The 121,896-nt window shown below is 21.5% G+C and overlaps 18 protein-coding genes across 18 annotated transcripts; 6 read left to right on the top strand and 12 right to left on the bottom strand.

Annotated features, from left to right (window-relative positions):
- Positions 1-490: 490 nt before the first annotated feature.
- MKS88_000856 (alpha/beta hydrolase) lies at positions 491-2,536 on the top strand (the record flags this gene model as incomplete). Its single annotated transcript, XM_067219496.1, has 1 exon — positions 491-2,536. The coding sequence occupies one exon, from the start codon at positions 491-493 to the stop codon at positions 2,534-2,536; it is 2,046 nt and encodes a 681-aa protein (XP_067075224.1).
- A 2,442-nt stretch (positions 2,537-4,978) lies between these two features.
- On the top strand, positions 4,979-8,857 carry MKS88_000855 (pre-mRNA-splicing factor CLF1; the record flags this gene model as incomplete). Its single annotated transcript, XM_067219495.1, has 8 exons — positions 4,979-5,019; positions 5,411-5,465; positions 5,546-5,605; positions 5,995-7,398; positions 7,582-7,689; positions 7,930-8,028; positions 8,140-8,436; positions 8,555-8,857. 8 exons carry the CDS (start codon positions 4,979-4,981, stop codon positions 8,855-8,857), a joined length of 2,367 nt encoding a protein of 788 aa, XP_067075223.1.
- Positions 8,858-14,366: 5,509 nt separating this feature from the next.
- On the top strand, positions 14,367-16,949 carry MKS88_000854 (uncharacterized protein; the record flags this gene model as incomplete). The annotated part of the gene is made up of 2 exons (XM_067219494.1): positions 14,367-14,799; positions 15,145-16,949. The coding sequence occupies 2 exons, from the start codon at positions 14,367-14,369 to the stop codon at positions 16,947-16,949; spliced, it is 2,238 nt and encodes a 745-aa protein (XP_067075222.1).
- A 1,328-nt stretch (positions 16,950-18,277) lies between these two features.
- MKS88_000853 (uncharacterized protein) lies at positions 18,278-21,484 on the bottom strand (the record flags this gene model as incomplete). Its single annotated transcript, XM_067219493.1, has 1 exon — positions 18,278-21,484. One exon carries the CDS (start codon positions 21,482-21,484, stop codon positions 18,278-18,280), a length of 3,207 nt encoding a protein of 1,068 aa, XP_067075221.1.
- A 2,137-nt stretch (positions 21,485-23,621) lies between these two features.
- On the bottom strand, positions 23,622-24,767 carry MKS88_000852 (ubiquitin specific protease; the record flags this gene model as incomplete). Its single annotated transcript, XM_067219492.1, has 1 exon — positions 23,622-24,767. One exon carries the CDS (start codon positions 24,765-24,767, stop codon positions 23,622-23,624), a length of 1,146 nt encoding a protein of 381 aa, XP_067075220.1.
- A 1,466-nt stretch (positions 24,768-26,233) lies between these two features.
- Positions 26,234-37,728, bottom strand: MKS88_000851 (uncharacterized protein; the record flags this gene model as incomplete). Its single annotated transcript, XM_067219491.1, has 4 exons — positions 26,234-26,740; positions 27,107-32,413; positions 32,763-33,418; positions 33,552-37,728. The coding sequence occupies 4 exons, from the start codon at positions 37,726-37,728 to the stop codon at positions 26,234-26,236; spliced, it is 10,647 nt and encodes a 3,548-aa protein (XP_067075219.1).
- A 1,680-nt stretch (positions 37,729-39,408) lies between these two features.
- MKS88_000850 (uncharacterized protein) lies at positions 39,409-40,469 on the top strand (the record flags this gene model as incomplete). The annotated part of the gene is made up of 5 exons (XM_067219490.1): positions 39,409-39,574; positions 39,783-39,799; positions 39,902-39,967; positions 40,196-40,270; positions 40,401-40,469. The coding sequence occupies 5 exons, from the start codon at positions 39,409-39,411 to the stop codon at positions 40,467-40,469; spliced, it is 393 nt and encodes a 130-aa protein (XP_067075218.1).
- Positions 40,470-41,130: 661 nt separating this feature from the next.
- Positions 41,131-42,212, bottom strand: MKS88_000849 (pre-mRNA splicing factor; the record flags this gene model as incomplete). Its single annotated transcript, XM_067219489.1, has 2 exons — positions 41,131-41,429; positions 41,522-42,212. 2 exons carry the CDS (start codon positions 42,210-42,212, stop codon positions 41,131-41,133), a joined length of 990 nt encoding a protein of 329 aa, XP_067075217.1.
- Positions 42,213-43,269: 1,057 nt separating this feature from the next.
- Positions 43,270-44,892, top strand: MKS88_000848 (regulator of chromosome condensation; the record flags this gene model as incomplete). Its single annotated transcript, XM_067219488.1, has 1 exon — positions 43,270-44,892. The coding sequence occupies one exon, from the start codon at positions 43,270-43,272 to the stop codon at positions 44,890-44,892; it is 1,623 nt and encodes a 540-aa protein (XP_067075216.1).
- A 1,758-nt stretch (positions 44,893-46,650) lies between these two features.
- Positions 46,651-47,516, bottom strand: MKS88_000847 (uncharacterized protein; the record flags this gene model as incomplete). Its single annotated transcript, XM_067219486.1, has 3 exons — positions 46,651-46,772; positions 46,885-47,085; positions 47,393-47,516. 3 exons carry the CDS (start codon positions 47,514-47,516, stop codon positions 46,651-46,653), a joined length of 447 nt encoding a protein of 148 aa, XP_067075215.1.
- Positions 47,517-53,233: 5,717 nt separating this feature from the next.
- On the bottom strand, positions 53,234-56,479 carry MKS88_000846 (lysophospholipase; the record flags this gene model as incomplete). The annotated part of the gene is made up of 2 exons (XM_067219485.1): positions 53,234-54,226; positions 56,036-56,479. 2 exons carry the CDS (start codon positions 56,477-56,479, stop codon positions 53,234-53,236), a joined length of 1,437 nt encoding a protein of 478 aa, XP_067075214.1.
- Positions 56,480-62,546: 6,067 nt separating this feature from the next.
- On the bottom strand, positions 62,547-63,513 carry MKS88_000845 (uncharacterized protein; the record flags this gene model as incomplete). Its single annotated transcript, XM_067219484.1, has 2 exons — positions 62,547-63,257; positions 63,445-63,513. 2 exons carry the CDS (start codon positions 63,511-63,513, stop codon positions 62,547-62,549), a joined length of 780 nt encoding a protein of 259 aa, XP_067075213.1.
- Positions 63,514-67,950: 4,437 nt separating this feature from the next.
- MKS88_000844 (uncharacterized protein) lies at positions 67,951-69,096 on the bottom strand (the record flags this gene model as incomplete). Its single annotated transcript, XM_067219483.1, has 2 exons — positions 67,951-68,877; positions 69,007-69,096. 2 exons carry the CDS (start codon positions 69,094-69,096, stop codon positions 67,951-67,953), a joined length of 1,017 nt encoding a protein of 338 aa, XP_067075212.1.
- A 13,625-nt stretch (positions 69,097-82,721) lies between these two features.
- Positions 82,722-83,636, bottom strand: MKS88_000843 (uncharacterized protein; the record flags this gene model as incomplete). The annotated part of the gene is made up of 2 exons (XM_067219482.1): positions 82,722-83,417; positions 83,553-83,636. 2 exons carry the CDS (start codon positions 83,634-83,636, stop codon positions 82,722-82,724), a joined length of 780 nt encoding a protein of 259 aa, XP_067075211.1.
- A 4,994-nt stretch (positions 83,637-88,630) lies between these two features.
- Positions 88,631-89,534, bottom strand: MKS88_000842 (STP1 protein; the record flags this gene model as incomplete). Its single annotated transcript, XM_067219481.1, has 4 exons — positions 88,631-88,749; positions 88,920-88,931; positions 89,221-89,402; positions 89,530-89,534. 4 exons carry the CDS (start codon positions 89,532-89,534, stop codon positions 88,631-88,633), a joined length of 318 nt encoding a protein of 105 aa, XP_067075210.1.
- Positions 89,535-92,856: 3,322 nt separating this feature from the next.
- MKS88_000841 (STP1 protein) lies at positions 92,857-94,713 on the bottom strand (the record flags this gene model as incomplete). Its single annotated transcript, XM_067219480.1, has 3 exons — positions 92,857-93,237; positions 94,273-94,327; positions 94,466-94,713. 3 exons carry the CDS (start codon positions 94,711-94,713, stop codon positions 92,857-92,859), a joined length of 684 nt encoding a protein of 227 aa, XP_067075209.1.
- Positions 94,714-101,712: 6,999 nt separating this feature from the next.
- MKS88_000840 (fam-m protein) lies at positions 101,713-102,611 on the top strand (the record flags this gene model as incomplete). The annotated part of the gene is made up of 2 exons (XM_067219479.1): positions 101,713-101,799; positions 101,925-102,611. 2 exons carry the CDS (start codon positions 101,713-101,715, stop codon positions 102,609-102,611), a joined length of 774 nt encoding a protein of 257 aa, XP_067075208.1.
- Positions 102,612-116,438: 13,827 nt separating this feature from the next.
- Positions 116,439-117,951, bottom strand: MKS88_000839 (STP1 protein; the record flags this gene model as incomplete). Its single annotated transcript, XM_067219478.1, has 3 exons — positions 116,439-116,623; positions 117,459-117,501; positions 117,859-117,951. The coding sequence occupies 3 exons, from the start codon at positions 117,949-117,951 to the stop codon at positions 116,439-116,441; spliced, it is 321 nt and encodes a 106-aa protein (XP_067075207.1).
- Between the last annotated feature and the right edge of the window lie 3,945 nt (positions 117,952-121,896).

Raw genomic sequence — 121,896 nt, 5'->3', positions numbered from 1 at the left:
TCCTTTTATGTATATTTAGTGTTTTGTAATGAATATATTTTTAAAATTTAATTAAAATACTATAAATGTAATTCCATATTTAAAGTAACAAGTGTATTTATAAATGGTTGCAAAATTTTGATAATTTTTTAAAAGGCAAATTTTAAGCTGCGCGCTTTAGTTGATACATGTTGCATATATATGTTTTTACATATATATACATGTGTTTTTGTGTGTATACATAATTTGTATAGTCTTTTACATGTTTACCTTGTACTTTGTTTTATTTTTTTTCCCTTTTTTTTTTTTTTTTTTCCCTTTCATTATTTTACATTTTGATTTAAACATTTGATAAGATATTAATACATATGTATAATATGCATACATGCAATACACATATGTATAAATGTATATATACCCATGCAAAAGAAATACATATATGTATCGTTTCAGAACCTTTTTATTATATTATTTGTTTTTTTTTTTTTTTTATCCTTTAATATAAAAAGTTATGGGGAATGTATTAAATCAGATAATATTTAGACCACATCCTCCAAGCTATTCGAAAAATAATAAGAATTTACATTTTATAAAAACGAAACATGGTAGTACAATATGCGGTTTTTTTATTAACAACCATGCAGATATCACAGTCTTGTTTAGTCATGGAAATGCAGAGGATATAGGTGATTTTGTATCTTATTTTCAATATAAATCTAAACGATTAGGATTAAATTTGTTTGCATATGACTATAGTGGGTATGGTCAAAGTACAGGATATCCAACTGAAACTCATCTTTATAATGATGTTGAAGCAGCATATGATTATTTAACTAAAAATCTGAATGTTCCTAAAGACAGTGTAGTGGCATATGGTAGAAGTTTAGGTTCTGCTGCTTCAGTACATATAGCAACAAAAAGAGATTTATTAGGTTTAATCTTACAAGCTCCAATATCATCGATTCATAGAGTTAAATTAAAACTTAAATTTACGTTACCTTATGATTTATTTTGTAATATAGATAAGGTTCATCTAATAAAATGTCCGATTCTATTTATTCATGGAAAAAAGGATAAACTGTTAACATATCATGGAACCGAGGAAATGATTCGAAAAACGAATGTAAATACATATTATATGTTTATTGATGAAGGTGGACATAATAATTTAGAAAGCTGTTTTGGTGATAAAGTAAATGCTGCTTTAGGAACTTTTCTTTATATATTGAGAAACAATATACGTGAAAATGTCAACAGCGTATATAACATTGCTAACATCAGTACCCAGAAATTAAGAAATACCTTTATATTAAATAATACTAAGAAAATAAAAGAACAGTTGAAAGAGAGAGTAGGAGGAAATGATACTCCAGAAAATAAACAAGGAGTAGAAGAAAAGGTTAGAAGTTTACCAAAGACAGATGAGTTGAATTCTATCGCTAGCAGTGTAGATAAATGGAATTGTAAGAAAAATGTACATCCAGTTAAAAATAATGAATATGGTTACAATTCTTCTTCTAGTATGAGCACTATATTTGGATCTATGGAATCAATTATGAAAACAATACCAGACAAAACTTTTTGTGAGAATGACAGTTCTCCTAGTATTGAGAATTTAGCAACGTATACATGTGCAAATAGTAATTATGACAATTTATATAATCAGAATTACAATGTTAACAACTTAAAACGGGATAATAATGGCAATAAGAATGCAGGTATTGATAGTAGTGAAAGAGTCTATAAGAACTACAATTATAACATTAATAATAACAGTTACAGTAGTAAAATAAACAGCACTAGTAATAATAATAAGGTAACTGGTAAAAAAAATTGCTCTAGTTATGTCTACTCAGTGAAAAGGGAAACTTCCAACGTGGATGAAGCTTCTAGTAGCAATGCTAATTACGATAAAATAATTAGAATGCAAAATGAAAAAATGACGCAAGTAGAAAGTAATTCACAAAATCCTAATATTAAAATATCACAAATGAAACGAAATAGCTATAAAGTAGACAGAGTACCAAGGATACGACAAGATATTAACAATATTATTGAGGGGCATAATATGAATAATGCACATAAAAATACAAATGGAATTAATAGTAGCAATGATATAATGAATGAAAGTGTTAAAAGTAATAATCGTAGCTATGAAAATATGAATAATAAGGATTTAACAAAATCAAATTATACTAGAATTAATAAACCTTGTGAAAAAATATCAAAATATGGATCAGGATGTCCATTATCTCCTGCTGTGTCCTTAGCCTCTGTACAAAAAATGCAACATGAAAGTAAAGAAATATGTGCGAAACCTTATTTTATAAATAGAAATAATGTACGTAAAGGAATGAAGAATAATATGCCAGATATTCATAAATCAAGTTTTAATAGTTTTAATGATTTTATTTATGATGAACAAAAGGATGAAATAAAAGCCAATAATAATATTGTGGAACCTGTAAAGAGAGATGTTTCCTCTGCTAGTAGTACATTGAATAATATTAGTTCATTATATGCTTATCATTCGGTGTCGAATGAAAAATTAACCTAATGATTAATGGTGAGAAGTAATTCGGGAGAAATTGTAGGAATTGGTAGGAAAAGGAGAATATTTATCATTAAATTATGTCTGATATTGTGCATAATATTGTGCAAAGTATTGTGCCTTATAGTATACCTTACATTATAGTTTACATCATATTACACCTTTTATTACACTTTATATTATACGTTACATTATACCTCATACATTACGTCACATTATACCTCATACATTACGTCATATTATACCTCATACATTACGTCATATTACAACCTCATATTTTACGTCATTTTTTTTTTTTTTTTTTTTGTGTTCCCATTTAACCTCAAGTAATGCGCATTTAAATATTTATAATTTAAAATAAATCACTCAAGGTTATTCAATATGCACTGGGAGGTGAGCTTGATGCCATTTAGAAGATTGGTAAAAATATATTGTAGCTTATATTAAAATTGTTAAATGATATAGAAATGATTAATGGTGCATATATTAACAATAGTGGCGAGAAAAATGATTTAAGTGGAGGGGAGAAATGTACAGTTTTTGTGTATTTATTACGTATATACTTATAATATGAATGGAAAAATAAGCTAGTACATCTTGCTTGTAAAATTGTATGTTAACGGTTTTGAATAAAGAATAAGAAGATAGTTAATATATTTTTTATGAAGTATCTTCTAAGGAGTGTTATTAGCGCAAAACGGGGATATCTTTTAACAGAGCTTAATGGAAATGATGCATATAAAGTATGAGCAATGTGGATAACATGAGTAATATGAAGGTAACATAATACAGTGAATACAAAGAAAGGTGCAGGGAAGTTATGGCAGAGCTAATATTTACATGGGAGCACACATGGAAAAGGCTACGGTACGACGAAAGATTGAAGTTTGTAATTTGTTTTTATAGGGAAGTTATATATGTAAATTAACAAAAAAAAAAAAAAAAGCTGGATAAGATGTATTTTAAAAATTGCCTATACGAGGGATATATAGAGAGAAATTGTAAGAAGTGGGCATACATTACGTGTTATATAAGCGTTATATGCGTACAAGTATATGTATATATATATATATATATATATGTGGAGATAATATTAGGGGAGTACCAATTTATAAGTCATAAATCATGCGGTGTACATAAGGTAAAAAGGATAAGGAAAATTTACCTTTTTAATACGACGTAATATATAAATGTAGGATCCCTCAATATGGTAATTTTTTTTTTTTTTTTTTTTCTTGCTTAATTTATATATATATAATTAACACATTTTGTTACCATTTATCAACATTTTGTATACGTACTTGTGAAATAATAATATATCCATTTGAACATAAATATATTTGTGTATGCCTCATGTATTTGTTTGCTATTATTTATATATATTCACCCCTTTATCTCTATATTAACACCTCTCACCTTATTTATTTTTATATATAAGTTATTTATTTTATAATATATAATTTTTTTTTTTTTGTTAAATAACCTTTTCAAGTTAAACACATTATTTATTTAAAATTTTTCACTTTTTGTTTATGTAATTAAATGATGTGTTTTGTATATATTTTATAGGAAGACAACTAAACATTGTTGATATTTTTAATATTTAATATTAATATATATTATTTTAATATTTAATTTTTTTTAAATGTTAAGCTATTTATTTATTTTTTTTTTTTTTTTCTACCTTTCAATAAATTTAACTTCTTTTTGCAAAATATAATCGTTTACTTTTAAAAAGTTAAAAGGTCCTTATAATGGCTTTATTATTTTTCCCTAATTAGAACATTTTATTTAATTAAATAATAAAAAGAGTATCTTGTAAGTTCACTATTCTTTTTAAGCGTGCAAAAAGATGAAAAAAAAAAAAAGAGGAGGAAATATTAACTTGAATTTTTTATTTTGGAATGGAGATGGCAATTTTGGCAATTTTCGTCTTTTCTTCTCCATTTAAATAAAAATGTTTCTTTTATTTTCATTTACACTGGCAGTGTCCTAAACGGAATAAAAGATAACTGATAAAAATAATAGAACTGCTAAACCTATTACTGTTATATATGATAACAGGAAAAATATGCACCTTCTATATATATAAGAAAAACAGCACAGACTGCATAATAGTTTTGCATAGTTGACATTAAATGATGCAATTGTAAAAAATATTTATCAAACAAACAAATAAGCGCGTTCTATTATAACATGTGGAACAACCCGTATTTTATATTCCAGTACATTTTAAAGAAATCTTTTTACTTGAAAGGGCTTGTACTTTTTTTTTTTTTTTTTTCTTAATTATGAAAAATTGGACTTGGTTTTTTTCCAAAAAGGCAAAACGTTTTTTAATTTTGTTTTCGTATTTTAAGAAATATTATTAACCAATTTATAATGTATATTGTAATAATTAGACTTCTTTAATTAATCTAAATAAAAAAAAAAAAAAAAAAAGTAAAAATGAAAGAGAATGGTTTAGGCTCTTTCAAGTTGTTTCTATGGTAAATAAACAAAGGTGCAGAGAGAACGTTACTTTTTTTTTTTTTTTTTTTTTTTCTGAAGTTTCAACATAAATAATATTTTTTTTTTTGTATGGCAAATGTAAATATACGCTTACAAGCATCATAAAAAAATGATTATATTTTTTTATACCTTTTTTTGCTAACTTTAAGGTGCGATAAATTCTTTTTGTTGTTTTCTTTTTGCATTCAAAGAAATGGTTTCACTAAATTTTTATTTATCTTATTTTAACTATGTATTAATAAAAACGTGATGGAAGAAGATCATAAGGAAAAATTTACTAAATGTATGTCATAATAAAGGAAGATTTTTTTTTTTTTTACGGTTTTTTATTTTGAGAAATCAAATTTTAAAATACTTTTCTTTTTTTAGGAAATACTGGTTTGATGTTCTATTAATATTTAAAAAAGTAGAAGAGTACATTAAAGTAAAAATATACATGTAAATCGTTCTTTTATGAATTTTAACATTTTTCCATATCATCTTAAAAAATATGTGATATACTAGGAGATACAAGTTTTAGTAAATAAAGAGGATACTATGAGTGTAAATAGTAAGAAGGTGCAGGTAACGAATTAAGAGAGTAAATTTATGCCTAATAAGATGAGTTTGTGTATAATTCGCGCTTATGCCATATAAATGTATGCGCATATATGTACATATGTATACATATATGTATGTATGCATGTATGTATCTGTACTCGTATAGAGCTTTTATTACCGTCAAATGGAGTAATATATCTCCCCTAGATTACTACACGCATGAGCAACTGTTGGTAATATTTATGCTTTATTTCTTTTTTCACCCTTTTGTCGATCGGATGAAGAAGAGTGAACAATGTATGTATTAAAATAGAGCAATATGCGTGTTTCCATAAAAAATTTGTTCAATAATTTATTAATATAATTTTCTTCATTTTTCTTAACTTTATTTTTCTTTCCTTTTAACTTCGCAGGTGAAGAACAAGAGCGCGGCCGACATTCAGATAACGGCAGAACAGCTAATAAACGAAGCGCTAGATTTAGAAGAAGTTGAGAGGAAGGTAAACTACAATTTAATTGATGAGGACGAATTAAATGAATATAAGATAACTAAAAGGAAAGAATTTGAAGATAAGATAAGAAAAAGGAGGTATTTAATAAGTACCTATATAAAATATGCTCTTTGGGAAATAAAACAAAAAGATATAAAAAGAGCTAGATCTATTTTTGAAAGAGCTTTAAATATAGATTATACAAACAAGAATTTATGGTTAAAATATGTAGAAGTTGAGTTAACAAATAAAAATATTAACAGTGCAAGGAATTTACTAGAGAGAGTAGTTTTATTATTACCATTAGAGAATACCTTTTGGAAGAAATATGCACATTTAGAAGAGATTTTAAATAATTTTGTAAATACTCGAAATATATACGAAAGATGGATTAAATGGAAAATAGATGAAACATCGTTTTTATGTTATATTAATTTTGAAGAAAGATGTAAAGAAATAAGTAAATGTCGAGAAATATTCGAAAGACTTATTGTTAGTATACCCAAACTAGAGTGTTTTTATAAATTTATTAGATTTGAAAAGAAATATAAAAATATTGATAGAGCTAGAGCATGTTTTGAAAAATGTATACAATTATTTCCTTCCTCATTTTTAGATGAAAATTTCTATATATACTTTTGTAATTTTGAAGAAGAAAATAATGAGTATGAAAGATGTCGAAAAATATATATAGAAGCCTTGAAGAGGTTACCAAAAGATAAGAGTGAGCTTTTATATAAAAACTTTTTACAATTTCAAAAAAAATATGCTAATAAAGAAGAGTTAGATCAAACTCTAATATTAAAAGAAAGGATATACTATGAGGAAGAATTAAAAAAGAGTCCAGCTGATTATGATATATGGTTTAATTATATTAAACTAGAAGAATCTAATATTAATTTAATAAATAAAGACAAGTCTATTGTTCGAATAAGAGAATTATATGAAAGGGCAATATGTGTTGTGCCTTTAGTATCAAATAAAAAATTTTGGAAAAGATACATTTATATATGGATTAACTATTCTATATTTGAAGAATTATATGCTGAGAATATAGAAAGAGCTAGACAAGTGTATAAAAATATTTTTAAAATTTTAAGTAAGCAAAATTTTACATTTAAAAAGATTTATATTCTTTATGCTAATTTTGAATTAAGGCAATTAGAAATTCAAAATGTAAGATCTATATACAATCATGCAATTGAAAACGTGAAGAAGGAAAAAATATTTGAAGAATATTGCGATATAGAATTGCGTCTAGGTAACATCAAGGAATGTAGAGAAATTTACGCTAAGTATGTGGAATCCTTCCCCTTCAACTCGAAGGTAAAAGTAGAAAGAAGTAGAACGGTGGCAAACGAAAATCCGTAAAATTATTCTTACTTTGTTTGATAGCCAAGTGCAACTTACATTGTGCGCCGAATAAATTTTACACAGTCGTCATTTGACGTTCGACTTTTGTTGTTCATTAATTTTCATTCTTTACTTTTAACTTCTCATTTTTGACAGGCATGGTTATCAATGATTAACTTTGAGCTCTCATTGGATGAAGTTGAGAGGGCTCGGCAGATCGCGGAAATAGCTATACACTTGGATGATATGAAGCTGCCTGAACTGGTAATATTTTTTCAAATGTTGTTTGAGTTTGTTATCATTGGTGGGACTGTACCGATGGGAGTACATTTCCAATATGTCGTCCAGTCGTGTGCATCGCGTTGCGGGCATATTATAATTTGTTAATTTGTTAACTTACTGGCCTAAATGCTAATTTTCTAACCAATTTACTACTTTACTCATATGTGTATTCATATATTTGTTAATTTTTTCCTTTTTTTTTCTTTCTTTTTTTTCTGTCAGATATGGAAGAATTACATAGACTTAGAAATAAACCTACAGGAGTATGAAAGGGCGAAGAACCTTTATGAGAGGTTATTAAATATAACTCAACATTATAAGGTAAGAATATTATACTAATTATTTAAAGTATGAATTAGGAACTTTATGTCGTTATCTAGTCATATTATATCTTATTTTTGCTTCCCTTTTTTTTTTTTTTATTTTCTACAGGTTTACAAAAGTTATGCGGAGTTTCAATACATCTACTTCGATGATATAATTCGGTGTAGAGAAATTCTGGAGGACGGAATTGAATTTTGCAAAAAGAATGAATTAGCGAATGAAAGATGTATATTGATAAACTTTTTATATGAAATTGAAAAGGATTATGGAGATAAAGAAGTTATTGAAAAAACTTCAAAAAGATTACCCAAAAAAGTTAAGAGGAAAGTCATCAAAAATAATGAGGATGAAATGGTCGAGGAATATATCACCTACGTTTTCCCTGACGACGGAAACCAATCACAAGTAAAAAAAAATATTAATGAACAGTTCGTTTTTATTGAGTTTTCCTTGTTTCGAGGCATGCTATGTATTACGTTTTTTGTTTCACATGTTTCATGTTATGCTTCTTTTTTTTTTGTAGAACATGAAGATACTACAAAAAGCCCTGGAATGGAAGAAGCAAATGGAAGAGAGGAAGAAGAAGGAAGACGAAGAGAAGCGAAGAGAGAAAGATAAGGAAGAAAAACAGGAAGAAGAGGATGAGGAAGAAGAGGACGAGGAAGAAGAGGACGAGGAAGAAGAGGACGAGGAAGAAGAGGACGAGGAAGAAGAAGATGAGGAAGAAGAGGACGGGGAAGAAGAAGATGAGGAAGAAGAGGACGGGGAAGAAGATGAGGATAATGAAAAAGAGAATAAGGAAGAACAGAAAGAGGAAGAAAGATGAAGCAGCTGCTGAACATGAGGTGAAGCAAAAAAAAAGTACGTGAAAAAAGAAAAGTGCCTTTTTCACAAAATCAAATTGAAAAAGATAAAAAGTATAAATAATGTTGCAAAAATAAGTAAATGTCCAGAAATATAAGAAAATGTGTTCATCTTTTACTAAACATTTTTAACACACTTTATTATGCTTTCTTTAATTTATTGGCAGCTTTGAAAGATTTTATGCCAATATTTGTAGTATAACTTTTACTGTTTTTTCGTTAAAATTCTTTTGTTTCAAACCTTTTTGTGTAGCTCCATTTTGTATTACCCTTTATCATTTTACCCCCTTTTGTGCTACCACATTTTATTTCTATCTATTTTTGTATCATTACATTTTGTTTGACCCATTTTTATTTCATATCTTTTTTTTTTTTTTTTTTCGTAAAGTTTACAATCAATAAACATGCTAGGAAAAAAAATATATAAATAATAAATAGGACCATAAAAATTACACTGTATTAACTAAAAGAGCAATTTTTGAAGAAAAAAAAAAATAAAGAATAAAATAATACTATAAATATCCAAGTATGTTGTGACTTATAACACGTTTGTTATTATGGAGTTTCTTACAATTCTCCTTTTTTTTTATTTTCAAAAAATTATTATTTTAGAGCGTTTATTTTCATAAGTATACATGAGATTTTTTTTGTATGTATATTTATATGCATGTTCATGTCTAGCTTATGTTAAATGTTATTTATTCTTTTTTTTAAAAAAAAAAAAGAAAACGAAATGAAAGGACGAACAAAGAAGTTATAAAACACTCGTGTCAGAAATAGGAAAAAAGCTGTTATGTTTATATTAAAATGAATGAATTAATAATAAAAGAAGGAAAATATAAGGATATTTTTATACCTTAGTAATAACTTTAATTTTTCTTTAAGCTTTCGGGTTAAATGTTATTTAATTTTTCCCGATTTGACGGCTCTTTCACGAAAACGTTTTATTTTAATATTATACATATATATATATATAAATGTATATTAGTATCATTTTTTTAGCATGTGTTATAAAGGGACAAAAAAAGAAGTTTAATTTCCGTCCCTGCCATCCCCTCGTTAGCATCACATCGATCTTTCTTTTTCTTCGTTTTTTTTTATTTTTTTTATTTTTACACGTCCAATTTGTAAATAAATATGATTAAATCAAATTTATATTTTTATCACGGGGCATCTTTGCAAGAAGTAAAATAGAAGACGTGTATTTTTTTAAAAAATGTTTTATGTGAATGCGAGCACTGTACAATAGCTCTATTTCGATAAAAGAATTTTCAATTATTTTTAAAATGTTTAATTATGTATCCTTAAAATTCTATATGATTATGAAAACGAGGATAAAAGAAGCAAGAACATAGTAGTGCGAATGTAAAATGGAAGATACATATAAAATTTTTCACATAAGTTGTAGTGAACATGTATGTATGTATACGCATGAAAAATACTATATCTGAACTATCTCTAATAATAATACCTACTGCATGTAAAATATGAGTGAACACACAAAAACGATAGAAAAATAAATTGGGCAATTTGAACATTTACACTATTTTGTAACTATGATTTTTGTAATTTAATTGCTTATGCTATTTAGTAAATTTATTTCCTTAAAAAAGAAAACATTTTTCAGGCATTTATATTAAAAGTACGTATATATATATATATATATATATATATATATATGTATATAAAATATACATAATTTATATATATATTTGACTAAAAAAGCAAGATAGCAAGGTGTGAAAAAATAAAAAAGGCAAACCTTGCTGAATTGAGTTCATGTTCAAAGCTGAGCAGCACTAAATATGTAGAGATATGATGATTCGATTTAGAAAAAAAAAAAAAAATAAACAGTGAATATGATGTATACATATGTACACATATACATATTATTTATACTTATATACATAAAAATATGTATGTTTATATGAACTATATATATTTTAGATCGACACTTCAGTTAAAATTTAAAAGCTGCATTTTCTTAAAAAGAAAAGGAACGTTAAATATTATAAGAAAATTAAGATAACAAAAAAAATAAAAAATAAAATAATGTTATTTTTTTCCATGTTCATTTATATTTTTTATGTTTTGCTTTTTCTTTTTTTTCATTTTTACAAAATGATCTTCACATATAACTAATATTGATATATGTATTTATACATATACAATTCGTAAAATTGCAATCGTATGTAAACACATTAGAACATAATATTTATTTTGTTATTTCCATCCATTTGTACATCGCTTTATACATTTTTCCTATTCCTTGTATATTTTTACTTTTTAGTAGTGTCATTTTATAATTTTTAACACAATATTTAAATCTTTAGATTTGTGGAAAAAGAGAAAAAAAAAAAAAAACAAGAAGAAGAAATACCTAGATGTATATAAATACTTTACTTTTTTTGTAGTTTTATACTTGTAAAATGGTATTATCTATAAAACTTTACATACTTATATTAAATTGATGAATACAAGAATATAAAATAGGATGATCGTATATTATATTCTTTTTTTTAGAAAAAACAAATTATATGTTAAAATGAAAAACAGAATATATAATGCATACTAAAAAATTTTTTTTCCTTATTTTATTCTTTTTTTTTACATACTTTCAAGATTATTTTAAAAAAAAGTACTACAAGAAACGTAAATAAGTATTCATATAAATATATATGTGAACAGTTATACATTTATCTATATGTATATTTTTTTTTACCGAATGAACATTAAATTACTGTAATTGTTGTGTCTAATCCTTTTTGTGGGTTTTTATAGATAAAATTTTTTTTAATTTTTTACATTTTATTTCCGTAAAAGAGGTTTAACATAGCTTATGGGCTATACATGTATATTTGAATGCGTACATATATATATACACATTGTTACGTGTATTTATTGTTCATATATATATATGGATATGCGTGCATTTGCCACCATTACTGCCTTATAAATTTTGAAAAAAATAATTATAAGCTATACATATCCAATGACAAGGTTATTTATGAATATAGTTATACTTTAGAATAGATATAATTGTGTATTTTTTCCATTCCCCCTTTTGTGTAAGTGAATTACACTTATTTTAAACTTTTTTGAAATGGCAAAATAAACATTAAGAGGGTGTTACGTTTGATTAAATTTATAAAATTACCATAAGAAGTGCTTTATAATGAAACATTTTTTGTATAAATTCTGCTTATTATGAATGCTCATATATATAAGCATATATATACATATATATATGTATATACATAAATACAGCACATATATTTGTGTTTGCATGTAAATATATATATATATATATATGTATTAAATATTCACCTTTTTATTAACATGTAAATATCGAAGGAGTAATGCCTTCATTTCTTCTTTTTTTTTTTTTTTTTTTTTTGATCAACCAGCTAAGGAAGTCGGGCTTCTATATATGATATTTAAATATATATGTAACAATTATGTAGAAGTGAATTTATCTGCTTTTTTTTTTTTTTTTTTTTTTATATATATACATATATATGGCTACATAGATATTAGAATTTGTAAAAATTTAAAACCCTATTTTTGTTTAAAATAAGGTAAAAAATATATTTCATAGAACAATTATGACCTTACGTTATTTTTATGTATTTTTTAGTACAATTTTTAACATACATATTTCTTGATAAGCCAACATACATGTGTATATGGGCATAAGGGCATATGTGTATATGTATAAAATAGTTTTAAGCATTTTTTTTTATTATTCTTAAATTGCCTATGTTTAAAGTAAACCTATAATTGCATTGAAGATATATATATAAACGGATTTTTATGATCAAGTGAACGTATTATCATCCTTACGTTATGATAAAAAAAAAAAAAAAAAAATTAAAAATAACAGAAAATGTAAAATTGTAAGTAATACATAAAAATGAATGTAACATTATTATTACATGCGTGCGTATATGTATATATGTGAATAAATAATGTTACAATGCAATCATTATAATCGTTGTATTTTTTCTTTTCTTTTCTGTTTTTTTTTTTTTTTTTTTTTTCTTTATCATAACCCCACATTCAAATGTTATACGGAAATGCATAAAATTTTTAGTAGTAAGTACATATAACATATTTTATTTTCAGTTTTTCTCTTTTTCCATTTTTTCCTTTTTTTTGTTTACGTAACATAAATTTATAAAGAAAAAGCACAATTAAGCTATTTAACAACAATTCATTAGACAGTAATTTATTGCCAAATATTTTAGCAAAATTATGCTTGATCATTTGCCTGATTTTTTTTTTTTTTTTCCATTTGATTTATTTGGATTATTCCCCATTTTTTAAATACATTCAGCATTCATCAAATAGTATATAATAATTGTATCATTATGTAATTTATTTTTGCTTCATTTCTACTTAATGCTAATTTTTTTTTTTTGTCGTTGTGTGCTGCTAAATTTTTACGGACGTATATATATATATGTGTATATGAGTATCTACATGAATATATTTCGTGTATTTATTTTTCAAATATAGTATTAAATTATATAGATGAGAAAGCTGGGTTTTTTATTATACAATAATGCAATAATTTATTTTTTACTAGTATAGATACGTGCTAGGCGAAATATGCCGCATGTAAATAGTTATTGTATCGTTCCAATATTTCTATTGCATATATATATGTATATATGTGCATATTTAAATGGTAATATGGATGACTGTATATATGCAAATTTCTGTGGTTATTTGCTTACACGATTGCACTTTCATAAGATTACACCTTTAAACGATTACACAATATCCCTTGTTCATTCCTTTAATTATCATTAAGAGGAAGATGAGCAAGTTGTAATTCTGAAGTTAAATAATAATCATAGATCATGTCTTTTTTGTAAAAGACATATGTTTATTGTCAAGGCACGTACATATTGTCAATAATTAATTTATCTTAATTTTAAAAAAGATTGAGTAAATATGCATACCTATGTTCTTTTCTGTTTTTCTTTTTCTTTCCTTCTTTCCTTTTTTTTTTTTATATAACTTGAAGAGATTTTTTGTGATGTTGTGAAAATAAAAAAAGTACATTTTTATTATCGCTAGCTTCATTTTCTTTTTACATTTATATTTGATTATGTTTAGAACAATATAATTTTGTTATTTTCTTAAAGTTTTTTTTTTTTTTTTTTTTTTTTTTTTATTATTTTTTGCATATCTTTTTTACTCTCCCCCCCTATTTTGTTTTTTGCAATATTTTCCAGAATTTTTGTATTTTTTTTTTTTTTCTCCCCCATTATTTCTTTCAAATCCTGTTGATGTTATTTCTTCCTATTTTGTTTTTTCCTTTTTTTATTTTTATTTAATCTGTTTTGTGATAAAAAAGACATTTTCCTTATCGCATTATACATTGTTTTATGTTTTTACGTTTATCTTTACATTTCTACCATATTTTGTTTCCTTTTTTTTTAAAAAAAAAAAAAAAAAAGTATAATGTATGCGCATAAGGAAGAGCTAAAGAATTACTTTAATGAAATAAAATTAAAGGGTTCGTTTTGTTATGATTTTAACACAGGGGACTCACGTAATGTTGATTATATAACAAAGTTAAAATGTGATTTACTAAATAGTTACAATAATAGCGAATTAAATGATATTGACAATTTTAAGGCACATGCAAGTAATGATGTAGAAAATAAAAATAGTAGTAAGAGAAATAACAGTGGTAGCAGCAGCAGTAGCAGTAGTAATAATTATAACAATGAGGGAAGTAATGGCATTGAAGACAGCAACAATGATAGCAGCAGCGGTAGTAAGCATAGGAAGGAGTTGCTTAACCTTTTAGACAACATCAGCTATTTAAATGAAAACTCGTGCTATAATAAAAATAATTCATACAATAAAAATAATAACGCCCCTCCAAAAGGTATTAAAAAATGTAGCTTCTCATAATATGAAACGGTGCATATGTTTCTGTCGTTGTTTCGTACTGTTATTCTTATGCTACAGTGTTATACGTAACAATCGTGCTGTACTATTATTCTTTACTACCACGCTGCAATGTTATTATATAAGACCGTACTGCGCTGTTATTATTTAAGACTCGTTCTACACAGCTATATTTGTCTGCGACGCTACACTGATATTGTTTACAACCGTGCTGCATTATTGTTCATATATTTTGAATATTAACATTTTATCTTTTTTTTTTTTTTTTTTTTTTTTTTTTTTTTTATTCTTGCCATCCTTCCTTATTCCCCCCATCGTGCAGGAAAACGAGAACTCAGTCAAAATGATTATTTGAACATTAAGAAGAGCAGATTAATTAATAATTTGAATTACTTCATGCGGGTGTGTTGCAATAAGAGTTCGTACATAAAATTTATAAATCATTACTTCAACATAATATATAGTAATAGTATTAACGTATTATTTAAGTATGAGTGTATCTTACAAAAGTTTGCAGAGCAGAATGAAAAAAATTTAACAGAAAACGATTATTATAACGGATACATAAACTTAAATAAGATTCCAATTCTAATGAATGAATATAACTTACTTAATGGTATGAAATTAGACATAAATAACAATCAAGAATATTTAAAAAATAACTCGAACCTAGAAAGTAATGTATTAAATTTTATCAATGTATATGATAATTTAACTGTTAACTTTTTTAATCATATATTTACAAAAATTAATAATAATGAAATGAATATACAAAATTCTAATGTTGACTATATAATTCATAATTTTCTTCAAAAGAAAAAGTTATTAAAAGAAAATGTATTTAATTTATTATTAAATATTAGTGAGTCTTATGAAATAAAGTACTGTAATGTTATTACTGATTTAAAAAATGATGAACATGTAAAGGAAAGAAATGAAAGAATAATTTTCGAAATGTTAAAAAATAAAGTTGAAGGAAGATTTAGCAATTTTAATAAGGGAGAAGATTTTTCTAATTATGATGATATCATGAATAATGACCATGGTAATAAAAATTTCAATGCAGCTTACAATTATGACATTGAACAAGACAGTTGTTCCAAAATTAATAATAGTACTGAACCTGATAATTGGTGTAAACCAAAAAAAGGAGAAATGTATGTTAAGGGAAATAATGAAAACATGAACATGATTAAAGGAAAGGAAAGTGATACAACCAACACTTTTTGTAAAATAAAAAGTAGTAATCTTAGTAATAGTAATAGTAATAGTAATAGTAATAACATGACAAGTAATAACACTGATACCACTACTACTTCTGTAGCCACGACTGCTACAGTTGTTACAGCAGCTACTGTTTCCACTGCTTTAACCACTGCGACGGCTGCTACCGACTGTGTGGGGGGTGTTTCAGAAACAACTATCAGTAGTAGGGTGAATCATCATAATGATGAGGATGGTATTGCTATTGCGTATTCGACGGGTGTCGATATTTCAATAAACTCTTATAGTAATGGTGTTGAAAAAAAGGGGAACGTGTTCCTAAATGATATGAAGGAAATGCTAAACAAAGAAATTGGTACCTATGATTGTTGCTACAGACAAAAGGAAGAAGGGGAAGAAAAAGAGGAAGATCATGATGACAATGATAATGACAGTTCGAATGACAATACCTATGACAATGATGATGAACATGCAAACAAGAATGCTAACGCGATAGATAACATATACAAATTCCTTAAGAACAATACTTTTATTCCAAATAATAATATATATACAGATTTTGTTGAAAATGGTAATGACATATTTTTAAATAAAATAAAAAAGAGTGATAAAAATGCATATTTCAAATTAATAGAAAAATTTGATCGAATGTATAATATAATAAATGAATTTAAAAGTAACCTGAAAACTAGCCCAGTGAACGAAGATACTATAAATAATGATAATGAGAATTTTCAGAAACATAGAAAGAGAAAATTTATTAACGATGAATATGAATTGAAAAATGCCAATCATACGAAAAGATGTTTAAGAAACTGTAATTGTAAAAAGATTCAACCCGTTAAAAGAAGTAAAAGAATTATTAATAAAACTGAAATATCAAAAGGAAAAAAAATGAAATAAGCAGAAATGGGGAGATTGAGAAAATTATGCAGTGCAAATATCTTTGTTGTTTTTAGTTTTTTTCTGTTTATATTTATACGTTCTTCATTTTTACGTCGCATTATTTTTACGTCGCATTATTTTTACGTCGCATTATTTTTACGTCGCATTATTTTTACGTCGCATTATTTTTACGTCGCATTATTTTTACGTCGCATTATTTTTACGTCACATTATTTTTATTTTATGTTATTTTTATTTTATGTTATTTTTATTTTATGTTATTTTTATGTTATGTTATTTTTATGTTATGTTATATTTATATTATTTTTTTTTTTCGTAATTTTTAAGTACAAAATTAACCGATGAGCAATTATTTTGTTTGTCAATATTGAGTGACTGAATCGGCTAATAAGTGAATTTTTCTTATTGAAGATGCGTTTCGGTCATCCTATGCGTACGTATATATATATATATATATATATATATATATATATATGTACTTGTGCACATACACATATGTATCCATACAAATGTATACATACATATATATTTATACGTATATACATGTAGATGCACATATACCTTTGTGCCTTCACATCCATCATTGCAACTTTTGCTTCCTTTTTTAAAATTTTTATGATGAAGAGAGTTCAAAGAAAACATAGGGAAAGAGATTATCAATTTAGAAATCTTACCATAAATTATGTTCATTTGTTTTAAACATATATTATATATATATATAATATATATATATATATATATGGATAGATAGATATATAGATATATAGATATAGATAAATACTTGTGTATGAACTGATCTACTGCTTGAATGCACATGAACATATGTGTTAATTATGTATATATTGATTATACGAAGTAATATATGCAACAAGTGGATATTTTTTTCACAGTAATTTAAAAAATAAAATAGTATAAAGATAAAGGAATGTGTATTTTTTTTTTTTTTTAAATCCTTTTGTAAACCATTTTTCAAAATAAAAAAGGTATCTCGAATATTTTGACCACATATAGAGAGCCATTCATGTGTAGAAATGTGAAATTTGGCAGAAATTTTTTTGCTTGCACAATATACATGTATATATATAATATATTAATACACATGTATATGTGAGCAACTGTTGGGTGATATGGATATACAAGGTGAGCAAAAAATAGAAGCAGGGATTTTTAAAATGTTTTTTTTTTTTTTTTTTTTTTGTTAAACATTTTATAAATAATTTTTCTCTTTTGTGTAAATTAGTAAAAGCAAAATTGGTATTGTGAAATAAGACATAGTTGCAATAACTTTAATGATGTGTGATAACTCATACAGATATGTTTTTTTATCACAATTTGTTTTTTATTTGTTTTATAATTTGTTCCATTTCTTTTACCAAATAATACTTATCTACTTTGTGTGTCCTATCATTTTGCAGAAATCTGAATAACTCTTCACTAAGTTGTTTTTCATAATGACAAGAAAAATCCACATATGTACATGTATGCCCTCTAAATCTCATTTGTGTCAATTTTTTTGTTGAATGTAATAATATATTTTTTATAACTGTATTTTCTAAATTGAAAAAATAGTTTTTAACTATGTTTTTTGTTGGAATAACGACGTTTTTATATATTTCAAAATTTAAAGATTTAATAGTAGTATTAAATAAATACATAAATTTGTTTTTCATTATATTATTGTTCTTTATTAAATAAATATACGATTTTTCTAAAAACAGGAATTTTAAAGAGTTGTAAATCGAATACAGTAACCCATAGTATGTGACATTAAAATGAAGTTTGTAAATTAATCTTTTATAAATAAACAAGGTTATTATAGTATCCTTTTGATGATTACTATTTATGCGATAGATGTAATCATAAATCATATCCATGTTTTTATTCTTAAAATCTGTAATATAGAAATACTGAATAAATGGGTTATGAACTATATTTATTTTAAATTTTAGAATGGACCTAAATAAATTTTGTATTTGATAATAAATAATTTTCTTTTCGTGCAATTCTTTAAAGAAGTAGTAGCTTTTTTCAATGTAAAAATAATTGTGTTTAAGTAAGAGTAACCATTTATCTTTTTTTTTCATTTTTTTTAAAGATTCATATTTTAATAGTGTTGAAATAGTTAAAATGTTTATTGTACAAATTTGTTCTTCTTCCTTTGAATAGGATTTTTTTTCTAATTTTGACAAAATTGAATTTAATTTTAGAACAATTGAGCAAATGATATACTTTATAAACATATTATTTTTTATGTTTAGAATCATTTTTTCTATATAATAATCTAGGACTGTTATTTGTACATCGTTCAGTTCATCATACGCGTAGTTATTAACCCAATAGTTACTTAGCTTTTCCGTAATCATTAACATGAATTTGTTGTAGTTACGTTTAAAGAACTTCCTTTTAATTTTATTTATTTTTTTGATTATATCGAATTTGTTAATAATTTGTGTAGTCATATGGATGGGATATTTGTCCCTATGTGGCGTGTTCTGTATACAGCTGTTCGGTTGATAAAAATTCCCATCTGAGCATCTCTTATCAGGATTATTGTTTTTTACAGTGAGAATTTCATTTCTCTCTAAATATTGGGTAATCCTTTTTGATCTTCTATGAACATAAGTAATAACGTTGTATATAAGCAGTAAGAAAGGGTAAAAAGCGTCCAGATAATCTAAGACACATATGATACACTTTTTGTATGTACATATAATATCTTTTGCTTCTTCATGGGTAAATGGAGAGGTATCATCGTTTAAGTAAAAATGGTCAACAAAGTAATGATATCTGTTCAGAACGAATAAATTAAAATGTATTTCATTAGAATGGTAAAGGAAAGAAGAATTTATAAATCCTGATAAATATAATAAAAACCGAAAATAAGTTAAAAAAAAAATACAGAAAAATTCAAATTCGTAGTAATCCATTTCTAATTTTATATCATATTTATTATTATTTAATTTTTCACAAAAATATTTATTTAATAGTTCGTTATTTCTATTATTGTTGTTAAAAGGTGTACCATCGGATGTTTTAGAACTATGTATTTCCTTAATAATGTCATAACATTGTGTCTTCAAATCATCTCTACATTCTCTATTTTTTGATCCTTCCTTTTCAAAATACTCTGTAATTGCATCTATAAATATACGTTTTTTATAGAAGGGAAGAAACAATAATATTTTTCTTGATATTTCATTTTGTATGATCCTTTTTTTTACTTCATATTCTTTACTGTGTTCCTTATCCTGTTTGGATTTATTTGAATTCTCATATATATTTTGTTCATTATTTATTAAGCAATCTTCTCCAGATTTATTATCATCAATATTTGACTCCTCCAATTTGCTGTTCAGGTGCATGCAATTTAATTTATCCCCATCATTATCATTATTATCATCAAAAACTTTATGTATCTCGAACGTTTCCATTATGTTAGGATTACTCATCAAATTGTTATTTTCACTTAAACACAAAATTTCCCCATAATGAACTCGTTCTAACATTCCAATGAATGTACTATTGATGTTGTTATCTTCTTCAGTGTTTACACTTACAACTGTTAAACTACTATTACAAGTACTGCTTTGCTCGAGCAGCTCACTGTCGCTTTCATAAGTGTTTTCCAACTCGGTAGGTTCACAATTTTTACAGATTTCACTGTTGCTGTCATTTATTTCGCTGCTGTTAATGTCATTTATTTCGCTACTGTTAATGTCATTTATTTCGCTACTGTTAATGTCATTTATTTCGCTACTGTTAATGTCATTTATTTCGCTACTGTTAATGTCATTTATTTCGCTGCTGTTAATGTCATTTATTTCGCTACTGTTAATGTCATTTATTTCGCTGCTGTTAATGTCATTTATTTCGCTACTGTTAATGTCATTTATTTCGCTACTGTTAATGTCATTTATTTCGTTGCTGTTGCTATCATTTATTTCGCTGCCGTTGATGTCACTCATTTCGCTGTTACCACTGTTCTTCATGTCATCGTTGTTAGTTACATTCATTACATTTTCTTCTCTTTCATTATTAACTATAATTTTATTTTCGTTTTTGTTTTTTCTTTCATAAGTGGAGTTCTTTTTACTTCTTATAGTTCTTCCTTGTGTCTGTTCTAAGGATTTTCCAATTTTCCGGAAGGCGTTACTTATTTGATTTCCTTTTTTTTTGTTGACATTTTTTTTATCTTCATGCCTGAATTTTTGATGTAACGAAATTTTCTCTTTCTTTTTGGAAAAGTGTACAGATTCATTTCTTTTATGGTGTTTGGTAATTTTTGAAGCCTTCAATTTTCCTGCAAGTTCAGAATTTTCTATAATAGTATTTTCCCTTTCACTATATGCACTTCTTTCATTCGGTGATTTTTTCTCTCTCTCCTCTCCATTCTTAGTTGACCTATTCTTCCCCATATCTTCAGTTTTTTTTTCGCTCTCATTACATATTTGGTTTATTTCCAATCTCCTCTTTTTTCCTTTACCACATTTATTTGCTTTCGTTATACATTTGGATGATTTTATTTTTATCATTTTTTGTATTAATGTTCTCAAAATTCTTTAAAATGGTGTTTCTACATTTATATAACCTTTAAAGTTTTTTTTTTTTTGTTCAAGATATTTTCCTTTTTTAAACTTGGTGGAAGTTTCGTCTTTCCTCAAAGATTTTAGCAATTCTGGAAGTTGTTTAACTGTGTTTTCGTAAGAATCCAATATGTGAGTGAATAAATACATATACGTACATACATACATGAATATGCTTACATATGAGTAAATGTATGAATGTATATAAGAATAGACAATTTGTTTGCTACTTATATGACTGTGTTATCATGTGGGGTTCTTTACAGGGTATGCATTTTATTTTACACTTAAAAAATAGTTAGATATTGAAATAGTATGATCTCTATTCTGTGTATTATTATTTACATTCTCTTACTTATTTTCTTTCTATGTATAAAATGAACACCCAAAAAGGCGCTGCATAGATATAATATATATATGTGTATACACTTTCAAATTATGGAACTGAGAAAAAAAAAAAAATAAAATAAAATACACATATATATATTCCAAACAATTCGTACGATGTACAGTATCTTCTGATTAACGCGTAAAAATATATCATAAAAAGAAGATAGAAATTTATTAGACTTCTATTTACTCTCCGTGTCTTAAAAAAATAAAAGTAAAAAGAACAAATAGACGTTTTGTTTTGACAAATTTACTATTATTTACTGCTACTACTTTAGGTGTATATTACTATTTTACTATGTTGTAAAAAAAAAAAAAAGAATTCTAATATATAATGAAATGTTATAATATGTTCATAATTTTATCTTTTTTTTTCTTTTTTTTTTTTCTAACGTCTATGTGTATGTATAAAATCTCTATGAGTATCACATTCTTTTATTGTTAGAAGAATGCCAAAAAAAATGTACTATTATCTTCATTTTTTTTTTTTTTGCTTTTCATGCAGTTATACCTATGAGTTATAATGAAGAAAAAATAATTTTTTCTCTCCGAGTATGAGAATTTGTACTCAATAACATATTTGTTTGATAAGGTTTTTTTTTTTTTTTTTTTTTTACCTGAATGTTTTTCATTTAATCTAACTAATCTGCGAAGTCTTATTCGCGTGAATCATATAATTAGTTTTCATTATAGAAGGAAAATAAAAACATATGAAATATGAAAAAAATTCATGGCAGTTCAAAAATGGGAAAAAAAGAAAGTGAAAAATTCAAATACTTATTATGTCATATGTAACCTACTAGTTTCTTTAATTTTTTTTTTTTTTTTCATTTTGATATCTGTAATTTTGCTTTAAACAAAGTTATACAAATATATATAAATGCACGTGGACGTTTATCTATTTATAACTAGGAAAAAAACACAAAAAAAATTAAGAAAAATACGAAGATACTTATAATTTTCTAATCCTTGTAGAATTCTCAGTGTAAAATAGACATTAAAAAAGCTATTTAAATATTGCACTTCTATCTTCAAATATGAATTAAAATAGAAAAGAACACATGGGAATAATGGGATGAAAAAAGCGCTTACCAAAAGAATAGCACATATAAATACGTATTAATGCGTAATTATATGTATGTGCATGCAGGCGTACAAATAAGGGTATTATATAGTCCTTACTTATTATTACTATTACTTTTAAATTGTATTCGTGAGATTGGTGGGAACTTACTCATAACTATTTTGTACATGCATATATATATATATATATATGTATAAATACAAACATGAATATTCGGCAAACGCAAATTGAGTTGAAAAGAATTGATACGCTTTATATATAAAACGTATATTATGGCGAACAATTTTAAAACGAACACAAAGAATTATGAGCATTCTAAAAATTGTATACGTTTATCATATGGTGTTTTCCATGTGAGCTATATTTAAAAGGTCTTGAGTGTTTGTTTAATAGGGTGTTTAAATATCTTTACCAGTGTTGTTTATATATATATATGTACACACATATAGGTGTTCTTGTGCATAGGCAAGAATTTAGCAATTTAATATTTTTGTTTATAAAAAAAATTGAGGTTACTGAATATAATTTTTCTCTATTTATTTTTTAATTTTTTTTTATGTATCACAATTTTCTCCCCTTCACCCTCTGTACTCTAGTTTATCGACGTTCATTTCATAGAACCCTCTTGAGTAGCAATAAATAGATGTCGCTAATGTTTTCAGGATTGTAAGGATTGGTTAATTTTTTAATTTTATCATCATTACATTTGTAGAACCCATCATTATATTTAACAATTGCTGTGTAATGACCATTGTAACTATTCCCACTATGGCAAATAATGCTTTCAATTACATATTTAGAGTTAAATAAAGACTCATGATTGGACATATGTAAAAATGAAGTAAAATCAATTAACCCATCATATGGTAATAAAACAGTAGTGTCTATTTTTTTTATTTTATTATTATAATAATTTGTACATTCATATGTCCATTTAAATCTTTTTATATAAATAATCATATATAAATTTGGCATTCTGTAAATTCCTTTTTTTATGCGGCTGCTATTTTTTAATTTACAAATATTACAATCGAGATTGCATAAATCATCATTTTTCATTATATTATTTCTTAACAAGTCTATTAATGTTGTACTTTTCATATGTTCATCTTCAAATTCTAGACCTAAATCAATACAAAATTCAAAACTATATCTAGTATGACCACAATTAATACAAGTAATACTACAAATGTTTTGAAACCCTAACAAATCAGTTATTATACTATTATCCTTATACAAATATTTAACCCAATATTTATCACCAGCCTTTTCTTTATTGTCTTTATCATCTAATTTAATATCAAAATTTTCAGGAACATTTATATATCTATTACACTCCACATTGATGTAGTCTAATAGCATTAGTAAGAACTCGTGTGCATCATTTTGTGCATTAATTACTATATTTGTATTATATTTTCTTATTTTTTTTAATATGTTAATATGTTTATTTGTACATAGTTCATTTTTATGCATATCATATGATTCTTGTACTAAATCAAATAGTGTTCTTAGAATTTCTCCTTTATACTTAGACTTTGTATTATAATAGATTTTATTGAAATTTTTTAATAGATATATACACAACGGCTTGATAGACAGAAGTAGCTGTAATGATGCATTGCAGTAACATATATTCCCGTTGTTATTGAAGGACGTCGGTCTTCTTTCAATATTCTTAAAGTCATAATGTTTGGAGTAATATTCATAATTTTTCATACATAGTAAGTCAAAAATATTGTTTTCCGTTACATTCATTTTATCTCATTTTATTCTATCCACATGCAGAAGCTCAAAAAATTGGGGTTGATGGGATAGAGGAAAGGGTGTCTTGTAATCGATTCTTTGTTCTTGGTGCTTTATAGATATCGGGCTTTCTGCCTTTGTAAGTAATTACGGTAAATAAAATGGATATTATATATGCATCCTTTTACAGTATAATGTATTATATTTCTCTTTTCCAACTTTTCGTATGAATTTTTTTTTTTTTTTTTTTTTTTTTTTTCACAAATTGGAATAACTTTTAGAAGAAAACTGATTTATATATGATATATACAATTTTAACTAAAGTTAAAAAAACGTTTTATCGTCTTAGTATAGGAACAGCTATCGTTCACCTTATCTTTTGAATTGTTTGTTATGTATTGTTTAACTTGAATCATGAATCTCCTACTTCTTCTCACTAAAGTTTTTGTTCAGTAGTTAATTTTTAGTGTACATATGTACATTTATGCATATTAGTTTTCATTCCAATGTACGCATATAGGTATATATATATTTATATGCATGTATACATGTGTACATGACAATTCATGTTTTTTCCTCCCGCAATGGTGTTATTTTTGCTTCAGGTGTTACTTTTACTATTTAAATGCAAATATTTGAAGAAAAACTATTTTTTTTTATAAGTTTTTTAACTGTAAGCTTTTAAATTATATTGGAAGTACATTAAACAAATTTAAAAGGAAATGAGTAAAAAAATAAAAAAAATAAAGCATAAATCGTATATGGTAAAACATAAAGTATAAAGAAATAATGACAAAACAATATAAAACAGTCAAAAACAAAATATGGACAAGCAAAAGATAAAATCAAAAAAGTATATTAAGTAAAATTTAATTGGATGAAAAAAAAAAAAAAAAAAAAATTGCCTGAAAAATATATAAAGGAGAAATAAACCAAAAAAGCAGAAAACAAGGTTAGGAAAAATGAATGTAATAATATTGATAAAATATATATTTTGTGAAACAATAATGCTGATTTTTTTTTTTTTTTGATTTTAAACTAATTTGAGCCGTGTTAATCCTTATACATACATAACAAACTGTTTATGGGTTTTTGAATTTTTAAATAAAAATAAAACATCAACTAACAAAAAATTGGGTTTAAAATATAAAAGGGATACACCAACAAAAAATATTATTAAAAAAAAAAAAGAAAGAAACATAACGACTAAAAGTGTATATATATATATATATGTATATTAATTGTACATATAATATCACATGTATATATTATGGTAACTACAGCAAACAAATGATAAACTCGATAAAAAAAAAATTAAATACGAAAATATAATCATTGCACACTTTATAACATTTTTTTTTTTTACTTAAAAAACAAACAAAAAAAGCAAACAAGGAACATTTTTTAAATGTTATATATGAATATGAACATATACTTATGTACTCCTGTATATCAGAATATAAATTCATACGCATGTGTCAGTTCCACAACGTTCCCGCATATTTTTTAAAAATTAAATTTTCATCCTCAACATAATACAATTTAATTTTTTTGTACATCATTTTGTCAATAAAGGAGATGAGATTTGCCGAATTGTCTTTTCTGCTTTCTTCAAAAGGTGGTTTCTCATAATTGATGGTACGTACATATTTATGTTCATTTCTATCTCTCCATTCATTTTCGTTTTTTATAATATTTTTTAAAAGATTATCTTCAGTTGTAAATTCACCTTCTGAGCTTGTAGTACTTTCGAATAAATCACAGGTAATATTTTTATTTTTTTTTACTTTTTTTTTAATTTTTAAATGTTCATTAGCTATTAAATTGTTAAAATCATTAATAATCTTATAATTTTTCTTTAACTTATACATTTCACTTCTCTTCGATACGTACATCAATTTGAACGAAATAAAGTTGTCTTGACACATTGCTCTTAGCAGAAAACTCAAATCACAGAAGTTTAAAATTTCGACACTCTTGTACATCTGTAATAAGGGGAGGGGAATAAAATGCGAAATTAAAGGTGTTATATATGTATGGCAAATGTGAAATTAAAAATATATGTATACAAAATTGTAACGAATATTCAAATTCTTCGTTCTTATCAAGAAATCAGCAAAAAAATAAACGATTCAAAGAATATGATGTTGACTTAAATTGATAGAATATAATACACGAATATATTATGAAAATGTAGATAACACATTTAATAGGATCACATCTTAAAAAATAAGTGACTCGATATATGTATGTACATAATTTGTTTTCTTGTATGTACATATATATATGTATATATATACAAACATAAAAAAGTTTATGTGAGATACAATTTTTTTATTATTGCTTCTTACGTCAAATATGGAAGAATAGGGGTTGTTCTTCAGGTAAAAAAAAACTTTTAAAACATAAAAAAACACAAACTTTATATTTGTGTTTCCATTTGCATAAATAAAGCTATTTGCGTTTATATAATTATCATTGAAATAATATATGGTAAGTTTTTTCTTAAATGTTGGTTCATTTTTCTTTTTATACAAATAAAGAATACTCTCAAAATATTTGCACGCTCTGTTAATTATTCTTCTAATATATTTAATAACTACTGCATATCTTTTATTTTCGATAAGATGTAATAGTTTGTTCCCTATTTTTGTGTGAAATATGGTATTATTTTTCTCAAATTGACTCTGAATTTCCCCTTTTTTGAGTTTTTGAATTTTGTGAAAATTATCCAATAAATACATAAAAAAGAAATCATGAATTATAATAGAACACTGAAGATTAAACAATAGAATTAATCTAGGAACAAAATTTGGTTTTTTAAGGGTATTATTATTTATGAAATTTATAAATATGCAATCAACGTAATTTAACTTTTCCCTATTATAGATAAGTTTTTCTTCTATATTTTTTTTATAAACATACCTTTCTGATGAATATTTTTCATTAGCATTGTCACTTACACCAATTTTTTTGATATCTAAATAATTTGTTATTTCACTTTTCTCCATAAACTTTTTAAATATTTTTGTCTCACTATCTGTATATTTTTTGAATTGAAATTTGAAATTCTTTAAATGACAATTTATCATATTTAAAAATGGATGTTTATAATTATGCTCGTAAAACATGTTTTTTCTTTTATATGCGTTAATTTCATAATGATATTGTGCTAAAAATATTTTGTGTGTGTTCATGAAAGGAAAAATTTTAATAAGATTTAATTTATTTAACAGAAAAATAATAAAATCATATTCTTTTTTGACATTAGAATATTCACTGTAATTTGTATTTTTCATAAATTCTAGCAAGTACATTTTTTTTAAGCTATCAATAAAACGTCCATTTTCTTTTTTTTTTTTTATTGATAAAAAAACGAAAAGCATTTTATTTATAATTTTGTTAAACACAGTATAGTTTTTTTCTGTTTGTACTATATCATAATTGGCACTATTTAAAATGGGTGGCGTTTCTTGTTTATTATGATTATTTGTGTTCTTACTGTTAAGGAGAGTTACTACGCTGGTGGTGTCTTTCATCCATTCATTTGATTCAAAATTTTCTTCCGTGTAATAAACTTGTTTCTCCACCTCTTCCTGCTCCTCCTCTCTGTTTACGTTGTTATATTCATGTGTCATATTAAAATCTCTCTCACTTGAACGATTTGCATTGCATTCTTCCATTTTATCGTTTTTACATTTGTATAATTCCCTTATTTTCTCAGATACTGTTATTATTTTTTTTTGTTTCTTTTTAAACACATTATCTTTATAATTTCCGCATTCACCGTAGATATTCAAAATATCATTGATGTAGAAAACGTCATATAATATTCGGGTAACAAAAAAAAAAGATTCTTTATACGTGTTATTCTTCGTTCTGTTTCCTTTAATATTCACTTTTTTTACGAAATTTTTAAGATGTGCATTACTTTTGCTTCTTTCCTTTTTTTTAATTTCGCATGGTATCTTTTTAGGTGTCTCCCCTTTTTTTCCAATTTCCATATTATTATTACTGTCATCAGTATGCATGCAGTCATTTTTCTGAGAATTTTCTGTTTTTCTATCATTAAATGGAGGTTCATGCCAAACTGTTTTGCCTCTTGTCTGTTCATAATTTTTTTTTTTTTTTTTTTTTTTTTTCTTCCTTTTGGACTTGTCTTTTTCTAGCCAAAAAACACTGTTCTTCAAATTGGAAACTTGAACATCTAACAAGGAGTCCACATTTTTATGAACATTTGACATGAAGGCAATATTGTACAAATGCATATTTTGTGGATATAAATCATAATCAATAAATGTTTTTTTGTTAATATTATAGATTAATAACTTGTTTTTCTTATAAATTATAGAGTTGGAAAAATTATTTTCCTGCATATATGCATTAAAAAGGTTGGTAAAATTAACGTTATTCGTGTCACTTATATTTAGAAGAAAAGAATTTTTAAAAGGTTTATATGGCACTTGTCCCATAATAATATCATTCTCATATATATATAAACAATATCTTTTAAAATAACTGAAGAGAGAATTATTAATATAATTCGGGTCATAATATAAATGATGAAAGAAATGGTTAGAATTCGAAAATTTGACTTCTTTAGTATTTGAAAATATTTGTGAAAGTTTTTTTTCTAATTTTTTTTTTTCAAAACTATTTAAAAAATAATAATTTGGAAAATATTCACTAACGTGCTTGGTTAAACAGTTTATATGTTTACTTATTCCCCCTAAAATCTTTTTATTGCCATCATTCGAATTTTCTAACAATTTTATTATTTCATAATCATCTGAAAGATGATCAAATATATCTGATTCATCTGCAGTGGATGATGTATAACTCATGGATTTGTCATCTTCTTTGTATCTATTTTCATATTCCCCATTTTTTAAATTTTTTTCATTTTTTTTTTGTAAATTGTTATGCTTATTGTAGTTAACGAATTTTTTAGCTTCTGAAAGATGGGAGACATCTGAAAAGTTTGACATTTGTGAATCTTTCTCGCAGTTATGCATCATTAACATATCTTTTTCTCGATCACTTGGTTTCTCATCATTATTACATTCATTTTCATCGGTTAATATATAATTGTTGCAAGCATATAAAATAATATTCCCTTTTAAGAAATTATGAACACAATAATATAAATCAAATATGGTTAATCTTTTGTTGAAATAATGTTTCTTGCACTCTTCATTTGGGTTTTCACTAGAATTATCTTCATTGTTCATCACATTATTGGTTGTACAATGTTTCATAAGGGTATAGTTAAAATCATATATGTTATTATTTCTAACTTGTGATACGTCTTCATTTAGTTCTTTATTATAATCAACATTTTTATAACCATTTTGCATAAAAGGAATATCTTTCTTTAAGTAGATGCAATTTTTAGGAGCATTTCTGTAGTAAGTGTTATTACTATTATATGGAATGGCCTGATTATGCTCCTCATCATACACAGCATCAATATGACTTAACAAGCCCTTTAGATGATAATTTGTGTTGTCTTTCTTTTCATTACTTTTTTCAAAATGTTCACCTTCTAATAATTTAACTGAGTGAGACACGCCCATTAAATAAATCATGTCTAAAACATTATCAAAAAAACTCTTTTTTGAAAAGAGGGATAATTTCTTTTTATAAAACATAGATTTATAAACTAAATTAGCATATATATTGTCACATATAAGGTCACTGCTGATATAATTAGATAATATATAAGACGTATCAATAACATAGCTCTTCTTTTTCAAAAATCTTAGAGAATTTTTTATATCTTCAATTTTTTGAAAAAATAAAGGTTTTATAATTTCTTTGTATGCTGTAAATTGATCTCCATAATTTATTATAAACAACTTGAGTAGATTTACAAGAGATATAAATTTAAAGTTGTATATATTTTTTATATATTTGTCATAATAATAGTTTATATTTGTATATGTACAATTGTATATATGGGTGGCAGAATAACTCAAAATACATCTAGCAAAATTTTCATTGGATAAAATAAAAAAGTAGTGAATAATATTTTTCTTAAAATAATAAAATAATTTTTTCTGAATGTATATGCAAACATTAGGCTTAAATTTTCCTATCATTTTCCTGTTCGCTTCATTCCACATATATTTTTTATAAGGAATACCATTAGTTTTATTTTTTAAATAATAAATTAAACGGAATTTGTTCAATTTTGTAGATATAAAATCATTAACACTTTCTGACGTTTTAAAATAAGACGGTAATATTTTATCACAAAATGTTACTTTTTTGCTTTTTTCCTTGTAGCATTTTTTTTTTTTTTTTTTTTTCTCTTGACTTTCATATTTTTCTGATTGTATTATGGTACTTTCAAGTAATCCTCTTTTTTTTTGAAGTTTTGTTATTTTTTTTTTAATTAATAAATTGTTTACATCTTTTTCTTTGTATGGGTTTACTACTGAATTTCCTTCGTTCTTATTTATCCCCTTAACCGTTTTCTTTTTTTTCCTTAACAATAATTCCTTTGTCGAAGTGGAAGAATTTTCAGTACTTTTATTTGTCTTATCTAAAAATACTGTCTGGATTTCTATATTTTTTCTTTCTTTTTCTAAATTTTTCTCTGACATAACCAACTGAACGATTGTAGTTACAAAATATATATACACTATTTTTAAGGTGTGTTTTACCTTCACATTTTCCAAGAAATCATTTATATATTTCTTATAATTTTTATTTACGTAAAAATTGTTACTATAAGCACCTTCTTCATCAGCTTTTTCTAAGTTATTTGTTACATTTTTTTTTTTTTTTTTTAAATTAGTAAATTCTTCATTTAACAAGTTTTCCTCTTTAGCTGATAAATCGTAACTTTGCATTTGTATAGCTTGTTCAGGTTTCTCGAGTTTCTGGTCGCTTATACTGTTTGATGAAAAATGTTGACTACTCTCTACCCATGGTTTATTTTGATATGGTATATTATTTTGAAGTATTGCATTATTTTGATGTAGTATATCATTTTGATATGAAGCGTTTTTCACATTTTTTGAGTTCGTTTCATACGCATTTGCCCTTTTTTTACTAAAATTATAATCAGGATATATATTTGCGTTTTTTACAATTCTATTTTTAATTCTTAGGAAATCACTTAGATTTTTATGTATCATGTGCTTGGAATTTGAAAAGAATGAAATAAGATTAGAAAATTTTTTGTTTACGTTATGAAAAGTTGATATATGACTTAATAAATCGTTTTTAAAAGAAAATATATTATTACAAAATGGGCAACTAAAGAGTAAGTCTTCATCAGTGATTGCAACACTACTTTTTTCTTTACTGTATATGTCGTAAAAAACTGTAAAATATTTTTCAATATTTGTTCTTGATATATTATATATATTACGCAATATATCATATTCTTTGCTTGATGCTAACTCTTCCATTAATTTGGACTTTGATATTTCTCTTTTCTTCACTTTTTTGGTTAAACTTAAGAACATCTTTCTCAATTTTCTTGTCAGAAATAACTGGTTTGTATATGAATTATGAAACAGTAGGAACTTCAAATTTTTGTTTTTAATTTTACAGTTTTTAAGTACATCTTGAAGTGTCAATTTCCCTCTTGGGTAATTTTCAAAGTATGCATCCGGCAAAAACTTCTTGAACCTCTCAACGGATATCTGAAGGGGGAAGGATGTAAATGGGCATGCAGGTATATAAAGGGTTGTGTAGAAGGACGTATAAGCGTATGCGCGTGTATTATATGCATATTTGTATTTATATAATTCCGTATATATATATACGTATGTATGGGTACATATTGGTACATATCGAACATATCGCAATATAGCACATACTAATTAATTTTATGCCACAGACTGTATGCACTAAAAATTGTGCATGCGTAACGAGTATTATCAAAAATTGGGTTGAAACAGAAAAAGAAAAATATAAATATAAAAATAATATGTAAATAAATAAATAAATAGACGCATAACTTGTTGTCAAAATGATCGTGCAACTACTTACGTATAAATTATAGTAAAACTCTTCAAAATGATTGTATCGCATAATATTGTAGGTCTTATTTTCTCTTTTACTTTTTTTGGGCGTAAACAAATGAATGTTTACATATTTTTTGATATAAATTCGCAAATTGTTTTTCTTTATATCAACGAACGATATATTTAACTCTGCATTTTTAGAATTACAAGAAACATTTCCCTTCCATTTATGGGGAAAACTTGCATTTTTCTTCATATTATTACTAAATTTAAGATGGACTAAGTTCATATTATACAAAAATTTTAATTTTCTGTATAGAAAGTAAAATATGCTTATTCTATCACTGCTTTTTATTACGTTCATGTCATGCTTACTTAAGACATCATTTTTCTTTTTACTAGAATAAAGATAATTTTTCTTCAGCCGTTCCTCTCCATCATTGTTAGGATTAGAAACAGTATCATCATCATGTGGAACAGCAACATCATCATCATGTTTTCGCAAGCAATCATTCGAATTACAGTTTGAGAAGGTGATAAACTGTAACTGTTCATATGGATTAATTTCATTTAAGTAAATTTGCTCATTTCTACTTGAAAGGAAATTTTGAATAATGTTATTCTTGTTACAATTTAATAACGAGTAGGAGGTTAAAAATTCGAATAGAATTGGAGGTAAATCTTTCAATTTTTTTTTTTTTTTCGTTCAATAGGTAATTTTCGATATAATTTAATTTGCATCCAAGATGAATAATTTTTAAATATTCATCCAGATAAAGGTTTTTCAGTATATCTTTAACTGTCAATGTATTACTAGATTTTTTTTTTTTTTTTCTTTTTTTTTGGTTTGATTCTATGTAATCTATTTTCCTTTTTTTAGAAATATTTTCGTATGATTCAAATATGTTACTGCCACTGCTTATTCCTCTGTTGCTGCAACTATCTTTTGTTTTTTCCTCAGGACAAATTTGTTTTTTTATTTTCTTTTTCTTTTTTTTTAATATTCGAATTAAGCATTTATGAAAATATTTGTATCTAGCCATTTTTGAAAAGATATAACCATTGAAATAATTTATACCATAGGAAAATTCTTGTGGTGTTTTGAAACTTCTAAAGACACTTCTCGTTTTCACTCTTTTGCTAACAATTTTACTTTCTTTACATTTAAAAGCTGACTCATTTAGTATATCGATATATAATACATTACATTCATTGCTATTTTTGGCTAAAACATGGTTATCTCTAGAAGTACTTTCAACATTCTTTCCATGATTTTTATTTCTTAAAGGTGATAAAACAATTTGAATTTCATCCTTATCTTCTAAATTAGGTTCTTCACATGTTTTATAGGAACAACTAAAAGTATCTTGTGAAGGTAACTTATTTAACATATTAGTTTTATTTTCATTAATTTTGTGAAGCTGTTCTGATTTCCTTTTTTTATTATATGTTTTACAAACAGGATTGATAAATTTTCTTTTATTACTTAAATTAATTGTGTCCACCGATGTGCCCATTAATGATGTATGGTAAGGTAAATTTGAGAATGCCTCGGAAGATGTGCCATTATAACAACTGGAACTGCGGTTACTACTACTGACACTGCTACCACCAGGGAGATTATATATTCCCCCCGTAGTATCTTTTTTGTTCGTAATAGTATGAACTACATGAGAGTTATCATTACGATTTGAAGGATTCTGCGTACTCGATTGTTCATTTTTTTCAGCAAAAAATATTGTATGACCATGTTCTTCCTTCTTCCCTTCAACATGCAAATTATAGTTTTCAACATTATTTTTGTCAGCTATTTGATTTATTCTGTTGGAGTCATTTTGTGTGTATAATGATGCTTCTGATGAATCAGCCATAGCTTTGTACCTTTTGTCTGATATTTTTACCATATATTTAAGCTTATTGCTAGCTATATTAGTATTGGTTAAATTGTAATATTCCATTTTTCCCTTACTACTTTTATCAGTAGTATTATTGTGTCTATAAAAAAATAGTGCGTATTCCTGCTGAAATTTTGCATATAGTTCATTTGACTGTTTTTCGGATAGAACATAAGAATCGTAAAAATAGTATTTCACAGTTTTGCTGTTAAGGAGTGTATATTTTTTAAAAAACTGATTAATTTTTGTTGAATAGTTAAAGAGTCGTTGAACAGATTTTCTATCAATTGTTCTACCACTGTTTTCTAACATTATGAATAAATCTTGTAAATAACGAAATGTAGTCACTTTTGAACATAAGAGGAAATGACAGAAAATAAACAACCTTTTAATAAATAAATTACTTTTTAATTTTGTCGTATCTTCCATAAAATATTTTATAAAATCAATGTTTTTTTCCGATGAGTCTATATTTTTTATATAAAATTCTTTTTCGTATTGTTCACTTATGGCAACATCCGAAGGTTTATTAAGACTTTTACTATCATGAAGATCAGAAAATTTGTGTGAAGAATGTTTGGTCTGATCTTTTTTTAACAGAAATTTTAAATAATAAAAAAAATGAAAACTGCAAGTGTATAAATCATATTTATCTTCAAATTTTTTAAAATTTTCCACATAATTATCAAAAAAATCTTTAAAATTACTAAAATTATTAACAGAATCTTTGTACTTAGGTATGACATACATTAATACATTTATGTCTATTTTATTTACTGTATTAATGTAGTTTAGTACATTTAATGATTCACTTAGCTTATTAAATTGTATATGACTGAAGTCTTTTTTTTCTGAAATTAGGTCAAACTCTTTCTCTTTTTCGGAGAGTGTTAATTCGTTTACGTTTTTATTTTGCACATTTTTGGATCCCTTATTTTTGACAGTATAAAAATTATCAGATGTTTTATCACTTTTTGAAATAGAAGCATTTTTTCTTATGGTTCCTTCTGTCTCCTTTTCATCCTCTTCTCCATTTATTTCACTATTATTATGATCGGTATTATTTTCCTGCTTCTCCATTTTAAGGAGAGAGATATTATGCGGATTCTTTTGTAGGTAATGATAAATGTTATTATCAATAAATCTGTACATAAAACTTTTATTTTTTCTTTCTGGTATTTTTACAATATCTTTATTTCGTATAAGTTTACAAAGGAATGTATTAATTTTTTTAACTGAAAGGAGTAGAATTTGTGAGATCTCTTTTGTTGTCATTCCATTTACCCCTTTACTTAGAATCAAATATTTTATTTTGTTATATAGTGACAAATTGTTTAAACAAATATTTTTATTTTTAATAAAATAGTTATTATAACTCTTTCCATCCGAATTAGTGTTTGTCGACGAAGTGGAAGAAGAAGAAGCACAGGATGAAGTTGATGAAGCATGAGACAACAAATATTTTTTATTTACCTCTTCTATATTTTCATTCTGTTCACTTTCTGCAGAAGTTTGTTTGACTGATTCTTCTATTTCTTCATTTCCATGAAAAAAAGAGAATTCAGATAAACTAGATTCTTGGTTTTCATTTGGCGAACTGGAATAATAATCGGTATCATTAGTCTTATTATCAGTACTGAAACCCACATAATTTTCAAATTCGTTTATTAATAAATTACAATTTTTTTCATTTATATATATGTTATCTTCTTCTCTCTTTATATTATTTATTATTTGTGTCTCCTTAGATTCACCTCCATTTTTTCGCACATCCTGGTTATGATATTCTATTTTGACTATATCTTGAATGTCAGATGGTATGTTAGATGGTAAGTCTGATGGTAACTGTGATGACGAGTTCAGATGGATTATATTTTTCCCCTGCTGTATCGATTGACCAAAGGTGCTGCTTCTTTTTAGGTACATTCCTAACTCATTCCATGCGCTCGTTGTGGTAATAGCACCTTTGACAAACTCGTTTTTAAATTCTACCCTTTTCACATAATCCTCACACATTAGATAGCAAGATTTGTTTATAAATTTGATGAGGTAATCATAGTTGTAGTAAAACAAAAGTAGGAAATTTATTATATTATCATAGTTGATTTTATCTTTATTTTCATAATTTAAATAACAGTTTTCATAATTCGAATGAACTTTAATTTTACACATGATTATCTTCTTCTTATTAATTAAACTGGATAAGATAGAATTAAAAAGTCTCAAAGCTTTTCTTACTTGTATAAAATAATAAGGATTATAAACAATTAATAATTTAAAAAAAATAAAAGACAAAACTTTTTGAGGTATTATAATAAATTTGTTTAAAAGGTATACAATTATTTTATTAATTGATAATACATTCTGTGAATATAGGATATTTTTAATAAATATAGGCAATAAGTTATATATAAAATATATATTAAAATATAAAATATATGTGGGGTTTAATTTGATTGTGTTGCTATTGCTACTATTCCTGTTATTACTGTTATCAAAACTTTTTTCTAAATTACTTATATTAATACTTATTTTTTTAATTAACAAAAACTGAAATAACGCCTTTAAATGATAGTGTACTATCTTTACATCTAGGTTTAGAGACCTAGACAAAGAACTCTGAATAAACCCATTATATTTACCAGAAATTATGTATAATAAAATAAATATTTTTTCTTTGCATTCTTTTATTCTTTGATAATAAAATAGATTGTGTTTATTATATATATATATATTATTTATACAAACATTATAATGGTTAGCCGAATTGATAATTAAATTTTGATTTCCCTTATCTATTTTGATATCTACATCATTGTTATATTCATCTAATTCAGCTTTTTTCTTTTCCTGTTTTATGATACATATATCTCTACAGTGGTATATATTTTCTAAGACTTCTTTTTTCATATATATGTCCATGTACATATTTTTATTTCTCTCCAAATTTTCGAATAAATCTTGTAATGTTATAATATAGTTAATTTCATTGTTATCGTTATCATCTTTTTTTTTACTATAGGTATTTGTTGAATCTTTTTTGTTAAAACTTGTGCAGAGCTCATCAAAGATGAATTTCAGGAGCATTTTATTCATCTTCAGGATTCATCTTAAAAAAAAAAAAAAAAAGGGCATTATAAATATGTATATATGCAGTGCACGAATTTATTTTCTCTTTTTTCTTATTTTAATTTTGATGCGTATATGGCTCACAATCGACTACAAATTATTACTTATGCACAGATATAGCCATATATAAACGTATATTCCCTTTGGCAAATGTTAACAATTTGGAACTTTAAAAAAAAAAAAAAAAAGGCAAGAACAGCATTACTAGGTAAATTCCATTAGCACATGAAAATATGTGTACTCTCGCTGTATTCTATATGCCATTATTTTTAAATTAACTGTTAAAAGAATAACAAAATAAAAAAGTTAAACAAATTTTGTTCAAATAAAGACTATTTGTTGTTACATAATGGTATGGACTAACTGAGGGAATAATATAATAAAAAAAAAATATATAGAAAAAAAAATTAACGAATGAGGATTTTTGGCATCAGAAAATAAGTACACATCAAAATATTAAGTATGTTACGTAAATTAACCTAATTATAAAAAAATTTATATACAAAAAATTGCTTGAAAGTTATATAAAAGCGCAGATCATTATATACATACAATATAATTATCATTTAAGTATATACAAATATAAATTAAGCAAACAATTCAAATTGATAGAAGAAGCTGTTGTTTCGATTTTTGACTGATGATTCGAAAAAAATAAAAAATAAAAAATTTGTTAAATAAGTAAAATGAAAACATATCATTAATTGGAATTTTCAATCATTTTAATTTATCTGATATATTTTATTTTATTCTCTTTTTAATTTAGTTTTTTAAATTTTGAGAAAATACCTAAGAGCATATATATAAAATACAATTTTTTTTTGTAATGTTCTGCATATTGCATGTTTTATGCATGTATGATTATGTCGTTATTTGAATGTACACTTTTATTAGGCGGAATATTTTTTTTTTTTTTTTTAGAGAATGCAGTGACTAAATTTTTTCGCCAATTATTTTTTCCTTTTTTATTGTCAATATTTAATTAGTTCACAACCTTATATATATATATATATACGTTTTTATTTTATAACAGTAAATATATATGTTTTTTAAAAATTAATTTTGTTCCCGTATTATGAGTTTTTTTCTTTTTATAAGAGCCAAATTTAATTAAAGTATGACATAACTGTGCACAACTTTTTAATATAACAATGATGATCTTATGTCCTTTTAGCTTTCTTGTGTTTTATCGCAGCTAATTTTGTTTGAACACATTATATAGTTTTGAGTAGAGTAACTTATAATTTTTCGCTATAAAGACAAAACAAACATAGCATTTTAATGTTTTGTATGGATATTTGAAACTTTATCCCTTTTGAAGTTAGCGCAAGTTGAATGCTTCAAAAAAGGGATGAAGTAAAACAAATAAACTTTTTACATAAGCATAAAATAGAAGCCATAACATGATCTACTGTGCAACTTAGATTATAATGTCATATATGTTGAAGCAAATTAGTACTACACATAATGGTAAAGATTATATATTCAATTTAATAAAATTTTTATTTTTTTTTTGTGCTATATATTTTAAAAGAGAAAAAGGGAAACTTTTCTATTCATGAAGACACAGCTTTAACCGGAATAAAAGAATTATAAAATAACGATAAATAGTATTTTTTTTTTTTTTCTCCTTTTTTGTAGTGAAATATGGAATTAAAACTTATTAAACTTTTGTTTTGTATATCATTTGTTTATAATATAAAGGCTTATGTTTTAAAGAACCATTTCATGTTTTTATCAAGAGCTAAATGGGCACATAACAAAAAGGGGATTAAGTTAAACCTTAAAATTAACGATGTCATTAATTTTAAAAGTATATGAAAATTAAGAACAACAGTGAAAATACGACGAATGTATGCGTATATATATGTTCGAGATTTTATTTATGCGCATTTCACTTATGTATTATTGTTCTCTGTATACGTATATATAAATCGAGTTTAACGTTTTTATTATACAACACACAGATAATAAGGAGCTAAAACAGGAAATAATTAAGCATTCGAAGCGTTTGTCTTTAGATTTAAATGATGAACAAGTGAAAAATAAATTGATTATGAAAAAAACGATGACATAAGAAAAAATGAGAAAAGAAAAAAATTCTTGCTTATTACTTATTATTTATTTTTTATTTTTTCAGATAAAAAACATAGGAAACAATTTATATGAGTTTTTTTCTTATTTGAAGTTAAGAGACATAAAAATTGTAAACAACAAAAAAAAAAAAGATATGGATAATAATGACAAAACAAATATATTAATATATATATAATACGCAAATTCATTGAAATGTGCACTTCTGTGTTGATATGAACGTACACATATAGGTCTATGTACGTATATATCTATGTGCCATTGTGTATAAGCATATATGTACGCGCAAATAAAGCAAAATAACACCTTCTTAAAATTACATTCTTTTGCCGCTTCAAAGGGTTTACGAAGGAGAAGAAGTAAAAGAAATGCAAAACCTTTACCATTACGTGAAACGGACAAAACATATGAAGAAGTACACATGAACTTACTATTATTTATTTAATAAACTTATAATAAAATAAATTACAAATGTACGTATGGTTTCGCTTTTGGTTGTAGCAAACGAATATTTTTTTACACTTTCCGTTTTTTCCTTTTTTTAGTTTAACACGAGAAATGTAAGAAAGGACGGCGATTATTTTGTTGTTGATTCCAACAGTTTTTTTCAATGAACATTATTATATTTTAGAAAATATATATAGGTAAATTTTCTGATGTAAAATTGTAAACATAGAAGAATACTTTTTTATATTTATGTAATCCAAGGGGATACTGTGAAAAATTTTATGGTTCGTTATTCTGTGGTATATGCAAAATTATTAGAGGATATATCTTTTCAATACTATTTAACCCAGTTAATACGCAATAATTTTATATCTTTCACTGATTTGTTAAATGTATATTTTTTTTTTTTTTTTTTCATAAAAGTATATGACGCCATTTGATATACCATTTCATTAGCCCTTTTCGGAGCACAATTATAGAATATGCTACATATATATATATGCATACGTGTTACAATTTATAAATGAACTATTAAATTAAGATACATGAACATTTTACGTTTACTCCTATATTTGTAGTAACAATTTATTTATTTTCCTTTAATACTTCGATATCGAATATTTTTTATCCAAATTTTTCCTTCCATTTTTTTGATGACCGTATTTTTGTCCTTACTAATCCCATCTTGTACTTTAACTGTTTAGACTAAAATCTATAAAGATAAATTTACGAACACTATATGAACAACAGTTTGTCTATCTGTTTTAGTTTCTTGAGTATCTATTATTTTTTTTTATGTATCTGCGTCTATTCGCATAATTATGTGTGTCATCTTTCCTTTCTTCGTCTTTTTCTTTCCCTATCTATTTCCACACTTCTTTCTCTTTTTTCATCTCTATCACTTTCACCATAACTGTTAATTTTTTTCTCGCTTTTTCTTTTTTCTCTTGTATTACTATCACTACATATTTTGCGCTCGTGTTTATTTCCTTTTCCCTTTTTTTTACCCTTGAGTATATCACTCTTCCCTTCTTTATATCTTTTTTGATCTCTTTCCTTATCTCTATTTCGATCCCTTTCCTTATCTATTCTCTCAGTTATGCCTTTTTTCCGGCCTTTCTCGTCTTCTTTTTCAAGTTTTTTTTTTTTACTCTTTTTATATCTTCCCTCTCTTCCGTGTGAGAGTCTGTATCTGACTCTATATACGTTTCCCCTTTACGTTTTTCGTGTCTTCTTTTTTCTTTCCTCTTTTGCTTTTTTTCCTTATCTGCGTTTTTCCTATCTTTTTCTCGTTCTCTTCTTCTTTCTTTTTCTCGATCTCTTCTTCTTTCTTTTTCTCGTTCTCTTCTTCCTTCTTTTTCTCGTTCTCTTCTTCTTTCTCTTTCTTGTTCCCTTTTCTTTCTCCTTTTTTTCTCCTCCTTATGCTTTTCTTTCCTTCTTTTATCTCTTTTTCTTCTCAACGCATCCTGTTCATCTGTCGATGGACTGCTTAATGTTTCTCTTTGTTTATTTATATTGTTAATTTCACGAATACCCTTGGACCTTTGCATTTCTAATAGTCTCTTTTGATCATCTATCATTTTCTTTTTTTGAATTTCAATTCTTTTAATAATAGTTAATGGGTCTTCTCTTAGTTTGTTTAAATGGTCTATATTATTTTTGTTGTTAATAGACTCTTTTTTTACTTGTTCCTCTTCTTCAATTAGCTTTTGCATATTAATTTTTTTTCCTAGTAAGAATTCTTCTTGTTCTTTTACATCTTTTTCTTCTTTTGTTTCATACATCCATAGTATATCTTCATCAAGTATATCATCATTTTTAGCTACTTTTTTTTCTTTTTTCTGTTTTTTTTCTTCGTATAACTGACAAATTTTTCCATACTCCTCCATGTCATTGTAAAGACCCTCCATTTTGTTCTTGTGAAAAAAGTATTAATTGAAACTTTGTTACTAAGGAAAAAATAAGTAATTTATCAAATATATTTTTGTTTTATATTATTACTACTTGCGTATTTTTATGCAATACTTTTTTTATTTTTTACCCATTATGAAGTCAATTATATTCTCAGTTCACATTTGATTAAGTTGAAAATCATTTGTGCAACTGTTTTTTTTTTTTTTTCTTTTTTTACCTTTACAACATTTTCTTTTATTTTTAATAGGTCTGTGACTATTTTTTTTTAAGTACTATTATATACGAAAAAGTAAGAAAATATAAAGAAAAAAAAAAAAAAAAAGGTTGAAACTTAAAGGATAAAAAATATAAGTAATTTAAAATAAATATAAAATTTATGAAATGTGACAAGTGTAACATTATTATCTCTTCATAAAAACGCCAATTGTAGGTATTGGAAGATATGAAACTAGGTTACATTATAAATTAACCAACACTTATATTTTATTTATTGTTTTATTTTTTTTGAAGAGGCCACGCAAATAACTACTAGCTTTTTTTTTTTTTTAATGTTTTACTTTTTGATTTACACATAACTACTAAAATGTAAGAAAAATTGAAAATTGGGAATATAAAAATATGGTAGAAGTTTGTATATATTATTTCAAAAGAGTTTTAACGATATGTCGAATTTAAAAAATATTATTCCTTAAAATAATTCGTACTGTTATTATAAACATTTTTTGGAAACAAAAAAAAAAAAATAAAGCATAAAAAAACGAAAGGAGCATTCTTCTGTTTTTTGGCATTTTTATATGATGTGGATATTCATTTCGTATATACAATATTTTAGCACAATTTTAATTTTAATTACTTCAAAATATTACAGCATATTATGCGTTTTTTTTTTTTTTTTATTTCAAAAATTTGGTATTTTTATAAAAAATAAGGTGGAATAACAATAAGATTTAGGAGAATAATATAGGCACGTTTGTGAAAAATTACTTTTTGAGAAAAAAAAATAATACAAAATACTGCAGCACATGACATACTGTAGACGAACACACCGCAATAATGATTCCCCGATTTTCTAGATTTCTTGCGGTTGTGTTAAATAGCTATTATGTAATTAAAAGGAAAGATAATATATTTTTTTGTGATAATAATCATATAGAGGAAAAAGTCTTTTTATTTGGAGATAGACGTTCTTTATTTAAAGACATAAAACAAAATGGAGAGGCAACTTTTTTTGAAAAAAATAAAATAAAAGTAAAAAAAATAACATTCGGTAATTGTATAGGTGGTTGTATAACTGAGAATGACGACATTTACATATGGGGATCGTACGAAGACGAAGAAAAGGGTGATGTAATTTATATAAATCCTATAAAAATAAATATTAATGAAGAAATTAGAGATATACAGTTTTCATACAGTGATATATATCTTTTAAATAAAAAGGGAGAATTAAAAATTATAAGAGATTATAGAGAATGTTTAAGGAGGAAAGAGTTTATATTTGAAGATTTTTATAAATGTAAAAATAGTATTTTTTTTAAAAACGAAAAAATAATAAAGTTAAGTGTTAATAAGTTTCATCTAGCATTTGTTACAAATAAGGGAAATGTTTATTGTTCAGGAAATAATTTTTATGGGCAATGTGCTATGGAACCATCTTTTAAAAATAATTTTAATTTAAATTATAACTTTGATTTTGCAAACAATTTGAATAGTTCAATAAGAATGATGGATAGTTCAGTTATACAGGGGTTAAACCAAAACGGGGAAGCTACAGCTGATTATGTGGAAAGTTCCTATTCTCCAAATGGGTACTCTGTGAAAGTTAGAGATGAATCAATTTCCATTTCCCCACATTATGTTAATTCGTATAATAAAATGCATTTTAACAAAAAAATGGACGAGAAAAATAAAAGAATGAACATTTCTCCGTTTAGTAGTAGAAGTATGAAATTAACTAACAAAAATGATCAGAACGAGAATGAACATGTTCCCGCTGTGGCTGATAACCGAAATGAGATAAGGATATATGATGAAGGAGACCATCTTAACCATTTGATTTTGAAGGATACATTTTATATATTCAATAAGAATAATTATGTTCACATAAATAAAGTACCGTTTGAAGAAAGAACAAAAATTGTGGATGTGTCGTGCGGGTTAAATCATACGTTATGTTTAGATGATAAAAACAACGTTTACAGTTTTGGAGATGATAGCAAAATTCAGTTAGGATTAGGAGAAAGTAGAACAAATAAAAACTCATTATCAGGAACAAGATGGAAAGATCAATTAAAGCTTGGTTATTCTACTATAACAAAAAATTTAGCTAATTATTCTTTTTATGATAGACATATACAAAGCAGTCCACAAAAAATATTAAAAAAGATGAATGACCATGAAATGGTTAATGAAATATATAAGATTAATGCTGGATCAAATTTCTCCATGGTACATTCGAATGATCATTTTGGTAAGCAACTATTTTGTTTCGGCGATAATATGTATTTTCAATGTGGTAGGCATATAGGGAAACATCAGCAGACATTATCTACTGTGAAATTGCCTAATAACAAAATAAAAGACTTTTCTTGTGGTGATAAACATTGTTTATTAAATTTAAATGATAAACTTTATGGTTGGGGATACAATAACAAGTATCAAATATCCCCCATTTAAAAATAAAGGCATAGTTAATTACCCAGCACATATATTCTCTGAAAAGTATTATTATCCTAATAATTTTCATATAAAATATATGAATGCTAGGTATAACAATTCAGCTATCATTATTACTCATAATAAAGCGAGTTAGATGTACATCGTATGCACGCTTTAATTTAATTTTGTGTGATTTATTTTTAATACGTTTATTGTTGTTCTGGGATATCCTTTTTCTTGTTTTAAAATTTTAACACTAATTAATTTTATTTTATTTTGATACGCAACATTTTCTAAATAAATATATATATATATATATATATATATGTGTATGTATGTATATATTTTTTTTTTGCTTATAATATAAACATAAAAATTTTAACCATTTTTAAGAATGAAAAAATTTCTACTATTATATAATTTAATTTTTTTTGTACGTGAAAAAGGTAGTAGTAATAAATTTTACATTTCTAGTGGACATTATGTTTTTATATATATAAAAATATGAATATATTTAGGCCCATCGGTGTATGCAGAACATATAAGTGTATACTAAGTGCGAACATATGTATTATATATATATATAGGAAATGTATATATATTCTTTAACTTTTTGGTTTGAAATTGTTTATGCATATATCATTATAACTTTTGTTGAAGGCATGCATAAAAAATTGCAGAAAATTATAAGAAAAATTAATAAAATTTTTCTTTTTTTTTTTGTGTAAAGTTTGTTTAAATTTGTAAATACTATATTATTATTCTTAATATTTTATTGAAAATATCTATAGTTTATATTGAAAAAAAAAAAGTCGGTACCGGCTGGGATCGAACCAACGACCTTGCGGTTAACAGCCGCACGCTCTAACCAACTGAGCTACGGAACCTTAAATATTATAGTGAACTGAAAAAGTTAAATTTTTATTAAGTGAAATTAAAATTATATAAAATAAAATATATTTTATGTATATTTTTTTCATATTTTATCATTTTTTTATCTTTTTTTTTTTTCTTAAAAAATACTTAACAAATACATATAACAACTAGAGTTTAAAAGAAAAATTGCAATATTTATATAACTTTTATTTTTATAATAAAAAAAAAAATCATTTCCTCAGATCACCCTATTTTATGAGAAAAAAAATATTCATGTATTTTAGCTGTAGTAAGTACTTTTAATCATATGTGTAATTATTTAAGTAAATATTTAAAACTTCCATTGTATAATCTAACAGTTAAAAATTTATTTTTTACGCGTTAAGTGGCACTATTACAAAAAAAAGCGCTTTCCGTTTTTAAAGAACATTTTAAAATATAGTACTTAAAAACATAAGGCATTTAAAAATAATTACCATTAAATAAAAATTAATTTTTTTATATGTAACTTTTTATTTATAATTTTTATGTCCTTTTAAAAGAATATAATTTCAAGATCAATTTCATTTAAAATTGTAATATCTTGATAAAGAAAAAACAATTTTTCATTTTTTGAAGTTTTAACAGGCCATGAGTATATGTATAAATTCTGGTAATTTACATAAAGTAAAAGACAAATATTATGACGATTAAAAGGATAAACAAAAAAAAATGCACAAAGACAAACGTAAATATATATATTATGCGCAATATGTACAAATAAAAATATGCATGAATGTTTTTTTTATGATTTAGATTTTTATGATTCTTACTTAAATAATTTAGTACAATTTTTTTTTTTTAGTAATATCATTTGATATTTTCAATTTATATTATATAAATTTTGCAAAGGATAAATTCTCATCGGATTTTTATAAAGGAAAGATGGTCCTTTTGATCAAAAATTATTAAGATCTTTAAGTTCGTGAGGAAATTATCAGTTACATTTTTAGTAGTAGTTGAATTTTTTTTAATTTCATATTCTACTTTTTTCTGTTAAATCTATAAAGTGACTTCTACATAGTATATACCATGTAATTATAAATTTCTGTTTTTGTAAACTAGAAATATAGTAATATGCTGTATAAACATTACGTTGACACATGAAATTGTTATATGATTTAAGTAAACAATTTATTTGTTCTTCTGTTAAATGCTTAGAAGAAATTGATAGGATATAATAAGATGCAAAAGTTTTAAATCCTTTGGGAGAATTTAAAACGGAATGATCCAGATCATTCGAACATTTTTTTGATATAACGACCCTGTAGTTAATGTTCAAGCTGTCTTGAACAACTATCATTGTTTAGTCGAAATTTTGCAAATACATTGTTTTTTGAAGCTACAGTATTCAATAATAGTGTTAAAAAAGTTGTGTATATATGTACTAATATACATATATTTATGTATAATGATATAAAAAAATATGTAACAGTTCAAAAAATAACATAATTTAACTAAATGAATATTATTTTACTCCGTATTTTTCCATTTAAGATTTTTCTTACGAATGAAATGTTAGAATACTGGAGAAGCAACAGTAAAATGAAAAAAGCCGACATAAATTTTTTTAAATTCAATATTTTGGAATTTTTTCTTTCACCCTCGATTGGATATTGAACAAAGGGAGATAATTTAGGATTCATTTTTGTTTTTTTCGTTTTGAATGTACCGCTCTTGTTTAAATGTGTTGCGTATTTGACGTCATTAACATTTTCTAGGGGCATTTCTTTTTGTAAATAATAATTCTTCTATATAACAAACAATCTCTTACAATAATAAGATTAAATTTTTTAAATACAATTGAACATCGAGTAATAACAAATTAACTATGTAACTCATTTAATTGTTTGGATGTTAAATGAAACGCAATGTGTGCATTACATATACGAATTCATACTTACGTGAACGTATATATATACATTTATATAAATAAAAAGATGACGTGTCAAGTCCCCAATAAGCAATTACTACGTTTGACCTATTGAAAATCCGTCACTTTGGAATATAAATGTTTGCATTTTAAATAAAAAATATATGTAAGATTATACATAAAAACATAATGTAGTAATAAGATCAATTTGGTATATTAAAATATCAATAATATCTTTTTTTTTTTTTATTTGCATTATAATGAAAATGAAATAATTTTAAAAAATGTTCTGTTAAAAAGTGTGAAATTATTTATGCTTAACAATATATATTTTTCGGACAAATAAGAAATGCAAATATAAGTAATTTTCAAATTATTTTATAAATTTTATGTTTTCATTTTTATTCTTTATGTAAAATTTTTATTTTCATTAATTGACCATGAGAAATGAACTGTTCAACTTTACATATATTCATATTATTCTTGTAATTGCCTATATATTTTTTATTTTATAATTATGGGCAGAAAAAAAAAATGTTGAAAAAAAATTCATAGAATACAAATTTTTTCTTTGTAACTTACTTCACTTGTGATGTGCATGTCAAACATTCTGATCAGTTAATGTCCACATATAATACTTGTTCGATGTATCTATAGGAGAGATATATCGCCTTTTAATACTACACAAACTTTTTCTCTTATTTGACACATACTATATAACATTGATATTTTGTTTTATTTTATTTTATTTTATTTTATTATTTTTGCACAATTTATATAATTCTTTTCATTACGTAGAATGAAGTAGCCTTAAATGTGTAGCATTTATAAAAAACAAACATTTAATATTCATTATTTTTCGTGTATAACCATATTAACAAACACAATTTGCACATATTTGAACGAAATTAATATTCGTGCTTTTCTCTTTTATGGAATTAAGTTCTCAATAAATAAACTTTTGTAGGAGTATTTTTTAGTTGTTATATAACTCATGTAGTTTTTATAGAATTTTTTCTTTTTTTCATTTTTTTTTATTTTTGTAATTTATTTTTATGTAAAATTTTCAATTTTCCAATTAATTTTACAATAAAGTAAATATTTTTAAAGAAATATATGTGAAGGAATAATGTTTTATTTTTGTATCTTATTATACGAATGGGTTATAATAAATTTTGGTTTTACTGATTTGTTAGCATGTTTATTAAAAAGTGAACACAATATATAACATATACTGTTGTGGGTATTTTAATAGACTAATTTTAAGAGTTTGCGTACTTGATATTCATTTTATTGTTTTTCAGTATATGGTAATTAATTATTAACTTTTTTTTTTTCGTATTACTTATATGCATTATATAATAATATGAAAATACTTATACTGATGTATAAGGAATAATTCTTTTCCTTTTATAAGAATGTATAATATATAAACTTGCATAATGCAATTCAGTTAGAGCATGGGAATAAAGAGAAAGATAATTTATATCTTTTTTCGATTAGTATATATGAAATTATTTAATCACTCTATGTTAATAAATTCATCGTTTTATTCACTTATTTAATTAGAAAGGTTCAATTTCTTTATATCATTTTTTTTTTTTTATTCAATAAATTGGATATATGTGAACGTTAATTTTATTTTAAGTACGTATTAGAATAATTTTTCTAATGCCTAATATATATATACACATATATTTTTAGTACATGCATATAATAATAAAAAGGCATTACACAAAACGATGGAGCAAATATATTTTAAGCCTATTTTACTGGTATGATAACTAATATATAAAAAAAAAATATAACAGTTACCTATCCCTTCATGTATCTGACATTTAAATACGAACTTTTAGTCAGTATGTTTTACGATGTATTGTCTCCACTTTGATAAACTTTTCCACTGTCAGTTATATGCTTATTTAGTTAACTAGTGAGTTAGCAAAAATTCAGTATTTCCTGATATTATAGTTTATTTTATTTTATATTAATTTATTTACTTTATTTATTTTACTTTATTTAAATGAATTTCTTTTTCTCGAACTTCTAAATAAATAAATATATATTTATATATTTGTATATCATTAAAATATTAATGGGGAAATACTTAATATTAAGGGTAAAAATTAGATGAATGAATAAGAATTAATAATCATTAGTAAATAAAAAACAATTGTAATGTTAAATTTATAAAAAAATAGGAAAATACAATAAATATGTATTTCACACTACTTGAATAATACAATGTAATTTTACCTTTTTGCATGTGTTTTTAATGCAAATATTCCTAGAATAAATTTACCTCTTATGTCATAGAAAATGTAAAATTATATTTATGTAACGGTTAAAATATATTTAAGTATATTTTTATGTTGTATTAAGTGTTAATTAAATGTTCAGTAAATTAATGAATACATAATATATCCATAATACGTTGATTACGAAACAAAGTAATTCACATTTTAAGGAACAATCTCAACAATTAACGTAAATTTTAAAATACACATAAAATGTATTATGAGAGAATAAGTTGTTAATTTGTAATTGCATGTTCTTCTATTATTCATAAAATAGTTTACTTCTAATTTGTAAAATTGGATGCATTATAAATATATGGCTCTTATAAAATGACTATCCAAAGCAAGTAAGGAAGAAGCAAAAGTAGAATGAAAAAGATCCTAAGTTAAATGAAAATAAAAATCGTATATTATAATTTAAAAAATTAATTTTATTCTTGAATACGAACATTTTATACTTTACTAATCTCATATATACCAACTAAAAATATGAATTATTTTGCTACATCTGTTAATTCTTTTTATGTGTATACATCCTTATGCTTTTTATAATTTTATTTTTTTTATTATCCCTTATAAATTATAACAAGAAAGGAAATTTAGAGATAAAATTTAATAAATATAATGCATATAATGGAAGATACTATTATGTATTTTAAAATTTTTAGTATATGCATTAGAGTAAATTACATAACTTTATACGTAAAAGTTATAACAAATATTAAATAAAAGAGGTAGAGAATATTAATTAGATTAACAATTATTCGTATAAAATTATCATAATATGTACAACAATAATGAGCATAAACTAATGATGAATTTTATATCTCCAATAATTTTATAATTATATATATATAAATTAGTAAAGAACGAATGTCGTATGTTTGGTAATTTTTATAAGGTGGAAATTAGATTTTTTTTCTAACATTTAATTGGTGCTCATAAACAAATGATATATAAATATAAATATATATATATATATATATATATATATGGAAGTATATGAAATAATTAAGTCCGTTTATTACATATAAAAAAGAGAAGATGTAGAAAGAGAATAAAAATAATCTAAATATTTGTTAGTTCCTTAATTCTATTTGTAAAAACTCCATTTACAGCAAAGTGATAATAACAATATGCGCTCGTTAATACATGATATGATGAACCTAATATAATAAGTTCAAGCAATAAATTTATAGTAGACACAATTTTATGAAACTATAAAGTACATTTATATAAGTTAGCAGTAATAGTAACGACAACAATAATGTTAATATTAATGGTAGTAACATTGTTCATGATATATCTTAAAGATTATGTATTTTTTGCGAACAAAGACTAATGTGTAGAAACATTTTTATGCTATAATATATTATTTTTAATTTCTTATCAGCTACTAGGATCGGCTGAACTTGTCCAATTCATGATTTTTGAGATTCTCATAATTTGTTAATTTTTAGTATAATTTTGTTACCTAAAAAGACTTATAAGGGCTTTTAGTAACCATCTTAAATTGTCAATATATCATTAGATTTAATCTTTATACAAAAAGAGAAAAAAAAAAAAAAACATAAGAAAATAAAAAGGTTTTAGAAAAGTTTTCTCTTGTAATATTCCAACATTCATTGAAATTAAAGTAACTTTCACAAATGGACTATGATATATTTAAGAAAATTAATTAGATAAAGACAAAAAATGAAACAATGCATTTTATTTTATATGAAGTTACATTTTAATCCATATAGAGTAACGTTTGTATAAAATATTTTTACTTTTGTAAATTAATATTTTCATTACATTTCATTAATACGTGTAATATTAATAAAAATAATATAACTTTGCCATCAACAAACTATAAGTAACGTTAATATTTTGTTACATATCTTATTTTTGATTCACTAACTAAACAAAAAATAACGAAATTTTAAAATTATTATTTGTATTATACAAACGAACTATATATTTAGTTATTTTAGTTTGAAATTTTACTAATTATTGTATATTCACTAATGTGTAGATAAGCTCATGTAATGTTAGAAATATATATTATTAAATGCACATAATGGTGTAAATGAGAACGAAAATTGTTTTTTATATTTTACTTAATTTTTTTATTATAATCGAACTTTCTCTTATAAAAAAATAATTCTTTTTAAAAAATTCTTTATCGTTATTGTAAAAAAAAAAAAAAAAAATATATATATATATATATCTTATGTAAGATTGATTTATTTCTATTAATCATAGTCCAATAATACTTTTGCTCAGTATTGTAAAACATTTATTCTCATTCATTGAATTTTTTTATTACACGTATTTACGTAATTTTTGAAAAATTAGAGTTTATACAGTAGTTCAATTAAGTGTAATAATAATTAAATAATAAACAGGATTATATTATATCATTTTCATTCTAATTTTTTAGAATTCATGATTCAACAAAGCAAAAATTACTGATATAAAAGGGAAAATGTTTTATTGTATACACTTGTAATTTTACTTTGCAATGACGTTAAAAATATAAAAAGTGTGTAAAATATATCTTTATAAGAAAAAAGTTTATAATACATTTCTCATAATATTTGTTATGAGGAGTATTTATTAAATTTATTTATTTGTGAAAAAAAGGAAAATGATATGAATTTAAAAAAACATATTAGTTTTTTAAAAAAGAAAAAAAGAAAAAAGACCTATTTATATTTAATTTATACTGCTAATTTTTTTTTTAATTAAACTTAAATTTTAAACAATTGAAACTAGTTAAAAGCATAAACAAAAGGATAAGAAACTAAAAAACGAACAAAAAGAAAAAGAAAAATAGAACTTTTGATGGGCAAAAATAAAAAATAGTTCATTAAATAAATGAAACTACATCATCTTCTTCTTATATTAATTTAAGTGCATATATTAATACATTTTAAAGAAATATACATAAATAAATTATATAAACTTTTATAATGAAATTGTTTACAAAGAACAAATTCTTCATTGAAAGTATGCTGCATTTATTTATTTATAAGTTATAAAACACAATATAAATAATAAATATTTATATTAATATATTAGAAGTTAGAGCATTAAAATAACTTGAAATAAAATTACAAAAAATATATTAAACTAGTAATTTCTTATAAGAATTACATGTATATAATATTTTTATTATTGTGTTAAAAATTACTTAAGATATAAACTAACTCTCAACAAATTAACTAATAATGAGTATATCTTTTATATATGTAATATAATTTAATATAGATTATTATTTAAAACTGTGTCAAAATGAAGAAAAGTAATCTTTAAAACTAGGATTCGCGTGACCTGCTTTAATAGCTCTATATTTTAAATTTTTCAAAATAATAAATAATGCTATAGTAATGGATATAACATAACATAATGCAGTGCCACAATAATAATATGTATCTTGTCCTATGATCAAAAAAGCTCCGATTAATGAAATTAAAAAAATTGGTGTTATCAACAAAAATGTACTCATCATAAACAAGGCCTTAAACTTTCTTTGAAGACTGTTTTCATCCTTATCTATATAATCATATATGGAAGCAAAACACTTGAATAAATTTTCTTCAATCATTAAGGGAATTTTTTTGAATACAAATACTCCACCCATTTTGTTTTTAAATTTGCTTGGTTGTGTTTCGTGTTCTTGTGGGTTGTTTTCGTTCTCTAATCCACTATATTCTAATCCACTATATCCTAATCCATTATTTTCTAACCCATTGTACTGTAATCCACTATTTTCTAATCCATTGTACTGAAATCCACTATTTTCTAATCCATTGTACTGTAATCCACTATTTTCTAATCCATTGTACTGTAATCCACTATTTTCTAATCCATTGTACTGTAATCCACTATTTTCTAACCCACTGTACTGTAATCCACTATTTTCTAACCCATTGTATTGTAATCCACTATTTTCTAACCCATTGTATTGTAATCCACTATTTTCTAACCCATTGTACTGTGATCCACTATTTTCTAACCCATTGTACTGTAATCCACTATATCCTAATCCACCATTTTCTAATGTTTCACTTTGCACAGTTTCATTTTGTAAATGTTCATTTTGTAAGTATTCATTTTGTAATGTTTCATTGGTTTGAGCATTTGGTTCACCTTCTTTTAAATCTGCACTTAATGGGTCTTCATCTTTCACTTCATCTTCTAATAACAATAATCGAATAGTTCTTAAATTTAAAGAACAACCTAGGTTAGGTTTTTTTCCCAATGATTTGGGAGAGGTACTCTGAATATTAAAAAAAAAACGTAAATGTATATTTTATTTATATAAATAGATTGCCACGGTATAAAGCATTATTTTTAAAAAAAAAAGCATAAATGAAAAAAAGAAAAATTCGAAGAGAATAAGAAAAGAATAAAAAAAAAATACAATTATTCCTATTTATTATTATTTACACTTCTAATGTAGTAAATGAATATCCATATTTGAACATATGTAAAAAATTTCATGAAGCTGAAAAAAAATTTTCTTCCACTAAAATAAAATTTTAAGTTGCGTTATAGTAAAAAAAATGGTAATTACAATTTTAAATGGTTAATTATAAAAGGTATTATCCTACGATTTAATTTAGCATGCTTTCAATATTTAATTCATATTTTTTTAAAAAAAAGGTTTATTATGATTTTATTGTACATAGTTAATATATTAATTTTTAGGAAAGGAATATGAAGTTTTACAAACATTTTAACATACTATTTAATATTAAAAATTTATTTATGAAAATGTAGTTAAAATAATTTAATTTTGAATTGATTAATAAAATGTAATATATATATAATATTGCAAATAAATATGTTTTTTCATTTAGTAGTATTTAAAAATTTTCAATATAATTTTTTTTTTTTAAAAAAAAGAAAAAATCTGAATAAAACGAAAATTTTGTTATTTTTTGTTTATAATATGTAGAGTAGTACAAGATGATGATATAAATAATTTGTATTATTAAGGAAATAGCTATAAACATAAGTGATTCCTGTTAACTAACAATTCTAATTTTAGAAAAACTGTATTTTTTTCATACATTGCTCTCTTTTATTTAAATAATACTATTTGTTTTAACATTATTGAAAGAAGATAATAAGATTATAGGCATTTTTCTTATTACGGTAATTTCAAATTATAAATCTATCTAAACAAACAGAACATTCCTTAAGTGATAAATAAAACATGACAATTACTTTTTACCATTTCTTAATTTTTACTCCATGTTCTCCATGAAATACTGAAAAAAATAGTGACTTATTTTTTAGTAATATTTTATAATACAACGAACTTGCATATTTTTTAACGTATATATTTTTTGTTACTAAATGATAATAATTTATGTCCTTAAATTTGTATTTTTTTCGTTTTATTTTTTTTTTTTTTGAATATTCTTTAATATAAATATAATATCAACAAAAAAACAAAAATAAATAAGGGTTTTTTGAGACCAAAATCTACAAAACAAATTATTAAATCAATGAAAGGATGCGAACTAAGTTTTGTTACATGAATTTCAAAAAAAAAAAAAAAAAAAAAATATATATATATATATATATATATATATATATATTTATATATTAATACATTGAACAATAATCTGCTGAAATGTATTATGTGTACATTTATAATGAGGTTGTAGATAAAGAACAAACTATTCGTTAAAATTACAATATACTAATTTAAATATTTTCATAATACACAATGTGCATAATATATATATACAAGTGAAAAGCATAAACTTAAAATTTATATAAAACTAAGCTATATAATGAAAATGGAAAAGACAAATACTTATAAATATTATGCTCATATATCTTTACCAAAGTGTGTAAAAATATGTAAGATATAAACTGTGTTACTTAAAATAAATTAACTATTAAACAGTACATTTTTTTAATTTGTAATATCGTTTACTTCAAATTATTTCAATAAAAAAAATGTTTTTAGGGAACTAATATATTCTTTAAAACCAGGATTCATGTGACCTGCTTGTATAGCTATATATTTTAAATCTTTCAAAAATATATATATTGTCATAATCATACTAACAGAAGAAAAAACTGCAACAATCCATTTTAAATTTGAATTATCTATTAAATAAAGAAGACCAAGGAATAAAACTAAAATAGGTAAAATATACAACCAACCTAAATTCTTAAGCACGACAATCGAAATTTTTGATTTACTAGCTTTTTTATTGTTCATCAAATAATTATCTACGGAAGCATAACATTTGAACATTTTAGCTTCTAAACGTGCATCCGGACTTTTAAATGTATTTACCTTACGTGGATTTTTTAAATTTTGTTCTTGTTTATTTTTTAATTTCGTTTTTTCCGATGTTTTATTTTGTAAATTTTTATCTGGCCTACTATTTTGTTTATCTTTTAAATTTACACATAGGGGTTCCTTATCTTTCACTTCAACTTCTGATAACAATATTCGAACAGCTCTTAGATTTAAAGTATTATTTGGTTTGATTTTTATGTTCATTGTTTTAATATGATTACTCTAAAAAATAGAAAACAAAAGGTAAATATTTATATTATTCATATAAATGGATATTTTTTTTGTAGAAGACATTATTTTTTAATAAAAGAATAAAGTAAAATAATACAAGAAGAGACTAAGAAAAGAACAATAAAAAAACATGAAGATAGTCATTGTTATTATTACTTACATTGTTATTGTAGAAATAACATTACCAAATTAGAAGGAAAAAAGTAAATATTTTAATTAAACTGTAAAACTTTTTTCTTTCTTCCATTGGTATAATTTTTTTTAAGGTCGTATAAATCTAAATAAGAAACTTGGTAATTACGCTTTTATACTGTTACTTATAAAAAGTATTATTATAGGATTTAATATAATTTGCTTTTAATATTTTCCTCTTTATTTTTTCTATTATTTTTTTAAAAGGGTATATTATTTTATCCTTATTTAATTAATATTAGTTTATAATTGAAGTACTGCTAACTTCAAAAACATGTTAGCCTATTATTTAACATTAAATTTATTTACGAAAATGTGGTTTGAATAATTAAATTGGAATTAATTAATAATTGTAATATATATATAAAATACATACAACCTTATTTTTTCGTTTAAGTGTAAGTTAAAAATTTTTTTGTATTAAAAATAGTAAAAAAAAAAAAAAAAAAAGCTGAATAAAAGGAATATTTCGAAAATTTTTATATTTTATCTATAATACAGAGTGGTGTATAAGAGGTAGATATATAATTTTCATTATATATTTAGAAATTATCTATAAATCTTAATGAGGACGTTTGACTATGATTTTTAATATTAGAAAGAAAAATGATATTTTAACTTTGTCTGGAATGGTTTATTTATATAAAATTTTTAAAAAAGTAATAAACAAACATAATAAGATTATGGATATATTAATTTAATATTTACAAGTTGAGCATCTATCTAGAAATACGCAATCATACTAAGAAATAACTTTAAAAAATAAATTAATTTTACCCTTTATTTTGTTAAACCCTCATAATTTTTATGAAATTCTATAAAATATTGCGATTTATATTATTATCAAAATTTTAGAATATAGATGAACACATATATGATTTTGCATATGTATTTTATTGTAACTAAAAATGTTATAAATTCGTAAATGCATGATTTTTTTTTTTTTTTTTTTTTTTGATTTATTCTTTATAAAAATATATAGATACATATATTTTTGGAAAATAATAATATAATAAAAATGAAAAAATGAAAAAAAGAATTTTTACAATATTAGAATGTATAAAACCATAGCATACAAATGTTGTAATTCTAAAAACATTTTCAATATTTTACAAGTAAATGTAAAATATAAAAATACTATGTTAAAATATATAAGGGGGAGATGATAATAATGAAGTTTACTAAAATTCTTGGTGGATTAATTCTTTTTTTTAAGAATTTATAGCAAATTAAACATTTTTTGTTTTTTTTTATTCTTTATTTGTATATATTACGAAGAAAGTATATCATATTAAGGACAAATTAGGAATAAATATATTAACTACATAAATTAAATTTTGTTTTGAAGAATACCTTATTAGGAATAATATTTTGTATCCCAATAATTCAAATATTTATATATTATAATGTAGGAACTGGTTATTTTAAAATTATTATATATGAACAAAATGCTTTTGTTATGGTTTAAATGGAATTATTCCTTACATTAATTCTAAAAATATTTTATTAAAAAAAATGTATTCACAAAATAAAGGAAAGAAAAAATATATAATAATATCTTTATTGCGTTACTCGATATAAATATATATATATATATATATTTTTTTTTCATTTAGAAATGGATACTTAATATTTTTTAGTAATGTACATTCCTCCGATTGTATTTTATTTTACGCTATTTAATGAAAATTTTCGTTTATATAGTAACAATAATACATTGCGACATTTAATTACTATATGCAACTTACATTATGAAATAAATTATGAAAATTTATATTCTCAATTTTGATAAAATGTTGTAAGATACGTGTGCATTAACGGTGATTAGTGGTTTAAGGGTAATTATTCATCTCTAATTTCTTTTTTTTCGGGAGATGCCTTTATTTAATATAAATATTACTCTATGTTTAAAATATTTATATTTTCAGAAAAATAAAAAAGAATACATAAACAGCTTTTTCATTTCCATCTAAAAACTTTTTTTTCAGTAAATATACATATCGCGTAAGTGTAATTTTGTATATATATATATATATATATATGCTAATCTCTTATCGGTTTAGCTATTATGTTTAGATAAAATTTGATTTCTTTTTATTATCATATCTAAATCAGTCTTAATAATTATACATTTTTCTACTAATAAACACCGTTGTTCATTATATAATGGTGAACTACTATAATTCATTTTTATTCTTTCAACGTTTTGTTTAAATTTAGTTTAATGTTTATTTATGTATTCAATGGAACAATTGCTAATATGATATTTCAGTATCTTACAATTTCATAGTATCCGTATTATAAGTCTTTTAATTTTGTACACTAGTGGAATTACTAGCCACTTTACTAGTATGCGCATGCAGAATTACATAATTTAATTAACTCCTAAAAAGATTCGAATATTATAGCATTTTTCATATTCTCTTTATAATTATATATTTACAGTTATATTATATAAATTGTTCAGGTTACAATTTCTTGTTAATGTAGTATACTCAAAAAAAATTTCTTATTTTACGTTATTTGTGCATATTAACAAATATTTAACATAAGTTTCTCAAAAAATAAAAAAATGATAAAACAATTCATATTATCTTAATTCTATATTTAAATTTTATGTTCTCCCAAAACATAATTTTTCATTTAATATTTGTCTTATTAATACGTATTTACTTATAAATTACATATATTTAAAATATCATTACTGTTACTTACATATGGATTTATTATAATTTGTTCTTTATTAATGTATATACTTATATACATACTTATACTTATCAATATGGTATTTTATATTTCTCATTATATGTATAAAATGATACTTAAATTAATAGAGAAACGACTTTTAATGTCACATATAATAATCTAAATATAAATAAGGAGCAATATAAATTACTGTATTAGAATCTATAAGTTATTCCAATAGAAGTAACTTATATAGCCTTTTATTCTTTCCAATGTCATTCATTTATTGCATGCACATTATGCATGCAGGTTTCCAATATAATTCTATTATAAGAATTTTGATTTTTTTTCCAACCCATTTTACAATATATATAAATATAAAATATTTTCTTTTCAAAACAATATTTTTAATATCATTATGATTAGGTTAATATTATTTTCTCTATGGAATGATATTTTTCTGAGCATATTTCCCATTATATAATTAATTTTATTATCCTAAAACCATTCTTTTAATATATGTCTATGTGTCTTCATCTATTTACTGCATATATATATATTGCCTAATAAGTCACAATTCGTTTTTTTTTTTTTTTTTACTATGTCATGTTCTTTTATCATTGAATCTATATTTACTTCTTCGGAACATGTAATTATTTTCCTTATTTGAGAAATTCTTTAGGTACATTTTTAAATAGCCAATTTTGTTTAATTACCGTTTTTTAAATTCTTTAATTTGTATTACTATTATTCATCCATTTTTACTTTTATCTTTTTGATTTAACTTTATAACATAAATTAATTCTTTGTAACTTATTTTTTTGTATATTTTATTATATTTTATTATATTTTTTTCTAGTTAACCTCTTTTTAATGTATAACTGATTTACCACCTAAATATGTTTAACTATCAATAATTTTTAACTGCTAATTATAATAATTACTTACTAAAATAATTGTTTATAAATTATCTTATAAGAAGATAGGAACAGCATGTAACATTTCAATATTATTTTCTTTTTGTAGAATAGCTATTCTGATGGTATATATATGCGGCATGAAAAATATGTTGAACACAATTATTATTTTTTTATTCTTTGCAGCTTTTATTTATAAAATATTTCTTTCATTTTCTCAGTAGCTCATCATTTTTAATTAATTTCAAATATGTTATATTGATAATAAAGGAATATTATATATAAAAACACTTTTATCAATGAAATTATCACATGCTTATATAGTATTTTTTTCTTTTCTTCTTTTCTTCTTTTCTTTTTGTCTTCTTTTACATTTTAAGTTATGCATACATAAGAATTTTTTATAGTTTGGTGGAGTAAAAGAATGGATTAATTCTCAATTGGAACAGCTTCGAAATGTATTTAAAAGGATTATCTATCAAACCAGCGATAAGAAAGTTATTTAGATGTAAGTTATAAATGGGCAAACTTAATTTAAAATGACAAATTGAAGCAAATTTGAAGGAATAATTAGTTAAATATATTACTATGGTTAATACTTAAAAAATAATAACATATAAAATGTGATAAAATTTGCTGTACCTGATAAGCATATATATATATATGTTTGAAAAGCTTTATATGTTACTCGAAGATAAATAACAATTGTACGACAGCTTAAATAAATTTTATATTATTCTGCGTTAAGCATTATATTTTGAAAACTTTTAATCATTAATTAAAAAAATTTAACATTAAATTTTAAAATTATACATTTTCATTGTTAATTGTATTGATTCGAATAAAAAAGAGTACATGATGTTGTAAATTTCATATTATACAATTGGAATTTTCATGTAGAAAGAGTTGTATGCATGTTGATAAATAAGTTATATAAAGATTTACATTTTTAGGTAATATTAATACTTAATTTTTTGAGTTTTATTATTTTTACTTCCTGTATAAAAGAATTAACTTTAACCATATTTGTGAAAACTTAAAGTAAGCGAAAATCACGAAGGTATTTTTTATCGCGTTATTTGAACTATGAATTATATCATTATATTAGCGGAAAGCAAGACAGAATAGACAAATCTTTTTACTAAGCATACTGTATTTCCATATGTTTACTAGTATTTACGTAATTTAAAAAATGAAAGCTTATAACAAATATATTTAATTAAAGGGGTTAATTACAGTTTATGTGTCGTGAAAGTAATATTATAAAAGAATATAATGAAATGTCAAACATATTATACTCATCCTAATGCGGTAAATAAAAATGTAAATGGTATCTTAAATAATGTATTATAACATATGGTTTGTGACTAAAATATTTAGAATTACCTCTATAATGGTCGAGAAGCAAGGAAATGAACCACATACATTTAGTGTTATTCTCATGAATGCCTTTTTTCCATTAACTATTGATAAGGAAATATGAATAATTACTACTTTAAGACGGCGTAATACAATATACGTTTCCTATTTATTGATACAATATATCATAACAATACACAACTCGTTGAAATTTTCATTACGTTCCAATTAATATAGTTAATAAAAAATCTCACTTATTGTTTAAAAGATGTGCTATACACTAATATATAAAAAGCACTTATACTTTTTAAATTTTATAAAAAAAACTATATATATATATATATATATTATATATATATATATATATATATGAATTTGCATTCAAAACTGCATTTGCACTTAAGGTTTAACATAAGGTAATATGGAATTTTTCAAAACAAGAGTAAATTTAACTAATTTCTTGTTAATGAGGGTTGAAAACATTAATATTTAAAAAAAAAAAAATAAAAAATATGTCACATATATATATATATATATATACATATACGTATATACACGTATAATGTCTGCGTTTATGGTGACTAGTTAATACAGTATAAATTTATGATGGGGAATACAAGAAGCTTATAAATTATATAAATATATTTATTCCAATGAATATATAAATTTTTTAGTATAATAACCGTAACATTATATGATTTATGCTATATATAGGTAATGTTTTAGGTTGAAATATTTCCTTCGATATAAAAAGTAACAGAAATTTATTTAAATCGCTTAAAGTAAGAAGAAATTCATATAATAAAAATAAATAAATATATATACATAATTTTATTACCCCTTTGTATTACTTTTTATTTATGTGAACACGCAGTAAATATGATGTTCTATTGTGCTAACGATGCAATTATTGCTAATGCCACAACTCCTGTAGTTATATAATGATTTGGTCCTGATAGGGACATTGTTAAGGAAGTTAATAATAGACCTAATGGTGTTAAAAGTAAAGCATATTTAAAAAATTTATAATATTTCCTTTTAAAATTTTTAAAAGATTCCAAAAAATTATCGCCAAAACCTATACCTTTCTGTTTATAATCGTTTATATCTTCTATATTATTATTAATATTGAATATCCCTTCATTAACTGTATCCGGTTTTATATATACTTCTACATTTCCATTCCTGTCAAGCTCATAAAAATTATCAAGAAATTCTAAATCTTCATGGTAATCCGCCTCATCAATATCCAAAACTTCTTCAAAACTCATATCTGGTTCATCATATGAATCAATCTGTAATACATTATCCTTTCCATTAACACTGTTACCTCGTTCACGTTGTGAAGAGGTATCTTTTAATTTAATAATTTTGTCATTGGTGTTAAGGTCGGGATATATATTTAAATATGTCTTATAATAATTGAGTAACTCATCTATTTTTTCTTGTCTGTATTCATCTTCCATATCACTTAATGAATACAGATTTTGCTGAGGACTACTATTTAATGTCTCATACGCTGTTAAAATCCTTTGGGTTTTAATTTTAAAAATATTCTGAGCAATGTATTGTTCATTCCATAACTCATTAAATGTACTCTAAAAATGAAAATAAAACATATGTATATTTGAAACACTAAATATCCAATAAAAAGGTTATTTTCGTGCTAATTGTAAAACTAATACTATTTTTAAACGGAAAATTACATAAATAAAGTACTCTACAATTCTATATACACATACATATTTATATATATGTATATTGATAATGTTTTATTTTATTTACATTATTAGATTTTTGGCAGTTCCAAGCAAAAAAGGTAATTATAAAAAGTTTCACATAAAAACGAAACATGTTTATTCTTTTTATCTTGGGATAATTCTTTTTAATATCTATATTTTTTGTAATTAATTATTTTTTAACCTTCTCATTTATTTTTTTTACATATAGCATAAACTATATATTATATCATAATATTTCTTTATTATTAGTTTCTATTTCACTAAAATAAAAATAAAGTAATTTTAAAGAATTAAATAATGGTACTTTTTTTGAGCTTAAAATATTGAACTAAAATACTCACAAAATATATCTACGTGAAATAATTTACCATGTACAAAATATTATAAAATTATTTTGTATATTTATTTAAAGAAAAATAACAAAAACTCTTAAATTCTATTATATAAAAAATTTAAATGAAAAATTTTATAAAATATTATAATTTTTATTTTTTAAAAGAAAAAAAATAATTAATGAAATATAAAAGAACTTAAGAGAAATTAATGAATTTTTAGAAAATGCCCAAGAAATATTTTTAAAGTTTAATTAAAAAATTATGTTAGTTTTAATATGGATCAAACAATTATAGTGGCATATTATAATAATTCTAGTATTTATATTTATTATTATAATAATTATTATAACAATAATTTATAAGTATATATATATTATTTTACATATATATTTACATATAAAAAAGAACTGTAATAATTTTACAATTAAAAGTATAATTTTTGTGATATTTTTATATTGGAATCTAATATAAATATGTATTTTAATATATATATTATTATGTATGTTATTAATATATTTATACATGTGTTTTAAAATAAACACGTATGAGAAATACTAAAATAAAATATTAGCATTAAATAGGCAATATTTTTTATAATTATATATCAAAAATTAAATAATATATATAATAATTATATATTGAAAAATTACATCTTTATGTTGAATCATTTCTAGGTTATAAAACAAATACGAGTATAATAAAAAAACCCACATATAAGTGCATCTATATTTTTTCTTTTATAATTAGAGATGAATTTACGTACTCGAAATAAATATGCTTAACAGTAAAAAAGAAAAAAAAAAAAAAAACTACAGAAAAATAATAAAGAAATAGTAATTAAAAAAAAAAAATGTTAATAATATTACGCATTTTACCACATCATTTTATTTGGAACAATTAGAATATATGTGTTCACTATGAATGTCAACATGAAATTAACACATTGGTTAATTATTTGTTGGTAATCTAAAAAAATTATAGATAAAAATTAACTATTGAAGTTCCACCATTTTGAAATATTTTATAATAAAATAATTAAAAATTCCATTTATATTATTAAATGAGCGTTTTTACGTTATATCTGAATGAAACAAAATTGAGGGGAAAATAAAATATTTAATTAAAATTACATGTACATGTAATATTTATATTTATATAATTAATATAATACAGTTATGTATCGTTGGAAAAGTCATATTTTTGTAGTAAATTATATCTAATAATGTAAAAATATAATTACCTTATCAATAACAATTAGAAAACATTATCTGTATAACATTTAACCATAAATATTTTATATCGGTGTTCAGGCCTAAAAAATGAAAAGAAAATTTTTTAAATTATAAATTCTTTTTATCATAAAAAAATTGTTTAGCATAAAAAATATATTGGAAAATGTGGGTTTTAAATTATATATAGTTATATATTAATTTTAAGGCATTATAAAGCATGAGAAAATTATTTTAACGTATTTATTTTGTTTTTAACTGTATATTTTTATATTTAAAATGATTTTAAGGTATATACACTAGTTCTAAAATTTTTGACAATATAGGTTTTTTAACGAAATTGCAAGAATTAAAAGAAAGACGAAAAAATGTTTTTAAGGATTACTCATAAGAGTTATAATATAATATAATGTTAATTATTTATTGAATGGGAAAAAAAATAAAAAAAATGAAAATTCCAAAAAATTGTATAACATAAAAACAAAATAGGACTAGCAGTAACAATTATATTCATAAAACATATCACTATTTAAATGGAACGCTTTTTAAAAAGTTAGAGAACAAAAATCAAAGATATATAAATAAATATACATACACATACATATGTATAAATTTATATTAACAGTAAAAACAATTTTTAGCTTCTTTTCATTTTTAAAATTTTAATTAAAATGTATTTGATTGAACTGTGAAAATATTAAAAAGGCTACAATAAGATTGAGAGGTAATTGTTTTGTAGAACAAAACTTAATATGTGCACACATTTAAGAAGTTTTAATTGTAAAAATAAAACTACGAAGGTAATATAAGAGTTATTTTTTATAGTTATTTTATTTATTTTTAACTTAACTTTTATAAATTTATAGAACTTTTAGATAGAATAGAAATAAAATTTAATATCAACGCGAATTAATATATTTCACAACATAATTATATTTTTGATAATTATTCAATTATCCTCGAAAGACATATGGAGTGTTATAAATGTATTTTGAAAAGTTAATATACATTATTTAAGCCGTATTAATTATTTTTTTATCTAAATTTGTAACTATATATATATTATGTTAAATAAGTTAAAATATTCACGTTCCGCTTTATTTATATATACTCATGTAGATTAGGTAACTATTTTTATATTTTGAGAATTCTTTTCTTTTTTCACCGTAGTTCGTTGTATTCGTTTCGTTTAAATTTTCGTATAACATGACGTTAGATCTAAGAACTTCCCTTATTGAAGGAAAACAAATGTTATATAAAAATAAAATGAAATTTTACTTCCTATTATATACACATATTGAAATAGGTGAAATTTTTTATGTACAACATGTAGATCGTTTTTGAAATAGGATATACTATAATTAAAATGCATATGTATTAATAAACACATTTTATACAGCATAAAATTTTTTATTTCTCAAGGTGTAATAACTTTTTGATAATAATTCACTCTCAATTATTTGATATATAAATGTGACATATGTACATATAATTAAAGAGTCTAAAAAAATTGTTTATTACTACAATTAATGGAGGAAACAACATAGCATAATTTTATTGATATATAATTAAAGTTATATGTCAAGTACTTTTTCATCTAAAAGGAAAGTTTTATTATTATATTTACACAAATAAGAAAATTTAGATATTTACAATAATTTTAAAAAAACAAAAAGATAGATAGAAAAATGTTTTTATATTCATTAGTGTTTATACAATATATGTATTACAATTAATATTCAAAATTTAAAACGTCTTAAAAGAATTATAAATTATATCTTAAAATTTATATTATACGAAAAAATTACATGACCCCTCGAAGTTTTGTACTTGCACCAATATAGACCTAATTGTCCTTTTTTTTTTTAATGATACATTTCAATTGGGACATGGTTAATTATATGCAAACTATAAAAGAAAAATATTAGAGAAATTATAAACGGAGAAAGTACGAAATAATTTCTTGAATTTCTTTTAAATATTTACAGAAGTAAATTTGCATAACCGACATCATGAAAAGAATATGAACCTCTGTGAAATTCATATTGTGATAATCTTTCTTAATTATAGCTGAATCATTTTACATTATAAAGAAGAGTTAAATTAAAATATAGTTCTAAAATAAAAATTAAGTAAGAAAAACTATAGAAAACTAAAGAACAATACATACATGAATTCGTATCACAAATTCTATAACAATTACAAAGAAATATAGGTATAGAGCATTATGGGAGAGATATACATGTCATTACTGACTAAGAAAAAGAATAAAGAAGGATTAATTCCTTTAAAAGAATTTTCGAAAAATATATGAACTGTATATAAAATAAAAAAATGAAATCAATAAAATATAACAGTACATAGATTAACTATGGATGGATAGTTCGTATATTATAAGGTTGATGCCACACATTAATAGAAATAAAAATATATTTTGTTTTAAATAAGTATTAATAATATATAATTACATTTTATTTGAATAAAATAATAAGTTTTAATTATTTATTTAAACATTCTTATAAGTAAAATACTACAAAATGATACATGATTTTTAAATGAAAATTGCAAAGTTTAATTTAACTATATAATATGATAAATTTTAAGGATTTAAAAAAAAAAAAAAAAAAAATATATATATATCTATATATATATCTATATATATATAATGCATAAAACTGTTAGTAGTTTTTATGCACGTATATGTAAAAAATAAAACAATTATGCAAATAATCTAAAAGGATAAATATTTGCATATATTGCACTAAAACAAAAATCAACGTAAACAAACTATAAATATTAAGAAAATATTTATTTTTTATAAGGAATGAAAAATTACCTTAAAGTAATTGTTTAAAATTTAAATATTAGCATTAAAAAATATATATATTGGGGTTATTCTTATGTAACTACGTACATATCCCCTTAAAATTGTAAAATATTAACAATGTTTAGAATTATATATAAGTTAATAAAGCAATATTATAATTATTGTTGTGATCTCATATGTTCTCTGAACGTTAATCTCATAGAATCTAATTTTATTAATTTATTTAAAAGATAAAATAACATTAAAATAGTTCCACCGAAAAGGACAAATTGAGTTGTACTATAATTTAAACATCCCATCACAAATGTCATGATGATGTTTATTACTATAGGTGCAAATACTTTATAATGATTTATAAATCTTAAAATTTTTTTCGTTGTACTCATCTTTTGGGGTTTAAAGTTGTTTCCCCTATAATCAGATTTCAGTGCACGGTATATTCCAAGCTCAATGTTCTTGTCTAAATTCTTTATATAATTAAGAAAGCCTGACTTCGATTTTTCATTTTCAAGCGCAATACTTTCTAACTTTTCTAGTTTTGCTACTCTTTGCTCATATGGTAAATTTTCGTCTTCATATGGGGAATATTCATCTCTTGATATTTCATTTTCTGAAAATTCATTTATTTCTGAGTTCTTGTGATTATTTAATATACCATTATTGCTCAACTTAGAAAATTTTTTTTTTTCTTCTTGCTGTTTTTTATTATTATTATCAGCTGGTAAATAATCAATTGATGCATATTGATCCAAGCTATCATTTGAATCATACAAATCTTTTTTTAGATCACTATTTATTGTTAATACTTCAGGTATAGATTCAAAACTATCAAAATAATTTTGATATTTTCCATTCAGCAATAGATTATATTTTTTTGGTAAATTCTTACCATTTATTATTGAATCAAATTCTTTTCTAAAAGAATTTTCATTATTGTTATTCATATCTAGTTCATTTATTTTCATGTTTGTATTTCTATTTACACCAAATAGTTCTGTGTCTCCTTTTAATAAGCGAAAAGTTCTTGTATTCAATATGTAACTTTGACAGACTTCCTTATTCCAAGAATTTCCAAAGGATATTAACTAAAAATCAAAACAAATGTTCATCATTTAAGAAAAAAATTTTAATTCTATTATCATTTATAAATTTTTCAATTGAAAACAAAAATATGAAATAAATTTATAGTAAAAAAATTCTTAAATTTATTTTACTTCATGGTAGTACTCGAATAAATATATTAAAAAGATTAATGTAGATACATTAACCGCAAGAGATACTAATTTATTTGTAACTTCTATCATATTGGACTTCTTTAAAGTTCTTAAGTTAATCGTGCAACAATTTATTTTTATATAATTTATATTTTTTCTACAGTATTTAATAATATTCTAGTTGAATTATATTTTTTCTTTTTTACTTTCTATTATTTTAGAAATTAACATAATTCAATTTTTTTAGATTAATACCATAACTATTTACTAAAGCGTAAAAAAAATGAATATTAATAATATTAAAAAAATAAAAAAATGCATATTAAAGAAAAATATTTTAGTATATTTTTCCTATATAATATTGTTAGAAAGAAATAACATTAAAAATATATTTAAATTTAAAAACTAATCGTTAATTATATGCAAGAATGCAACAAATGGGTTGTAAATTTACAGATTTAAACTAATTTTATTTTAAAATAATATATACATGTCAATAAATTAATAAACTATTTTGTTAGTATGAATGTAATACAGATAACATTTTAATTAAAATAATACGACCTTAATTTATATAAAATATAAAACATTTAGTTAATTATTGTTCTAATAAACTCTTTGGTTGCATGAAAGTAATGCATTTACGAGTAAGACACAACTGGAGTTTTACATTTATCATTTTTTTAAGATTAATTCTGATAAAAATAGGTGAAAATGAAATGAAAGAAACGTTATGAATATAAAATTTAGTTATATTAAAATATGCATGTATATTATAAAATATTATTATAGCATATCTGTATATGTTAATTTTAAAATAATGAAAGCACTTAACAATTAATAAAAATAAGAAAAACAGTTAAAATTTTTTTATTTACGTTGCCTTTATTTTTATTATAATTACTTAGGTTATATTACATTTTTTAATTTTAAATAATTTTGCGACATATTCTGATTTTGTATATTTAGGTTAATATATATATATATATATATATATATTTGTCTATTAATTCTTGAATTATAAAAAATATTGTAAGATAACACGTTAGAACAAGAAATTTATGCATTATATCTTGTATATGTTGATGTTAATTTAATAAGCAATTTTGCAAATGAAATAGATAATAAAATAAATTTCCAAACAAAAAAAATTAAAATTAATAATTAGTAAAAAATATTTTTTTTTTTGAAAAGCCTGCATAAAAGTTATTTATAATCATAAGAACTTAATTGGTACTTTTATAGGTATTTTTTATAAGTATGTTTTTTATATTTTATACTTTACAGAAAAGGAATATATAAATATACAAAATGATTTCTTAATATATCTTATTATATCGGATTCGGGGGCATTCTCATGTGGACTTAAAGAAATGTAGAATTACCATGAAGCGTAATATGATTTTTATTAATATTACATAAATTAATATTCAAGCAGAATTAAGTTAGATTATTTCATTATTCTTTTATATTAATGTTATCCTTTTAATATTCCTTTAAAAATAATATAAATATAAATTTTGACATAATATTTATATTTTTATGTTTAATGGAACAATTATGAATGTTTAAAATTTTTTTTCTAATTTATTTATTTTCTTAAGTAAAAAACATTATAATTGGTATTAATTGTATACTTTAAATACGCTTATTTGTAAATATAATTTTGTATGCACATATAATGATTAATTTATATTTAGGTTGAAATTTCGTTATTTTTTTGTTCTCATGGTAATATAATATTATTATATTTTAATTTTAGATATAAGTGATGTCATAAGAATGGTCATTGTATTTTTGAACAACAATGCACATTTTATTACGATATATAACAATAGTTGTCCAATATTATAATTAATATATCATTCATAAATATTACTCTATAATATATATATATATATATATATACACAATATTTATTTTGTAAAATTTTAAAAATTTTATGATAATAACATATAAAAAAGGGTCTGTTTTGTTTTAAGGCTCAAAGAAAACTGCTTTTTTTAAAAAAAATAAAAAAATGGGTTTATTTATATAATATATTTTTACATATATAAGAATATCTTAGAAAACTTTTTTTTAATAAAATAATTATTGATTATTCTCAATACAAATCTAAATAAATATATTAAATATATTAAATATTTATTAGTAAACACTAGTGAATTATTCAAATTACTTGTAATAATCTTTTAATTGGAACTGCACTTGAAAAATTTTTATCGAGGATCACCTATAAAGTATATGAGGCTTCCTTGTTCGTAAATTATAAGGGTAAAAGCTAAGTTAATTTTTTAACACCAAAAGATTAATATTTAATCCATAGTTTTGTTCTTGTTATTTTTGAAATATAATAATAAATCTGAAATTAATATATATTCAACAAAAAGCGACATATATCATACATATTTATGTCAAAAGTTACTAAAAAATATGTGTGTATAAATATATAATTATTAAATTCGTTGTTATATTTTGTTACGAAAGAAAATTATGCTAATTATTTATATTAATTTTTATATTAATAAAATATTACTTCTAATAAAGTGCTTAATTGGAACTTTGTACACAACATACAATTGAACATGATTCTGGAATTATTATTTAAGTGATTGTAAAATTATATATATATTAAAAACATTGAAACCTCATTTTCTTTCTTCTCTATAATTTTACTTTTTAATGTATAATTAACATATAACAGAATATCTGTATTATTTGGAAATATTTTCACATTTAGAATTGAGGTTCAGGATTCATGGCACAATGTATATGCAATAAGAAAAAGTTTACATTCTAAATATTAAAAATACGGAATTAAATAATTGTTATTAAAGCATTATATCTATATTATTATTAAATTTAAAGTTATATATAGTAAGTTATTAATGTATTACTAAACAGCAACAATTTAAAAATATATAATAAAAGATAAACGTTTATGGGTTTCTTAAATGCTACGAACTATTTAAAAATAAATATTAATTTTTTATTAATTAAACACATACATGTACTTTAAAAGGGAAATTGTATATAATATTGATATTCTAAGATTATAATTAAAAATTCAAACATAAGTTTAAGCTAATCCGAGTTAAACAATTATGCTTTACACCTTATATGCTGTACATGTATGAATGTTAGCAAAATTTTAGTAATAATTCCATTCACAAAAGATGAATTCGTTTAATGAATGCAGGAACTTATAGTTGATATATATATATATATATATATATATGTATGTCAATTTTAATGTCACCTTTTGTGTGGAAAAAGCTAAATGCCAATGTAATTTAAATGTGAACAGAAATTTACGTATTAATATATAATATTATATTATGAAAAAAAGTTAATTGATTTTTAAGAAACAATAATATTAAAATACCTAAATATATGTATTATCCAAAAAAAAAAAAATGTATTGTTGAGATTCTGATCAGAAACATTGTTACAATTTAAGGATCACAACAAATTTGTAGTTGTGTAGTAAATTTTAAAATAGTGATAAATGAGACTAAATACATAGATTAGTTTTAAAATATAAATTTATTGAATAATAATATGTTATTTAATAAAAATTATAATTATATGGTAATAAAAACAAAAACAACTTTTAAAAATGCAAAAAGGAAAATAACGACATATTTTGTGAAAGGAAAATGCATTACATAATTTAATTATATAAATTGCGGTTTGATGAATTAGTTAAAACAAACATAAAATAATAGTTTTTTTATAATATTACATATACAAAATAAATAAAAAAATATCGTATATGATGAACATTTTTCTTAAGCTTTTAAACAGAAATAACAATTTCAACAAATATTTATGAAGTGAGTTATTATTATTACTTTGCAATAACAAATAATGTAAAGATAATTAATATAATAAATTAGAAAAAAATGAATTCAAACATTATAAATACATTAGTTCTACATATATTTTTTCTCGTAAATATTTATTAGTAGAATTACAAGAAAATTAACGTTTTTGAATTTAAACATTTATACGAGTAACTTTTTAGTATGTTGATTTTGTTTGTTCTGAAGAAAAAAATTAGAACTCTTCTAAAAATTAAACTTACATGCAATAATTGGATTAGTTTATACACGTGGGATTATGTTAATAAAAGACTTATTTTGCAAATAAACATTAGAGCATATAAAAAAAATAAAGTAAATACAAAAAGTGAAAGGAGCAGAAAAGAACTAACATCTATAATTACACTAGATAACACAAAAACATATGTAGCAACGTTGTTAATATAAATGGAGAAAATACTCCAATTCTTTTAATGAAACATAACAATTGTTTAAATTAGTTTTCATGTTTAACAAAATAATCTTTAGTATTTGGAATAGATTTCAAGAAACATAATAATTCTAATTCAACTTTTGAATCTATTTTAATTAAAAAGTTTGCTTATGCTATATTTACTTTTTTTTCATAATCTTCCATAACATCTAAAAGTATTTAATATGTTCCTTTTTTTTTTTTTTTGTGTCATATTTTTCAATTTAAAATATTCATCATTTTTTATTCTACCATACCATATTTTATAATTAACATCATATTTTAATGCATCAAATTTTTTTTGTAGTGATCATAATATTTAAAAGAATCAAAGAGGTAATTAAAATGGTCACATGAGTTTAATGTGTAAAGTCCTTTTTTCAAATTTACATCCTAATTGAATGGATCAGATGACTTTTCAAAATCACCATAAAAATTGAATTTATTAAATAGTTTCTCAAAATTATGATTGTTCAATATTTCAAAATACTTTTCAAAATTGTGGTTATTCAATAACATATGAAAATGTTTTCGAAAAATTGAATAAATGTATCAATGTATTTAAACTATTTTCAAAATATTATCTCATTCATTTATATATATTATTCTTTTTTTCATAGTAGCATATCTCTTTTATTTTTATATTTTGTTCTTTCCATTAATAATCTGCTAGCTCTTACAATTGTGCGTTATTTGGAATTATGTTTTTATTCCAAGAATTACCAAAATTGTTTAGCTTAAAATAAATAATAGGGATCAATATTTAAAAATACATAATTATTTCTATATGGACAAAATTTATTTTAAAAGAAAAATATAAAATAAATTAAAAATGTAGAAATACTTTAATTTTTTTTTTTTTTATATTCCTCATTAAAGTACTTACATGGACATATTGAACTTGTAAATAAACAAACGGTAATTAAAAGGAAAAATATTTACACGTTTTTTATATTGCATTGTATTTCTTTAAAGAAATAAAGTCAATCGCGCAATATAATTTTAAATAATTAACATTTAGCTTCCAATTTTTAATAACAGTATATACCCATTCTTTCCTTTGCACTTTTATATATATTTTTAAAATTCAAATTACTGTATTTTCTTTAAAGTAAAATCAAATATATTCTATAATAAAGTATCAAAAAAAAAAAATAAAATAAAATACGTATATATTAAAAAAAATTTCTTTAATAATCCGTATAAAAATATTTACCCGTAAAAATAACTGGATTCAATCGATATTAAAAGTAAATAATTATGTAATAGTAATTAAATTACGTTCAAGAATAAATTATTTCAGAAAGGGAAATAGTACAAGTTAACGTATTCGTGAGTTAGCTTTTATAAGAATGTGGATTAAATGTAATAAAAACTTAAATGTGTGTTGTTATTTTATATATTTATTAAATTAGGAAATTAACTTTTTTAAAACCCACTACTGCATTAAGATTATGTTAACATTTTAAAAGTTATTCTAAGGTGTTATATATTAAATATATTGTTTTTTAATATTATTTAATCTAATGTAGATTGAAAAAACTATAAAAAGTATGCAATGATAATAAGCAATTCTTTTGAAGTATAGTTGCGTACATAATGATTGAACATAATAAAGATCGTATATATTTTAATTTAAAATAATTAGTGGACATTAATGAAATAAAATATAATTATTTTAATGACGTTAGTTTTATTAGTATATTATATAGCATGCATTTAATTTTTAATTTTTCCTTTTTTGAAATTAAAAAAAATATTATTTCAATCGTTTGATATATGCATATATGTGTTTATTGCGTAAGTCTAATAATATTAGTGTAAAAAAGAAAAAAATAAATATATTAAAGCCATGAATTTGTTTACTCGCAATTTTTTTTTTTTTATAATAAACATTTTTGTAATATATGTAGAACATATAATTATAAAAATAAATAAATATAAATATATATATATATATATATATACAATAAAAGAAAATTTTTTAATTTAATTGTTTAGATAGTTTTTTTGGCATGTACAAATGTCCAATTATGAACACCATGGTAAAAATGTATACATATAAATGAAAATTACTAACGAGAAAGTAAGAAAAAAGGATAAACAATAAACATAAAAAAAATCATTACATCTATTAATGTATATAATATGTTTATTTATAGTATTAAAAATTACATTATAATTTTTTCATTGGTAATTCAAATATTACTATTTTTCTATATTTTTCGAAACAAATATTAATATTTTTGTAATTCATGAATTTATATATTTGTGTATATATATATTTTTAGGGGATCGAATAATTTAAACCCACGTCTAATTTATTTAATTTATATGTAAATGATCAGGCTTTCCTAAATTTAATTATATCATGTATATGTATTCATAGATGAATAACATTATGCTAAAGTATGATGAACAGTTATATTAGACTTTTCATTTCGTAAAATATGTTTTTCATGTTAAGATATTAATATTTACTGGAGATATAATAAAGTACATAATGGTATTAATGTGTTTTTCCCAATAAAATATTATATTAGATCTAAACTTGCCAAGGTTCGTCAAAATAAATAGTAAAAGTGTCATTTACATAGGGATACCACAGATATATATTTTGAAAATATTGTAGTTTTAATAAAATTTATTAAATTATCATATAAATAGAGTGTCTCTTCATATTTACATACACAATTGACATATACTGAAAATGATAAATTTGGTTCATATATTGATGCTTTTTCGAAAAAAATTTTTAGTGATAAAATGATTATTTATTCAAAATATATATTCATGTAATTCTACAAAATTGCTACATATATAACAGCATCATATTGTCTGAATTTTACATAGTAAAGATAAACTTGGACTTAACAGAACATAACTCATCTTGGTAACAACATAACATATTTCGTATACTCATAAACTCCAAATATAAAAGGAGGGTTAATATTAATTTATATATAATATAAAAATTAGTTAATCTTAATCCGTTTTAAGCTTTAAGTAAATGTGAGATTGATCTATAATGGAAGAAGTATATATATCAGAAAAATTCACATGTATTCAAGCATATCTAACTATAAAAAATAATTTCTACTGTTATTCTTATTAATAATGTTGTTTTAAATTATTATTGGAAAATATATTTTATTTTAAAAAGTTGTTCCATAATGTTATAAAAGGTTTTAAGATAACATATATGAAGGATTATGTAATATTCATGGTTTCCCAATTTTAACCATAAGTTTGTGTGCATTTCCACTATACTTTTTGTCAAAGTGATACCCATATTATATGAACAAGACATATCATTAAGTAATATATATATATATATATATATATAGATATAGATATATATATAGAAATAGGACTACTCATTATTTTTTTCATGTAACATGTATAAATTATATACTAAGGTAGAAAAGAAATAAACTAGGTAATGTACTAAAAATAATATAAATGTAACAAAAATACAACTTGAATAAGTATGTCATCGTTTATACTTTAAATATCAGTATAGCTTCATAAATAGTTTCTAAAAATAGTAAAAAAATAATTAGCCCACATAATATATAAAATTCCCGAAATATTATTAATAATGTGTGTGCTCATTTACAATACAATAACTGAAGTTTTGTTTCCTACTATAACATTACTATAAAAATTGAAAAAAGGAAAAATTTACATCCAATAGATTAATAATAGAAAACCCCCAAAATATAAACATGAAATATAATTATAAACTCTAGTATAATTATTTTTTTCCTTCTATAATTGTCAAATTTATAAATACTACTAATATATTATGAAATAATGATAATTTCCATTTTACGTAAGTATAAATATTTCATTTTTATCTGGTATAAGTTTAAAGAAAGATAAAATATAATGTTCATTATTCCATCCGTAAATATCTTATTAAGCAGATTTAAGCTATTTCTTTTTTAAAATAATTTAACAATATTATTCATATTTTCCAAATACCCAAGATATTTTAATATTTGATTTTAAGTATTGTATATAGATGCATATAACAATGGTAACAACGGTACAGAATAGAAGAAAGACACATACATTGAATATGTATATGTACTAGTTATATGAATATACACCATTTTTTTCTTTCCTATGGTTAAGCAGTCAATTACAAAATGTTTTATACCCTTATCTGATGTACGATTAATTTATATATTTTGAATATATATCAGTGAATTATAATTAATTTTGTGTAATTAGAGTCCATTTTTCATCAATAATTAACATGTAATATTTGAAAAAAAGTTTTTACTTTTTTAATTTTCTACAATTCACTGGGCATTATGTTTATATATATATATATATATTTATTATGTGTAGTATTTAAAACTTTTTAAGAAATACATGAAAATAATAGAAAAATAAGAATAATAATAGCTCATTCAACAGTTTAGTCATTGAAATATTAAGATTATAGTTAATAATATAGTTGGTGAAAACGTATCATTGGAGAAATATTCTATGAAGGAAAAGTTTTTATTACTCACTTTTTTTAGAAATTATACATTTATCTTTTTAATTTGGATATATCACCAATAAAATAAAGTGGTCTAATAGTAACATTTAAGAAAATTTTTTTTTTCTCTATTGCTTAAAGTCCTATTTTTAAAAGTAACATTTATTTTTAGCGCAAAAATCTAAATTTATAATAAGTTTTAAATATTTATGTTTTTTTATTGAACCTATAATAAATGTTGGAGAAGAAATACAATGTAGATAATAAGTTTGGTACAAGAAATTTTCATTTAATAACATGCAGTAAGCAGGAAAAAGGTAAAGGTATTGTAAGGTTAAAAAAAAAGATGTCAAATAAAGGAGAGTATGAAAAAAAGATTGATCTAATAATGAAAAAAAAACCAAAGGAAAAAATAAAGAACCAAATGAATGTTCATAAAATAATGCAGGGAGACATGAATAACTTAGGGTAAGTAAATCTTGTGCATACACAGGAAGAGATTCATATTTAAAAAAAAAAAAATGTTTGACAAAGTAAATTACATAAATAATTTTAAAAATATTACAAATGCTGAAGTTACGTTTTTAGGGAAAAGTATACCATAAAAGGAAGATATACTTTTTGTTTTACCTAGCTTCATTACATATCTTGGAATACAATATTTTTTAATAATGTAAAACTCTAAAGAAATTTTCTCTGAAATATCATATATTTGGATATTGTTTACTCTAATATTTGTATCATTATATATATTAACGTTTATTTTTATACCAACGATTATTTATGTCTTAAATAAAGTTCAAGAATATGTAAAGTTAATACGTTTAAAATGGAAAAGGAATACTAAAACATGTGCTTCTTTCCCTTGATAAGTTGCTTAAAATAAGCAAGATTTGTAATATCCTAAGTTATACGCATAAATAACAAACTTATATCCCATTGCTTACATTTCATAAATCTACCTTCAAGTATTTCGCCTGTTTGATCAGAACAATAAAAATGTACTCTTCTCTATATATATTTTTTTCATATAAATCTTAAATTGTTTTTAAACATGTATTTTAAAAGTATTGTTTAAGCTTAACACGGTTTTATGGATGCATGTGTATATTTTTGTATTTAACTAGATAGTTTTGGAAAATATATGTATTAATATTAACGTATATAAGAAAATTAGATATCATTTTATAAAAGTGTGATAATTAATATTTTAATTAAAAAATGATTCTTTTTATTTTAGTATTAAATGATTATTTGTGGGTGAAATTAAAAATATGTAATTTTAGATTTAAATTAAAAATAAATGTGTCTTATTTTCATGCTTGGTAAAACGATGCGAATGTACTTTATTCCAATGATATATATATAAGTGGAATAATTATATTATAACATTTTTTTTTTTTGCTTTTTTCCCTTGTATTAATTAATTAAAGAGAAATCTTATTTAATTTATAACGTATAATCCTATTAACTTCATTATGCATATATTTCCAATTGGCGTGAATATTTAAAAATAACAAATCACGTTAATTCATGATAATTAATAATTATATCGAGATTGATTGTTTTACCTTGTACGATCAAATTGTGGGAGCAATAAGTAATTTTCTTCTAGTGCTAAACAGTGAATGCTTAGTTGCTATTATAAGCAAAGTAATATGTAACATGCTAAGATGTCGTTGCTAATAAAGGAAATACGAATATTAATAATTAAGTCTGTAAACTTGCTCATTTATCATAACTTTATAATTTCGGAGAGCAAAAAACACATACTCTAATATTATAAAGTTTTAATTCTTAATAAGGAAAAAATTAATTTAATTCATAAATTATTTATAGCACGTAAAAGCATACCCTCTGAATTTATCACAATACAACAATAAATACTTTATTATATCCCTTATTGGCTCATATATTTTTACTATATATAATTGATAATTCTAGTTTACGAGTACATTTGTAATTGTTAGTTTCTTCTATGCAATATGTGAAAAGTTTATATTAAATGGAACCGCTTGAAAGCGTACATCTTATTCATATATTTTACACTTAGAAAATATATAAACAAATTTCATAAATGATATAATGCTTCTAATATATGACATAAACGTATAAAAATACTTAGGTCATGTATAAATATTATTATATAGTATAACTTATTCATGTACAAGAGGAATAAACATAATGAGGACAATTATAATATGATGAAAATTTTTATGAAAAACAGTTTAAATATTATTATAAATTACGATTATTAATTAGTGATTAGATAACTTAAATTGTATTGCTGAATGAATGAAATGTAACATTAAAAATATATTTTATAAAGGGAAACAGAAGCGCTTAATAATAAAAAGCAAAATAATCATACATAAAAATTAACTAATGTTTAACGTGCATAATTTTATTATTAACTAAACACATTTTAATATGCTTTTATCCTAGAGGTTACACTTATGAATAAAGGAGAATTTAACTACAAATTTATGAATAGATATTTAGATAATTAAATATTTCTTAGTATGTTCAACAAAACATATTTTATTGTAAATTTGTCCAATATTTTAAACAATATAATTAAGCACATAAAATATTTGAGTAAAGAAATTATGTACATATGAAGAGTAATTTTATATATTTAATAGGTCCATAATATATATCATCATTAAGCTAATTTTATTCTTCATTATATATCGTAAATACAGTTAATTATAATAAACTCTTATAAAATTTATAAGATAGTTTAACAAAAATTGATTACAAGCAAAAAGTTATAATGACACATACGTTACAATTTTTATAAAAAACATGAAAAAAAAAAAGAAACCAAAAGAAAGTATAATTGTGTATATGTACTGTTTTATAAAAGTTAAATAAAATTTTTTTTTTTTTTTTTTTAAATTCATTTTCCTTTTTTTATATGTTCTTTTATTTAAATTTTTATGTTCAATACTTTTATATTTAATTTTGTAGGGTACATCATACAATATAGTATATACAGAAAGATCTATTTTTAACGACTTCATTAGACATTACGAATAAATAATACATAAAAGATTTAAAAATATTCCTGAACATATATATAACAAATAAAATGCTATAAATAACGAAATATAAAATATAATTTCGTACGCACTATTATACAAATGAGCATCAAGGGTTGTAAAAATTTAGTACAATATACAAAAGAATAGCTAGCTCATAGGCACAGCAAAGCATGTAGAGATTTCCATTTCACAAAATTACGTACAAAAATATGAATATTTATGTATGATATAAAAAAAGAATTCTTAGTAATATAAAATTTTTTCATATAACAAAATAATTATTAAATATGGCTGGGAATTTTCCAATTCATTTGTTACATTCAAAAGGGTTAAGTGTTTTAAACACATAAATAATTAACGATATCATAATAATTAATACATATTACTTTTAAATTGTATGTGATATAGCATACAAGTTATGATTCATAAAATTGAATGCCTAGTTTTTATTTATTAATTCAGATATAGTTCAATTTAATGATTAATCATCATACGTATGCTGTATTTCAAAGGGAAGATTAACATATCTATATGGGAGATACACTGATATTGTGAATTTACATTACGAAGAATTACACATCTGCTGTTTTATTATTACCTTACAAAAATTATTCATTATTAGTTTTTTTATCCAACGTTAGATTTTTTGTACAAATGAAATTAACTATTATTAATAAGAACTTATAAAAAAGAAATTACATTTGTAAAAATATACATGTTTATTTCTCTATCTGGAAGGTCCGATAACATAAATAGTATAAAAAGATATAACATTTTGTTTCACATCTTATATTTTTAGTAATTAATCTATTAGAGAAGACTGAGATACAATTTCTTAATGTATATGCAACTTCAGAATTGCCTAATTTTAATAAGAATAATATGCAAATTAAGGTAGGTGTAAAATATATATACAGTATCAAATTAATTTTATTTTACATTAATATTATATATTTGTGTGGAATATAAAGAAAAGAAGGAGCTTAGACAATAAAAGTTGAAAAAATAAATAACATGAAAAATTATTACATAAATGTCATGATATAAAAGATAAAAATAAAATATAATAAAATAATTAATTCATTTAAATATGGACAATGAACAAATGAACATGAAATGTTTTTATTCATAACATAAAAGTAATTTTTTATTACGTTTATTTGCCTCGCAATCAAATAGTTCATCTTAAAAAATTAAAATTTACCTCATAAACAAGCTTTTTATTAAGTAAAAAATTCTTGTTAAATTAATTCTTATATTTAATTAAAACACATTAATGTCTAGTATGGTGTTTTTCTGAGTACAACTATCCTAATTAACATGTAATGCACATGTATGCGAATACAAATAAATGAATTTACATAAGAAGGATAATAAAAAAACTTGATAATATTATATCTTTATATATTCAAATTTATGTTGAAAAGCACATAATATAATAAGCATTAAAACAATAAATTACAAATTCAATAAAAAAAAAAAGAAGAAATAAAACTTCGGGAAAATAATTAAAACAAAGATATATTAGCCGATTTTCCAACATAAATAATTAAAAAATACAAAAAAAAAAAAAAAAAAAGGAATAAATAAGTTTACATTTTCTTACAGCAGTAGTGCAAAGTTAATTATATAAATATAAACAAAATAGGTATGTAACTCATTTACACTACACGATATATGAATGACATTATATGAATTTTTCTTTAATATAACTTCAATACTATATAATTCATATATCACATATATAACAGAAGCTTTTATGAACCCTTAAATGCTTAAAATATTATGTATATTAATGTAAGTAAAATAATGTTAGATACTTACAAGAATTTTTTTCCAGCATGACCACAAGAGTTTTGAACTTTTATAAACCCTCTTTAACTTGCTTTATTACTTTTTTTAATATTTTTCAAAAATTTAAAGGAAATATAAAATAACGAGATAAATAACAGTGTAATTGCCGTTAATGCAGCATTAGTATAGTTATTTATGCTAAACAAAATTATCATAGCTTTGGCTATATAAAGTGGAGCAAAAACCATAAGTAAGTTTTTAATAATACTTCCTTCAGATTTACCTTCATTTTGATTGTTCGTATTAAAGTGAAGACTCAATAGTTTTATTACTTCTTTTTCATATTTTGTATCTAATTTCTTCAATAATTTAAACATCCTTGATAAGAACGTTTTTTTTCCTGTTTTATGTTTTTTCATTTGAAACGATTCTTTTTTTAATTCTCCAGATTCTGTTTTATAATTATCATAATTTAATGAATCATTGAAATATTTAACACCGACATTATATACAAACAAATCAGATGATATGGGAACTTTTTCATCATATAATAATGTTTTAAAATTTTTTGGTAAATTAATATTTTCTAGTAACGAATTTAATTTATTTCCGAAATTATATTCATCTTCGTTTACTATTTTCATTGCATTTTTTTTTAAGGAATTGTATCGTTTTTGGTAATATATATCTTTTTCTGAATACAGTAACCTTCTTAACCTTATACTTGGTGCATTATTTAGATTGTTTATATTATTCCATGATATTCCTGATATATTTGCCTAAACAGGAGGGTAAATATTTAATATTTAAAAAAATGTCCCTAATTGAATATTAATAAAATATACATTTTAAGATGAAAATGAAAGATTACACAAAAATGTATAAAAAATTATTGAATATAATAATTATCCTACCTCATGCGCCCATTGGTATATCCATTTTAATAGGATAAAAGTAAAAATTTTAGAAAAAAATAATTTATTTGTCTGTATAATCATATCGAATTTATTTTGTAGATTAAAAATAATCTGTGAAATTAGAATATTTTGTCTTATACTTTTTTCGATAAAATTAAACCGAAAATACAATTTTTTTTTTATTGTATTCTGCTCAAAATTTAAGACTTTTTAGCTTGAACAAATGTTAACTATAACTTATATTCAAAAGTAAAAAGCGGAAAAATTATATAAATAAAAATATTACAGTAATATTTCTATATAAAAATATTATTAATATAATATATATTGAACAGGATTTAAAAAGAAATTTAAAAAAATATAATTATTATATAATAATTGCTACTAGGCAAGCTGTAAATAAATTATTTGAAGAGATTTATTTATATTAATATATTTTCTATGTGTATTAATAGATTGTTTTGTTAATTTAGTTATAAAAATCGATAAAATGTAATAATGCTACTTGGCATAATATATATGAGGCTTTTGAAAAATAGTATTTAAATTTTTTCTGTTTCTTTTAGAATTCTTAAAAATATTTTGAAGTTATCTAACATTTTAAGTAAACATATGTAAATTTTATCTAAAATAATTTTCAATTAGAAAAATATTTTTTAAACAAAAAATACCCATAATAATATGGATTTAATACAATATAGTATCATGCAATATATGCAATATTAGTGTCTTCAATATTTTATTCAAAAATACATAATAAACTGTTAAAGGAAAAAAAAAAATTTTATATAAGTGAAAATTCTTTTATTAATATATTATATAAGATGAGATCTAGTTTTGTTTTTAAACAATATAAATCATAATATAATAATATGGTAGTTGCAGAGTCTTTAATATTAATTCAAAATTTTCAATAAATGTCTATTTTTTTCAATTCCAGCGATTAAAATAAGAAAATATAATTAAAAAAAAAATAAAAAAAAATTAATAAAATTCAATTTATTTATATATAATAAAAAAACATTATAAAGAAATAAAAGTAAAAAACTAATTAACATTTATAACACTTTTTAATATTGTATTATTACTTTATTTACATTATATAAAAATAAAATATTTAATTACCCGATAAAAAAATGGGCTTATAGAAATACATTAGAACTATTATGTCAGGATCATGAATTAGTGAAAAAAGATGAATTAGCATTATGAGTAATAAAGACATTATTAGTTTTAATTAAATATATTATTTTTTCATTATAGTGTTAAAAACATATTAAATTTATTTCAGCGATAATTTATTTACTATTATTTAACTATATATCTAGAAATTATATAAATATATTTCCCATTTGAAAAGTTGTTCTATAATATAAAGAAATAAATTATAATATAAATTCCTTCCCGATAACTGACTAAGTTTATAATAATTATACATATTCTATTTATATGTTTATTTGCACACGTATTCATATAAGGTAAAATATATTTTGATGCAATTTTTTTTTTTTATATATTTGGATGTTTAATCACATATAAATTCATATCTATTAGTTAGTTACCTTAAGTTCTTTTATTATATATATATATTAAATACATTTAAAATTTTTAATTATATTTATATTTTTTTTTTATAAATGAATTCAGAATAAAATGTGACGACTTATGTCTAGAAATTTAATGAAAATATCATTTATATGTAAAACTTAATAATAAATAAAGTACCTTCAAAATACATCTATTTGAAATTTTAATAATTTTTGCATAATTTCTTATAAATGGAAAGAATATTCATATATATGTAAAAGAATTTAATTTTTTAAAAATAACAAACTTGAATATCATGTAGAATATTTTTTATGATCGTTTCTAATGAAAATGTTATAAACCATTAGTAGTTATATATATGTCTATAATTATTGCGGTGGGCAATATTTATTAGCAGTGTTCACGGCATTTCCTTAATACCAATAATTAAACCTTAAGTTTCGTTATGATAAAAGAGTTTTTAAGGTGATTATCATATAATAAATAGTTAATGTGGATAACACATAGATTAATAATGCTTTCACAATTATGAATGTTTTAATATAATATATGAGTTACTACGTTATATAATTCGAAAAAGACTATTTAATTTAATGCATCTTTTTATTCGTGATGCATTTTTAATATAAAAATAAGTAATATAACCGTAAATATTCAAACGAACCTAACTGTCATAAAAATTTAGATTCAATGGCCTTTTAATATATATATATACAAGACTAATATTAACACTTAACATATTAAATATTATTACTTGTGGATCATGCGTTAATGTGTATGCAAAGGATTTATTTTAAAAAGTTTTCAAACTACCTAATATAACAATTTAAATTTACCATATGAAGGAATATATAATACCCGTAGTTTATTGCAATATAACCAATTTTCATAGAATCATTTATATATCTCATTGTTAATAATCATATGTGGTTAATATAAATTACTGTTAAACTATGTGAACAAGTTTTATCTATTATAGATATATGTTATACAAATAATGAAATTTCAGATTACTATGAATTTAATTAAATTATAATGTGCGTTTTAAAGAAATAAAAAATGAATAATTAATTAAATAGATAAAACAAATGCAACAAACAAGCTGTATGAATAACAATACTGTATAATATTTTTTGTTGTCAATATAATAATGTTTGAATTTGTACTAAAACTAATTAATAAAATGTCTGAGAAATTCGAACTTTTATCTAAATTTAGAACATGATAAAATTTTTATTTGTAAAAATTAAAAAAAAAAATTTCCTTTTTTTTGTCCAGTTATATTACATAATAATAAAATAAAAGGAAAAAATTTAATAATATGTTCTTAATTTTTAAAATAATTTATTCGAAATATTAAAAGAAGAAGTATTAATGTAGCTATATTTTACGTCCTTTTTCTTAAATATTTTAACTTTAATATTATATTACAGAAAAATACTAAATACTATAAGTGAATAAATGTTCCATTTTTCTGTTATTGAAGATCACAAATAACAAATATATAATAAATACATAATATATATATAATATATGTTTAATTATACATATGAAACCTGTTTACCTCTTCATAATTATCTTTTACATTAATTTAACAATAATCATGTTTTTCAAGTATTCAGAAATATTTTAAGTTTTAATTTTAAGTATCATAAATATAATAACTTATTGAAATTATGAAAGTAGGACATATATTGTATATATTTTATTTTATATTAATAATATAAAGTATTTAATATGAGCAATATAAGTAATGTATCTCTGTATTATATAATTACTTATTTTATGTACATAGTTATCATATTTCTTATTATTCAAAGAATAATTATTAATATTTATTTGTTTAATTACAAATTCGTTTAAAAATAAATCCATTAAATATTATATTATACATGTCATAATATGTAATTCAAGATAATGTATAACATTATATCATAATATAAAAAAAAGTGAATTATCAGATAATTTAATAATATTTTTTTTCCAATGGTTCATTAAAAATGTTCTTATTATTAAACATGCAAAAAATTAATTCATCTTATGGTAAAGCATATGATTACATTTTCTTATATAACTATAAAATATCAAAATTAAAATACGTAAAGAAGTTTTAGGATAATTAATTATTTGAAAAAGACTTAAAAAAGATTAACAAACAATATATATGTAACTAGGGACATTCTTATCTAGGGTACTCTTCTTCTCTTTTATCTTATTGTTGTCGGAATATGGTTCTCAAAATAATGCATTGTGTTAATTTAGTTATATATATACATAAATAGTATGTGTTTTAAAAAAAAATTACAATATATATCTTATTATTTTCCTAAAATAATATGTTATTAAGAAATCAGACAAAGCAAATTACGTAAAATTTTATTAATTCATATGCTAATATTTAGTATATAAGAATTAATTTTTTTTTTTATATGAACTTTAACATCGTACTGCTTTTATTGAATTGAGAATTAATATAACTCTATTATAGATATTCTTACATAAATAAAACAAATTACATATATATAAAATATTTTTTAACATAACTTCATTTCATATTTTGTAAATCATGCTTGATTTTACCCTTTATATAGTTCATTATACTTTAAGCTTTTTCCTTGTTTCCGTCAAATACGAAAAAATTTAAGGAGATATCTGTTTAATCATTTATTTGGTACAACTTGGATGTGATTAGAATATATTGTGAATATATACTTACTAATTACTAGGATGTACTGTTCTTTATTTTGATCAGATTTGTGTACATTATTTTCATTATCTATGGAATATACATCTATATTAGATTATCTAATCGTGTACCTCCTGTATAAGGAAGTATTCACCTATATAAGCATGCATGTTTTTATTTTTACTACTTTCTAAGGCATTTCCTTATATTTCAATTATGTATTTTTTATTATGAGATCTTCTATTTAAACTTTCTTCCGATCTCCATTAATTTATGGAACTATCAAAATACAATTCCATAATTTCTAAAATTTCTTCTTTTTTTTATTTTATTAATTACCATCATAAGAACGAGAACCCACATTTTTTTAGTTACTTTTTTGTTACTTATCTATATGATTCTTCATGCCTTAGTTACTCCATCTTTCCCTATTTATTGGTGACACCTAATTTTTAGTTTGCACATTTTCATATTCATATGATATATTCTATAATTACTCTATTAATTTCCTAAAAGAGTCCTGTTCAAAATATTGTTCTATTATCACACCCTTTTTTGGCATCTCGTGTGTCCATTTATCTTTTTCTTATTCTAAAAAAGGAATTTTTTGAATTTCATTTGACAGTTGCCTTTATAATTCTTCATTTTTTTTTAAGTAATCTTGTTCTTTTTTTCATTCATTTTTCAAATTATTAAACTTTTTTCGATTTTTCTGAAATATTTCCGGGCTATTCTTTTCATTAATTCAGTAGAATTTTTTTTTTTTTTTAATATCATTGCTATTTTTGCTAAATGCAATTTTTATTTCACTATTTGTTAAATTTGTATATGTTTTTTATTCCTATTTTATGTACAATTCTAGTAATTCTTCTAAATGTTCTCCTTTATAGAATTCCAATTTTTCATTCATGCATTCTTCGAGTGCTTCAATATGTACTTCTATGTCAAAATTGAACCGTCCTTTTTTTTTTTTTGACAAATTTACATTTTTTATAAAGTTAGGTTTATATATTTTTATTTTTTTTTATTATTTCTTCGTTATCACATATTGGGTTTTCTAAATTATCATGTGTTAAAAACTATCTTTTTATGTGAATATATAAAGGTACTAGAATTCTATGTAATATCACTTGTTTTCTTGACTTTTTTTTTTTTTTTTAAACATTAGTATTAAAGCATACTAAAATATAGGATGAACATAATTATAAAATAAGTTATTATATTAATAAAATGTTTATCGAATATTTTAATACATAAGTTTTATTTTACTTTAATAAATACAAAATACAACAATAATTAGAAACATTATTGAAATAGATGATATGTATGTGTTACATGAATTAATCGTTGGACTTATAATAACCTTTTAAATATATATGTTAATTAGTGTATTTATTGCAAAAATAGAAGAATAAGCAGAATTAATGGTACCTCTTATTTTTGGAAATGTTGGAGAAACGGTTAAAGGTAAGCATGGAAGCGGTATTTTAAAAGATGGCAAAATAGTTGTAGTATCATGGGATATTCCTCGGACTACAAGTTTCTCTATAGATAATGTAACATTAGATGATATATTTGGATCTGAGGGCTCATAATTGTTGTTGTTTATGATACTTTATTTTGCGTAAGTTATATTTCCTTAGCTTCTTTAGATACATTTTTTGTAATTGAAAATTTTTGTTAAGACAGTGCTTGAAGATGAAGTTCACGTTCAGTTACCTCTTCTGTTATAATTTATACATCATTTTTTTTTTTGAGATTTATATTTAGATAAACCTTTAGTTGTATTTTTGGATTAATTAATATTATTTTACGGATAATTTATTATAAAATTATATAATTATAGAATTGATATATCAAAATTTGCGTTGCAAAATTTATTACATTGCTGAAACTTTAATTATCATTTTATAAAAAATCAATATATATGCATTAATCATAAATTGATATAGGTAATATGTTTATTATTACCACTTTTTAGTTGATTTAATGAAAATTTTCTTTTCCCATTATATGTAGTAAAAAAGTTATGCATATTTATCTAATAAATTGTCCACATATATATAATATGTTTGGATTTTTCATAATAAATATTGGATATCCCAAATATGTTAATATTGAGTAATAACATTAATAGTGGTTATATAATTAACATTAGCGTATTTTTATATTTTATGCATCTCTTTTTAAAAACATATAAAATTTTATAAAATAATTATTCTTTTATTTTCTATTTATTATGTCATTAAAGGACCAATTTAATGAACTAAATTAAGCATATATTTATAGATACTATTTATGTATTCTTTTATTGAAAATTTCAGAAGAGTAAATTATTATATATATGTATCTATCTGTAGAAGTCTAAAATATCGTTAGGGGTATTGAAAAAAAACTTACAATTTCTACATTCATATAATCATGGAAAATGCGTTTTTATATATATTTCCTATTTTTTTTATGTTTCTAAAAATATATTAAAGGTTAGCGCCATTTTAAATGTGTATAAAAATATATGTAATTTTTATTGGAAATTAGTAATTCCTTCAATTAAGTAGTGCTAACTTTTTACATAAAATGAATTCAAAAAAAAAAACTTCGTAATTATGGAAAATTTATAAATATTTAATATTTTTTTATGTGTTAGATAATTATGATTAAGACGTATTTAAAGGACTATTCTCTTCTAATGTTTACAGTATATAATTAAATATATATAATACATAAGATTCAAAATACAATTGTCATGAGAGTAATTACGATAATTAAATTTCATTTATTAAATTCGATTTACAATAGGTTTAAAGGGCAATTACAGTATCATATTAATATATGTTTTATTTATCACATTTACATACACTTCAAAAGTTTTTTGTAATTAATGAAATAATGTATACATGTATTTTTTTTATTATTGTAAAATATATTTAGGAAACGGAGGAAATGAGACTGGTATATATGGAAAATTCTGCATGGAATGTATGAAATAATGCTAATAAACATATTAACAAATATTTTTTCTTTTTTCTTTTTTAAATGTTAAACGCTATAATATTTTATAAAATTATATTCTTTTCTGTTAACAATGTACATACGTTTTTGATATTTTTTTGTATATGGTCATGAATATTTGTAAGAAATAGTAAGTTATATTAGTATAATTTTAATTTATTAAAGTAACTTAAGTATCAGATTATTAATTTTGAGTACCATAATAGTTCAGCAATAAATTAAAAGATATATGTGATTATTATTTTATTAGTATATTTATGTAATTGTAGATTTAATTAAATTTTAAGAAAATTACATGAATATCTATTGCGAAATAAAATGGTATCGAAAAAGGATAACTATTCCAACTATTGAAATAATTAAACAAATACATTATACAACATAATTAAACTAAACTTAAAACATTTTATATAAGAACTAGAATGTACTTTATTTATTTCCTTTTATTATTATATTAAACCTACTATATATATATATATATATATATATACATATATTTAATTAAAAAAAAAAAAAAATTAATGATAAATTCTATAATTTTAGAAACAATTTATTTAAAAAATATAAATATGAAATAAAATAAGAAAAATTGATATAACATTATTTTGATTCTCAATTTTTAAAATTTAAACATATTTAATATAGTGTATTGGAGAAAATTGATGAAGTAAATAATATATATGAAAAAAAATTTCCATTCTTCTCGTATTTACCTTTACGAATAATTGAAATAATGTTTATATAAATATATATTTATAAATATTTAATTATGCTTATTAAAATTATTTCATTTTTTATAATTAATTTAACAGGAATGATCATATTTTCTAAATACTACAAAAATATTTTTATTATTCATATTAGTATTATTTATATATATGAAATACAACATGAGATATATATACAACATAATGAAGATAGAAGCGTAGAATATATATGAATTTTTTTTTTATTTCTTTTCAGTTATTGTATGTATATAATATAAGGCATATAATATACTTCCATTGATTAAATTTATTAAATGTAAGAATGATAAAATAATATATTATATATATGTCATTCCCATGATACTTATGAATAAAGAAATAATTATATTCATTCGTTTCATTACATATTTTGTTAGAAACGAAATCAGTAAATTTTATATTAAAATGTAAATAGTGAAAATGATCATTAATCTTAACGGGTAACTTTGTACCTTAATATAAAAGGCAAAAAAATTATCAAAGAATATAATAATTTTTTTTTCATTGGTACATGAAAAATAATAAAACATAAGAAAAATTAATACATATTAAGGAAAAAAATAATATATTCTGATAAAACTATATAATTTTAATAATAAATTACAATAAGAGCGTTTAGACAAATTAATTATTTATTAAAAATAAAAAAAAAATTGACAAATAATTATATACATATTAATTAATTCTTATGTGATATGCTAATAAACTTCGTTTAACATAACTTTTATTGGAACATGGTTTCCTATTAAATATTATATATTAATATAGTATATGTATAAGAATATAACACAAATTTTAAAAATATAAGTTATAAAAACAACATATGTTATAATTTCATTAAAAATATTATTTATTGAGGAATCAAATGATATTATCTCGTAAAATTTAGTCAATTCATGTAATTATAATTAAAACAAAAAGATTAATTTTTTTTTGTATACATTAACATCTTCCTTTTTTCACTGAATCAAGGGTTAATATAAAATTTTTAAAGATATTCCTATAGAAATAAAAAAAAAATTGTATAGATTCCGAATATTTTTTAAATACATGAATTTCATTTTTTATATTTGACTTCTGCTTTTTTCTTTTATATTACTCATTACTTTATATATTTTTTTTTCCCATATCAATATCACAAAATTTAAGAAATATTTTTTATTGACGTCTGTTTTCAGTTATATATCGTTAGAATATAATTTGCGGGTATTCCTATGAATTTATAAAACGAATTATTCTTCTATTTCTCAGGATTGTCTACTTTCCCATTATTAACTACAGAATTTTCATATCTATCAACTTCTCATACCTAATCTTTTATTTCGCTTTTGAAATTGTCTTCCAATATATAATCATTGATTTCTTTATTATTATTTTCCAAAACTTCATTGTTTGTTTCAATACAATTTTCTATCTTCTGAGTTTTTTTATAAGAATTTTCTTCTGTTTTCCGCTTATTTATGGAACTATTCAAGCATAACTCCCTATTTCTTATATATCCTTTTTTTTTGAATTTTTTTAATGCTGTTATAAATACGAGCAAGCACAGTATTGCTAGTGTTTTTTTTTTTTTTACATATATATATAATTCTTTATAATGTTCTTTGTTATCTAACTTTTCTATATTTGTTAGTGATATATTATTTTTAGATTCTTCAATTTCATATTCATATAACACATTCTGAAATTCCTGTGTTAATTCATTGAAACAGTCTTGTTCAATACTCTTTTTTATAATAATACCCCTTTTTTACATCCATTATCTCCATATATCTTTTACGCATTCTTAAAACAGGACGTTTTTATTTTCATTTGAAAAGCTATTTTTTAATTCTTCAATTTTTTTTGTGTAAGCTTATTCTTTTTTTCAGTCCTTTTTCAAATTATTGAACTAATTCTTTTTTTTTTTTCAAAGTGATTTCTATGTTTTTTTCCCCATTTATTCCATAAAATTGTTTGTTTTTCTATATCACTGATACCTTTAATATTTCCCATTATTCTTCATTTGTTGAATTAGGAAAGGTTCTATATGTCTTTTTTGCAAACTCTTCTAGTCATATTTTTAAAAATTCTCCTTCGTTCAATTTATACTATTCTTTACTGAATTCGTCGATTACTTTCATGTGTACTTCTGTAGTAGTTTTAGACATGTGTTTTTTTTGCTTTGAGAAGTTTATATATTTTTTTATGTGATGTTTACGTATTTTTTTTTTTATTATTTCTTCGTTATTATATATTGGGTGTTCTAAATAATAATGTGTTAAAAACTTTTTATTTTGTAAAAATGTGAAGGTACTAGTACTCTCAGTAATTTTATTTGTTTTCTTTATATCTTTTGTTTTTTTTCAAAAATTCTTATTAATACGTACTGTATTAATAAAAAGAAAAAAAGGAGTTATGAAAAAAATTATTACAATCATAAAAAGTTTGTTATATTTTTAACACTTGTATTTTATTTTACCTTAGTAAAAAGGTTAAAAATTACAATAATTAGAGAGATGATTAAAAGAGGTATACAAATGATACGAGTAATTTTTTTGAAACATGTAACTACATTTTAAATATATATGTTATTTAATATGTTTATTTAAAATGTAGAATAACGTGTGGAATTACTTGTACCTGAAATTTTAGTAGATGTAAAAGAAGCAAAAGTACTTGTGTCATCATCTATTCCCTCAGGAATTAAAGAAGCGGTTTTATGATTGTTCTATGCTCTTGAGACTTCAGGATTTTTTCTAGATGAAGTATTATTAGATGATATTTCTAATTTTTTAGTTCTAGAACCAGTAAAAAGTTCTGATGTTTTTTTTTGTGTTGAATTTATATATTCAAATTGATTATTTTCAATTTTTGTAATTTTAGTTTCAAGTCTCTGCGGTGCTGTACGTTGAAATTCAGTCGAAGTTGAAGATTACTCATAGAATTGATCATGATTTACAGATTTAGATAAAAATACATCTGTATGGGAACTTTTAGTTGATTCTGAAATTTTTTCATCTGCATCAGGTTCGGACTCACGATGTTTAATAGGGTTCGATTTTATGCATATAGGTTCCCTTATAAATGTTTGAGGAATACGTATATTGCAATTTGTATTTGTTGGAAATAAGATTTTTGGATCTTTGTTTTTGTAATTTTTATTTAATGAAGCTTCTATGCTCATCAAAATGTTTCTTAATACCTTCAAAAGACGCTTTATATTCCTTACATTTACTTATGGAATAACTTGCATTGGAACTATACAAATTATCAACTCCTAATTGATAGGTCTTTAGATCATCCAATATATTTTTTTTATTCACAAATATATTAAGCATCATGTATTAATTGTAAAAGTTTTTTATAATCTTTTTTTAGAATCATAGGATATCTGCCATATTGCGTAATCCTATTAATGTGACCTTGGAAATAATTCTTAAGTATTGGTTCCCAATTTTTTGGATTAGTAGCAAGTTTTGGGAGATCATCACTTGCTTTAATAAGATAATCAGCCAATGCTAAGCATTTAATCCTAAAATGTGTTTTATTTTTTTCTATCTCCAAAGAAGCAGTATCAGATGGAATATAATTCTGAATTTTTTTAAATTGTAGTTTGATAATGTATTTTCTTATATCAAAACTTCACTGTAGTATTAGATTCAAAATAATTTTTACTAATAATTTAAGAATTAATTCTTAGGTTAATTTTAGCAAAATATTTTTTGTCATAAATAAATAATATATGCATAAATACAGGTGTATTAAAGAACAATGAATAATACGGTGGAATTAAAATTTCCCATGGTGACATTGTATTATTGCTGTAGGAAATTGTAAATAACCATCTGAAAGAATAATGATATTTTATATATTTTTATTTATCCGTATAATACTATTTATAGTAATATATATTAATTTAAAGATATTACAAAATTATGATCTGCATAAAAACTTATACGATAGATAATAAAAAATTAAGGGCACCAATATTTTTTATTATGTGGTTATTTTTTTTTTACCATGTATAAATACATCATAGCTGAAGGAATATTCCAATGATATTTTTAATTAAATCACAGTTAGATATATATTTTTATATAAAATAACATTACCTTTATAAAGAAAAAGTTAAATAGGCAACCATAACTAGTTACTTAATAGCGACATTAATAAGAAAAATTATTTTATAAAATTAATAATAATATATATATTATGTCTTTTCTTTTTTTTAATACAGACACATACATGTATAAATATTATTATATCTATTAATTTAAATAACGCTTTTTAAATTTATGTATTTCACAAAATAAATATTCTATGAATCAGATCGTTATTAGAACTGATAGAAAGTTTCTTTTTTATTGTGTTATTTTGTTATATATTTTTGATATAAAATATTATAGTGCTATAATTATATTGTTAATAATTTTTTATATTTTCTATTCTGTACATAGGAGTTAGAATTAAAATATTTAAATTATACTAAATTGTTGCTATGGATATGGAAGCTATTGCCATTAAAACGCAGATATAACACATAACATTAAATATGTCAATTACCTAAAAATTAATTTTTTAAGGAATACATTATATCATTGAATAATTTTAAAAATAATATATTATAATTATAAATACATATATATATATTCTTCTGTATCGCCGTATTTTCACCTTCAGATTTATACGGTTTATATTAAATTAAATTTTAAATAGTGGTATATTTTTATATGTTCATAAAAAAAACGTTAAGATACACTTACAAAATAGAAATTATTATTAGTGTGTTTTGATTGAAACTTTAATGAGACTATGAAATTATATGAAAAAAAAAAAAAAAAAAAATGCTGTTGGAATAAAAAAAATATGTATTAGTATATATTTTGAATAATACATAGTGAATTAAATAATATAAAAAAAAAAAAATAATTGGATCTATTTGATTAATTTATTTTAGTATTTCATAAAAATATTCACATAATTAGATTAAAAAGTTATTATTAATTTTTTATTTTTTAACGAATTTCATAGCTGAAAGAAAATAAATATCTAACACTATTATTAAATGTTATTTACCAAGTCTTATAAATATATTTCACACATTAATTTATGATACTTTTTATGATATAAATTGGTAAAAGAAAGTACAAAACTATTTATAAGTATTACGAAGAACTTATGTTATTCAGCTAAATTTTAACTATATTATTTCTGATTTTAATACTCCATTAGAAAAATATACATGGGAAATTTATAATGGTCAGGAAAATAAAAAGAAAAAATACAAATATTAACTCATATTAAATTTTTGAAAATATTAACTTTACATAAAAAAGGTAATTATTATAATTATGTTTAATTAGTCCATTATATTAATGAAATACTAATTTTGTATTTTTTAATTTCTGAATTTAGCATTATACAATTTTTTCGTTTTTTGTTCTAAACTTTCATTTTTTTTGAATGGTTTATATGCAACCCCATTTCTTTTAAATACGTTATACATAATAATATTTTATAAAGGAATATATATAAAAATAATTTATTATTTTTTAAGATATTATATATTGAAATTTTTTTATTTGAATATATTACGTATATTTATGGTAAAAATAATATATAATGAAATTATAGTAACATGTTAGTATTTGAAAATATAAAGTAAAAAATAATTTTCTGTAATATCTGAATGAATACGCGAAGAACTGTGTAGTAACCGTTTTCAAGTTTATATATAAGAATATTTATCTTTTCCTTTTTTTTCATGATTTTATAAATATATGAAAATATTTTTTTTTGTTGAAGTGTTTTTCATTATTTAGTTATAACATATATGATTAAGGTTACTGTATGATAGTGACGTTTATGCAACATAATTAATTAAATATAATTCTATATTGATAATAGTTCATATAAATTATTGAATATTCCTTTAGAATAATATGTATATAATATTTATTTATTTAAAATATATCTAACATCAAAATAGATATGTTCCATGTATATATTATTCAAGTCAAATACTTGAATAGAGTTGCAATATGTCTAAGTTGAATATTATGGAACTGAAATATACGTAAAAGTAATACTATTTAACATAATTTAGTTAGTTAAAATAATATATTATTATTTTTTCATTTTTTTATTATGCATAAATACACAATTCAGTAAATTTTGTATATTTATATATAAAAGGAACTTTAGTATTTAAATTCGTTGATCATTTTATTTCATACTAAATCTCACAATTATCAATATATTATAATAGTCCAAGAAATTTTAAAAACAATATATATGAAAAATGCAGTAAATAAATATATTTTATGCCAAGAATCTTTTCGTTTTACGTGTGTTCTTTTAGTTATACTGATAATTATACAGTCACATAATATTATACAGGTAAATTTGTCTTTATAAATGATTTCACCAATAGTGAATGCATTATTTTCATTCATACTATCTTAGTGTAAAATATATGATATTGTTGTTAATATTTAATCAATGTCGTTTAAGTCTATTGGATTACACATTTTCGTTGTTTTTATAATCTGCTTGTTATCCATTTATGTGGTTATGTCACTGATATATCAAATTTAGTGTTTCATGTTTTATTACATTTCTCCTGATTTAATTGTAATAGTAAAAAATATATTATTTATGCTTAATCACATACTAACTCGTGACATATTATTACTATTGCGAATTTTTATTTAATTTAATGATAAATATGTTTAACCATTTATTCTACTGTTAACGCTTTTATTATTCAATTAATAACTTGTTCTTTTTTTTACATTTGCATTTATAAAAATTATAAGGATGGATTTCTTATAAAAGTTATTATGTATCCTAACTACGTTCATGTTGAATTACAATATGGATATTGGTTATCTAATTAATATAAATTCTTTTTTGTATATATTACTACTTAGTAACTTATAAATTTGCTTAAAATATTTGTCTTTAATTTATTATTATTTTTATTTCAACTTTTGTAGTTATTTCCCACAGGTCTTTTTACGTGAAATTTTTATGGTTCTCTTAGAATCCTATACATTTGTATCCTATTACTTTTGTAATATTATTATTAAAAAATATTATTCTAATTATTTTTTTTTGGTATCTTTTAACATACAGTTGAATTACCTTAATCACGACCTTATTTTATAAGAACCAATATATCTATTGTTGAACACTTATAAATGATTCATTTGGTAAAGAATTATATGTTATATAGTACATACTGTAACCAGAATATATTTAATCACCTACAGAAGCAAAAACAAATATTTAGTGAGTTTACCTATCTAGATATTTCAACGTTTATTATATATTTTTTTTTTAGAATTCAACAGAAAATTCCGTTTGGTGTACACTGGCATTAAAAAATATTGCGTACTTCAACATATAACAATTACCCAATATTAATCTTTTATCGTAATATATTTTAGGGATTAAAGAAGAACAAGCACATTTTTATGGGGAATAATTAATGGTCGGAGAATAGAACAAGGAAAATGTTGATATATGTTAATATAATTATTGTTAATAAAGGGATAAACCCAAGTACAATAACATCAAAAATTACTTCTTCTTATGAATGTGATCACTTGAGAAAACCTTTTAGTGGAAATGGAATGCTTTGAGGTTGAGTATATTCATGTAGATTATTAGAAAATTTTATTAATTATACAGCTTTTTACTTAGTATTATAATTTTTAAAAATACCATATTCGTTTTTAAAATTTTTGCATTTTAGTAATAAGAATATAGCCATTTTGTTCAATACATATATTTTTATGGGTATTATATAATCATATATATTATTCAAAATAAAAACATAGACTATATATAAAACAAAATATAGAAACTTTTTAGAAATAGAAAAACAAATATTTTTATTAAAAATATAAAAAGGATAAATATTTAAAGTAATTACTCTCTGTAAAAAAGAAAAAGCACATATTTCTCTAGGTAAATTATAATTGAAACCATACAAAGAGAATATTATAATCCATAAGAATTGAGAATTTAAGTGAATATTTCATTTTTTTTTTGTATATAATGTAATTTATAGCTAGTATATATAAGAAAATAATATTTTAAGTTTCATAATTCAATTTTAATTTATATAAATCTTGTTTTATTTGTATATATTAAATAATAATAATAATTTATTTATTAAATATAAGAAAATGATATAACGTGAAAATAAAGTAAATATTATTGATATATATATACATGTAATATGTGAACGTAAATCATTTATCGTATATATATAAAGAGAAAATTAAATGTTTTATTAAAAAATTGAACTATTTGTATATATGATGTCTAAATTTTAAAAGAAAATTATAATTTAGATATATGTAAATATATATTTTATAAAAAAGATGTCTCAAAGAAAATATTTAGAAACAATGAGTAGTGTTAAAATCGCAAAAGCTTACATATAAGTAAATGCTTATCATAATTTTTTTATACAGTTCAATTATTTTTCAAAATTTAAATTAAAGATATATATAAATTAGTAATATTTTCAAAATAGATTGATATATATTATATATAAAAATATTAATTGAGAACAAAAAATAGCATGTTAAAATTCTGAGAAAAAAAAAAAAAAAGTTAAAGATAATTTTCTTTAATGTAAAGATAGCAACGAAAATAATTTAAATGAGAATAATTATGATAATGTTAATTTTCGTAATTTTTTTTTTTTTTTTGCTTATAATTTAAGAATAATATTTTAAATTTGTCTTTTCTTGTTTTTTTTTATTTTTTAATTATTTATTTGGAATAAAAATATTTTTTAAAGAAAATAATAATGTAAAGTTTTATTTAAAATTATTGCAATAATTTTTTATGCATGTAATATTTTTATGATTGCCTTTCCCACATATACAACACACAAGTAGCATAAATATTATGGCATAATATATTTTTGCTGTTAAAAAATAATTTTCACTAAAATATAAATGATTCTTATATTTATGGTGATTTATTATGCTGGAATTTTAAAGTTTGTTCCTAAGATTATGCATTAGAGAAAGAACTAAAAAAAAAAAAAAAAAATATTAAAATAATGATAAAATAAAGTAACATGTACATTTAAATTTCATTAATAGAAAAATTACTAAATCATTTATTTTAGTAAATATTATTGTAATTATTTCTTATGTTAATATACATATTTATGCCTGTATATTATTATCATTTGTAAATTTATTTTATTTGAATTATTTTTAAATTAAATCACCATCTTGTAATATTTTATATGCTAATTGTACTTTTAGTGTTTTTTTTTTTTTTTTACTATAATAATATTTTTCCATATATATATAATTAATTAAAAAAAAGGAAAAGAAAAAAATGAAATAAATGAATACATAAACTTTTAATATAGAAATAAGGGCATAAATAAAAAGTTAAAAATTAGAATTTTTCAAAATGATGATAATATAATAAAAAATGATTTAGTTGCTTTTAAAAAGTATATTTTCATATATATAGTGTCCTATAAATTAGGACTTTTTAAGGATGTATTATATCATAAAGAATTCATGATTTGTAAAAAATTTAACAGAAAGTACTGTTCATTATTTTTAATTTTAAAATTATTATTATTATTAATGTTATACTGCTATATAATACATGATATTTTTATTAGCAATAACCTGTTTTAACAAAATATGCTGGTTGTAAAACTAAAATTATTAATAGGAAAAAATCATAATAATTATTCCCTTTTAACGTATATAACAATTAATTATATATGTATATGTCTTTCATTTTATATATTGAAAATAAATTTGATATTTAAAGAATATTATGAAATTGTATGTATATATTTTTTTATTTTATTCAGAAATAATTAAAAGAAAAAATTGTTCAATTACTACAATATGTTATACAATTATATTATACATTTGAATTATTTGTGAATCAATTAAAATTTATTCTAGTTAATGTGTGTTTTTTTTTATGTAAAATTAATAAAAAAATTAAATATTACATATTTAAAATTATTTTTCTTCTAAGGTATTGTAAAATGTTCTACAGTTCTATACGCATTATTATATTTTTTAATAAAATAAGTATATTCTCCTTTACTATTAAATGAATATAATATTAGTATTAGTTTTTTTATTAATGTATATATTAGATTATTGAAATCTATATGATGGAACAAAATATAAAGTTATTATATTTTTTTTTAATTGCTACGTTTGTCTTTTTAGCATGGATATGCAATTTTTACCATGATGTGGTAAGATAATAGTATTTAAGGATATTAGCATTATTCATATTTTTGTAATTTATTTTGAATAATAGTGTTTTTACCGTTAGATTATTTATTCTATTAAATAACAAATATTTACCTGTCTTTTTTAGAGTACTTTTAACAAATATTTGGATTACAACTGCAGTGATGGCATAGAATTATTCACAAGAAATTATCGAATACTAGCAAAATATAAACAATATAAGGATTCATATATTGTACGGTTAAAACAAGATATACTAAAAAATATAGAGAGCGAAGAAAAAATTTTATATAATAATGAGAAAGGAAACAATGAAAAAAACCCACAATTTAATAGAAGTTCATTAAATAGAGAAGGATTATACACCCAAACTAAGGATAAAAATGATGAAATTTTTGATAGTAAACATTTAAATTTTGAACAAAAATTGATAAAAAAAAGCATTTCTGATTTTCTTGAAAAAAGAAGAACTAGAAATATAATTTCAAAAAAAATAAAATATAAAAGTTACGAATTTGGAGTAGGCCTATTTTTTATTTCTCTACTGTTGGCAATAGGATTTCCCATATTACATGGATGTCAGGTTTTTGAAATTGCATGGGCTTGGCTTAAAAGTTTAGGTCCACTAGGTTCTTTTTGCAATGTTATAAAAGATTTTCTAGGTTTAACACAATTCAATTTTTTTCCAATAGCATATACCGTAATTTTGATGTTACTATCTGCCATATTTATAATGGTGGCTCCTAATATTTTTAAAGAAGACGGTAGTATAAATAAATTAAGTTTAGGTGTGAATAAAATGAATTATAAGTAGTATACTTTTTGTTGATAATGATTCTTAAATATAAGATAATATATTTAATATCCTTAGTTATATACTTAATAGATAAATGCGTAACTGCTTAATATTTAAAATTATATTTACATATATTTAGCTTGTTTTATATACATCAGTAAAAAATTATGCTTCTAGTTTTTTTCTGAATATGTTTTATTGTTTTGTATTTTTTATTTTAAATAGTAATTTCAACTTTATTAAATATTATAACTTAATATTTACATTTACATTTACGTTTACATTTACACTTACATGTTTAAATAGTTTTTACATAAGAAAAATATATATATGCTTTAGTATGAATATTAAATAGAACAATTCATATAATTTTATTGAATTGTGACAATATGTATTTGTACTAAAGAGTGATACTTTCCATGTTATATCTTGTTCTACTCTAAAACTATTATTTGTTCAAGTTATTAAGAATGTGTATTATTAGTTTCATATTACTAATAAGTGTCTTGTTAACTATTTAATGAAAGAAATGAAATATATTTTTTTCATTGATATATATATATATATATATATATATATTTTTGTAAAAAAAAAGCTTAATATTTATTCTCTAGGATATGTTTTATATGAAATATATTATAAAACATATTAATTGTAAAAATCTCTTAATCCTTTTTTTTTTTTTTTTTTTTGCATAGTATAAATGTGAAATTATAAATATATAATAAAATAATACCCCTTTTAATTATGAATTATTAATAATTGCTCATTATCTTGGGGATCATAAATCATTACAATTAAGTGAATAGTTGAAACAAGTCATTATATTATTACTGTTCTTTAATACACTTTTAAGAGTATTTTTGAAAAATTACTTTTGTATATGTTATATTCAAAATTTATAAATGAGTATACTATAAATGATTTTTATTTTTTATGACACTGAAAGATTATATTAATGAATAAAAATTAAGAATATATGAATACATAAGATGTACATATAATTTTTTCATTCTCAAGTATAATTGTAAATTTACAAAAATGTGTTCTATACTCATAAAAATATAAATTACTATTAAATATAATTGAAATAAATGTATATTTTTTACAGTAGCTTTACTGAATATATGTATTAATTTATATATTTTTATTATTTTTTTATGGTTATATATAAAAAAATTAAGATATAATATAATTTTACGGATTTGTAAAAATACTTATTTTTTATATTAAACATAGATATTTCATTTATATATATAACGATAACTTTTTTAATGAAATAGATGTATAACAAAAAAAATATTTTCTTATAGATAGCTTATAAGTTCCCATTTAAAATTTAAGATATTGCTAACAAATAGTTAAAATATTTTAGCAAAATTTCATATTTGGTAGAAATTTTATGCAATGGCATAATAATTTTGTGTATTTCTATTCTGTTTCAGTAAAAATTAGGTATTATACTTTTATTATTTTACAATGGAACTTATGTAATTTTTTATATAATTTTATTCTATAAGAATTACTTAAATGTCTAAATTAAAGTGGAATGAAAACTAAAAAAGATATGCATATTTAATCTTTACAAAATTAATGAAATAAATTAAATAATATTCCTATTAATCATAAAATAAAAAGAAATAAATATAAGAAAAATAAATAATCCTATGACTGTTTGAGATTATGAATTTATTTTATTGTTTTAAATAAAACTTATAAATTTTTGTAATTTATTTCATAATAGACATTACATGTTTCCTTTTTTTACTAATATTTACATATCATCTCGCCTATTTTATAAAAAAATTTGTTTAATGTGTTAAAATTTTTTTCAATTAAATGACAAATGTGTATTATGTGTACTAGAAAAATGTTATTATGAATGTTAAAATATAAATATATAAGATAATTGGGAAAAAATATAACTATATCAATTTTTATAAATTCTTTAAGTATTTGAAAATAATAATTTTAACTGTAATAATTATATTCTTTTTCTTTTTATTTTTTTTATAATCAGAAATAATATTTTTTTGAATATAATAAATTAATCTTTATTAGAGTTTGTATTATAATTTGAGAAGAGTAACAATAATAGGATATAAAATGATTTTCTTTCCATAAGAAATTTATATATTATATAAAAATATTGCTCATGATTCCTGTTAAAAATATAATTTAAAACTACTTATTTTTATAAAATAAGGTAATATGAATTCTGAATAGATTTTTTAATGCAAAAAATTAGTAAATATTTTTTATTTTTAATATTTTTTCATCATACTTTTATATATGTTAAATATATATTTTTTTTTGTAACTATAATTTGTAATTTTATATGGCTATAAATATTACTGAACTTGTTAAATTGCTCATGGGATTTTTATACATAATTTATTTTTAACTTGTTTTTTTTCTATTATGTTTATTATTCTCTAAATATATTTTTGTTTGCATTCTTAAAAGAACAATATTTTATGTAATTTATGAATTTTAAAAAATTTCCTTAAGTAACAATAGATTTTATTATGTTTTAGATATACATTATAACACTGTAACATCAATATGCAGAAATATAACACTTAGTTATTGATGTATTTATAAAATAATTTTATACTCTCATATTTAATTCGTAATTACGTGTTTTATTTTATTAATATATATTAGTTTATAAAAGAACATATATTTTTTTAGATAGGTAATGATTTATATAGGTTAAAGCATATAACGTTTTTGTCAACGTAATATTTTTTCTCTATTCTTTTTATTGTTTTAATGAATATTATTTTATTAGATTACAAAATTCTACAAAAAACATGTATAATATTAGAATTATTACTTGAAAAGATCGTAAGAATTGATAAGGGTCCTCTGAATATATATTAGTATATATTTTTTACGTGTTATACTATCATTTATAAAAGTGCAAAATTTTTATCAGTATTTAAATAACTGTTAATTTGATTTTATCTGATCTTGGTACTATTTTTTTTTTTTTGAAAGCAATTAATAAAAAATAAAGTTGCATACCATAATGTAATATAATAAAATTAATTTAGATATTTTAAACGTTTATCATTTTATTTTATATAAACTATTATAATAATTTTTTTTTGTCCTTATAACAACCTTATATAGATTATATACTAAATCAATTTTATAGTTATTTTACCTATGTAAAATTTAATATGAGCTACATTTAATAAAATTCAATTTATTAAATGCGAAATAAAATTAATATATGGAGAATAATAGTATAAACATTTTCATTTGTTATTTGCACGATTCAAAAATAAAGTCATAATTTTTATTATTAAATATATAATATCATTAAAGATGTATACAATAAAGGGAAATTTCATATACGTAATTTTTATTAAAGTACTTTCATTTACCCTTTTATTTTGGTTATACAATTATAACAATAATATGGTATTATAATAATATTTAATATTTCATTTTTAAAAATAATATTTTCTTAGTATGGAAATATGTACTCTTGTAAATAATAAATGTTTACCTTTTTTTTCTTTAGAATAACTACAATGTGTCATTATTTTAGAAGAATGAGCTAGATATTCATTTAGTTTTAACAACTAATCGTCTCCTATAAGAGAATTTGGTGAGTGTTAAATAGACAACATACATATCAAGTAAGGAGAATAATTATAAATTACTCGATAAAAAGGAAGATATATCTAGAAATGGAAAAGAAATTGCATTACAAAACAAGGAATTAAAGGAAACTTTATTAAATTATGAGGAAAGGCATAAAGTACCTTTGAAAAAATGTATTCTTTACTTAATACTATAGATAAATTTTTTGAAAAAATAATTTTCAGTCTTTTATATTCCATAAATAAAATTGAAAACAATGTGAAAATTAATAAAAATACTGCAAATAGAGTGATAAATGGAAAGACAGCTTTACGAGTTACTCCATACTTTTTAGTTTTAATAACTCTATTAAGGCTTTCAATTGAAGTATTGTATATAATGCATCAATAAAAAATAATAACACAATAGTTGCTTTAGTAATACTAAATTCAATAGTCTCTGGAGTGGAGGTTGTCTTTGGTACTTTATATTTTGTTTATTTATGGATAAAAATTGTATTATATAGAATAATTAAGGCAAATAATCCTAAAATTTGTTATAATAAGATAGGTTCTTTGATGAGAAAATCATTTGATATGGAAAAAGAAAAAATTTATAACGTCCTTAAAAATATTACATATAAAAGATATTCACATACAAATACTTAATATTTATAATTCCATCTTAGCGTACATAACTATTTTAATGTAACATATGAAAACGTATATTCGTAATATTTATTGAGTTATAATGTTTTATATTATGTATATGTACATTAAAAACTTTTTTGTGCCTAATTTAATATTTTCACGAAAAAGGCGTGCATTTTTAATATATTTGTTTGTGATATATATGTTTGTTACTTAAAATTAGTATAAAGCAATGAAATTATTATAATTTCGTGATTTAATTAAAAAAAATCTATGATTTATTTTAAATTAATTGGAAATATCTTTTTGCGTATGTTGTATAACAAAAAGAACATAATTTCTTTTTTGTTATTTCTAAAAAATAATTCAATCAATGGTAATTATTATTTATATTATGAGATGTGTATTATAATAAATATTTACTATAATAACGTTTATTATATATATTTTAGTTTTTAAATTTTTTTTATATAAATGTGTAATTAAAAATCATTGTTTTTCAGAATGAATTATTTATAGTTAACTATTAATATTGGTAGTTGTAAATAATTTTAACTAAATATTTTCTAAGTATATGTAATATTTTTCTTATTTGAAAATTATTTTTATTTAAATTTTATAAGGTTTACATATATGTATATTCTAAACAAAAATTATAAATATATAGTATAATTGCATTTTTACTTTTTATTATTGAAACATATGAGCGCACTAATGATTAAAGTTGAACGCGTTATAAACGGTTACAATTACAAATATACTTTTTCTTTGTGATAATGATTTTATATAAATGAATTATATATATGTAAAGGCGTAATTAACAATAAGGGTAATAAAAATAAATAATTTTTTTATATAATTGAATAAGTAATTATTTTTGAGATACTAGGTAAGTTTCTCCGTAAGAAGGATAAAAATAGAATTAATAGTTTATTAAAAGTATTTTAAATATGCAAAATATACAATAAGAACTATCAATATTACTACAATAATAATTCCTTTTTTAATATAATAAAAATAAATATATACGAATTAATGATAAATGTTTTATTTACAAATTTGCATTTTATTTTTGTTAATTAATTCGTTATGATAGGATTGAAAAATTCTATAATCGTACATCTATATAGTATATAATTAAAAAATAAATGAATATAAAATTGTTTTGCATGAAATATATATATTAATACTTTTCATGATTATACTTAAACAATAAATTTTCCTCTGTATAAATTCAAATGCAAGTGAAAATTATGTTTATCATTTGTTCTATTTATAGGAAATATGCACAATGAAAAATATCTATTATTAATAATTAAGCTATATATATATATTTTTAATCATTTATATAGGTGTTTATAAGATACAAAAAGTGAAAATAACAAATAGAAATTTTTGAGCTGGAAAATTTATATTGTGATATAAAAATTATAAATGAAATACATTATTTTTTTTTTACTTTTTAGTCATTGTTAAATATTACATTATGCTATTAATATATTTAATTTTATGTATAAAATATGTACATATATGCTTATATATGAAATAATAATACATAAATTTACTTATATTGCAAAATATTACAAATAGGAATTATTTTTGTAATAGAAACAATTATATTTTTAGCGACACATATTTTACTCAGGAATAGCGAGGATTTTTAATTCTCCTATATATATTCGTTTGTGGACAAAATTTAATGCCATAATAGATAATTCATTGTAGCATTTTGTTTTCTGTGAGTTTTACTTTACATTTTTTGTATATATATATATATAATGAAATTTATAAAATAATATACATAAATGCAAAAAAAATATATATATTTTTTTTTTAATTTCACTTAAAATATACATTTTTCTAAAATATTATTAATTATATTTTAGAAAATTTTTAAAAATTGCACATGCACTATATTTAGATTTGATAAGAAAATATATCATGTTTTTCATTGAATTCTATATATTTTAGTAACTCATATATATATGAAGAAACGATAGTTTTTAAAAAGAGAAATTTACAGAACATTTTAAATTATATTTTTTCACTATTTACTAATATTGTCCTTGACATAACGGATGAAAATTTAGCAAATGAAATCCCTTATATATAGTCTTCTTTTTTTTTTTATATATTTATTTTAGGCATCCGAAATGGGAAGAGTGAACATACATAATTTATTAAGTTCAATGGAATATTTTTATATATACAATTAACTAATTAAATAAAAAAATATTACATATGATAATAATTATTATGTATAAATAACTATATTGTTCAATGAACTTCAATACTATTTTTTTATTATATAATAAAATCGACGAAATTAATATATATGACTCCATTATTTTTTTATTAACCGTGATGCATTAATATCATCTAAAATTCTATATATTAATTTAAAAAATTTCTCAATTAAGAATAATAATATATCTTGAAAAATTATAATATTTGAAAATTTAGAAGAAAAAAACAATAAAATAAGAATAACAAGAAAGGAACAAATATAAATTGAAAATATTATTAACAAAATAAAATTTACCTAGTAAATTAACGTTTAATGAATCGTTTAATTGAAAGGTAGTATACTATTTTATGTGGTATTAAGAACCAATATATATATAAAATATTCTAAGCTCTTCTTTGAATAAATATGTAGCGCATAAATAAAATATTGTTTGCTATTTGACAAAAAAATTAGATAACATGAATTATAATGAAAAAAGTAATTCTCTTGAAAGATCCTATTAAAATTATTATTAATTAGTTGCACTAGAATACATGCATTATATTCTTAAAATTAAACGTTATGCGTTAAAAATTTTCTATAGGAAACTATTGTTTCATACTATGTATCTTATTACATTCTTTGTTAAATATAATTTTTAAAAAATTAACCTTATTTATTATTATAATTCTTTACATTCATAATTTCCTATATAGTATTTTACTTGGTTTAATTTATTATATTATATCATATTATTTTATTTTATATATTATATTTTTTTTTTTTTGTTCTGCTTTTGGAAAGAATTTTTGTAGAATGTTCTTTTGTAGAATATTTTTGTAAATTTTAGTAATATTAATGATATAGTCGATGAACTATGATTTTCTGTGGAATTTTAGTTTTTTATACAAATAAAGGTTGTGTTAGTGTTCATAAATTTTAAAGAAAAGTTCGGTGGAATTTTTTTGTGTCATCTAAACGCGAAAATAATAATTTACACGGTGAAGATTGTTGTATATATTTAACATTATTTTTGAAAGCTCAAATTATATTTATACCTATTTTAGCATTTTACTTAGTAAAGTAAAATTGATTATAATTAATGAGAATGTAAATTATATAATGATACATACATATATATATATATATATATATGACGTAAAATTAATTTTAGTCTTTATTAATATTATATATTATGTGTAATATATAGAGAAGAAGGAACATAAACCATATGACTTAACAAAATAAATAAAATAAAAAATTACTACTAGAATATTATAATACAAAACATACGAAAAATAATCTAATGTTATATAATAGGTTCGCGAAAACATGGATAATAAATGTACATGAAATAAGGTTACTGTTTGTAGTATAAAGGAAATAATTGTTTTTTATATAATATCCCACTATGAATAATAATCAACTGAAAAAATTAAAATTTCCAGATATATAACATTTCTTTTAAGTAAGCATTATTATGAAGTTAATTATTATATTTCATTAAAAAATTTTAATGTCTAATATATGCTGTTTCTATGAACAAAATGCTCATAGTTAACATATAAGGCACATGTATGCGGGTTCTGTGAATTACCAAAAAGTTTAGAATTATAAAAATTAATAATGTTATATGTTTAAAAATGTAAGTATAAATTAATTTATATATGAAAAAATAAAAACAAATACAATAAATTACAATTTTAAAAAAACAAATAATCCAAATAAAGCTTCGGATAAATAACTAAAACATAGACATATAAGTGATTTTATAACATTTATATAAACAAAAAAAAGAATTAATTAAAAAAAAAGAATAATTTAAAAATTTCTATTTTATTGTAATAGTTAAACAAAATTAATAATTTGGAAAAACACTAAAATTAGAAAATATTTATATACATTCATGGAAACAAAAATAATATTAAACGAATTTTTTCTAAATATAGTTGAATATAAATCATGTATTACATAATCCCGGAAAGATCATGTATACATATTCTTAAGCACATAAAATTTTATATAGAATGATGTATGTGTATTGAATTTAAAGATTTTCAAGAATTGATTTGGAGATATGATTTTTGTAAGAGCTTAAAAAATTTGTTAAACATGTTTGAATTTTTACCATTTGGGTTATCCATAGTTTTACATATCTTAAAGCTTAAATAAGCTACTGATAATACCACTAATGAAAATGACACAATAAAATTTGTCCACGAAATGTTTTTTATGATATACATTAAAAACATAATATATGCTACTAAAATTGGAGCAAAAAACTTTAGTATATTTTTAAAATATATGGCTGAGGACCTACCTTTAAAATGATTTGTTTTTTTATATTTATTGTTAAATATTTAATCTACTGCCCTTTCATAACTTTCATCGAGTTTTTTTTAAAGGTATACATATCGAAGATAATATATTTTTATTTTCTTTCTTATTTGTTTTCATGTGAACTGGTCATTCATTTAATTTCCTATGAAATGATTCAAGATAATTAACAGATGCAAAAGAATCATTGGAATTTTCAGTATTCTCTTGAAAGTTTTCTTTTAAACGAAAATTATTCTGTAGAGAATCTTCATTTGTTTCTCCGTCTAATAATCTTCTTACTATTACTTATGAAGAATTGTTTAGGTTGAGTTTTTTTGTCCTTGATTTGCTAGGGTTAGTTAACTAAAAATTAGAATAAATATATTATATTTAAAAAAATATCAGAATTTACGTAAAAATATGATATTAGTTTTAAAGTGAAATATGATAATACAAAAAATATATAAAAATTGTGAATAACAGTAATTATTCTACCTCATAGGAATAATGGCATATCCATAATAACAGGGTAAAGATAAAGAGTTTAATCATATGTACCTTGATATTGAATTTGCTTAAGGATTCTAAAGCCTTTATAGTTGTGAAATTTTTAGTAATATAATTTTTTAGATCATATTCAGTAAAAAATTTTCTATAATTTTTGTTTTTTGTTTTCTATCACTTCAAAATTTAAAACTTTTTAGTTTTCTTTAATTCAATATTAATTATAAAATATATTCAAAAGTAAAAAGATAAAAAATGCATTAAATAAATATAGTATAGTGATTTTCCTAGGTAAAAATACTACTAATTAAAATAATAAAAAAATATAAATTTTTAAGAAATATTAAAAATTATATGTAATACTTATTATATATAATAAATGAAACTAGAAACGCTGTAATTTTTTTCAATAAATTTATTAATACTTGTATATATTTCTGCTCAAATAAGTAAATCTTATTAATTTTGCTATAGAAATCGATAAAACGTAATAATATTACAAGCAAAAATATCGTGAGATCAGAGAATATGAAAAAATATCGCTTAATATTTTTCTGTTACAATCAAAATAAGGAAAAATGTTTTAAAGTCATTTAATGTCTTATAAAAAATTTTTTTTTAATAATGTTGCTTAAGTATAATAATTAAATTAACAAAAAGTTTCCATATATATACATATATATTTTAAATATTAATGATAAAATTAAAATTTAATATACACTCAACATGTGAAACTTGAACGTAATTATATATTTTATGCAAAAATACTTAATAATCTCGTTTGGATAATATCTATTATTTTGAATTGAGGTTACTTTTAATGCATTAAAATAAATTAATATTATATATTTCAAAAATAATTTAAAAGTATATAATTTTCTTATGTGGTCCTGACCTTGTGTTACTTTAATATTAATATAAAATTTTCATTAATACAATATATGAGAATTAATACAAAAAATTCAATAATGAAAATATATGAAAAAATAATAAAAATACATATTTAAAAAAGAAAAAAATAATTTTTCTAAAATTCTTGTGATTAAAGTAGCAAGAATACTTAAAAAAAAAAAAGTAATAAAAAGTAAAAAATTTATATTTATTAAAAATTCAAAAAAAAATATATATAAATAATTAATATTTTTATGGTACTTTAACATTAAATTATTATTTATTTTTGTGTTATAATATGGAAAAATGGATTCACTAAATAAATTAGGAAAATAATATAAAGAGTGTGAATTAAAAAGTATGAATAACTGTTACCTATATTAGAGAAATTATAAGTTAAATGTATGTACATTATTTTTACATTATAGTATTAAAAATGAGGTTTTTTTTACGATTATACCTTTTATTATTTTTTGACTATATTTCTTAATAAAATATTATAAATTTATTTGAGAATTATAAAATATTTCTGATTTATGAAAAATAATGTATAAGTTAAATTCTTATATGTTTATTCAATTTATAATAAATAGGTTAATGATGTTAAATCGTGTTTCATATTTTTAATTAAAAGTGTAAATGTACAACTTGCTAAAATATTTTTTTCATATATATACTTGGATAATTAATTATGTATAAAATGATATTTATTATGTTGATTCTTATGTTATTTTATTATTTTATATTTATAAAATACGTAATAAATTTCTGTTTATAATAATATATTTTTTTATATACTAATAAATTGGGGGTAATGTGGGTCGATGTATATATAAAAATTGAATGATAATATAATTTATATATAAGACTCAATATTAAATTACTTCCTAATAATTTTATTTAAAAAAATTACTAATTTTTTCGAAATTCTCTTTATAAATATCTAGTATATTAATGTATGTATAGAGAATTTTTATTCTATGAAAACAATAAAATTTATTAGTGTATAAAAATGTTTTTCATAAAGATTTTTAAAGATAAAGTTCTTAATTATATAAAATATATTTATATTTAATTGTTTTATAATATGTAATAGTAGTTTATGGTTCATTTCTTGAATTTTATAAAATGAGCCTTAATATTTGTATTATGTTTCAACGGTTCTTAACTTGGGTCTTATATAATAAATTGGTACTATTAATGAAAAAAAAACTTAAGTAAGTTACTTATTCATGAATTATACATGTAAAGTATAAATTACTATGTTAAATTACTTAAAAAAAATTATTTATCTTAATGTATATTTTTTTTTGTGATACGTTTTGAGCTTAATACTAAAAATCAAATTAGTAAAAAATAAAACGAATATGTATGTGGTAAAAATATATATACAATAAACTTTTAATGTAAGTAGTATATATAATAAAGTAATATTAATACTTTATATTTTAAATACTATTATTCCCATGTAGAGATGTGGTGAATGTGAAGACAAAGATTTTATTTTAAAAAATATTTGTACAATCTAATAAGGCCTTAAGAAATTACTATAAAAAAAAAAAATACGTAAAACTTATTGTTTGGAAAGTATTTTCTGGTATTAGTACCTTCAATTATAGTTACCTTTATTATTATAAATATTTAATATAAATAATCTTCAAAATATACGAACTATCTATATATATTTGATATATATTGTACTTGAAATAAAATTGCTGATAATAATGAATACAAGAATGCAGTAAAATAATAATAGGAAAAAATAAGGAAGAACAAATAATTAAATAGATACAGTATAGAAGTTAATACAATAGTAACTTAGTATTTACCTTTTCTATTATAAATATGTAGTATATAAACTTTTTCAAAATTAGTTAATAAAAATTTTGAGAGAAGTTACTTTTGACTGTTCTCTAATTTTTTAAATAAACATTTTTAGTTGAAAAAAGTAATTTAACAATATATATATATATATATATATTTTTTCCCATTAAATAATATTATATAATACAAGAAGAAATAAATTAAAATGTAAGATAAAAAGTTAATAATATAATTTATAATTTTAAAATTAAATTACTTGAAAAATTATTATAAGTAATAGAATATGAATATTTAATATAGCTAAATTTTACTTCTTTATTTTTTCATTTTTAACCTCTATTATTGCATTAAAGAAAAATAATAAATTATTTGTTATATATTGATAAGTATTCTATTTTTCTTGTATGTAAAAATAAATGAATTATAGAATATATTTATGTACTTATAACTATTCAATTATGAATGTTAAAGCTATTATATTCCATAGTATTTGCCCCTTAGAATTAATTTAGAGAAAATGCTAATATATCCCATACATCCTAAATATATTTATATTTCATATTAGGTTTCATATATATATTTAGGACAAAATATAGCTTAAATTTATAACAAAAAGTATGTTGTACATTCGATGATATATCTAAACTTTTTTTTTTTTTTTTTTTTTACAAATCCAGAGTTTCCAGTACAAGGAATATAATATACTTTTATTAATTGTATTTTATTTCTGTAACGTGAAATTATTTATTATATGCATATCATGATAGTGCATCTTATTAATTAATATGTAATTATATTTATTTGAGTAAATACATATTCGGCAAATAAAAATTTTTTTAAAATTCATATTATATTATATATATTAAAAAGTGCTATTAAATATAACATGTAACTTTATATATTAATATCAAAGACAAATATATTATCAGAAAAGGTAATAATTTTTGTTGTCAATGATGCATTAAAAATTTCATTATTATAAAAGATACTAAAAATAAATGCTTCTTGAGGTAAAGCCTAATATTCTGTAGTTAGAAAATTTTATTAATGAATTATGTAATGAATATTTAAACAAATTAATTAATTAGAATTAACTGAAAAATAATTAACATATAATATATATATATATATATATATATATATATAGATATAGATATATATATAGATATATAGGCATATAGATATATATTTAAAAGAATTTTTATGTAGCATAATAATGCTTTTTATAATATTAACATTGTAGGAACTTGATTATCAGTACTATGTATTAATCAAATATATCTAACTTTATATAAGAAAATAATATACAAGTTAAAATTATAAGTTAAAAATTAATCGTATCTTACAATTTTACTAAAAAAATTGTTTATTAATCAATCAAATGAAAAACTCTGATAAAAATTTCGTAAATTGATATTCTACTAATAATTAATAGAAAAGCAGTAATTTTTCTATTATATACACATTAAAATCATTCTATTTTTATTGATTAAAGGAACGATATAAATTTTTCTAGATATTCCTAAGTAAATAAATGAAATTATATATATTAGGAATATTTTTTAAGTACATTCATTTATTTTATCAAATTTGATAAGTCATTTTTTTTTATATTACTTATAATTTTACGTTCTTCTTTTTTTTGTTGAATTATATCAGAATATGTAAAAAATATTTTTCATTAACAACTAATATTTTCTACTAAATATCATTCGAATATATTTTAGATGTATACCTATGAAATTACAAAACCTGTTTTTGTGATATTTCAACCGATTTTCTTACTTTCTAATCATTTACTATGGAACTTACTTATTTATCATCTTCTCTTATTCAATTATTTACTTCCTTTTTAAAACTGTCTTCCACCATATAACTAATATTTTCCTTATTCTCTCTATTTTGCAAAGATTCTGAGTTAATATCAGTTGTATCTTTTGTAGATCCTGGTTTTCCCTCTAATATTAGTTCTGTCTTCCATTTATTTATATAAATACTGAAGAGCGATTCCTTATATTCTATAAAATTCTCTTTTTAGAATACTTCCGATACCAACATAAATAGGAGAATACACACTTTAAATGGTAGTTTTTTTTTTTTTATATATTTATGTAATTCTTCATAAATTACGTTTTGTTCGAATACGTTTATTATTATCAATAATATATCATTTTAGCTTCTTCATTTTCATATACTTTTGACATATTGTGCAATTCTTGTTTCAATCCGTTAAACCATTCCTATTCAAAGTACTTTTATATAATCATACTTTTTTTTGATATCCACTGTGTCCATGGGTTTTATTCCCTTTCTAAAAATATAATTTTTTGAATTTCGTTTAACTATTTCCTTTTTAAATGTTTAAATATATTTACGAAAATTGTTCCATTTTCCAATTCCTTTTCAAAGTAGTAAACTAATATACTTTTTTCGATTTTTCAAAAAGATTTTAATATCCTTCTGCCCATTTATTCGACCAAATTTTGTTTTATCAACATTACTTCTATTTTTAATACTGTTTATTATAAGTTCATCATTAATCAAATTAGGAGTGAATGGGTATTCCTCTCCATGTGAGCTCGTTTAGTCATATTTCTAAAAATTATATTTTGTAGTATTTCCATTCTTTATTTATGCATTTTTCTAGTACTCTCATATGTCTTTCTATAATAGTTTTGGTTCTATCCTTTTTTCGCTTTGATGATTTTACATTTTTTTTTTTGTTAAGTTTATGTATTTTTAATTATTTATGATTTCTTTATCATCATATATTGAATGTTTTAAGTAAATATGCATTTAAAACTTACTTTTGATGTCAGAAAATGAAGGTTCTATTAATCTCAGTAATTTCACTTGTATTTTTATCCTTTTCTTTTTTTTTTTTTTTTAAACATTCCTAATAAGGAGTATTATAATGTAAAAAAAAATGGATTTATATAATAAATTATTACAATAATAAAATGTTTATCTCATTTTTAATATTTATTTTTTATTTTACTTTAATAAAAAGGAAAAATACCGTAATAATTAGAAATCTTATTACAGTAGATGATATGCTTATGGTATGTGAATTTTCTTCTGGATCTGTAGTAGCTTTTTAATTAAAGATATTATTTATTGTAGTTATTTGATAAATAATAAAACAAATAGTATTAGTTATATCTGTATTTTAAGAAGGGATAGGTGTAGTGAGAGTTGATTTAACACTTGATACTTTAGTAGGTTACAAAGTAGTTTCAAAATTAGAAAGTACTCTTGATTCTTTATGATCATGAAGTTGTAATGTAATATCATCTGATGATATTTTTTTTAGATTTGAAATCATGGTTGCTTTCTGATAATTCATCTTGTGAAGATTGTGTGCTTTCCTTTAATTAGTTGCAGTATCTGTGGTTTGTACCTTGGGCTGACTATTATTTTTTAGGTTGGGGTTTCGATTTTGATTAAAAATATAATTTGATTATAGGAAGCTCTTTATTTTTAATTAATTCTTCTTATCCAATTTTTACTTTCTTTTTTTTTGAGATACATCCCCTTTAAGTATAAGCGAAACTGAAATTAAGAATTCACGAATTTCATTAAATGTTTCAAGTTTCATTATGTTGGAAATTTTTGGATGGATATTATAATAATGTTTTTTTGTTGAAATTTTGAACAATGATGATTTTCCTACTGTGAAAATATTTATTTATTTTTATAAATTTGTTCCTATATTCTGCATGGTTTTTTATACAATAAGAATTATTCTTACAATTATAGGTACTACCATTTTTTTGGATTCTTTTAGGCTATTTAAATATTTATTGTTTATTTCACAGAAAACTTGTTCACCTTATTATAATAGTAGAAGTTCTTTATGACTATTATTTTAAATGGAAGGACATATTTTGTATATATTTAACTATTTCTAGTTTATTCCTATATAATTATTTAGTGCGACATATCAATTAGCTTGATTATAGTATAATTATGCAGACTTTTCGACAACTAGATAATTAACTAAATGTAATCATCGTTTTCTAATTTTTTTTTATATTTAACATATATTAAAGTATCAATTTAACTTGTATCGTTTGTTTTTATTCTATTAAATTCATCTCTGAAAACATAAATTTCTCCTGATAAATCTACTTCATGGAATCACTAGATTCAGAAGAATTATTAGAAATTATTAATCATTAATTGTTACTTTAGTTGTACTATCACTTTCTTTATAATAAATAAATAAATTATGCTTATTAAAAGTAAAAATTGCGGAAGTAAAGGAATTTTCCGTCATGTTTACCTATTAATACACTAGTTAGCCCTAAATAAGGATATGAAAAAAAATATAAATTTATATCTTTTTATTTTTAAGTAGCATAATTTTTAATTAATATATCTTAAATAAATAAATTGCAAAAATATCATACACATAAGAATATATATGTGCTATATAATAATAGAAAATTTTACTGTTTATTTTGTGCGTTTCTTATTATATATTACCTAAAGTAAACATATTACAAGTGCAGATATATCCTACTTATATTTCGAAGTTAAATCACAATGAAGTATATATTTTTACATAAATTTAATATTCACATTATAATGAAAATGCCAAATAACTCACAATAAAAAAATATATTTAGATTACATCATCAAGTAATATAAAAGCTTTTGTGAAAAATTATCATTAATACAAGTATTGAGTTTTTTACTTTTTAATACAGACAATCATAAATAGTATTATATGTATTAATGCAAATAATTTTTTTTGTTTTTTTAGTCTGAAAACTGATTGTCTATAGACCAAATTGTTATTAGTACTAATAGCATATTTTTTTTTGTATTATGTTCCTTTTTTATTTATTACTGATATATAAAATTATGGTATTATAATTATCTTGTTATTATTATTTTATATTTAGTATTTGTATATAATGATGTAAAATAAATAATACATTAATTATAATAAATAATTTCTTATAGTTGTGGTAAATGCTAGTCATGAAAATGTTCTTATGACAATATTATATATAAATCAGTTACAGAAAAGTTAATTATTTATGGGTATATTGTTCTACTGAATAATTTTATAGTAGTAATATTTTTTAAATAAATATATATTCTTCTGTATATGCTTAAATGCACATTTTCATATTTATTTATTTTGAACTGAATTTCAATTAATGAATGTAAAATTTTGTATATTAATAGATAAAATAAAAGTTTTGATACTTATTCAAAATATTAAAAATTATAAGGATTTATTTGTACAAAAATTAATTGTCATATATACTTTATAATATATAAAATGTATTATAAACCTGGGATATAAAATAATATCATTAGAATTTCATATAAATAATATAATATCATACATCGTTTAATGCAATATACATTGAAATATAGTAATTATTTTTTTGTAATTATTCATAGTTATATTCAAATATATAGATTAAAATGATGTTATATATCTTTGGTTATTTACTAGTATTTGACAACTATATGAAAAAATATTTTTAACATTATATATAAATATTTATTTGGCATGTAAAATAAAGAATATTATTTATTAATTTATACTACTTTTTACTACATTAATAGTTAAACCATATTACAGAACAATTTATGCGTAATACGAAAATCATAGATTATTATATTATAATGTACATATATAACTTCAAATTTTAATATATATTTTGAAGTACATAATAGATGAAGAATGGTAAGAAAATTAAATGAAAAAAGGAAAATATTAATTTATAAAATTTTTTTGTAAATAATTACTGCTCATAAAAAATTAGTTTGTTCTAATTATATTTAATCAGTTTGTTATATTAAACAATTATTGTTTTAATTTTCTTTTATTTATTGAATGTATTATTTTGAAATGTTCTTGTACGCTTTCTTTTTGTTTTAATCCCTTACATTCTATCTCTTTTCTATTTAAAATATATTGCTTCATAATAATATACAGTAGAGTACATATAAAAATAAATTATTTTTTTTAAAGATATTATATAATTAAACGGTTGTACTTGAATATATTAAATTTATGATAAACGTAATATATAGAAAGTACATAATCGAGGGGGAATTTGCAGAAACGTAAAAGAAAGTATGATTTTCTGATATATATGTAAAAATATTGGAAGAAATTCCCAATAGCTTTTTAAACACATGTATATAACAATTTTTGTGTTTATTTTTTATTTTAATATATACGTTATAAGTACTTCTATATATAGTAAATCCTCATTTGATATAGATAACTATTTGATTTTTATATTTATAATTATTCTATTAAACTTTTTAGAGGAAATATATTATATATATTTTACAAATATTAACAGAGTGAATACAATAAAATTTTTTATTTACATATATGAAACTTAATATAATTTAAGTGTAAATATAATACTTTAAAAATAAACGTTTTAAATGTATAATACAAATAGTTATCATAAAAATGTCATTTTTTATATTGTTGCTATTTAAAAACTTTGGTGTAATATTTTATTAAAACAAAATAAAAATACGTCGTTCAGATTAACATTTAAAGAATATGATAATAGTATATCATTTTATGAAATATTAAGTCTGTCTCTATATTTACCTTTTTTTTTATTAATTAAAAATATTGAAAATACATAAAATGAGAAAAGGAATAAATGAATCATATATTTTAGAAAAAAAATATTTTTTTAAAGTTTAAATTTTATATTATGAAAAGGTAGAAGAAAAATATATGAATAAATTTTTAATTGTAACAAAGTAAAAATGTAATTGCTTAATGATGTTAAATTTAATTGATATAAAAATATTAATGATATTGTTTGTATTAGTTGCAACTAATAAAGTAATTAAGTAACATTATTATATTTATGAATTAATGTATATTTAAGTATATTTTTATATCATTATATCACATAGTTAGTACTCTAAATAATACATACATTAAATAAATGTATAATATATGAATGAATGTAAGATTGTTATACATTTTTAATATAAACTTTTTCTATAAAAAATAATAAGTCGTATATTATGTGCAATATTTTATATACAGCACAATGTCGATATAATATTTTAAAAATTTAAATAACTTTAATTGTTCTTAAATATTGTTAACATTGTATTATTCATTTAAATATTTCATAAGTTTTTTAACAATACTAATATAAGTAAAATTATACATTTTTCAGTGTACAATAGATAATCAACTTGTGCATATATTACATAAATAACATGGATACTACTCTATATATGTCGTTATCTCTCATTCTATATTTTATTAAGCTACAGC

The sequence above is a fragment of the Plasmodium brasilianum genome, chromosome 3 (genome assembly GCF_023973825.1).
Source record: "Plasmodium brasilianum strain Bolivian I chromosome 3, whole genome shotgun sequence".
NCBI classification, from domain to species: Eukaryota; Apicomplexa; class Aconoidasida; order Haemosporida; family Plasmodiidae; genus Plasmodium; species Plasmodium brasilianum.
The sequence above is the reverse complement of the archived record's forward strand: the minus strand, read 5'-3'. Positions and strand labels throughout refer to the sequence as shown.